General features: G+C 42.9%; 2 protein-coding genes across 4 annotated transcripts in view; both read left to right on the top strand.

The window, feature by feature from the left end:
* Nucleotides 1-336, top strand: part of RNF228 (ring finger protein 228) — a 2225-nt gene extending 1889 nt beyond the window's left edge. The window contains exon 2 of the mRNA XM_073903902.1: nucleotides 1-336. This exon is cut by the window's left edge and continues 532 nt beyond it. The gene's annotated coding sequence lies outside the window, so the exon portion shown is untranslated.
* Nucleotides 337-20231: 19895 nt separating this feature from the next.
* Nucleotides 20232-114403, top strand: PAX3 (paired box 3). 3 transcript variants are annotated; one of them, XM_025886903.2, is made up of 9 exons: nucleotides 20232-20316; nucleotides 21596-21831; nucleotides 23208-23337; nucleotides 24463-24597; nucleotides 83888-84093; nucleotides 94502-94667; nucleotides 95539-95753; nucleotides 113418-113664; nucleotides 114173-114403. In XM_025886903.2, the coding sequence occupies exons 1-9, from the start codon at nucleotides 20232-20234 to the stop codon at nucleotides 114205-114207; spliced, it is 1455 nt and encodes a 484-aa protein (XP_025742688.1). In that variant the 3' UTR covers nucleotides 114208-114403. The 3 variants fall into 3 exon arrangements, with proteins under 3 accessions (XP_025742688.1, XP_073760279.1, XP_025742690.1); XM_073904178.1 differs by having other exon boundaries at nucleotides 83894-84093; XM_025886905.2 differs by having other exon boundaries at nucleotides 23211-23337.
* The last annotated feature ends 29776 nt before the right edge of the window (nucleotides 114404-144179 follow it).

The raw sequence follows: 144179 nt of genomic DNA on the forward strand, positions 1-144179 counted from the left end.
ACCGGCGCTTCACGCACCACCCTCGTCCTCGCCAGAGTGCACGACCGTCCCTCCCCAGAGTCCGAGGATTTGCAAAGAGAAGGGGAAGAGGAGTGGGACCCCCGCCGCCCCGCCTGAGAGCTGGTTTTCTGGCGACCGCGACTAGAGTGTTTGAGGGGAGAGGTGCGCGCGCGCACGTCTGCAGCGGTCGTGAAAGGACTTGAATTGTCCAGAGCAAGGATGAATGAGATGTCAACGTGAGAGAAGGCTTTCCCGGCTTCTTGGCGGTCCTGGAAGGCGAAGGAGCCGGGGCGCTGAGGGTGACGTCCACCGCCGGGGGACAGCGGTGTCGGGGAGTGGGGCGGCGGCGGGAGCCAGTCGCGCGCAGCTGGGCGCCAACGGCAGGTGCGCAACGCGCGTGCGCGCGCGCGCGCGCGCGCGCCCGGGCTTCCTCGGACTCCGCGGAGTGAAGAGGGCGGCGCGCGCGAGGCGGTGGATCCAGAGGCTCCCAGCCGGGCGGAGTGCAGAAGTCCCATCTCCTGGAAACTTACGGTGGTTTTATTCAGTGTTACTACTAAGAAGTCATTTCATCTTCTGTAACTGGACTCAGGGAGCTTAAAGAGCCCGTTCTCTCTTCTCTCAAAACTGACTTACTGTTGCCCCCACCTGGAAGATAATTGAAAGCTATTCACGCAGAATATAAGCTGTAGGCTTCCTCCGCCTTTTTTCTTAATTTCATTTTTAAAAAAAATAATTTATTTTAGGATGTATAAATCTGGAAACTTTGTGCGTTGAAATTTCCAGGCAAGTGTTTGATAATCAGTAATATTTCTCCCATACCTCCAGTCCAAGTACATTTCAAAATTAGGAGCAGAAAATAAAGGCGTGTTGGTAATTGATTCAAGATTTTATACTGTGAAACAACTACTGACTTTCAATAATCTGATAAAATAGAAAGTAGCGCCCAAAGACGAAACTGACAAGTCTAAGTTGACAAGTCTTTCTTCCTTTGATTACAAATATATATCACACTTATCAGGAAAATATTATTTTGAATTTAACTGTTTGATTTTGTTGGAAATCACTGAAATGTTCACATCGGTCACATTAGATGAAGAAGAATACATATCTACCTGATTTTGTAACTAAAAAGCTGAGTTGCGAGTGTATGTTGCAGGTGGATTAGATGCCTTTTTAAAGGAAAAACCCACTGTTCCAAATGTATTTTATATGAGAACATTTTTTATTCCATCTTTTGAAATTTGGAATAGGACAATGTTTTCATGTCTAAAATTCACAGAAGCTATTGAGGGTATGCTGTTATTCCTCCTGTATTTATGCAAGCTGTCTGCATGATATCCTGTGATATCCTGACACTATTCTATTAACTGAACTTGAATGGAGCATTTGTATCTATCCTAGAGTGAAGTAATTTATTGGTCATCAATAAGTGGTATGGCTGCAATTTAGGAACTGCAATATGGTGTGTTTTATGTCTGCACTGTCTTAATAAAAACAAGAAGCATTTATAGAAAAACCTATTTTCATGCTCCGAGTTATTTGTATGGCACTTTTCTTGAAATACACATCCCCATCCAAATCCTAATTTCACATTTTGAATGGGGCTGAGAGAAATAACTCACACATGGGAGGGATGTCCATTGCTAGGGTGGGCATTTTATGGAATTATTTCTAGGGTTTAACAGGACTCCTGAAGGCCGAGGGAGATCTGTTGTATCTTGAAGGGAGAAGCAGCTTACCCACCGACTAATATAACATCCACTAAAACTAAACTCTGTTGTTAGATTTTGTTCTTAGTTTCTGCTAAATGTTTTCCAGTTCCTAATGGTTTTATGTTCCTAATACTGAGTCACATTTCAGAGACTAGTTTTGAGTTGTTTATACCTCCAACAAGTAACTTGTGTTACTTCTGTATTCATTTTTCTTTTACTTTTTGTTTACTTCCAGTGCTGACATTGTTTGTATTCACAACTGTTTAGTTGCACAAGTCTATCTGCACATGTATGTGTGGCGTGTGTGCTAGTAACAGGACTTGACTTTGTGGATGTAACAATGTGTACATGTGTGCACACACATGTTTGTTATTTCACTCCCTCAAATTGCCAACCTGGAAGTCTGTCTAAAGTTACTTGGGGTCCAGCTTGCTTCTTAGAGAGTTTATTTGTGTTCCACAGAGGGAGGTACACCAATGACCTAAAGTGAATTATTCCTCATAAATGAGAAAGATATCTGAATTGCCTCAGTCACAAGCCACATTTTGCTTCTTTCATAGGTTGCACATGTAAATTTCTTGTAATGAGAAATTTGAGTTAGACTACTTTAAAATAGCTACAATTAGTAGTTCAGTACCTAAACAGAGTGAGGGGGTTTTGTTTGTTTGTTTGTTTTTTGTTTTTCTTGGCTGACTTTGTATTACTGCTAATTTCTGACTTCCTTATCAGGAATTAAGTGACAGGATAGAGTAATGGAAAACTTTGGTTTGATTTCCAGTGGTTTTCAAGTGTCTCCCATCTTGCGGATGTGCTTTAGTCATTCCTACAACATGTGGGAAGTCTTGGTACACCAGCGCCTTAGATAGACAAAACAGGAGTTTAAAAAGTAATTGTTGAAATGGTCGGTGAGTTGTAGAGAGGGCTCGTGGTGACAGTGGAGTGCTTTTCTCCTTCTTGTGGAAATTCGCATCTTCTTGTAAGAGCTTGACTCAATTCTGGACTCATCTATAGCTCAGTGTTAACTGCCAATAAAGTCACTGTAAAAGTCTGGTTTGCACACCTGCTCAAGAACTCAGGGTTTCCATGGCCCAGGTTCTGCTTAGGTTCTGGAGCTGAAGGTTAGAGTTATCATTGTGATTCTATAGAGTCTAAATTTCAAGTGAAAGAAACTCATCTTGCAGGCAATAAATTACTCAGCCGCTGAATGCAATACGATTTGGCGATCCATATCTAGAAAGAACATTGATGTGGGGTCTAAAGACTAGTAATGGCACCCAGGAGATGTGAATCAATATGGGCTCTCTCCTTTCTGGGAAAGACCTTGGCAATACTTTAACCTCTTTGAGCCTCGGACTCGTCTGCTACAAGATGGGAACACCAAATATCAGCCCTGCTTTACTTTATGGCGTGGGTTTCAGGACTTGTATACACAAGAGGGCATATAAGCGAAAATGCTTTGGAAACTGAAGTCCTGTGTGGATCTATGGCCTTGTTTTCCTTCAGATTTCCAAGGGTCTAATATCACCTCCCAAGAGAGGTCTGCCCCGACCACTCTATTGCAAGGGACTATCTACCAGTTTTATTTTCTTCTTAGCATTTATTACTGTCTGCAGAGGTCTCGTTTCATTGTTACATGCTTTATCTCAATCTCCTGCAAGCAGAATGCAAAAATAAGAGCAGAAACCTAATCTGGTCACAGACTTTACCCACAAAACCTTGGTCAGCCCTCAGCATATGGTAAGTGGCAGATAACTAGTCTGTTGAGTTGGCTGAATGGGAGCCCCTGGACTAGAATGTTAAGCAACTTGGCTCCCCTTACTCATACTACCACTTAATAACTCCCAAGACCCTGGGGGGCTTGGGTAAACAGTTGCTTTTCCCGACTTCATAAGGATTTTTGAAAGGTGAAAAAATATACCAGAAAACCACTTTGATTTTCGAGAAAAAATCAGTTTATCACAGTGAATATCTTCAGTGCACTCTATTTAGTGACAGAAGGCACTGGACAGACTAAAGGGCATCTGGCCTTGATTTCCAATCATTTTATGCATTGTGAGATTTCGAGGTATGACTCCTTTTGGCTTCCTTTCTTTACGAACATGACTGCACAATCTCCACCAAGCTAGCAGCACCTGCATTGGTGAGACACGTTTATATTGCGAGTGAGATTTCCCACGACATTGGATGTAAACTTCTCATCATTTGTTGCTTTCCGTTTTAATTCTTCAATCTTTGCCATTTTAAATAACTTACCCTTCATAGACTTGCTAAATGTATAATCTAAATAGCTGAGTAATGCCCCATTATTCTGTGATCCAGTTCATCCTCTTTAATCATTCATTTCCCATTAGCTAATATTTTTGTGTTTTATATTTCTGCTATGATACAAAGTTGATTAAATTCATGTCTTAGGCAATGAACTGCATCCTGCTAAGTATGCATTTACATTTTTTCCCTTTGAAACAATGTGTTTTTATTGTATGCATTACAGTGTAAGTTTGGGGAATATCTAATATTTACTCCAGGAACTATTTCTGAAGTAAATGTTAAAAATGACTGCAGCCAGATCTTAATTTGAAGTCCTATGAGTGAAGAAAGTGTGAGAGAGATTTTATCTATCTTTTGCTAGATCTTTTGATTGTCCATTTAAGAAAAGCTTGGTATGGGGCACCTGGGTGGCTCAGTCGTTAAGGGTCTGCCTTCGGCTCAGGTCATGATCCCAGGGTCCTGGGATGGAGCCCGACATGGAGCGCCCTGCTCCGCGGGAAGCCTGCTTCTCCCTCTCCCACTCCCCCTGCTTGTGTTCCCTCTCTCTCTCTGTCAAATAAATAAATAAAATCTTAAAAAAAAAAAAGGAAAAGAAAAGCTTGGTATGTATACCATAAGCATGTTTCTCTCCATCAATCAAATTGGGGCTTCTGTTCTTTTATGCAAAACTAAAATGTGCAAGTTTTTTCTGTGATAAATTTACCACCATTCCTGATTATAAAACACATTCGGGGAAGTAAAAGTGTTCACTATCCAGTTTCCAAGAATATTCCTAGGAGCTCAGGAAGAATGTGCACACTTCCTTTAGGAAAAAAAATGTCTTTGCATGTAAAATTGGATTATCTTTGGTTTAGAAATACCACGTCTCCGTGGGGTGAAGTGAGGGAATGTTGAAGTGAGAAGAAAGGGAATAGAAAGGGTATGCAGAAAGCTTCTCCTAGCTCCTAATATTTAAAACAAATTTGTTTTCAAAATAAAGAGGAAATTGTTCAATCACTGCAAGAACAGAACACTATTATTTCCACAGTTACTATTTCAAAAACCAGGGCAATTCCTGGGCAGCTCAGCTCTCTCTTACCACAATGATGGAGTTATCTGCATCATATAGAAATAACACATGTATATGTCTACTGTGTGTGCATTTGAAAATATTTTATAGTCAAACTTGAGTGGTAGAGAACAATTGCGCCTGACTTGTAGTTTGGAGGAAGGATTAACTCCAAGTGAGAAGTAGACAGTTACTGCTTAGGAAGAATGTTTGGGACCAATCTCTGCAAGGCAAATGATTTGTCCATAGAGTCCATTTCTTATTAAATTCACACACAGCAAACTTATCGCCTGATGGGAACCTTAGCAGAAGTTCTCAACTCTGACTGCAGGTTAGAATTACCTGGAACTTGAAAAAACAAAAACAAAAACCCAAGCACCCGACCAGTCCCCAGAGACATATATTTAATTGGCAGGGAGGGGAGGTGCATCGGTATTTTTAAAAGGCACCCCGGGTGATTATACTATGCAGCAAGATTTGAAAGCCATTGTATTTCACAAGGTTTTTATTGAAATGCGACCTTCTCCCTAATCTCACTTTAATGAATTAAACCCCACCAGGTTTCTTAGAAACTGGGAGATCATGGAGAGATGCTTGGATTTTGCAAGTGGTCATAATTTAGATAACTAGTTTGGATAACTATGCAATCGTTGCTTTGGTCGCTGAATCTCCCCTCCCCCCTACTCACCCTCCTGTGGACTTTGTGTTCCTTGGAAAGTTAAGTAAATATTTGCATCCCCATTTGGAGTGCTGTGATCTCTCCTAACGAAGGCGGGGTGACCGCTTCCCCTCCCGGCCATACAGGACTCATCTGTGAGCTCTCCTCCTCCCGGAAATATAGGTAAGTGGTTTCCAAATCCCCTGAGTCATCGAAATTCAGTGACAATGTGGGGATTTGGGGGCGGATTATGTGGATAACCAGGAAAGTCTCGAGGTTAAATTATCAAAACCTTGCCAGTGACAGCTGTAGGTGACAGCTGAAGGAGAATCTGCTGGACGCCAACAGGATGGAAGCTCAAGCAGATCTAGCGGACTCATGTTTTAAAACATTCACTAGGAGAACTATTAAGTGCTTTGAAAGGACCCTTCTGAGCAGCCGTTCAGCGTGCAGATTAATTCCATGCTCTTGGATCCAGGTGTAAATGGATTTGCTCTGAGACCCAGTTTGCCGCTGTGGGTGGGAGGCGGGGGATTACCTCGATTTCTCTCCCTTTGAACGCGGACGCTCGCGGTGGCTCCCTGTTGAGCTAAAGGACTCTCAGGCGAAAAGCGGGTTCCTGGGAGCGCTGATGGTTGTCCCGTCTTACTCCGCAAGGACCGCCCGGAGCCCGTCACCAAGACAAGTTTCCCCGGGGCTGGCTCCCAGGGCAGCAGGTGGAATCCCGCCTCCTGGGGCTGGCCTATGTCCCTTATCTTCCGCAGCCTCCTGGGTTGGAGGGAACCTGAGGCAGCTGCTCGGGGTGACAGGCTGATCCCCTCACGTCTGGGACTGTCCCCTTCGCGGTCCCTTGCCCCAGTCCTCCGCCCCGCAACGCGCGCACTTGTGACCCAGACGGGCAGGCACCGGCCGGGGTGGAAATCGAAGGTGCAAGGACGCTCTTACATGGCCCACTTGTGTGGCGTGGGTGGGATGGGGACCAGCTTGCACGGCATCTTGTCAACCCCACCCTCGCACCCAGCATCTCCGCTCCGCTTGTTTTGTTTTGAGTTATCTGGAACCTGGTCTTCAGCCCTGACGCCCTGGATTTTGTGACTGCTTCGCACCCCACCCCCCAGGGTCTGTGATTTATGATCCGATGGTGTATTTACAGTCCCTGGGTGCTCACGGGACTCTCCCCGCGCCCGCCTCAAAGCTCTGAGTTCGCAACTATTCTTATTTTTTTTAATTTTTTTTAAAGATTTTATTTATTTGACAGAGACACAGCGAGAGAGGGAACACAAGCAGGGGGAGTGGGAGAGGGAGAAGCAGGCTTCCCGCGGAGCAGGGAGCCCGATGCGGGGCTCGATTCCAGGACCCTGGGATCATGACTCCAGCCGAAGGCAGACCCTTAACGACTGAGCCACCCAGGCGCCCCTGCAACTATTCTTAAAAAGAGCGGAGAAGCCCCAAATACAGAGGTAAAGAAGAAAAGACGCAGAGTGCGGTGGCTGTCGCAGCCTGCGGGGGACGCGGAGTCGCTTTAGTTCAGCCTTTCTTTCTGTGCTTTCAGGACCCTGGAAAACCCGCCCCATTCCCCCCACCCCCAGCTTTCAAAGACGCAAAAGGTGTCCAGACAACCCCTGCCCTTGTCCCGGCGGCGGGCAAGCTCGAATGGATGGGAGGGGTGGGGGGAGGGGGGTTTGGAAGTACCTTAAGAGTCCCTAGCTTTCCCTTGTCAATTCCTTGGAGTTCCCCCGCAGGCACCCCGCCAGCTTCGCACCCCAGACCTTCCAGGACCACCTGTCCAGCAGAAGGCCAGGTTTACCACTGGGCTAGACCCCTGGTAGGACCTCAAGAAGCCCCAACGATGACATGTTCCAGAGATAGAGCCAATCTTCAGGGAGTCAAGAAGACTTGGATTCTTTCTGCAAATCTTCAGCTGGCCTACCACTTATCCGGCCAGAATTAGAGGCAGATGGATGATGCCAACCTGTCTCAGGTTCTTTTCCGGGTGGAATATGGGCTAATAAATTCTCTGCAGGGGGTAAAAAAAAGGGGGGGTTGTTTAGAATAAGCAAAAATTTAAAAGTGGGATTATATCGTTGAGTGTGTTTTAAAGGGGGGAATGAGGGGGAGTAAATTTCCAAATTCTTTTCAGTAGAGATAAGATAGATCAGTGCCTTCCAGAAACATTAAAGGTAACTTTAGTGGAAATTTATTTACAACCAGAACAAAGCAAACAATGGGGAGATGAAGTATTTGGGCAGCTCCCAGATCTCTAATCAGAGTGGTGGAAACCTAGGGCTTTTTTTTTTTTTTTTTAAATGCTGTTTTTAAAAAAGTAAACTCTACCCCTAAGGTGGAGTTTGACTTCACCACTGGGAAATCAAGAGTCACATTCTCTACCCACTGAGCTAGGCAAGCAACCCAGAAACCTAGGGCTTTCTAACTGAACAGGACTGGCAATATAATGCCCTGGGTTTAAATCTTAGCTCTGGGGGTACATGGGTGGCTCAGTTGGTTAAGTGTCTGCCTTCAGCTCAGGTCATGATCCCAGGTCTTGGGATGGAGCCCCAAGCTCCAAATGGGGCTCCCTGCTCAGCGATGAGTCTGCTTCTCCCTCTACCATTCCCCCTTGCTCATGATCTCTCTCTCTCTCAAATAAATAAAATATTTAAAAAATGTTTAAGAAATAAATCTTAGCCCTGCTGCTTCCTAACTGTGTGTCTAGGGCAAATTAATTAACCTCTCTGTGCCCCCTTTCCCTCATTTTGACTAGATATAATCTGGTTGTTTGGAGAAGTTAAGTAAATTGTAAAATTGTAAAGCGCTTTGAACAATACCAGCACCTTCAAAATGCTCAATAAATATATGCCATTACTATTATATAATACATATATAACATTATATAACATAATAATACTCTCATATTGTGGTAATATAATAACCATAAAATAGTAACCTAATGTGATTATATAATATTACTATTATATATTTATGTGATGATAATGTGTCAGTGTCACTGGTCATAATGGGCTTATGTTTTCCCAAATATATTTGCAATTCTCCCAAAATAGCTTATTCAAGATTGGGAATCCAAGCAGCTGGCTCAAGGCACACCAAGCCTTCTGAGCTCTCATACTGCCAGTCCCAGGACACTGGACATGTCCTCAGAGAAGTCTCCTGGAAAGTGTGGTCTGAATCCTGGGAGGGAGACTGAGAGATGGCATAGCTACCTGTGGTGGTATGTAGAGGAGGTGGAATCCCTTTCTCTGATTGCCCCACCCTGGACTTTAAAAGGGTTTATCTCAAGGGTTGATTTTATTTATATCCATCCTTTCTTCCATCACCCTGAACTTCTTCAATGTATAAGCTGACAAAACCCAACTTCTGTTTCATTTATTTTTAACATAAATGAAATTGAAAACCTTGAGAGCAAACCACATAGAATTATTAAGTCAATATTAAGTAAAGGTATACGTACCATACCTGGCACATGGTAGGGTTACAACTATTGTATTTTCCATCCTAATGTCCTTCCCAATCTCTTACATTTGCTATCCCCCGATATACAAGTATGTCCTCCAGGCCCCCATATTCTGGAACAGTGAAATGGGGATTCAGATTACTTCCAGTACAAATGTGTCCTTCAAATGAGAAACAGTCATTCATTGTTGTCTAGTATGAACCCACCTTGACTGACATCAATTAGGTTTCATTTTTTCAGAAATATCTTAGTCATACTGTTTCTTCTATATTTGGTCATATTCTCCTTTTCTCCCTCCCTCCCTCCTTCCCTCCCTCCCTCCCTCCCTTCCTCCCTCCCTTTCCATCCCTCCTCTCCTCTTGTCAGTTTTAAAGAAATCCTCTCTCTTTCCAGGAGTTTTCATTTTCATTTTCTTTTCTTTCCTATTTTCCCTCCTGCCCCAAACCTCTCATTCTGGTGGCACTTCCTTCTTTTTGAGCTCCAAAAGCTTCTTTCATTTCTCCCTCCCAGGGTGACCTGCCACTCTGTTCCTGAATGCCCCAGGGTCTGGCTCCTGCCTTCCTGGGTCATCCATCCCTATGAAACCACACTGTTTACTCTTCTGAAATTGGGGCTTCCTCACCAATCAGAGGAGTAGAGTGCAACCCCTGCCCTCGCCCCAGGGAAATGTGACCTTGTTCTGAGGGACCTGAAAGTATCATTTCTATTCCAGGGGTGACTCTTATGACCCCATCATGACAGGGCAGCCTGGGCTTTCTGAGAACCTTCTCAGCCAGCTCTGGAGATAGAGAACTCAGGTCTGGAGATGCCGTTGGGATTCCCTTTCCCATGAGCCTGCTCACCTCGGCCACAGCTACACGGTTTCTGTTTTCTCTTCGGCTAGGGAACTCCAACGTCTCGTCCAGTTTCGTTTTGTCAGTAGCTTTTGTGACAAGTGAGAACTCCCTTTGGCTGGGTGGTACATCTGTACGCTGTGCTGAGAGAGCCCTGGCCTCTTTTCAAGCCCCCACTGCAGGGCAACTGGCGGTCACCTCCACGTTATGTGTTGGGTCCTGGTCCCCAATCTCCTCAGGGAAAATGTTTTCAAAGCCTTTGTATTAGTGATTTGTGGAGCCTTGTGAAGACACTCTCTCCTGAATGTCCCTGCTTTCTTTTCCATTTATCTCACAAGAGCCACCAGCTGGAAAATGATGACTAATTCTCTAGGATCGGGAAGTCCCAATCCCCTGACCTCCAACGGTGACATCTGCCTTACTCCCAGAGGCAGAGAGAGGGCTGGTCTCTAGGAAACCTCCAGGTGTTCCTGAGAAGACTCAGTCCCCCTGTCACTAGTTTGGTACCCTGAAGGAAGTGTCTTCAGGAAGAGGACAGTGGGAGAACATCCAGAGGGACGTTGAGCCCCAAGAAGACCCCAAAACTGCCTCTTTCCTGGCAGAGCATATCTGTAGGTCTGGCTGGCCAGGGCCTGCCCCAGTTTGCCAGGACTTCAGAATGTCCAGTGGACAGCTGTCTCTCACTACTGTAGTCAATGTATATGGCTCCTTCACTCCATCCCTTTGGACTTCTCCACTGAACGCTCCTTCCTGCCCTCCCCTCTCTTCAGTAAGCTACCGTAGAGGAGCTGCCCAGACTTCTCTGGCTGAAATAGCAACCCCCCCCCCCCCGTAGCCCCCGACTCCAGCTGTCCATGCCCACTCCTCCCCCTCACCGCCTCCCCCAAGTCCTTCAGCTTCTCCAGAGCTGAGCCTCATCCTTGCAACCAATCTCCCGACCTGTGGCACTTATATTCTTTTTAGTTATTTTCTGGCCCATCAGCTCTGCCAGGAGGAGGATTTTGGTCTGTTTCCTTTACTAGTGTAGCCCCAGCTCTTGGAACAGCACATAGTAGAAGCTTAATAAGTATGTGTGGGATGAATGAAAGTCCTCGTAGGCCAGCCCTGTGATCTGCTCTGAGGACACAGCAGAGGACAACTGACCATTCGGTTGGAGATAAGGGCTAGAATAAAATAATCAAAACTTGCCCAGGGAAAGGCTTCAAGAGCCAGCTTTGCAGGTGTCTCAGGCCCTGGAGGTGACCAGAGAGCAAAGGAGCCTCAGCATTTAATGAGAATTTTCCGAGGGGTTAAAGGATGATCGAATGGGATAATGTTGGACACCAGAGTGTGCCCAGCTTGAGCATGAAGGATGCAGTGGGGAACAGGGCGATGCTCCAGGCGCTGCGAAAGCCAGAGGGAGGGCAGTGCTAGCTCCCACACCTCTTGGCTGGGCCACAATGGCTCAACACAGCGAAACACGTCAGGCTTCTCTGCAGGCCATTGGGTCCCAGGGCTAATGTGACTTTCCACTTCCAGGGGAGACTTCCTTGGGCCAAGGGTGTCCAAGGATGCAAGGGTGGTCAGGCCAGTGCTTTTGGGGCCCAGTCGACTGAGGGCCCGACCTCCGATGCCAGGCTTCACACAGCATTCATAATAGGGCAGCAAAACCAAGAAAGGTAACTAGGAATGGACCCATTGTCCCTCCAGGTCCGATCCTTACTGTCAGCACAGAGGACTCAGAAAACCCACAAAGAGGCTTGTGCAGCTCCTAACTCATCTGCTACCGCCTCAGAAATCACTGTCCCATTAGATTTGTATCCCAAAATGCCCACTTTTTTTTTTTTTTTAATCCAGCAGAATCTCTTTAAGGGGCTCCATTGGAAGAATCTCAACCCCGGACCGTCCAGATTCAAGGTACAGAGAGGACAGGATCCGCAAGTTGGCGTTGGAGGGATGGCGGTGAGAGGGGCTCTTGGCTGAGACCAATCCCTGGCCACCTCGGGAAAGGTGGTTGCACAAGACACTCCTTCCTAGGGCACTCTCCAGAGTGAGCACAGGGTCCTTGCCCTCAGAGGTCGGCGGGGCTGCCGGGAAGGAACCTGAATTTGTCGACCCCCATCTCCAGTGAGCTTTCCTACCCAGGGTCTGGAGGCTTCGAGCTTTCCGGGGTTTCTCTGCCAAGGACTGGAGCTTTGATATTCCACCCCCACCCCACCTGCGCAACGCAAGCGTCCTGTGGCACTCTTGGCATCCAAGAGTAGTGGGCCACCTTGAAGGGCTTCTAAGATCTTCCCCACTGTACCCTCGGGACATCCTCCGTCCTCGGGGTCACTGGACTGGGTTTTCTGTCCCCCCACCCCTGTCTCCTCCACGCAGGAGTAGACTGATGGCCCCTGGATTGCTGCTCAGCGGGGATTTGGGCTCCGCAGAATCGAGTTTTATCCGGCTGTCAGAGGGAGGAGGGTGGGTAACTGTGTGGGCCTGGCTAGGAAGTGGAGGGTGAGGGCGGAGAAAACCAGCCCTGGGGTGTGTTGGCACCAGTACGTGTCAATTTCCGTGCGTGTATACGAGTGAGTGCCCGGATGAGGGAGGGACAGGCGTGGGGGACTTTCGGGCGGGTCCGGGCTCTGGGAGCCGTCGGGCTCGCGCGCAGCGGGCTCTGGTTCAGGGAAAGACCATCTCACGGGGATCAGCGAGCCGCCACTGCAACGCGAAAGGTGGACGTGGCGGAGGAAACGCCAGCTTCTCAGCTCCGTCTCCAAAGGCGCTCTGGGAAGGGATTAGGCGCCCCCTGTACTTTCGCTTTGGGCGTGATTGATGCAAACGTTGCTCTGAGGGCTGCGTAATTAATAAAGATTACGCCCGTTTTGTCGAAACGTCCCTCTTAATTAATGGAGAGAAGGGAGCGAAGGGTGATTTATTTGCATTTGCAAAATGCTTTCGGCCGCACGGGCTTCGCGGTGGGGGTGGCTGCTGGGACCTAGGACTAACTGGCAACCACCCAGTTGAGGCTGTTTAGTTCCGGATCGAAATATCCCCCATCCTGTTCCCCTCGCCTCGCCGTCTACGGGACCTAGGGACCTACTCCCTGGACCTTACACCTCCACACCCTAACTCCGTCGGACACCACCCTAGCTCTGGGTGAGCTTGCATCCCCTCAAAGGACAAGGGGGGCCATGGCGGTCACTCCCGGCCCCGCACGCTCCTCACTGCGCCTTTTTATCACCCCCGCCTTCTAGCACCAGAGGGGACCTCCAGGAGAGATGATCGCCGACCCCTGAGCGCACCCCCATCGGTGCTGTCGGGGAGGGGGTGCGGGATGGAAAGAGGCGCTAGCTCCGAGTCCCTAAGGCCAAAGGCTCTCAGGAAACGCTGGGAACCTACCCCCTGCGTGTGAATGTATGTGTGATCTTGTGTCTGAAAGTGTGTGTGAACGTGTGTGACTGTGTATGCCCCTATGTGAGTCTTACGCGTCTGTGTTTCTAAGTATGTGAGGGGAGAGTTTTGCTAAAACACCGCTCTCTCTCCGGTCTTGCTGTCCACCTGCTCCAGCCCAGGAAAAAAGTGCCGCCTTTCCCGTGAGCGTCGCCGCGTTAAAACACTCTGGCTTCAGGCTGAGACTTTCTCCCCCTGGGTGGGGGAAGCAAATGCTTCCCACCCAGCAGGGGCTGGGGGCGGGAAGGTGGGGGAAGCCGCGTGGCAGCGTGGAGGGCCCAAGAGCCAGGAAGAGGCTTCAAAGGTTTCCGTAACGACTCTTCGGCCTTTATTTATGCCCCTATTAATACAATATCCATCATGTAGATATCGATCTTTATCCTTTAAACTGATACGCTAGGAATCAATTAGCCATGCAGATTACATTTCCTACATATCCAAATGTTAATCTTTCAGTCTCTGGGCCAGTGATATATATATTTGCAGCCAGATAGTATTAGATTTCGTTTAGAAATGGTAAGAAAAAAAGGCTCTCCGAAGCGCATTCCTCTCGGGGCTACTTGTCTTAACTCTTGGCACAGCCTGGGCTTTGGGGGTCTGGGGGCCGGGATACCTCTCTCGGAGTTCTCCGGAGGAAAGAAGCAAGACCGCGAGAGTGACCAACACGCAGGGCCATCGAGGGGATGCGGGACGGCTTTCTATGACAGGGCTCTGGGCAGCTGGTTAGCCCCAGGTCTGCACTTCTGTCCGGGGCTCCCTCCAGCTAAATTAGCCGGTCTGGCAGGCTCCTTTCGACCGCTTTTGGCGTTCTGGATGGTCAGTTTTCATCTTTTCAGAGTTTCCCCTCCAGGTTCCTCCCATCTCCAAGGTTCTAAATAAAAATTATTCTTCCACTCCTCACCCCCAAACCCAAGACTCGTTTAAAATCCATCTCCAGAAAGAAACACCTAAGTTAAAGCACGAAATAGCTGCTTTCCTGGGGGAGGAGGAGGGAGATGGAGAGAAAGTTTAAGGTCTAGGAAGGAATGTAATGGAATTAATGATGTGTAAAAATTGGAAGGGCTGAGGCGTCCTGTTTGGCTTGTGGTGATTTATTTTTCTTTTCTTTTCTTTCTTTTCTTTCCTTTCTTTTTCTGTCTTTTCCCTCTCCTCCTCCTCCTTCTTCTCTTCCGCCTCCTCCTCCTCCTCCCCTACAAAAGGCTGGTGGGGTCAGGAAAGGATGCATCCCAGAGCGGGCGACCCTCCTCTTGTCCGCGCACGGGGAGCCCACAGGGGCCGCCGAGAGGAAGGTGCGTGACGCACGCTTCCTACTGTTTTCCTCGTGTCCCCGGCCCACGCCGGCTGGGCTCTGGGAGACTCAGCCTCTTCCACCTCCCCCCACCTGTTGTGCTTACTACGTGGAGTTGGCTGCGCACGCAGTCTCTCGCACCGGGTGAATTTTTAATCCCTGCGGATTGCGGGTCCTGGGTTTACTCACAGCTCTGCTGACTTGGGCTCCTGTGCCCTCACTGTCACGTGCGTCCAGGCTTACCTAGAGACCCGGGTCTAAACGCTGTTCTCCCAGATCTCTCGTTTCTTGCTCCTTGCATCCCTCCCTCTGAAATCCACCTGGGAGAAAAATGTCCTGCAGTGGTTGAAGATATCCGGGTTGGGAAGCAGCGGCGGCTCAGGGCTCTGGCTTGGGTCCTGGAGCCGCGTGGATTCAGACACCAGGCCTGATCCAAGCGAAAGGCCTGTTAGCTTTCCCCCACCTCATCTACTCCCCCGCACAACCTCCATCTCCCCACCCCATCCCCGACTCAGGGTTCTGCGAGCGGAACCCAGTTAGGGCTCTTTTCGTCCTAACGCACCCCCAAACACCCTGAGGCAGGAGTTCCTGGAGTGGTCATTTGCCTTGCTTATTGCTCCAGACCTCAAAGAAACCCAACAGACCCTCGCGTCTCCCCCAGCACTCCCATCGGCGTTCTCCAGCTCCACTCCCCCCCCACCTCAGATCCCCCCCTCCCCGCCTCTTCCCCAAGGCCCAGGCTGCCCCGCAAGACTCTTCAGTCCTTACCCCCACGAAAACACAGGACTCCTCCCCTCCGAAGGCACACAACTTGCATTCTCACAAGCAGAGCAGTTGTCGAATCTCTCTTCTAAACTTCAAATCTCCCCCCCACACCCGTGGATTCACTGAGTTGGGCAGAGCATTTTTGAAGATTAGAGAGGATTTATTCTAATTTTTTTTTTAAAGACCCTTTATTCCCCAGGAGAATTGGGCTCTGGCATCTTGTCTTTCTCATTTGCATAAAGATAATTTTTGCAGAGCCAAACAAAACAGGAGACAATTTGCCGCGAGATTCATTCTCTCCCTCCCTGCCTTTTAAATTTTTTTTCTTTTCCATCTCTCTTCTTCCCCTCTTCTTTTTCTTTCCTCATTTTCCTTCTTTTCTACCCACAAACCATATGTTCTTTATTGAGATCCCGCTCACACGTTCTCAGCCCACTTCCCCAGCTGCGGGGGCACCGTAGGGGCACGCAGGGGCAAAAATCACGGGGGCTGGCCCACACCACATTTCAGTGCGGAGCCCAGATCCCCATCCAGTCCCTAAATCCGACCTCATCCCGGCTGATTTTCCAGTGGGGAGAATAGCGGCGCCAAAGCTTTTGACAAAACAACTGCGGGGGGCCTAATGAAGGTCGCTTCGGCCTGGCGCTGCTCTGGGCCGCGGGTTTAACCCAAGCATTCACCAATCCGGTATCACTGCATCCGGCCAAGAAGCGCGTGGTCAAGGACTCGGTCCTTTGATTTCCTTCGCGTGAACGCGGGGCCGCCTTTCTGCGGAATCGAGGGTTTCATGGTGTTTGCTCAAACCACAGAACGATGACTGGGACCCGGCGAGCGGGCAGGCGCGTCTCTGAGGGGCTGCTGCGCCAGGCCCTCCAGTTGGGGCAAAAAAGGCCTGGGTGGCAGACGTCCCCCCACCCCCTCAAGTCAGGGATATTATTTTACATTGATCGTAATTTCCTCTTAAGGCCAGTGTCTGGCTGGCTAGAACTGAGGTCACCTCTTAGAGGCCACAAGAAGTCCGTGGACCATGAAAGGCTCAAGCCTGGGCCCACAGTGCGGAAGCTGCGCTCTGAAGGGCGTCCTGCGGCCCAAACAGACGTCACTCAACGACGATGGTACTGTTGATCCGCACATCCAAACCCGGGAGCGGAAGAACCTTCAAGTGAATGGGGCATGCTCGCCCCGGGCTCGAACAGGCAGCCGGCTGTCTATTTCACCTGAAGTTCCTCTGAAATTATGGGCAGAGGAGGCATCGGCAAGTTATTCCCCCCCCCATTATCTTACTATTGCCTTCAAGGCTTCAGTCGTTTTGCACGTGCACCGGTAGCGCGGATGGACAAACTGTGGCAGAGACTCTCCTGCCTGCTTTCTGGGTAATTTGTCAGCCTGGGGAAATGATGCTGCCTCCCAAACCTGTGTTCAGGGCTGCAGGGTGCGGGCGCTTGCCTTCCAAGCCCCACTGTGGGGCCACTCCTTTGTTAATTACCGCCCGCATCGCGCCGGGATTCGGTACGGAGATCTGGGCTCACAGGCCCGGGACCGCGGAAGGGGCCTGGGTGGAGACCCCCTTCCTGCTCTGGGGAGCGGGGAGGGCTGTGGTAGCTTCTCCTTCCGGAGAGACCACGGAAAGAAGGGGAGGCACAACCTTCAGAGATAGGGAAGGAGTGGCTGAAGTGTAGAACCGGGGTTCGTTCTCAAACCCAATCTGGAAAACCGGGAACCACCCCGCCTTCCCGCGCGACCTGTTGCGCTCGACTTTGTCCAGCCTCTGGCTCTGGGCCTGGTCTGGTTTAACTGCGAGTGGGCGCCGTAGGCCCGAGAGCCCCAGCCAACATCGCGGTCCTGGCCTTCCGGGGTCGGACTTTAGGGATACCAAGTTCAGGGAACTTGGACTCCCCGAAGTCTTTAGGTCCAAAGTGGTCCCGCAGCCCTACTGGCCCAGCACCGGGAGACTGAGAGATACACAGCGAGACCCTGCCCTGGGTCTCTGGGGTCCTCTGACGGCCGCCTGGCTGGAGAGGGGCCGAGCTGATCTCTGGCTACAGAAGAACCTCAGAGCGCTCCGGCAGGGCAGGGGAAAGGCCGAGAAGGAGAGACCCTGGAGCTGCAGGCCCCCAAGCCACACACACACCCTCGTGGTATCTATTTGTACATTTTTTATAGCAAGTGGTGGCTGGCTTATGGATGCTTGTACTGGGCTGGCTCCCATGGGTACTCCAGAACCAGTTCAAGCCGCAGTACTTCCATTCCGGGATCTTCCTGGCCCTGCTGCTCACGGTGGCTGGACGCGCAACCCGGGAGAACGAGTCTGCGGCGAGCGCGTCCCTTCCCGGATCTGCCAGCTCTGGGGAGGAGAGCGTCGGGTCACCGCCCACAGGCTTTGGAGACCGAGCCCTCAACACGTGACACTCAGGCCTGTATGTTCCTGGGTTCCTTTCAGCGGCGAGTTGAGTCTGCATTTGCTCTCTGAAAATACACTTTGGGCACCTACCTCTCTCGACTACCGCGGCCCCTAGAAAATGCCGTCTGCTCAACGCAATCAACCTTCTGAAGACGGAAAACTTGAAAAAAAAATCCTAGCTCCCGAGAGCTTCAGCCAACATTGGCTGAGCAGTGGCTTGAGCAGTGGCTTAGGAGACCAAGACACAGACTTGGGTGGCCACCAAGTTTGCAGAAAGGAAATGAGAAAGTTTTCCCCCTGACAAATTGAATCGTTTTACGTAAAATCAGGTTAAATAGGACTTCGTTCTAAGCAGCATCTCTCCTTTGTACTGTGAATGCACGTGGCCTACCCCCCCCTTGGGTGGGTGAGGAGACGTCCAGACTTTTTCCGTGTTTCCAGAGGCCTGTCTCGGCTGCTCCGGAGGTCAGTCAAACCTTTTCATGTTGAAGCCCAGCGGAAAGCTGCCTGCTTTTCCCACTTGCGAGTGGATTTTTAAAGGGCCAACTCTCGGAGGGTTGAGCAGCTATAGCTCCCAGCCACCCCCACCCCCACCATCTTCCCTTCGGTGCTTGCCTTAATTAGGGGGTGGGTTAGTGGGGTTGGGGGCCGAATTCAGTAAAAACTGTCAAAGGAGTTGGGGGATGGGAAACAGAGAGAGAGAGAGAGAGAGAGAGGTGGAGAACTCCGGCACAGGAAAAATTCAAAAATCGTAAAGGGAAAAGGGGGAACTTGAAGCCCAGAAGTCATTGTTTCCTTTATTTCAAAGGGAAAAACCTGCCCGATTCTCATCCTTTTGATTGATTAAGGCCCTGAATACCTCGCAGTCCCGGAGTGACAGTCCCTGAATAGACTCCTGCGAATAAAGCGCAGTGCAGAGTGCGGGGCTGGCACTCGGGGGTGTAAAGGAGGCGAGTTCGCTGGCACTTACCAAGTTATAAATAAAAGGCTATGCACAATGGTACCTTCTCTAAGGACAGACAGTCTTTACAACACTCCTGGCGTCATATCCTGCTGGGGACACTTCAGCTCCTAGCCAAGACTTCGCTCCTTTTATTTTTCCAGCAGTTTAGTCTTGAATACCATAATAAATTCCTGAGAACAAACGCTGCAGCCGGGCAAAACTTTAACATATAGACACATATCTGCCGCGGCATTGGGGATCTATACCTCGAGATTTAGAGCTGCGGCTTCCCAGAGTGGGTTTTTCAATCAAGAAGAGACAGTTTTCTCCTCCTTCCTCCCCCCCCCCACTTCAACTCGTGACTCCTAGGGCCTCCCCATGGCTGCCTAAGCTTCACACTACTCCTGCTCCCAGACAGAGAAGACAAAAGCAGTTACCAGCACACCCTGGACTCCTCCTGGGAGGAACCCCACCAGGAGGCCCCCTACAACAAACCTAGGCCAAAGGGACATTGACCAGAGGAAGGAAGGCTACACACATCCAGGGGGCTCCCAGTACCTCCTTACTGGAATTGCGCCCCCTCCCGTGGTAGTAAACCAAGAAAGATGAGAGAGAGAAAAGTCACAGAAAAATAGACATAGACAAGGAGATGGAATGAGAGCAATAGAGGCAGAGACAGACACAGAGATACACAGCGAGAGACAGAGACAAAGAAATAGGAAGTCAGGGAGAGAGTGACACACGTAGGGTGAGAAAGAGAAATAGGGATTCCTCTTCTCTCTGCAGCTGCCATCTCCCTCGGACTGTCTCTCCCGGTTTCCACGGGTCTGCCCTTCTCTTCCGGGGAAGGGGCGCAGCGTGGGTCCCTCTCCGGGCCGGCCAAGGCCTTGGCACCGCCGCGGATGGGAAGAGAAAGTGGCCGCTGTCGCCCAATCAGCGCGTGTCTCTGCCACCCGGGACGGTCTCCCCGTCGGCCAATCGCAGCTCAGGGCTCCTGACCAAGCTTTGGGTGAAAGAACTAATAAATGCTCCCGAGCCCGGATCCCCGCACTCCGTGTCACGGCGGGAGGAGACTCAGGCCGGCCGCGCTCCCGCCCCCAACCCCCCTCCCTGGCTCGTCGCGGCGCTCGGAGCCCCCTCCCCAGCGCCCCCAGCCTCAGGGCCACTTGCTCAGACTCGCACCAAACTTTTCCGCCCTGGGCTCGCGATCCTGGACTCTGGGGCCTCCCTGCCCTCCCCTTTCCCCGGTTCCTTCTCGAGCCTCGCTCTGGACTAGCATTCCTCCTCCCCGCGTCCCTCCCTCTCTCTCCAGCCTTTCTGGGGAGGGGCTCTCCACGCTCCGGAGAGTTTCTGAGGGTCGCCAGCGCCGAGCTTGCCTTTCTATTTCGCCTTCACCTGGATATAATTTCCAAGCGAAGCTGTCCCCAGGATGACCACGCTGGCCGGAGCTGTGCCCAGGATGATGCGGCCGGGCCCGGGGCAGAACTACCCGCGCAGCGGCTTCCCTCTGGAAGGTAAGGGAGGGCCCCAGTGCCGCCCGTTGCCCAGGGCCGTAGCCGGGCTGCTCCACTCTACCCAGGGTCTCCACCGGCTTCTTCGGCGTGCCCAGGGCCCCTACCTCAGGAGGTAACAGTTGGGACGAGAGCTCCACTCGATTTTCTCCCTGCAAACAGAGCGCAGTTCTTTCTGCGAATTTTTGTGGAGCCTGCCTGCCAGGCCTGCTCCAGGCCAGTCCACTTTCTTCTGCTGTTTTGGAAACGCCCTGGTGGGGAAGGGATGAACCAGCTCCTGAGCACCAGAAAGCAACTTCTTCACATTTTGTCCACCCCGAGGCATCTCAAAATTGTCCCGGCAGCAACCATATTTGCTAAGCTCTTAGTTCCGAAAGAATCTTCTTGCCGGCGTGACGGGTAGTAGCAGGCACTCCGTGGCATCGTGCTTGGAATTTTTAGTATTAATTGATTAATTAATTAGAGTTCCATTCATCTCAAGTGGCCTCTCAAAGTTTCCATAACCCTTTGGGGGTTAGTCATCCAGAAGGGACTCTCAAGGCAGGAAGCCTTGCATTCCCGCTCGAGCCCTTCTGGAGAGTTTGTGAGGTTGGAGCGCCCGAAGGGGATGCCGATCCAGCCGGCTGGCCCTTCAGGCTGGGTCTAGAGTAGAATGTCAAAGCCAGAGCATGAATGGAGGTAAAGGGGTCCGTGAGCAGACCTGGCTGTCGGCTCTGTCCCAAGCTGTAACAGGTGACACGTGCTGCCACCTGAGGCCTCCTTTTGGGACCCTCTTTGACCTTTGGCAGCTCCACTCTTAGCCAGATGCCCCAAGGGCTGTCAATTCCTGCAAGTCCCTTAGTAAGGGAGGGGTTCCAATTGAGCAGGGTTTGGTGGGAGCGGAGTTTCAGAAGGCCGGCGTCTGGGTAAACTTTTCTCTCTGCCAGGATGCTGTTTCTTGAGCAAACCTCAAGATACTGGCCGCAGGGTCTCCCCTACCCCCAAAGTTTCCACTTTCTCCTCGCCCAAAAGGAAGACAGTTTCTCTGGGGCAAGTTATTTTGCCCTTGTTGCTCCCTTCACACAAGATTATGTGCCCCGAAATTGCTTAATAATTTGAGCAGATGTGATTGGAAAAGCGTCTGTGGGTGGCAGCCGGATGTCGGTCGAGCAGTTTCAGTGCTGGGCTGTAACATGCCGATTGTGGGAAAGAGTGCGAAATTAGGTGGGCTCATGTTTCCCGCTGCTGTCTGTTCTCCCGCAGTGACTTTCCCTTTGCCTCTCTTTTCGCCTTTTGCCCCCAGTGTCCACTCCCCTCGGCCAGGGCCGTGTCAACCAGCTTGGCGGTGTATTTATCAACGGCAGGCCGCTACCCAACCACATCCGCCACAAGATCGTGGAGATGGCCCACCATGGAATCCGGCCCTGTGTCATCTCCCGCCAGTTGCGTGTGTCCCACGGCTGCGTCTCTAAGATCCTGTGCAGGTACCAGGAGACTGGCTCCATCCGTCCTGGTGCCATTGGCGGAAGCAAGCCCAAGGTGAGCGCGGGGGCCTGGCCCTGGAGGCCTCCCGGCCTGTGATCTCCTGGGTTAGAGAAGATGGGGCAGGGGACAAGACCTATCAACTGGGGCCTTCCAAGGAGTTATTTTTCAAGACTGGGAAGGGGCTTATGGTGTGTGTGTGTGTGTGTGTGTGTGTGTGTGTGTGTGGTGGGGGTGGGAGGACTCGGTTGCTGCCTGGGCCGCTGCTCCTCCATAAATGCTAAGGGAAACTCCAGCCTTTTTGCAAAGGAGATATTATAGCATTTTTAAAAATGTGCCAGAACTCTAGAATACTCATCAAATTACTTTAATAAGCAAACCCCTAAAGCATGCAGCTGTGTGTGCTCACCTGTTGCTGGTTTCTTCCCCAAGAGTCTTCCCAGCTCCCACCCACTGCACTGCCCTTGCCAAACCTAATCTAAGGAGCCACTTTTGGTTTTCTAATGGTTTCTCTCCCACCTTCTGTCCCCAATCTCCTCCAGTCCAAATTGTCTTCAGGGAGTCAAAAACTAGGGTGATTTGTTTTCTTTGTAATGAGCGGAGATGACTTGGCATTTAAAAAGCAGTTTGGGACTACCCTCAAATTATTTTGGTTCCTTTTAAAAAATGAAAGAGTCACACTGGCTAAGGCTCAGTGGGAGGGGATTACATAGGGTCTGTCTTTTCTTCTAGATGTGGGGAAAATCCAATATAATTTTCTAGTTGCCACAAGGCAAAATCAAAAGGAGGGTTCTGGTAAACTGAAGACTTCCAAACACCCTGCTCCCCATCCTCCCTCCCTCCCTCCGCCCCAGATCCCCTTGCAACCTCTCCAAGAATCTCTGGAAACTCCTTTTATTGGGAAAAAAAAGCTATTCTCTCAAATTATCCATATTTGTTATCCACTCTGATTAATTTTTTAAAACCCATATAATCAGCTTTTGCATTTCATTCTGTTCTTCAATTTAGCTAAAATCTTGTGTTTTTTGGGGAGAAGTACAAGTTGCAGATCTAACTTGAATATTGCTTCTCTTTCAAACACTCTCCTTTTTAGTTTCATTTTCATGTTGTTTCTGTGTAAGGAGTTGACTTTCTTTCTTTTCAGGGATCAGAAAGTACACCCTCCCCCCTACCCCAAGTTGTTATAATTCTTCCTAATTTATCCTGTTTGTCCAAGCTTAACTAGAGAGGAAGAGGGTCCCCAGGGGTGGGGCGATCTCACTTCTACCCCTTTCTAAAAGTAAACTTCTTCAGAGAGTTGGGGTCCTTTTGCTGACAAGGGGTCTTCCCTGGGGGTGCAAGATGGAGCATCCCTTTCGGCCTGGAGGCGGTGGGGCCACCACATTTGGCCCAGAGTACTGGGTACCAACGCCTGCCTGCCTGTTCTCTTAAAGCAGGTGACAACGCCTGACGTGGAGAAGAAAATTGAGGAATACAAAAGAGAGAACCCGGGCATGTTCAGCTGGGAAATTCGAGACAAATTACTTAAGGACGCTGTCTGTGATCGAAACACTGTGCCCTCAGGTACCAGGCCCATTAACGTCTTCCTGAGGTGCGGCAGTCAGACGCTATTCCCCGGGCGGGTCATCGGAGCCACAATCACCCCAAGATCGATCTGGGCGATCAGGAGGCAGGCCCTCCCGGGGCCCTGAAATAGTCAGGAGCCAGACGCGCTCTTGGTGTTTTACCGAGAGGGGGCTGAGCTGCTGGTCCTGGGGTTGAGAGACCGCCAAGGGCTCCCCAAAGAGGATTTCTGTCGAGGAGGCAAAGGCAGGAAACGCAAGGCAAAGGCCAGGCGTCTATTAATATTGATGCTCCCTTTTAAAGAGAAACAAATGTTTTGGTAACCCCAACCGAAGGGAGATGGTGCTGCGCCAGCTGAGGCTCTGCCTTGTGCGCAAAGGAGGGGAGGTTTCGGCAACAGCCCGGATTCTTCCCGAGAGTCCCAGGGACCATCCGGCGCCCCCGGCGGCCCGGGAGGGAGGAGGAGGCGGAGGGAGAAGAGGGGCGAACGCAGGGGCGAGCGCGAGGGCGCGCGGGAGAGTTTGTTTTTAATTAAAAGGAAACTCCCTTTCCCCCCTGCGAGAAAGAGATATTTCAGAGTATGGATTTGTTTACCAGACGGGAATCTGGAAAAAATAAATGGGGGAGAGTGCATTTTCTTTTGATTTTTTACAATAGGAAACGATTCTGCAGTTGAAATTTAAACCCTTTATAGCCTCAAAAAAAAAAAAAAAGTTGAATTGCAGGGGACGGGTCCGCTGTGGTTCTTCCTCCCTTAACGCGGACCGCGGAGGCCTAATACCCAGGTGGTGGTAGGGGATGCTGGGTGGGCTGGCCGGAGAATTCTCTTAGATTGGAGACCTAGAGCCCCGGCTGTAGAGTGAAAAAAGGAAATGCTTCCCGCCGTGAGGAGAGGGCCAGAGACCGCAGTTGCCGGGTCTAACTTGGAGGTGCGGATTGTGGGGTGGGGGGTTAGAGTGGGAGGTTGAAAGGGTGCTAGAAGGTCGAGGATGCCCCAAGATGCAGGAGACAGGCGAGTTGTGAAGGGCAGCCGCTCTAGGGTCCGGGCTGGGGGTTCGGGGGCTCCTTCCTGCACGGCCTGGCAAGGCTCAGTCGTCGGCGCTCCCACCCTCCTCCCGCCTCCAGTGAGCTCCATCAGCCGCATCCTGAGGAGTAAATTCGGGAAAGGCGAAGAGGAGGAGGCTGACCTGGACAGGAAGGAGGCCGAGGAGAGCGAGAAGAAGGCGAAACACAGCATCGACGGCATCCTGAGCGAGCGAGGTAAGCCGCGGCGCACTTGGGCAGCGCGCTCAGGGCCCGCGCCTCGGCGACATCCGCGCTCTGACGTCGCGGGCCTGAGCGCGCGGGCCAGCCCCGGCTCGGGTCAAGGTCCCTCCTTGCTCGTATCCACTGCACCCGGGGAAGAGCATTCAAGTGAAAGACCAGAGATGCACCTGAAATTAAAACAAAAATCTCTTTTCTTTCTTTTTCTACTTTATAAGTCTTTCATCTGCACCAGCCTCAGCTCCTCGGAGTCTAGAACTGCGAACTGCGGTTTGGTGCAGGGCTACCCTCTTGCCCTCAGGTGTGCGGGACCGGGCGCTTGAGGAGCTGGGGACAGTCTGTGAGCCTCGGGAGGGGGGGTGTTTGAAGGAACTTTTGTGCCCTAAGGAAAAGCGCAGATCTTCAGAGAGGTTCCCATTATTAGAGGAGGGGTGGCGAGAGAAGGACTCAAAACTCTTTGGGGGGCAGTGGGGCCCCAGAGTTGCACCACGTTGACTGCCTTATAACTACATACATAATACATCATACATACATACATGTAAGTTGGTTGTTTTGTGCTATAAATTGGTTTTCAAATGCGATGGGGCTTGATTTCTGTGTGTGTGTCTAGGAAGGAAAATCAGCCTAAGATGTGGGTTCTTGGGGCCACGGTGTTGGTGCCCTGTCTCCACCCAAAGGTGAAGGCCACCTGCTCCTTGTTGGCTGTGACCTGTCATCATCAAGAGAAAGTCTCTCCTTTGGAGCCATAAGTGCAGCCTACTTCCCTTATACCTGCCACACACGGTCTGGAGAATCTAAAGGTGTCCCCCTCTCCCCAAAAGGAAAGCAAACCCATGGAAGTTGAACCGGAAAGGGATCCCTGCAGCAGTTTTCCACTCTGCAGTTTTGGCCCGGGGGATGGTCACACCTCTTCCAAGTCACAGAGGGTGGGGAGGCGCCTGGCATCCCTGCCACACCTTGAATTGCCCCTTCAGGGCCCAGGGCTTTGGTGGGTGGAGTTGAGTTTTGACTTGCTCTGGAAGGGTAGGTGGCTCTCCAGGTGGGCTTGGACACCCTCTGTGACCAGCTGGGTCTGTACCCTCAGCAGGTGGCCTCCAGAGTAGGACTGTGGGTGGAAAGCTGGTCACTTCTTTTGCTTTCCTTGCCCGACCCAGATGGCTGGCAGCAGCTTTACAAACCAATGCAAAATCTGTACACGACCTTGAAGAGACACTTAGATTTAGATGTGACAAACCCAAACAGCTGATTTCAGGGATCAACAGAAGCGTCCATGTTCTGGGACACATGGGCAATCAGGAAAAGACACCAAAAACTACGGCAGGCTGGGCAGGGAGATACATAGGGTGTTGCTTTCCTTAAAAGCAGGGGACTCACAGGGTCTTAGTTTAAGCCCCTTTTTTGGGAGGGGTGCTTTTCTGCTCTAGTGTCTGAGGTGACACCCCGGCTTTTATTCCAGGCCTAGATGCAGCAGAGAGGTACTGGGGAGGGAGGAAGGAGAGAAACCAGCCAATCCCAAACCCAACAGGCCCCTGTGGGCAGAGGGGCAAGAAGCCCAGAGCTATTGGAGAGGCTCAGGAAGCAGAATGGGAGTAGCACCGCTTTGCTACTTGTTGCTGGAGGCGCCGGAGGCAGACCGGCCTCTCCCTGGCAGCACAGGCAACCGAGGCCCAGGAGACAAAACGCCCCAAATGAGCTGGTCAAACATTTGTACAACTTTTCCAGCTTTTACAAAGAAGGCCTTCTCTACACAATCTACACTTGGAGATGAACTTGGGAGACAAAGCCTGGAGAGTCCATTGAAACTCACACTTTAGCTCGGCCTAGACAAAGCTCCAGCTCGCAGCAGCTTGATGTGAACAAAGGAAGGCAACCTTTTTATAATTCAAGGAGAAAAGAAGAGAAAACAGCTCCACAAAGGGCTGAGAATAGACATTATGGGCTTGCAATGAGGGATGAATTATTCAATGAGCTCCAATAGCTTCTGCGCCAGGAAGTTTTATGGACTCTCCAGCGTGGAAAAAGTGGCTATTTCACCTACAAAATGTTTCTAGTCTTTTGGGCCATCTAGCTGGGCCGGCTGCCATTCAAGGGCAATTGCTACCATTTTTTAAAATCAGAGTATTCTCCCCAGCGGGGGCCGTAACGTTGAAAACACACACACTCCACAGAGGCTGAAGCCTAATTTAATTTGGGGTTGTCAGAGAAGATGCAGTGTCCCTCTTTTTAGAGGCTCTAGCTCCTTTTCCAGATAAGCCCTGGAGGGCAAGAGGGGCAGAGAGAGGACAGAGTGAAGTGTAGTTTAAAGGGAAGTCTAGAAACCTCAAAAAAAAAAAAAAATACCGCTGTTGTTTGAGCACCAAATTCACCGGCTGTCCCGCTTGTAAAATAGAATGAATGTTGATAAAGTGACCTGAGCTCCCTGGCCGAGAGGAAAGAGACTGGCCAAGAAAGGACCTTTGGGTGCCCTGAGCAGGGCAACTCGCTCTCTCCGGAGGTTCCAGCTTCCTTGGGGGGCAGGAGGGGGGGATGTTAAGACTGGCTTTCCGGGGGGGGACATCTTTCTGCTTGTCAGGCTCTAGGACACAGGAAGAGAGGCACCCTGAAAGACGTCAGAGCTGCTCTCATTTTTTCTCTCCAGTGTTTGGCCTTTTTCCTAGGTGACCCCTTTTACCTTCTCAACTTTTCCCTTGTCCCTTGCCCAATCCAAGAGCTGCTCAGCGTGCATCCTCGGTGTGCTCAGGCCCTTGCGCCCTGACGCGCACTAGAGGCTGTGCACCCCTCCTGGGTCCATCCTTCCAGCTCCTTTGCCCGGGTGCAATGAGAAGGTTGGGAGGCCAGGGACAGCACCCCAGCCCCCGCCGCCCGCCGCGCCTAGTCCCGGCCCTCCGGCCAGCACCGAGATCGGAACAGGCGCAGTCGGAGGGGCCAGGCCCCGGTCGCAGCATCGGGGGCCGCGGGCACAGCCTCCGCTGCGGCCACTCAATGGGCGCCTCTGTTCCTCCCCCAGCGCGGCGGAGCGGGCCCGCGGGCGCCGCCACAATGGGTCGGCCCCCACTCCTGCGCCCTGCGCCAGAGCGCCGCGCCGCCCCCTCCCCTGCGCTCCGGCCGGCTCGAAGCTTAGCTCGCCGGGCTGCAGCCGACTCAATTGCCTCCTTTATGTCCTTCTCACTTTCATCTAGACACAGCCCGCCTCCCCCCCTTCTTCTCCTTTTTTTTTCTCTCTTGCCTGAGGCTCACATTAGTGAAATTTCTGCAACCTCCCCCCATTTTTTTTTTTTATTTTAAAGAAAGCCCTTAACACAAAAGCAGTGACTAATCAATAGAAACGGCTCCTTCATCTCTTCTTCCTCCTCCTCCTCCTCGTCCCCGTCCTCCAGCAGGGTGACGCTTTTCCTGTTTGTGAGTTTTAGGAAACATTTTTGCTTTGTGCCGTAATGGAATTAGAGGACAGATGAGGACTGTAAATGGGACACGCGACGGCAAGACTCTCGCTTAAATATTTAGATGCAACGTTACAATTACTGACTTGTTGCAGCGGCTTTGAAGTGGTAGCTCGGGAGTGCAGGGGGAGAGAGGCCAGATTACCCACTTGATGTTTTGATTGGGGCTGGAGATACACTTTCATAGGACTTCGCTGTCCCCCTTTAAAAATCGCTAGTGAGCGTGGGAGGTTTGCAACAATTTCCAAGATTAGGCCAAGAGACCCCAAGCATAGGTCGCTTCAGGCTTCTACTCCGTTCATCTCTCTCCCTTCCTATTTGACATTTATGAAAAGCAGGTTTGTTTATTTATTTTTTTCATTTGAGAAGGTAAAAGTGACAGAAGTTTTACTCGAGTCCCGTTTTGTTTGTACACGTGTGAGCTTTTCTGAAATAACTAGGACGACATCAGCTTTTCAGCGGGGCATAAGAGAAAGCAATTAAAAACGCAGAAGTTTTAAAGGCCCTTGAAACTTTTCATTTCCAACGGAATCATGAAAGGAGCACTTTATCATTAACGGGGGCCACTGAAGTCGAAAGAAACGGAAGGCCGTTTCTTCCCCCCGACTTAGCAGGGAAGGACATTTTGGCGCGAGGCAAAGCAAGGGAGGCGGGGGAGGAACTTTCCCACAGACTGAGATCATGGGGTATAAGATCTTAGGTTTGTGGCATCGGAACCTTTATTAAAGTGGACAGCCCACTCTCCAAGTCCATTTGTCAGAATCCCAAATTTGACCCCAATGTCGCCTCTAGTCTTTTGAGTGAATTTTATGTTTTCTGAAGCCCTTACGATACTCAGCAAGGAAATAGCACCCATTTAAAAGTGTATTGGAAATATCAGAACTTGAAATTAAAACGCCACGCTGCGTTTTTTTCAGGAACGTAGTGGTAACGGTTTTTCTGTTCAGATGGTAAAAAAAAAGAAGGAAGGAAGGAAGAAAGAAGGAAGGAGAGAAAGAAAGAAAGAGAGAAAGAGAGAAAGTGAGAGAGAAAGAGAGAAAGAGAGAAAAAAAGAACGAAAGAAGAAAAGCAAACCACCAGAATTCGGGTCTTGTGGGTTTTTCCTTTTTGCTTGTTTGTTTTGTTTGGTTGGCTGCTGTATGTTTGCTTTCTAGCCTTATTGAAATCATGCAGATTTTCTAATTAATGCTTGAAATCGTATGTTTATTTTGGAGCTCGATTTGATTGTTGATAGCACCGGAACGGGGACGTAGGGGCTTCAAGTGCGTAATAATTACTGAAGGGTCATTTAAGAGTCCCCAGGGCTTCGCAATAAAACCTGCTGGGGCGGTGAGGCAGAACCAGCAAGTGCGCCCCGGTTCAGGAGAGTGGGATGTGCAGAAATCAATCAGGTGAATAGGAGCGTTGCCACTGAACCCAGTTGCAATAACCACAAAAAAAAATATTTTTGAAAACAAAAAAAAAAAAAAAAAAAAAGAAAGAAAGAAATCCTTCCTAACCATGAGGTTAAATGTTTAAGTCGTGCACAAATAAATAGCAAACGAAAATTAAAAGTCCCAACAGCAGCAACAAATAAAGAGTGAGAGTTTGTCCAGGACTGGGGACAGAGATATTCAGTTCGGTGGGGTTCTAGACAGGTAACTTATTTATGCGGGTAAATAAAGATTAAGGAACCATTAAGAGTGTACATATATAACTAACACGACACTAACAGACAATTAAGTAGTCAGTTTAATGCCTTATCTCACTGGCCGCTCTGGGGTTGTTTTACAACTAGGAATTAAAATCTGAAAAGGAAGTTTTCAGCAGCTCTGGCCAAATATTGATTAAGTAGCTGTTTGTTGATAGCATTGTTACGCATTAAAAGGCCAGGATCGCGGCCCCTCAGTGGCCATCTTCTATTGTGAGGGATTCTTAACCACAGAGATCAAAGCGGGATCATTTCAACTTATCTGTCTTGGAAAATCCTCCTTTTCCTCTGAAACCTCTAAGGAGGATTGACCAAATTCTCTTTAAGAAATAGGAACCCAAACCAGTTACATGTCGTAGGTTTGTAGAGAAGAGATTCATGGGGTGTTTTTAATTATCCTATGGTGATTTCTTGTTTAGAGCTTAGGCTAAGATGGTGAATTTATCATCAAATAGATTCTCATTTTTGGAGGGTGGCCGGAGGCATGGAAGCTACTATCTGCATGTCCCTAAATTTTTAAATATGGAACTTTCTTTCGCCAAAGTTGCCTTCTAAGCTGGAATGATGTAAAGGAAAGATGTCAGATTTTTTATCTAAAACTTGAGTGGGGAATAATTAAATACATGGGAAACTGGGAGTTATACCGACTACATTTCTCTACATGTGTTTCTATATTTTTGTGTGTTTATAGGTGGCCATACGAGTCTCCTGTATATTCTTAACCCCCTACAATGTAGGAGTAGACATGTATTTGTGTGTATAGTTTGTGCATTGTTAGGGTTTATTTGTAAGTTCGTCACTATGGATTATGCTGGCAGTAAACTTTATTCCATTGCACAAAATAAAAGCTCATTTGTCCAATGGATTACACTTCTAGAGTCATCAGAATTTGAGGTAACAGCATAGCCTCCCAATTCTTATTCAGCCCTACTGTTGAATGCTAGGAAAAATCTTTCCCTGAATGATTTTATGACTTTTTGGCCGTTGATTTTTAGATGAACTATTAGCCTTTTTTTTTTTAGCTTAAGAATTCAATATATTTGGATAGATTTTTTTTTCTTTTATTATGAGAGCTAAAATTCCTGCAAGGGCTCTTTTTGGAAATACCATCTCTGTGCTTAATTTGCAAATGCCAACAAATCACTGAGGTGAAATTTATGCCAGATTCAGGCTTTGGATATTCAAATGTGCATCATGGATCTGTCTTCCTGAATCCCCTTCTCTGACTGTGCTCATTGCACTACTAAATAATTGTGCATAGGGCTGTATCTTTATTTCATTTTATTTTTATTTTTTCTTGTTCACTCTTGAACAAGATGAGTCTTGACGTACAGAACCACTATTGGATATTTTCAAATATATTCTATTATAATCTCCCGATTAATTAATATTCGACCTATGCTCAAATGTTCTTTGATATAGTCCCAATCATTTCTGTGTAGAGCAACTGCCTGAAATGGATTAAGCTGGAAGGGTGAGTCAGCTCAGATCTGTTTTGGTTACCTTGTCCTGGGTCCAGATGCAGCATTAGAGAGTTCTTTGTTGCATATTCCACATGTACACGTATATTTCATATACATATGGAGTTAAAGTAACTTTCCCCCCTTGGGTACCAGGCTATGTGTTCATATACTGCCAGGGAGGGCAGCAGAATCGACTCTAAATTGGGCCTGATCTCAGTACCAAGGCAGAATTACTGACTCAAGAACTGGCTTATGCCAGTTATTTCTCAATAAAGTTGGGAAAGATTAAATACGATTTTGATATTATTGTAAAAAAAAAAAAGAACTGGCTGCCTTTAGCTGAGGAACTGTGATCAGAGAAAGTGAAAGGGAATTTTAGAAGTTGCCCTTCTTTTGGAAGATGCACACCAAGGTGGGAACAGAGGACCACCTTCTGCTCTGTTGGGAAAGATTTTCTTGCCCCATTGCTGCTGGTCTCTGGTGGAGAATGTCACCGTTCAGGTCTCAGCTCTGTCTTACAGCGTTGGGCCAAACCCTGGGCCCCAGTAGCATTGAACTTTTGCTGGAATCAGAACATCTATCTTCTAAGAAACCTTCCTCTCAAATTATCTGTGTTAGGATTATGCTCCTAAATAACCAGAATATATATAATTTCAGTTTGTAACTGGAAGGAACAAGCACAGTTATCAAAATACCCATTAACATTACAAAACATCCATTTGAGGGAGATGAGTTAGAAACTTCACCATTGTTAAAAGAAAATATGAAAACCATGGAAAGTAGTTGCTGAGGATGCTTGAGGAAAGGTTCAATGAACTCTTACCTTCAATGTCTGTTTTCCTAATCCTTCCTGATAAAAACTAAGAAAAGACAAACAGATAACTTCTGCTACGGAAGTGGCCGCTTCTCTTTAAAGAAGAAAGTGTATATTACTAAAGGGGGTTGTAAAATTTAGAATTTGATTTGATGCACATTTCTCCTAGGAAGGAAAATCCTGAGAAAGAGTTTTACCTTGTACATTGCATGCAGCAAAGTTTGTAGCATTTAGATTTTTGCTGCAGGATTTTAAGTAAACAACAGCAACAACAACAAAGAATCTATTCTCTTTGGGGTGAAGCAACTTGATCAAAGTAGTCTGAGTTTTTATGCCCTCCTTACTGCAGTGATTGGGAAGTCAATCTTCCTCAGTAAAACAAATTAGAACTCATATAGGCAATAACAACCTAGCTGGATATTTATCTCCTTCAACCCATTTAGGGATTTCGTGACTGTACATACTTTTCTTTGGCCAGATTTAATGCGTCTACAGCAGTATAGTAACAAAATCTCTGTTCTAGGAGCCAATCGATAGATTCCATTTAAAAATAGCTAATCAAAATGCTTTGTGAACAAGGATGGGAGACTCTTCTTGGCTGACCAACATGGAACTGAGGGAGAGGAAATACCACTGATTTTTAGCATTACAAAATGTCCGGGGTCATATTGTGAGTTCAAACAGTATAGTTTTATGGAGGCTTAAGTATAAATTTTCAGAATTTTTTGTAATCGGCCGATAGGCATATTTCTGAAAACAACTGCAGATTTAAATGTCCCTGCCTTTATGTCATTAGATGGAAGCAATAAATAAGTCAGGGTAGAATAGTTAAGAAAGGAAAGTTAATTGCTTTGCAATTTATAGTGTAACATGGGATCGGTTTAATTTTTGTGTACTTTCTTAGTGAATACTTATATGGTGACATACAAATTTGCATTTTTAATAGAAAGCCTACATTTGTAGGCTGGTGATTTTATAGGTACACAGATATGCCAACATACCCCTTTTATCTTTTATCTTTTATCTTTTTTTTTCCTTTGGCAAACCCTAGAATAGACATAACTTATCCAGTCAACAAGCAATTGGGCATTGTATAGAGATAGTAGTAGCTTCCTTATTTCCCTTACAGGGCCTATCTCTTTAAAAATACATTTTATTTTAAAATAATTGTAGACTTATAGAGTCTATCTTCAAATGTATTTTAAAATTCTCTCAATATTCAAATATATTTTCATGATTAAGAAAATCTTGGCCAATGGGGGTGAGTATGTGTGGGTGTGTATGTCTCAATTACCATGGTTGAGCTTAACATGAACTAAAGAAAATTAATTGGTCCAATTCATTTTATTATAAGAAAAGCAACAGGTTTCTTCTTTCTGAATCCCTACTTGGCCAGTTTCCTGATTGAGGTTCACTAAAGCATTTGAGTGTTTCTTGTCTGTTCTGATTTAAACACACCCCCAAGTCCCTTTTCTTGCCTTTGCTTGCACTGTAAGAGCCTAGTACCCAAGGCAAAAGTGGCCTGTTCTTGCAAATCTTATTTTACTCTAAAATTACGACCAAGCACATCTCAGTTGTGACCCCTTGAACTTTAGTTTTGACATCTATAAGATGGGGCACATCATACCAACTTCCCAGGGCGATATGAGAAGAAAATGAGAAGATGCAAGTTGTGCACAAATTACATGTATCATAGGAAGACTCAGAATCCTGGGGGAGAAAACCCTCTGAACATGCAGAAAGTGACCAGCCTGCTGGCAGATGGGCTCTGCCCAAAGGCAGATAAAAGCTTAATTCAGGGCTTAGGAGCAACAATGAAGGAACACACACACACACACACACACACACACACACACACACACACACACTTCACTTTCACTGAGTCAAAAAATTGAGTTTGCAAGCAACTATTTAATATAATAGATTTTATTGACTTACCAGATAAGAAAAATAACAAAATTCTAAAGCCATTCACTGAGATGTCAAAAGATATTTCTAAATTATTTTTCTCCTAGTTTTCAACAAAGACTACTTTTCTCTCTTAGATTAACTTGGCTTTTTCAGAGTCCTCCAAATTAAACTTTTCTCTTTCTTTCCTTCTTTTGTTCTTTCTTTCGTTGTTTGTTTGTTTTTCAACAGGTTCTTTTTGCTCCATCAGAGACTGACAAACAGGTTGCTTTTTGAAAATAGGGCTCATGCATGCATGCCTTGGTACTCCTGAAATTCTTTGCAATGCTTCATTTTACAGAATTGCTTTTGCACAATTTCTCATTCTGTCCCCTCTTGAGGCTACTTCATTGTTCTTAAATATCTTCTTAGCTTCGCACGTGAGACTGTGTACATTCCTCTTTTTTTGTGCATGATTCTACTTAACCCCCCTCCTATCAAATTTGAGTTCACAAATATTAAAGAAACTTTCCAAAGTAGCATTCGTTAAGCTGGAGGATACATTTCAACGACCTTTCTATTTGATTTCCCTCCATCCAGTTCCCAAAGCTCAGGACTTATGTGTTATCCCCGGTGCAATGCAAGAGTTGAAAACAAAGTAGCCTGGCTTGTGAGGCTTTCAGGGGTCTGGAGAGCTCCTGCCCCGCGTTTCCCCCACTGGAGCAGCTTGCTAGTATAGCCACTGCGGAGAAGGAAGGTTGTTTTCTTATCCCCGCATGCACTGGTCTGACCTGTCTCCGAAATAGGTCAGGCTGGGGCACAGCAAGTTTATGCAGCTGTTGGGGCTTAGGCGGCGGCCGGCAGGCAGCCAGGGCGCCTTGGTTGGCGGCCCCCAGTGAACAGATAAAAACTTGCTGGCCAGCCACGGGGCCTTCCTTCTGGACCCTGCTGCCTCCCCACCCCCACCCCGAAGGCTTTGAGATGCAGGAGGACTCCTGGATTATGGGGGCCAACTCTCAGCCTCAAAAGGGAAGTGTTCTTTGATTCCAAGGATTGGCCTCTTGTGGATGCAAACATTCAAATGAAATGTATACTTGGTCAGATTTCATCTTTGAATCATCCTATTTATTTTGGCGGGGTAAAACATTCACTCTTACATAATTCCGAAGGTACAGAGGGATGGACAGTAACAGGTTTTCTTCCCATCTTTGTCCCTCAGTATCTTGGTCACCTTTCTAGAGAGTCTATGCATAAATAATTATATTTCCCCTCTCTTAAAAATGTTCTCTCCTTTTGCGCACCTGGTAGCCCACTATAGAAACTGTTCTGTGCCTTGCTTCCCACTCCCCCTCCCCGCCCCCTTGAGACTATATCTCAGCAATTAGTCTGCATCAGGGTCTGGTGGCCTCCACAGCCTGTTTGTACAGCTGTATAGTATTCCATTGCATTGGCAAATGATGATTTATTTAGCATTAGGTAGTTTCCAATCGAACGACACCATTTGGCACATGTGTGCGTTTCTTTGTAAAATAATTTGTCCATGGTAAGGACAAAGGGAAGGCATTTGTAATTTTGATAGCTTTGGTGGAATTTTGGTACTGCGTTGAGAACAAACGGGGATGCTTAGCAAGCATGGTACAGAAGCGTGTTTGCCTGTGGCCACGTGCACGAGAAAAATGAAACACTCTTCTCTACCACTGTACATTTATTAGAGCATAGGTTTTGAAATTTCTGCTTAGGGAGTGGTTCTGCCAACAGTGACTATCCGCTGGAAATTCCTCTAATCTGTTATTGCTCCAAATGGAACATTCTCTAAATCCAAGGAAAACTTTTTTTCTTTGACTTTTTGGTTCCTCTTTTTATTTTATTTTATTTTATTTTATTTTATTTTATTTTATTTTATTTTTTGTCTACTGTTCATTTCACTCCCTGCCCCCTCATCATATATTAACATATTTATGATAAGCATTCTTAGCTATTTTTCTTTCTGTGCTGGAAAAAATATGGACAATTTTATAACAATTTCAAGGCAACTTACTCTGATTGTTTAGTTACAAAAGAGAAGTTGTCTGTCAGGGTCACCAAATCAGGGTTGAACTAGTAAGAGAGCAGATCATGAATAATAAAATAGGGTCTTATATTTCTAATTTTTGAGAAGGGCTGGCCTGGTGTTCTCGGGGTTTCTTGAGTTTGGTAAAGGCTGATTTTTAATTTTACAAACTTTTAAGGGGCATGTATCCATTCCCATTCTATGCACAAAGGACTTTTTATGTTTTTGCACATACCTTGCCTCCCTCAAATCATTTCAGCCTATTTTCCCTTAAATCTGATGCCCAGGAATTCAGTTGTTGATGCTGCTGAGTACCTGGCTTACCTAAGCTGGATGTCCGAGTCTGTGAAATGAGCCAGAAAGAACCATGTTCCAACCATAGGAGAAAAACAACCCTCTCCAAACCCTCCTGGGAAAGTGGAAGAGGTGAACGCCAATAAATACTATGAAGTAAATGTTTCAGGTCATTCCTTTTTAGGAATGGGCTTTTCAGAAATAGGAGAACGAGCTGGGAGCTAAGGATTTATTTTTGAAAAGCAGGATCTTGATTTGGTTTTTAAAAAAATAACAGAAAAACAAAACCAGTCTTCTGTCTTGACTCTTCTCGCCGCCAGTCTGCGAGCACACTTGTGCCAGGCTAAGGCAGGAAGGTCCGCTCTCCTCATATCAGAACTTTCATCTGTGCTTCCTTAGAAGGTAGCTAGATGGGTGCTCTGGGTTCTCTCCTTGTTTCCCCTCTGACTTGCTTATGGAAATCTGAAGGAGTCAGTTTGGACGTGTAAACAGGCCTGGTGTTAAAAGCATCTGTAAAGAGCTGAGAAGAATCAAAAGCAGCTCTCCCTCCCCCTACCCCCAGCTCTGTGCTGCATAATTTGGATTGAATCAGGCCCATAATTTGTGACATCTGATTACTACCTGCACAACTATGCAGCTCTTCACACAAGAAGGAGGGCCTAGGGAGGGTTAATTTGGAAGAAATTTTGATTTGTTTGTCAGATTGCTGTGATGTTCTCAACAGAAATTTAGACCGGAGAAAATAATGTGGTTTTCAGACCCACGTCGGCAGAGTAGACGTGGGTCTGATTCTGACACATCCCGGCGTCGTTCTCCCCCACATAGGTAAAGGGAGAGCATTGTCCAGGGGGCTGGCTCCTTGTCAGCAAACAGGGACTGAGGTGTGAGAGCAGCTCCCTCTCCTGATTTGTAGATTTGTTGCTTTTTAAAATAAAAAGGGACCCATGGGTTCATTGGGGGAAATAACTTTCCATTTCATGATTTGCAAATGAATGGGATCTCAGTGTCTGGAATCACTGGTTCTCTTTGAAAAAGATTGGAGCTTCTAACATTTTCTCAGAGCATTTCTAAAAGGGGCTGGGAGTCCATTGCAGGAAGTCCTGCAAATAAACGAGGGTCTCCTCACAGCGCCTGGGAGCGGGGGGGGGGGGGGGTTGGTGGGAGACTAGCAACCAGGGAGAAATATGATTTGGGAAGCTATCCAGTGTGGAAACTTTCCAGGTGGTAGACTCGCTTGGCTTTTGTGCAGACAGGGCACATCCGGGGCTTGTGTGCGCACGACACACATTTATCAGAGAGCAGCAGAAAGGCAACTTCTATAATTTCTTACTGGAAGCCAATGTCTGCTTGTGGTCACTGGCCCTGCCAAGCTCTGAATAGTTGCTGAATTTTTGTCTGAGAAAAAGATGGCAAATGTGAGACTGGGATCTCAGCATCAGGTCAGAAACTGCAGAGAGCCGGCCTGAAGAGTCCAGGGGCTGGAGGGATGCTGGGGTCTTGGCAGGCCCCCCATCATCCAGGGAATGGATTCCAAGATGGAGGCCAGGGTGGAAACTCAACTGGCCTATTTGGGATTCTGCTTCTGGGCTCTTCTCAGTGAACTTTTTGGGCCTCGACTCTTCAATGTCTTCTTCTTGCCTGTGGAAAGTATCAGCTGGTGTGTCTCAGGGCATTCCTGAGCTGAAAGCCAGTTGGTGGCCGGGAAGACCACCTCACCTGGTTTTCCTCAGAGGCTCAGTAAGTGGTCAGTGGAGGCTGGGCACCTACAGATCTTCTGCAGGTCGCAGCAAGGACTCATTACCGGGCACACTCTTGTGTCACGTGGTCTCTCCTTTTTTCAGGGAAATTGAAACTAAGTCACCGGTGCAGGCTTTTCTTTGTAATGGAGTATTACCATATACCTTGGGCAGATAAGAAGAGGACCGATTTCCTTATTACAAAATACAGATGACGTCGAAAACCAAATTCGGTCTGAATTTTGTTTGCTGTCTAAATTTATCATTTTATTGAATTACTATAATTTAATGTTACTGGTTTAAACTAACAATTCTTCCCCTGAAATGAATCCTTTTTATTTTTTTTTTAAATTGAAAACCCAAATTAAATTCATTAGGAAAGACAATGACTATCTTTCACATTGAAATTCCTGGTACTTGGAAAATCCGTTTGGAAAAGCTTTAGGAAAAATGGAACTGTCACTCAAAGTAGAGTTTATAGGAAATGATATTACCAGAAGAAGTTTGGGCTTTTTGCAGGGATGTTTGAAAATCTCCCTCACCCCCATGCTCCACCTTTCAAATCCTTTGAAAATGTCCCCCCCGCGCCCCACAATTTTCCTTTCACAAAGGCCTCTCTGGGCTAACCTCGGGTAAAAAGAAGGAGGTCTGTCTCCCATGTTCCCTGTGTCCCCATCCCTATCGCGCTCCCATCTGGCTTATCTTCCCCTTGTGCACCCCTACGCCACACACACACACACACACACACAACATATGCTTCCACCAAGCTCTTCCTCATTCACATCGAGACTCAACTGGTTACGTCTCCCTGGGATGTTGGCAGTTCCAAGAGGACCCTTGGAGCTGATAACCGAACATGGAGGAACGAATCCCTAATGGCAGAATTCCAGGTATCCATGTAGGAAGGAAACCATTGGGGGGGGGCAAGGAATAGGTTTCTGTTGCCCCTCAAACACACCCTTGTAGATCCTATCTTTACGGTGAATGGCAAGACTAGTTCTGAAATGAGGGAGCTTATTGCTGGTGAGTATGATCTCCCAGGGCATGGTACACCGGTGAGCTATCCAGGAGGAGGCAGGTCCAGGTGAGGCCAGGAACATTCTTCATCACAGATGGATTTTCCAAACTTCCCAGGTGCCAGAGAAGAGCCTTGGCTTGTGTTCTTTGGGCTTCTTGGCAAAGAGCAGGGCCAGAAGAACATGAAAGGTCTGGGAGGGCTCTGTGGGGCCCATCTTGCCTCAGAGCTCATAACCTGCTCCAAGGAACAGGCATCTGATCTGAGCTCTCATACTTTTTTTTTTTTAAAGATTGATTGATTGATCGATTTCAGTGAAAGAGAAGGAGGGTAGGGGCAGAGGGAGAGAATTTTCAAGCAGACCCCCTGCAGAGCGCAGAGCCTGATGCAGGGCTCGATCCCATGACCCATGAGATCATGACCTCGAGCCAAAACCAAGAGTCAGATGCTCAACCGACTGAGCCACCCAGGCGCCCTGAGCTCTCATACTTCTAATGGCACCTGGACGGATGTCAGAGCTCAGAAGAAATGAGGCTCCCCTCCTCAAGGGGACTAGGGTCCAAGGGGCAGCCAGGATAGATCTGTGGGCTGGAAAAGCTTCTGGAAAGTGCACTGAATCACTTCCAGGAGTCTTCTGGAAGGCCAGAGACTCCCAGACTCTCAGTGCTGGGGTCCTGGAGAGCCTCAGCAACACTTTGCTTTGGAGGATATAAGCCATGAACATCCCCGTGGAATAGCTGGGATTTATTCCACCTATGATATATGGGGTTCTGAAACAGCCGTCATGTTTGTGAACTATCAAACAATCTCAGATTCCTGCTGAGCCCCCAGTGTTGGCACTTAGACCTGATCAATGTTTTGTAAGTATTAGGAAATGACAGCAGACACAAGTGTGCAGCAACAGTTTACATCTCCCCTAGGTCCCCTCAAGTGGAGGATGAAAGAGGAGTCCCTGTCGGAGGTGAGCTCACCATAGAGGGAATGGACCTTGAGTTTCAGGGATCCTCACCTGTGTGCGCGCTTCTGGGCTCTGGAAGGGACCCCACACATCTTCACGCCATTAGGTTTTGGCAAATGTGGCAAAATGAAGATACGTTGGTTTTTACTTCTCACGAGGGGCTCCCTAAATTATAAAAGCTTCGGGTCCTACAAAACTGCATCTATCTTTGTCCTTGTTCAGTTTGAGGAAGGAAAGGTCGAGGTGAGGAGAGATGGTCCCTGTGCATGGTGAAGGCCTGGCACAGATGTGTGAGAGAGCAAAGTAATACTAATAAGGATAATAATAATAATACCTCCGTTTCCCTCCACTGTGTCTTGGATGTTAGGGTTGCGGGATATTTCTTCATTTCTCATGCCTTATCCTGTTTACTTACGGAGCCAAAGTCTGGGTCTGGCAACCCAGAGCTATTGAGAATTTACCTGCGTGGCCCTTATACCGCATAGCATCCCTGGTCCTTGCAGGGAGCCCCTTAGAGGGATCCCGGACGGATTCCTTACAAGAAGATGAGGAACATCCATGTGCTCATGGGATATGGGCTGGTGGGCAAGAACCTTAATTTGGGGTGGGGGGCGGCTTTGGTTTCCTCAGCTATAAAAGTTGGGTCCGGTAATTTTTAGATGTTTCTTGTAGGTCTCCCAAACCGTGAGTATCACCAGGTTGCTTTTCCTCTCTGGACCCCACTCTCCCTTCCTCTGGGAAACAGAAGCATCGGTGAGGTGAAGGCTATGGTGTCTCTCAGCTCTGGCAGGATGTGGCAGCTATGGTTATGTTCTATTCTCAGCAGACTCTTGGGAGCCCCAGGCAGCTGTTTGAAGCAGTGGGGGCTCCAGGCAGCCGGGAAATCAGGGCAAGAGTGGAGAGGCCTGCGGCCTCTCTCTATGTCTTAGTAGATGAAGAAATTCCTACCTGTCTCGTCTTTGGAAGGAAGGCCTGCAGGGGCTGGAACAGGGAGGGTGAGGACAGAGGCTTGCTGTGCTCTTGGACAGGTGGACACACTGCCTCTTCCCCCTCCACGCTGGGCAATGCATGGTTTCTTGTACCTCCTGTCAAACGGGTGGCTTCCAGAAGAGTCTGGAAACCTCTGGGGGTATGGTTTAGAGAGTTTCCCCTTAAGTTAGAGTTGCTTAAACGGGACAGTAACAACCCCTCTTTCAAATCATCTGTGTCTGGGTATTTTTCCCTATGGCCAGAGAGGGACACACGAGATTTCTGGGAGCTGACCAAGTCAAAGCGAGAAACTGGGCTCGAGGAGAGAGAATCCACGTTCACTTCATCTGTTTCTGCTGTTGTATTTTAAATGCAAATTAACTCCCTCATTAGTAGTTGTCAAAAACTGAATCAGATAAATAAGTTTTTTTGTTTTTTGTTTTTTTGTTTATTTTTCTGCCTTGGGTTAAAAGAAACGCATAGACAGGAAAAAAATCGGATTTGAATCAATTAAAAATTTCCATGAAAAGCAGAGTTTGAGAGAAACTTCTAAACAGTGGGTAATTTCAAATCTGAAAACCTACTGTTTTTGCAAGGACTTGGCAATTAAGCATTTCAGAAACTTGAGTGTAAGAAATATTTTTGTTACGTTGAAAACAATTCAAGGCAAGATGTCACAGCCTGTCAAGAAGAGATTTTAATAATTTTTTTCTCTTCACTTTTTTACTCTTTTATTTTTGTGGAAGAAAATTATTTCGAAAGTCAACATTTACATATTGACTTTTTAGACTATATATTCTGAAAATAGACTATGAATCGTTCAAATACAGTAAACCTTAACTGCAAAGACCAAATGACAAAATTAACAATGTAAAATGCCTTGTGAAAATTTATTTTTTGAAGAATTTTTAGAGCATATTAAATATCCAAACTAATCTTTGCGCGCATAATTTTTCTTATGTGTCTGATAATCTACGGCTCAAGGTTTGCTGTAGCTTTCTTTATCTTAAATAGATTTGTGGAAACACATGAGCAAATATTGCTACAAAATATCTACCAATCTTTTGAGATAGAAGCTGACCATTATAAAACAAAAACATCAGGATGAGGAATGATACCCCTTTATACATTCAATATAATAACTATTACTGTTTACCATATGAAAGCGTTTGTTTCTATTTTTCTTAGTGATTATCCTGTACTCAGATCAAATGTATTGTGATTTTGAACTTTGAATCGCAAATTAAAATTTTTATTTGATAAGCGAGAAAGTCACTACTTGACCTGTAGATTAAAGAAGAAATCTGATCCCAGCTACTTTTAGCCACCATTAGAATTTTTGTCGAGTAACTCCATACAAATCAAAACAATTCGAGTTGTCGACTCTCCCCTTTCTGTATCTATAAGCAAACCTATGACTTAAACCCAAATTTGTGCTCCCTCGACACGTTTGAAGAAGGAGAGCTGGTGAGAATTATGGCATACATTTGTTTAATATAGTTCGAATAGTAAGATAACAATGTAAGTTTTAGAACAGCAGGCATTTATAATGCTTGGCCAAATTTGGGATGGTGAGCAGTACTCGATCTGAGTATTCGATTTCCTCTACTTTTTTTCATGTTTTCCTAGGGAAGTGCTAGTGGAGATTCTAAGAAGAGTCGCCATTCTATTTAACTATATAAAAACATTAAAGCATTTTAGGGAATGCAGAAATACATATGCTTCAGGTTAAAACATTGAGACATGTTGGATATTTTAATAACATTTCCACTCTAAAGTAGCAAGAGCAGACTTATTTTTTAAACTTCTTTTATATGGGAGGTTACATTTGCTGATTAAAGTAATTTGAACACTTCAACTTTCTAGTGGTGAGACATGGACTGTTTTCCCCTCTGCTATTAAAGGAGGTGTTTTTTTATTTATAAGTAGAGTGCTATTAGGATTATTTTTTGCAATTGTTCAGAGGGATTTTAAAGTCAATATGAATACAGATTTATATGCATTAAAGAAATGAAATCAAATGCTAAGGCTAAACTGTAGAATGAAATTCTATAAAATTTAGAGATATATTTCACTGAAATTATTTATATTAATGATGCTTTAAGACTTTGTTGTACAGTTCATTTTGGATGTTTGAGATAAAAAATATCCCTTTAGAATTTGGAGAAAGTGAAAGTATTGCTGTGTGCAAGGAGAAGGGCCAGCAGAGCAGAACACATTCTAGAGAGTACTTATCCTGAACTTTCTTCAAGTGCTAAGGATTCCGTATATTTCACTTAAGTCTGTTGTGAAGTTGATTTCTCACATTAGGATTAAAAAAATAATTTCCCTAGAAAGCACATAAATGCCAAACTCCAAATTCACTAGCAAGGCGGATTACAATTTAGACTTGCTTTTATGTGAATGATGGGAATTTTCTAACAAAGGGAATAAGTTGACAAACAAATTTAAGAAATTGTAGCACATACTTTGTCATATTGTGGTTGAATTTTAATTCTCTTATGGTCCCAAGGGCTACCATATTATCTAAAAAGAACAATGAGTTTCTCAACAGAAAGAAAAAAAAAAGAAAGAAAAAGAAATTACCCAGGGATGCTGTATCTTACAATTGTTCCTGCTAAGCTTTGTGCAGCTTGAAATACAATTGAATATTAACTCTATCAGACCTAGTTGACTTAAAAGCTAGGATGGATCAGGAGCTGATTTTTGGCATTCCTTCATTTTTCCACTCTTTTGTTCACTTGACACACAGCTTTTATACACTGGCTTTGCGGGAACCACTGGCGTGATCTCTGAACAATCTGTTCGAGGAGGAAAGGGCTCTTCCAACCAGCAGTCAGAGTTTTAATTAAATACTGTTCATCCTGTCTATCTCAAACAGCTGCGGAAATAGCTGTTGGCGTAAAGGTATCAATGAACTTATGTTATCTGGTGTTAATAGGGCAAAGAACCTTCTTGCCGCTTAAAAAGCAAAACAAAACAGAACGCATCCCCCCCCCAAATCATGTCATTATTATTTTTAAGTTAAGAAGAATCACATCGCAGCAACGGTCCCATCCTGTGGAGCCAGACTCAGTATCGTGTTGTAAGGCACATGCAGGTTGAAGAAATTATTTTGTTTATTAATTCAGGTTACATGTCCTGCCTGGCTGGGTGGAAGAGAAAGGAAGGAGAGGTGTAACTTTCAGCACACACTGATTTGTTCTTATTACATAACAAAAGTCTATTTCTTTATCATGTTATCATTCAGTTAATAAAAATTAGCTACAATAACAGCATCAACTTAAAAACCCCTCAAAGTCCAGGGGATTTTCTTTCACAATGAACATGAATACTGTTCAGAAATACAAACAGTCAAAGGATAACTTTAGGTCTGAAAGAGAAACCTGGCAAGGGTAATTGAATAAGCCTGGGTCCCTTGACTGTGTCATGGTGAGGGCAGTCAACATGTCATAATTAGGTTTATTGAGGGCCATTCCAACAATCTGCTTCTATTCTTCCTGCCTTATTGTCCACAGCTAGGCAAATAGCCAAGGGACAAAAGGAATCAAGTGCTGACAAAACATGAAAGAGGAAAAAGATTTAGCTGCTTTTATCAAAGAAACTGAGAAGGACTTTGTGTAAATAAAATAAGTGACTGGCCATCCTGCATTTAGGCAATGCCGTTTTCATTAGAATTAATTCTTGACATATTGGAAGAGTTCCAAGGGAAGGATTTCTACTTCTGACAAGTTTAATTTGTAAATTAAAAACAGTTGGTTAAACATGAGCCTCCATCAACAAAACTTAACCAAAGCCATACACGGCAAAGGCCTAAGCAGGTGAAAAAGAGAATGACTTTGAAAACAAGTCTTCCCCCAAAATTATGCAAATTTTTATTACTTCATAACAAATGTTTCCCATTGAAGCCTACAGCAGGATGTCTGCTCCTAGAGGTTTGTTTAGATCACATTTTCTTCCCCTTTTAAGCCTCTTTAGTTGACATAACACTTACTCCGTGCTGGTTCTTGGGAGAAGTGGCAGCAAGAGCGGAAGAGATAGACAGACTGGACATTTTTTTAAGAAGTCAAGCGAATACGACTTTTGTTAAGTCTGCACATCTCAGGACAGGCTGCTCTGCTTTTTCTTCATTGAAGGTGAGAGCTTCTTGCAAGTGCGCTTCTGATTCCTAACGGGGAGAAAGTGTGGAAGGTGCAGGGCCGTGGTGCCTGCACTAAATATTCATCAGATCTCCGGTCCAGGTTGTCTGGTTGGAGGCTTGCACGCCACGTCAGCAGCTCTGTGGTTATGACCTGGTGATAGAGACAAAGTGAAAACCTTCAGTTCGGAGGTCCAGCTGGCCTCTGGACAAGACTTTCATTTAAGTCTAGGGAAGCCCTTTCATATAAACCAGGTGCGGGTGCAGTGGGGACACCGTCCCTGTTGCATTTTTGCAGTTTGTGGGATCATCAGCTTCAGAGAGGGAACTTTCTCCGGGACCTGGATTTCAGAGGCACTTTTTCAAACTGTGAACGGGAAGGGGGCTAAAGGAGAGAATGCTATCCTGAACGATTTGTCCCTTGGGAATATAAATTTTGCCTGAGTATCAAATGCCCCTCGGTTTTATTGAGAGTTACATAGGAAATAAGAAACCTATTACTCGGGCAGCTTCAGGGACCAGGCTGTTTAGATTTAAGAACTTCACATGGCTTTAACTTCACCTGACACCAAGGCATATTGGAGATGTGCATTGCTTTATTCCTAGGCCCTTGAAATTAAAGTGAAAACATTTATTTCCTCATCTCAAAAAAAAAAAAATCACATCATTCCATCAGATAGTGGGTGTGCGCATGCTTTATATGTAAAGCCCTGGACAAATGCAAAATATAATCATTACCATTGGTATCACTATTATTGCTTTGTTTGAATGGAGCTAATCAACAGTTGAGTTTATATCATGGTAGTAGCATCCTGGGAAGCATTGAAATATTTGGTCCAAACGTTTCTCTTATGGCCCATTAGGCTGAATTTTCAGTGCCTTGAAGTTTACTCCACTTGCGGGATTTGGAAGAAACCAGAGCACACTGGACTGCCCAAGTCTAGTTTTGCACCAGATGGAACTGTGATTTTCTGAAAGGTTTTGGGGTTAGAAGACTTTTTTACTTTTTGCCCCAGTTTTCTCTCTTAACTAGCTGTGTGATCAAGGGAAACTACCAGCCATTCTGAGCTGGATTCTTCTGAAGTGGGAGTGATGGTATTTGCCCCACTCCCTCAAAGGATTGTGGTGATATACTAGTGGCCCAGAACATGTTCGAAGTTCTGATCGAATATGGAGTGTTACTCACTTATAATCTGCTTACTGCTTTTGTACTCAGTGAAACAAGATTTGGTAGCCGATTGAGTTGCCTTGATGCTTTCTCAGAGTACGGTTTAATAAGAATTAAGTGGATCTTCCTGGGGTCAGTCCAAAACACACAGAATTCCTTCTGGATCCAGGATGGAAGGGACCTAGTTGCTGAGATCACGTTGCTTTCCTGCAAGACAGCACCCTGGTGCATATCTGGTGGATAAGTGGGTCTGGGGGGGAAACTGCTGTTAGGGGTTTGGACTTGGGCAAAATAAGGCTTTTGATTTCCACATTGTTCTGATGCCTGTTGGCTCATGTCACAAGATTAGAAAGCCCAGCAGGCCAGGAAGGAGTTTCTCGGGAAGGAGTTGGAGATTTATGCAGATTGGCTGACTCTCTGACATTTATTTGCTGCCCTTTTCTCCCTCTGTTCTGGCAACTATGAACCAGATGGACAAGCTCGTGGAAAATAAGGCCAGTGAAGAGAAGATGCTTTTGATTTCTTCAGAGATAAGGGAGAACTCGCTTTCTCTCTTTCTTTTTGACCTGGCAGGTGGCAATTTTCTGTGCACGAATTCAAAATGGGCACCTTAACTTTTGGAGACGGTTTGAAACCTTTGAACAAGGGCCTTCCTTGGTCCGTCACCGAGAGTAACATAAACTCTGTTGATCAGGCATCCACTGAAGGCAGAAAAGTCCAAGGGATGGGCCGAATGTTATGTCTACCAGAGGCCCACCGTCCACTTCATAGTGGGGCACCAAGGATGTCGTCTGAGTTTTAGCTAAGATGATAATTCACTGGGACTGGAATCCTTCCGTAATCACCAACCTCTCCAAAAGGAGAATGATGAAGAGAGGAAGCATGGCTTACTATTTCACTCTGTAATCATTTATGATTTGAGCTGTATTTTACCTTATGTTGACCCCTGGTGCTGTTGGTGTCCTCATGCTGTAGTTGCAGCTACAGTATTAGGAGGGGACAGTGAAGACAGCGACTACCAAATGGTGATTTCCCTGGGAGAAGTCTGGCTTACGAATGTGGATGATTGATAGATAGATGTGTTTTACTATGTTAGACTCAAACTAAATTCTCTGTGTTGGAAGAGTTCGTAAAGCATCAATAATTTAAACACAAGTGTTCATATCCAAATTAATAATGTCTTGAGCTCTGGGACTTTTTGGGGGGGGGCAGTTACAGTTTTTCCTACATTTTAGAGTCCTACATTTCCTACATTTTTGCTACCTATGGTGCAAAATTTCAGACTGAAAATACTTTATCTCAGGCATGTTGTTGAGCCCCGCCCTTGGAACTTCAGTGTTGAAATATGGGATTAAAAATGGTGAATGGATTTGCTAATTACATGCAGGTTTCTCTGTTTTTTTTTTTTTTTTTTAAGGAAGTATGGGAGGGGGATGTGTGGCTCACGAATTTAGCCTTATTATTTATTTTATGTGGTCGCTGTGTGTAGACTTTTTTTTTATTTGTTTACTCTTGTTTGTTTGAACTAATCACTACTTAAGGAAAAGACCTCTCCGGACAGCCTCCTCTTCCCCAAGCCTTTAGCCGGGGTGACCATTCAGGCATAAAAACGTGCTTATCTGCAAATGAATGGCAGCTCTTCGCTTCATTAAAGCCCCTTTCTCTTTTGGCACTCGCATTGTGACCCTTTGATATTAATTCAAAGGGCAATTAAAGAATGCGGCCCATCTTTGAAGTAAGGCAATTCAGAGCAAGGGTAAGGATGAACCTGGGCCTCTGATGGACTGTGTGTATTCAACAGGCCTTTTCAAGGCAGTTTGAAGTGAGTCAAAGAAAATGGGCAGGAGCAGGTCAAAGAGAAAAAAGGGGCTAAAGAAACAGTCTGTATTTGTTCGGAGTATTAGCCAAGCAAACTGCAAATAGCAACAAAATGAAACAGTTAATAGAGCAGCCAGACAGAGCCATGTCAATCACTTAACTTGGACAGCATTAGGCCCACGGAGGCTCCCTCGCTGTGTTACCTAATTATCTTGGGAAAGGCAGTAACTGGAAGTAATGGTATTATATTTCTTTCTGCTTACTGCCCAGAAAAGGTGATAAATACTCACTGCTCCATAATTATGCAACATATATACATAAAGGAGGAGGAGGGGGGTGGGAGGGGGCTGGAAGGGGGCGGGGGCTGCATTGAAGTCGAGTTCCTAGTAAGAAGTCCAAATATGGCACAAATATGGCATTTTCAAACATTAGCATGCTGGAGAATCACTTAACTCGTTTCATCTGGAGCTGGCTGAAATATGCAGGATTTCTTCTTTAACAACCCTTAAAGACAAACAGGTTTACCCATCTAGGAAAGTTCGTTTTTAGGAAAAAAAAAAAATTTACCCAGCAAAGCTGTGCTTAAATCATATGAAGGATTTGGCTAACGCTCCACCCTGCCCCCGTGGAGAAGAGGAGATGCAGAGTGAAGCCGGATTGTCTCTGAACTTTCCCCATTGTGCCTGACTGTTGACACACCCTTGGAGGGGAGGCGGCTGGAAAGCCATCCTCGGTGCAGACGTCACCTAGATGGGCCAGGGGAGAGGCAGGGTTGGGGGTTTGATTGGGGGCTGGATGGGTTTCTATTAGTATGTTGAGGAGGGATAATTTTGGATTCCACTTTTATTGGTCGTTATGAAAAACAAAAAAACATTCATTAACCAAGCACTTCTTTGAAAGTGTGAGCGAACTGATTTAAAAAAGATTTCCAGGCTACTGGGCTGGGAGGGGGGAAGGGGAGGGGGATAGGTAATTGTTGGGGAATACCCCAGGCCCCCAGATAAATATGTCTGCAGATAGGTCGAATGGTGTCTCTGAATTACAAAACGCAGAAATCGGCTTCTAAAGAGACCCCTGAGGACTCTGTTTAGATTATTGGTAACATGGGCTGTTGGAGATTGTTGTTTGATGTTGCGTTCGTGCATAATGGATTTTGTTTCAAGGGACAGTAATAGATCTGAAGGATCTGTTACGCAGCTTTTTGACATACTGTTCCAGAATGTAGCTATTAATATAAAAAGTTTCTGCCTTTGTAAAAAGTCCATTATTGAAATAAGTATGCAATCACTCTGCCTTTTAACACACCAATCATACAGATCACCCCCAAATCAGGATTTAAAAAAAAAAAAAACTTTTTAATTTTATTTATTTATTTATTTATTTTAAAGATTTTTATTTATTTGACAGCCAGAGAGACAGCCAGAGAGGGAACACAAGCAGGGGGAGTGGGAGAGGGAGAAGCAGGCTTCCCGCGGAGCAGGGAGCCCGATGTGCGGCTCGATCCCAGGACCCTGGGATCATGACCTGAGTCGAAGTCAGACGCTTAACGACTGAGCCACCCAGGCGCCCTTATTTATTTTAATTTTTTAAAAGATTTCTTATTTATTTATTTGAGAGAGAGAAAGCGAGAGACAGCATGAGCGGAGGGGAAGGGGCAGAGGGAGAAGCGGACTCCGCGCTGAGCTGGGAGCCCAACATGGGGCTTGATCCCAGGACCCCGGGACCATGACACCCAACCGACTGAGCCACCAGGCGTCCCATCCTTTAAAAAAAAATCCAGATTTGGGGGGTGATTTGTATACATAACTATGAAAACAAGTTAAATGGTTAATTTTTGAATCTAGGAATAACTTCAGCTCTTTAGTAGAGTCAGCTTATCCATTCTCCCTCCTGTCCCGTTTAATGCTACAACAGAACAATGGTGGAGGGGGTAAAAGGCGTTGCTACCACAGAAACAGAGCCGTAGCTGCTTAACTAGCAGAAATCCACTACGTGAATTTGCAAACTCCCTTAGGTGTCTTGGGAGGAAAGTACTACAAAATACCCCAAATAATAATGAAAACCTAAGTAAACAATAATTGTAAAATAAGGGAAGCATAGGCAATAGAAATCGAATAAATAAGCTAGGACATTTTCATCAGTAGTAACCATGGAAACTTTTCTGCTTCTAGTAGGAGGGCATTTCTTTTTTCAAAGGACTCATTTTGAGGTCCTTTTGCAGGGTGACTAAAAAGTCATAGAATCCGGAAATATTAGGAAATGTCCATTATCCTAGAATATCGAAAATACTGACGTACCTTTCAGATCAAGATCAGCTCTAGTGGGAAGACTGAGAGCTTTTGCTTTCACTCTGCTCTCCCCACTTCTGGGTGATTTACAAATTTCCACCCATCTGTACCCTTCTAGCCTCTTTTTTCTTCCTCCTTTTCCCCACACAACCGCCAATTTTTGTTGCAAGACGTGAAGGCTCGGGAACGGTGAAGATGAAGAGCAATTTACGTTCTTGTTTTCCTCCCGTTTTAAATTTGCTCAGCTGCCTGAACTATCAGAATCGCGTGCCACCTCTGGGTGAGACTGGCTTTGAAAGTGAAGATACATTATATCACGTGCTCTGCCTATCCCTTGGTGAGTTTAGACCAAAAGGGCTGAACCTAGCTTACAGAGCAGAGCTGTAGTTATTACACTCGCAGTTCCTGCTATACACAGGTTCAAGGCCATATGCTTTCTTAGCGTTAGGATGCTCCCAACCCACTTCTCTCATTCCAAAGCTGCTTCCTAGAAGTACGTAGGGAATTCCTGGAATCTGTATGATCTTTGGGATCTTATGGTTTTAATGGTTCTCCCAAATTACAATTTATCCTTGAATTGACAATCAGCCCTTTAGGGCCCAGACTGATCACAACAGAACAACAGTAAGAATGTACTTCCTAGGGGCACCCTGGTGGCTCAGTCAGTTAAGCGGCTAAGCGGCTGCCTTCAGCTCAGGTCAGGATCCCAGGGTCTTGGGATCAAGCCCCACATGGGGCTCCCTGCTCAGCAAGGGAGTCTCCCTCTCCCTCCCCCTGCTCAAGCTCTCGCTCGCTTGCTCTCTCAAATAAATAAATAAAATAAAAAAAAAAAAGAAATAAAAAGAATGTACTTCCTACTTACAGCTAAGGATGCAGTTTAGAGAGACTGAGGAGTGCATCTTGTAAAAGCAGAGCTGGGCTCAGGATCCAGGTTCCAACTGTCACTCTATGTAACTGACTTGTGGCTTCTGGGAAGACAAGCTGCATTAAGCAAATATTGAGAAGTAAGTCTGTTTTCAGGGACTGTGCCTAGCGCCTCCGCAGCTGAGGTTTATGACATGGGACCGATAATAGTATTTGCCTTATAGAATTGTGATTAAAAAGTACATGAGAGAATACATAGGGTGTGGCTCAGAAGTGAGATTCCCAGGAAGCTAAATAAATTTAAAGTTTAGTGCTTGAACCCCTGAGAGTGCTGGGAGTTTGCTGGGCATTGTAAAGTGTTCTAGGTGGGGAGAGGAAACCAGGATGCAGTCACCAATTTTTTTTTGAAGATTTTATTTATTTATTTGAGAGAGAGAGAGAGAGAAAGCTGGAGCAGGGGGAGGGGCAGAGGGAGAGGGAGAAGCAGGCTCCCCGCCGAGCAGGAAGCCTGATGTGGGACTTGATCCCAGGACCCTGGGATCATGACCTGAGCCGATGGCAGACACTTAACCGACTGAGCCACCCAGGTGCCCCAGTTGCGAATTGTTTCTGCATAAGCATTCCTTGTAAACTGCCTGGACAGATGCACACAAAAGGGAGCTCCAGTAACTTACCGTGATTTTTTTCCCATTCTAAGCAAGTATTTACTTTGTACCTGGATTTTGTATTTGTAAATCTATTTTATTTTATTATTATTTTTTCAAGTTTTTATTTAAATTCCAGTTAGTTAATATATAGTGTAACATTAGTTTCAGGTGTACAGTCTAGTGATTCATCACTTACACACAACACTCAGTGCTCATCACAAGTGCCTTCCTTAATGCCCATCCCCCATTTAACCCGTTCCCCCCACCCAACTCCCCTCCGGTCATCCTCAGTTTGTTCTCTATAGTTAAGAGTCTATTTCTTGGTTTGTCCCTCTCTTTTTTTTCTCTCCACTGTGCTCATCTTTTTTTGTTTCTTAAATTCCACATATGAGTGAAATCGTATGGTGTTTGTCTTTCTCTGACTTATTTCGCTTAGCATAATATTCTCTAGCTCTATCCACATCATTGCAAATGGCAAGGCTTCATTCTTTTTTATGGCTGAGTAATATTCCATTATATATACACCTCACATCTTCTTTATCCATTCATCAATCAATGGACATTTGTGCTCTTTCCATAACTTGGCTATTGTTGATCGTGCTGCTATAAACATCGGGGTGCATATATCCCTTCAAATCAATATTTTTCGTATCTTTTGGGTAAATACCTAGTAATGCAATTGCTGGATCATAGGGTAGTTCTATTTTTAACTTTTTGAGGAACCTCCATACTGTTCTCCAGAGTGGTTGCACCAGTTTGCATTCCCACCAACAGTGTAAGAGTGTTCTCCTTTCTCCACATCCTCGCCAACACCTGTCATTTCCTGTGTTTGTAAATCTTAAATCTTTGAGTCCCTCAAAACCTAGGTCAACTACTGGATCCCTCCAGCACTATTGGGTTGGTCCTGCCTTTAAACCCTTGGAGAGATACCCTCTGTTGGCACCGGGGAGCCAGGATCTGGAAGGAGGAAGGAGATGGCTTATTTTTCTGATTGGTTGGTTAAGAGTTTGATTCATTCACAGGCAGGAACTGAGAATTCTAGCCGTTCTGTCAGATTTTATGCATATGTGCATGAGCTAAAGAAGTCAAAACCATCAACCTGTTCTGGAATTGTTTGAAGTCTCTCTTGCCAAACGTCCTAACTCCTGGTATTCTGAAAGAGAAGAAAAAGCCTTGCTCCACATAAGAAGGGTCCACATGGGGCTAACTTAGAACTACTGGGAAAACAGAACCTGGAGAATCAGAATTCATTATAAAGCAATGGCGACAACCTGTGTGCATGAGGAGAGACTAGAACTTGTCAGGGCACCAATTCAGATTGTTTTATGAGAAACATACAACAATCTGCACAAACCAACTATGCTTATCGAACGTCTGCACTGCGGTAGTTACTGGAGAGAGTAATGATGAACAAGATATGCCCCCTCCTCTTCAGGAGCCTATTACCTGGGGGGTAGGAGGTCATATGAGCAGATCATGCCAATCACATGCTTGGAAAGTCCAGGGTGCTGTGGGAAAGCAGGGGAAGATCGTTGGCCATCAACAGGTAAAGGCATGCTTCATGGAGAAGATCTCAGAGCTGAATTTTAGAAGATGACTAGGAGTTGACCAGAGCAAAAAGCACAAAAGAGGAAAGGCATTACAGGCAGAGGGAAGAGCATGGGCAAAGGCACAGATGGAGCAGCCAAACCCATAGTGTAAGTGGGAATTGGCAAGTGGCTGAAGACAATGAAGACAAAAAGGGGTCTTGTCACCAGAATTCCTCAGTCTTAAAAGGCAAAATAAGCTCCTCTCTTTTTATCTCTCTTCTGTTAAAAAACAACCACATTTTCCAAAAGCTAGATCAGTCACTTTTTGAAATTGAGAAATAATTGACATCTAACATTGTGTAAATTTAAAATGTGTATCATGATGATTTGATACACTTATAAATTGCAAAATGATTACCACACTAGCTTAGCTAACACCCACATCACATTACATAATTAATATTTCCTTTTTTGTGGTGAGAACATTGAGATCTACTTTCTTAGCAACTGTCAAGCGTATAGTATAGCATAGTATTAACTATGATCACTATGCTGTACGTTAGATCCCAGGACTTATTCATCTGATAATTGGATGTTTGTACTCTTTGACAACTATCTCTCCCCTTTCCCCTCACCCTCCAGCCCCTGGTAACCATCATTCTGTTCTCTGTTTCTATGAGTTTGGCTTTTTTAGATTCCGCATTAAAGTGAGATCATAGGGGCGCCTGGGTGGCTCAGTTGTTAAGCGTCTGCCTTCACCTGAGGTGAAGGCAGGGTCCGGGGATCGAGACCCACATCGGGTTTCCTGCTCCGCGGGAAGCCTGCTTCTCCCTCTCCTGCTCCCCCTGCTTGTGTTCCCTCTCTCACTGTCTCTCTCTCTTTCTCTGTCAAATGAATAAATAAAATCTTAAAAAAAAAATAAAATGAGATCATATAGTGTTTGTCTTTGTCTGACTTAGTTCGCTCAGCATAATGCCTTCAAGGTCCATCCATGTTTTTCCAATAGGTAGGTCAGTTTTAACATTGGTTATTAAGTGTTGTTTGAAAAGAAAATGAATTTCATAAGTTGAGCTCTTTTTTTCCTTTGAATTGGAGAAAAAAGTCTCCCACTATGAGTGACCATTTTGCAAGAGCATTTTCAGGAAGAATGGAGTCTAATGCACAGATATGGGAAGTCTAGAATGTAACAACCTTACTCTGACTCTTCTTTTATACTTTGTTCAAGGAGGTAATCAGAGCATGGAGTAACAAACTCATTAATTTTTTATAGTCTCCTTTTTGTGGCTTTAAATTTACTTTTTGAAATTGTCATATAGTAAAATAGACTTTTTTTTGATTTCTTGTATTCGTGAAATTCAAATAACATAAAACTATTCAGTGACATTTAGTACATTCACGATGTAGTGCAACCACCAGCTCTGTCTACTTCTAAAACATCTTCATCACTCCAAAAGGAAACCCTGCACCCTTTAAGCAAATGTGAAAGGAATAGGTCCCTATCCTCTAGCAACGACCAATCATGTTCTTTCTCTATGGCCTTAACTATTCTCATTATTTCCTGTAAATGGAGTCATATGATACATGACCTTCTATGTTTGGCTTTTTCCACTTAGCACATTTTAGAGGTTCATCCATATCATAGCATATATCCGTGCTTCATTCCTCTTTGTGGCTGAATAATATTCCATTGTATGCATATACCACAATTTGTTTACCCATTCATTCATTGGCTATCTGGGCTGTTTCCACCTTTTGGCTATTTGGGTAGTGCTGTTATGAACATGTGAGTACATGTATTTGTTCTTTATTGGAACTTTAACACACATATAAATTCATGTAACCACCATCCCAGGTCAGGACAGCAAGTAGTTCTGTCACCACCCCGCCCCTCAAATCCCCCTGCTATCCCTTTCAAATCACACCCTCCGCTGACCCCTAACTCCTGGAAACCACTGATCTGTTCTCCATCAATGTCATTTTGTTCTTTTAAGAATATCCTATAAATCAAACCAAACCAAACAGTATGTAACCTTTTGAGATTGGCTTTTTTCACTTGGTAGAGTTATTTTGAGATTCACCCAAGTCATGCATGTGTCAATATTTCATTCCTTTTTAATGCTGAATAATATTCTATTGAATGGATGTGTCATAGTTTGTTTATCCAATCATACCTATTGGGGAACATTTGGGTTATTTCCAGTTTTTGTTCATTATGAACAGAACTGCTATAAACATTTGTGTGAAGGTGTTGGTAGGAACACAAGTTTCTTTTCTCTTAAGTAAATGCCTAGAAATGGAATTGAATTGCCAGGCCACATGTTAAGTGTATATTTAACTTTATAAGAAACTGCCAAACTGTTTTCCACAATTTCTGTATCATCCTGCAAATCTACCATCAATACATGAGCGTTCTAGTTGCTCTGCATTGTGTCAGCCCTTGGTATTGTCAATATTTTTTAAAATTTTAGCTATTCTGATGGATGTGCAGTGAAACCTAATCATGGTGTTTTTTTTTTTTGAGAGTGAGCAGGTCTGGGGCAGGGGGGAGGGGAGAGGCAGAGGGAGAGGAAGAGGGAATCTTAAGTGGGCTCCATGCTCAGCACAAAGTCCAATGTGGGGCTCAATCCCACGATCCTGAGATCATAACCTGAGCAGAAATCAAGGGTCGGACGCTTAACTGACTGAGCCACCCGGGCGCCCCTCATCGTGGTTTTAATTCACATTTTCCTAATGGTTAATGATCTTGAACATCTTTCATGTGCTTATTTGCCATCCATATATCCTCTTTGGTGCGTGTCTGTTCAGCTTTTTTGCTCATTTTTAAATTGTTATTTTGTTTCTTATTAAGTTCTGAGAGTTCTTTTTTATATTGCGGATACAAGTCCTTTGTCAAATATGTGATTTGCTAATATTTTCTCTCTGTCTCTAGCTTGTTTTTAAAATTCTTCTAACAGTGTCTTTTGCAGCACAAAATTTTTTGCTTCCAATGTAGTTCAGTTTGTCAATTTTTAATTTTATGGTTGTGCTTTTTAGTAACACATCTAAGAACTTTTTGCCTAGCCTCTGGTCATGAAGATTTTTCTCATATAAAATACAGATTTTACATTTAGGCCTAAGATTCATTTTCCATCAATTCTTGCATGTGGTTTTATATTTAGGGCAAGGTTTGTTTATTTATTTTTTGCATCTGCATGTCCAATTGTTCCAACACCATTTGTTGAAAAGACTGTCCTTTCTTCACTAAATTGCATTTGTTCCTTTGTCAAAATCAACTGGCCATATTTGTGTGGGTCTGTTTCTGCACTTTATTCTGTTCCATTGACTTCTGTGCCTATCCGTTTACTAGTACCCCAGTGTCTTGATCACTATAGTTTTGTAGTAATTCTTCAGATCCAGTAATGTGATTCCTCCAAACTTTTCTTCTTTTTCAAAATTGTTTTTAGCTATTCTGTTGCTTTTCCATATACAGTTGTCTGTATCTACAGCAATTCCTGCTGGGAACCATTTATTTAAAGCTATTTTGTTGTAGTTTTGAAGAGTTTTAGAAATCAGAGAGTGATGGGGCGCCTGGGTGGCTCAGTCGTTAAGCATCTGCCTTCGGCTCAGGTCATAATCCCAGGGTCCTGGGATCGAGCCCTGCATCGGGCTCCCTGCCCCGCATCGGGCTCCCTGCCCCGCATCGGGCTCCCTGCTCCGCAGGAAGCCTGCTTCTCCCTCTCCCACTCTCCCTGCTTGTGTTCCCTCTTTCACTGTGTCTCTCTCTGTCAAAAAAAAAAAAAAAATCAGAGAGTGATAATAAAATGTATCTACTTCTATTACATGTAAAATTAATAAAATTATCTACCAAATTGGGGATGTCGTTCTATTATCAATTCTTCCTCTATATAAATGCTCAGTTTTAGTGTTTGGCTATAAGTCAGGGAGGTTGAGGAAAGTCATGTCTACACCAGAGATGAACTATGTTTTCCTTTTTTTTTCTTTTTAAAGATTTTATTTATTTATTTGATAGAGAGAGAGAGAGAGCGAGAGCAGGAACACAAGCAGGGGGAGTGGGAGAGGGAGAAGCGGGCTTCCTGCCCAGCAGGCAGCCCGATGTGGGACTCGATCCCAGGACCCCGGGATCATGACCTGAGCCGAAGGCAGACGCTTAACAACTGAGCCACCCAGGCGCCCCCAGAGATGAATTTTGAATCACCACTCATTTCACCTGCTTCCTGCATTTGTCATGCAACACTTAAAATCAGTCTCAGAGAATAAGGAAGGCATTTGATGTATGTTCGTGAAGAACAGGTCAATCTGCCCTTGGCTTTTTTATCATTTATTAGATTTATATGCCTTTACGTCTTTGGGTCCTTTCAAAAACATTTGCAAATGTGCAATATTATAGGGTTTCCAGGTCAGTGTTCTGGCCCATGAATTAAAAGCTAAAATATCAGGAATTCAGAGAGGGAAGAAGGTAGGAAGTTTTGCTTTTTTTCTCTCTTGCTTTGAATGAAGAAAGAAAACCACCCCCTGCTCTGCTTCAGAAGGGGACGATGAGAAAGATGTTATAATCTTCTTGGTATCTTTTCCTCCAAGACTAGAATTTCATTGCAGAGTTCCAATGAACTTTGACTGCCCTGTCCTCATGTTTTATAGAAACTGACAGGTATTTAGCATGTTTTTTTCCTACCCATTTTCTAACATTTAGAATAGAATTAACATTTATTTTTTATTTTTCTAAAATATCTATTTATTCACAAGAGATAGAGGGAAGGAGGCAGAGGAAGAAGCAGGCTCCCTGCTGAGGACCCCAAGATCTCCATCCCAGGACCTCGAGATCTCGATCCCAGGACCCTGAGATTATGACCTGAGCCGAAACAGATGCTTAACCCACTGAGACACCCAGGCATTCCTAGAATTAACATTTAACATTTACCAATGAGTCAACTCATGAATCTCAAATACAACCAAAGATTCAACACGTGAATCTCAAATTGGCTGATATTGCCTGTAAAACCCCTAGGTTTTCGAGGGAGGTTTTTAAAACCAGTCATCCTGGACATCTTGGCAGCTTCTTCTAGGCATACCAGGTCTGCCAGAATAGTTCAGTTTGTCAATCTAATTTTGGAAACTTTGGAGTAGATAAGTCTGCTTAATTCAGGTGACTTCTTAAAAACTGTATATTGAGATGAATATCCAAGGTTCAAGTTTATCAGTTAAGTAATGTTAGGAGTTTTGCATTAAGACTGTCCATGTTTGTGGCTACCTGAGTTCATTTTCGTTATTTATACAAAGTCTAGGTGGCTCTATGTGATTCTTCAATGGTCCTAAGAAAAGTATGACTTTTAAATTTTATGTGGCTGGAAGCACTTTTTTTTTGTTCCTCAACTAAGACCTTAAGGTGTTAAAATATAGCCACATGTAAATGAAAAGTAGTTATTTGATTTCTTAAACAGAAACCTACGAATCTAGCTCAGTAAAACTATCACAATCCAGCAACGATAATTCCAATGCTTTATTTTTCTATAGTTCTCTTACATGTAGTGTTTATGAGCCACTTCAATGTTGTGATAGGCTGCAGAAGGGCACTGTTTTCCCATCTCAGAGATGAAGGAGGCAAGGCTCAGAGGACTTCAGTGACTGATCCAAAGCCACTGAGTTACGAGGAAGTAGCGGAATCAGGATGAGAACCTCATTCCTGAGGCCAACGTGAAATGACATTTTACTCTTAGATGAAACAAATTTCTACTGAATATCTGTGAGCACAATGACTCCAAAGTACTGACCTACTGATTCTAAGGCAAAAGTTCTTTGATTTCTCCCCCCATTAAAACAAAAAGGAAAAAGACAAAAGTGCTGAATTTTGTAGCACCAACTCTGGCTTTGAAATTTTTTTTTTTTTTTAAACGGGCACTTGCATTTTTTTCCCTCAAAACACAATCAATGTTATTTCCCAGCCTAATTTCTCTGTTTGGACTAGTAGTTATAAACCCCTTTTATTTTGATGTTCTTAATAGATGTTGATTGGTATCATGCTATGCCTAGTCTTTATATTCAATATATCATATATTACTGGCAAAGTGCTTATTTGCTTTGTATAATCTTTTGGCCTTACCTTTTGATCTAGATATAAAACAGGCAGAAGCCATGTGATTCCTGTCTTTAATGTAACACGATTCCAGAAATTTGAATTTCATGTCAGAATGCAGCCAGAAGTGGGGAATGGGTTTATTCAACAATGATGTTTTGTTGCACAAGTTGGGTTGGTTGCTTCTGTGTGTGTGTGTGTGTGTGTGTGTGTGTGTGTGCATGTGTGTGTTCAGCTAGAAGCAGTAAGATCAGGTTTTTCCCTTCCAACAAATCATGCTTGGAAAGTAGATCTCAGATCTGTAGGTAAAGTAAAATATAGAATAAATTTAGTTTAGGAAAATTTAAAATTTGAGATGAATTTTTTAAAGGAAGCTATAGAAGTACAGATCTGCTGGAAAAAGTTGCCTGATTCCAGTTTTCTTGTCGAGGTCATTTTAGCGGCTCACTTCACAGTATGCCTCAGGGGTTGAGATTTTTATAGTGTGTGTTAAATCAGCACCATGCAGTCAATCCCAGATTTGACCCAGGAGAATAAGACTCAGGAAAAAAAAAAAAAATCTAAGCATTACCAGTAAGAGATTTTTTTTTAAAGAACTGAATTTCAGATCCACACGTTAGAAAGATATAGTCAGCAACGCAATACAACTTAGAATGAAACAAATTCTCCATCTGCCCAGAATATTCTCATTGCAAACAATATATGAGGTTTAGGAATCAAGTCTAAAGGTTAAAGGTTCTTGCTGGCAAGCCAAAGAGGGAGGAAAGAGGTATATTGAAGCATGTCAGTTTCCAGATTCTGGGGTCAAGCTGTTGTTCTTGAAAGGAACAAGGCATCTTCAGAAAAATGTGATTATCAAACAAAGGGTCAAAGTTTATCTCTAGGTCAATGAAAAGGAGGGCGGCGGCGGAGGGGGGCGGGCCATCCTTTAGGCTCTGAATATAAGCTTTGTATTTAAATAAATTTGTGGCAAGGTACTCAGTTTTTCTTTTAAATTACCCTGTAAGGTTTATCAGAGATTTTTTAATAATGGAATTAAAAATTGTTCTCACTTATAATTAACATGGAGTAATAATAAGGATAAAATAAAGCTTCACATACATTATGTAGTTCAATCGTCAAAACAATGCTGTGAGGTAAATACGCCCACTTTGCGGATGAGATACTTGAGGCTTAGAGGCAGGAGCACCTCTTCTAAGGTTGTAAATAGTAAGGGACAGAAAAATACAGTTTCTTCCACCACTGTAGTTCCTCCAAAAAAAAAAAAAAATTGGATGGTGGGGATGTGAATTAGTCCTAATTTGATTTAACATAAAATAAAAATGTGCTTGAGAGCACTCCAGGAAACCAAGTCGGGTTTTAGGATGGAAAGGTGTCTCTCGAATATTCTTCTCCTTGAAGCCGCCCTTTTCCTTCCCCTTTCCTCCCAGAAGGGTCTGCGGTCCGTCGGAGCCCCGTGACAAAGCTCCTCTGTACCCGCCTGTGTTCCCACAGCCGGCCGGGGTGGGAACGCTCCGAGCGGGTCGGGACCGCGGCCGGCAGCGGCAGGCGGCCCCCGCGGCCACGACCGGGCCCGTTTCGCGCCGGGGCCGCGAGCCTTCCAGCCCGGGAGGCCGCGACTCTGCGGGGCGCTCAGATGTGAAGGGACCCCCCGGAGTCACCCCGACTCCCCGTCGTTTCTTGGGAAAATACTGCAGGGGGACTTCTGGATCGGTGGCCGGCAGCGTGCATTTCCCTGGGCCTTCCAACAGAGAAATTGGGGCAGGTAGCTCATTTGATGAACTTTTCTACCCCAAAATGAAGGATGATTTTGCAGCAATGTCTGGAAAATAGGCAGTTTCTCAGGGGAGAGCTTTGAGAACAGGAGTCTCCGTAATTAGCGTGATAAAGCCTCAAATAGTGATTTAAAAATTCACAAGCTATGCGGGTTTTCCTTTTTCTGGTAGCTGTGGGGGCAGTGAAGGAATTGTTCTAGGCTTGTACTGATGCTTAAAACATGAACGTGTATTACTAATTGGCCCTTTATGTTTGGCTGCATGAGTTAAAAGCGAAGGAAAACAAAATCCATCTTGAGTTACCATGATGTGCAAACTCCAATAGTTGGACAAAGAGGCTGAAGAATTAGAAATTCTGAAGGTCTAAACATGCTGAGCCATTTATTCAACAAATATTTATTGTGTCCCTGTTGGGAGAAGGCACTCGGAGACATTTAAATGAAGTGTAGACAGTTTAAACTGTGTATCTATGTGGACGCTCACCCCCACCCCTTTCGTACCAAAAAATAGCCTGTGGCCTGTTGCGCCTGTGTGTGCTCCTTCTGTGAATATTTTCCAGATTTTCCTAGCATATTATCCAGCATGTTATAACTATTACTAGTTATATTTACTGTCTCCAACTTGTCTTATTAAACAAAATTATCTCACAACTACAGGGTTCACTCCAATGATTCTGGGTGAGCCGAAGTTTAGAGTTTGATGTTGGGGGGCCCATATGCGTGCTTTCCGAGGGAGAGCCCGTCTAGGGACAGTGTAAAATTTCAAAACGGAGAGCCAGTTCATCAAATTCAATGACTACTTTCTGAGACGGAGTCAGGTTACTTTCCCTAAAACAAGTTGTGTAGTCGAAGCATCCCATTAAAAGTCCCGTATTTGTATTCCCTTTCTGATTTTTAGGGGAAGGAAATTTGAAAGACTGCCCATTTAAACGCCACAGTTACATATCGTATTTTATGTTGTATTTATGAGAAATGGAGACTTCCAGGCTACTAGGGAAGAACAGTTAATTCCTTGCAGTAGAGAAATCAAAGAGCAGTTTCCGAGTCCCGAGTCCCCCAGTCTGAGCCTGGAGGAGGTTAGGGGGTCTTTGTGCCTGGGGGATTGTCTTGGTGGGAGTGGAGAGGGGGAGCGGGAGGGATCAGGAAGTGCCTTCCTGGGTGTGAGCCGGGGGATCAAGGAGGGACCGCAGGGGGCTCTGAGAGGGAGGGGTGGCCTTAGCAGCCTCGAGGAGGTCCGCAGGATCAAGGAATCTTCCAGGGGATGGTGAGCACAGTCCTTGGGCTGGTTGGAGGGAAGAATGGTTTTCTGTGAGCAGAAAAAGTCCTTCATGGAAACTCTGAAAACACTTAGGAGGATGTGCCTGCCTGCCGAGCCAGTTTGCCCCCTTGCAATGTGATTGGTTCTGGGACACTCCCAATCCCGGAAGCAAGACGAAGAGTCCAAGGGCTCTGATGTTTCCTATGACAGGGCCTGGCACAAACTATAGGGAGGTGATCACTCACTCTCAAGCTGGGCTTTCACAGCTGTGGGTGAAGAATATTATCACTGTCCAATTATGGAAGTTTTCTCAAAGGCACTTGAGCCATAAGCACAACACCATGCAAAATAGGAATTCTGACCCCTGTTTGACCCATGAGTTCGCTGGGGTTGGAGGAGGTTCAATAACCTGCCGAGGTCATACTGTGAGAAAAATGACAGATCCAGGATTTGCCCCTCTGCATGTTCCTCCAAAATCTAGCCCCGTGGTTCACCAACTTCATAGAATCTACCAGTCACACATAAGAGAACCTGAATTAGTATATATAAAATGCTCCAAACTGACACGATAAATGCCAGACAGGTGTCCTTACTATTACAATTAATTTCTGGGCTCCTTGCTTAAAAGAATATTGCTGGGATCAATTTCAGGTGATTTTGACTTTGCAGATCTAGGGTGGAGCTTAGAAATCATCATCTTCTACAAACACCTCAGGTGATTCTGATGCAGATGTTGGTAGATGATTTGCACGATATTCCCATTTAACAGTGATGCTAAGACTTTGTCACCTAATGAGGACTCTCAAGCAAGGAGCTTCTGATGCCCCTTCACCCTTTTCCTTGAGACCTCGATCATATTTAGGCAGCACAGACATTTTCTACCAAATGCCTCTAGAGCAGGAGTGCCTTCTCAGTATTAAAATCAGATCCCATGACTCATGCGTTTGAAGACTATACATTCCCCCTTTCTCCAATGAAATCTGTCAATGAGTCTGGCTATTGAACTATACAAAATCTCTGTTTTTATTAATGTTGCACCATGCTCAACTGAATTGAAAACAGAATGTTTAATAGTAAACCTTAAGCATATGGGATTCTGTGATAAATGTGTGTTGTTGTTAACTGAGATGTTTGACGTGCTTATACTACAGAGTGATGGGAAAATTATACGAAGATAAAGTCTCGAAGAGATCTTTGAGTGTTCTCAGCCAGCCACAGTAGTCTCTTACATCCTAAGTAATCAGGGCATTGATGTCTCCATCAGTTTAGGGGCAGACCCAGAGATGGGTCTCAGATGCCTTTGTGATAAAATAATACTCAGAGACTCTGGGAAACCCCCATTTCCAAAGGTCTTTCTGGACATCTCAGAGACCCTGAATTTCAGACCTTCAGGATAACCTTGTATATCCGAAGCACTGATGGTGCATATTGCAGGAGGAAGCATGTCGGAAACGACAAGCCTATTTCAGTCCAACAAAATCAGTGTAAATGTAAGGTGAGAGAAGTCTGTGACAACTACCCCCCCCACCACTGCCCCACTCCCCGGCAAATAACATATCCACTGAATACAAAATGGGATTAGAAGTCCAACTATTATCAGGTTAACCATCTAACATGTCTGACTGAAAACTTGAAGTGAAACTCTCCATTTAAAAAAAACCCAAAACATTGGCAATTGGCATTTCCTGGAGATTGGATGTCAGAATTTAAAAATGTGATCTTTGCAAGGGTGTGAGCTCTGGTCTGTTCCCCATTTTGCATGTATTGTTTTGCACAGAATCGGACTTAGAGTGGACACTAACTAGCATTTGCTCAATAACTGAAGGTAGAATTAGAGGAAAATTTTGTGATGAGTTTTTTTAAAAATTTTGGCTTCTTTTTTTTCGCCCTGGAAATATGTCTAAACATATGTATGGTGTAAGATATGTCCCATTATGGGGACTCTGGTTATATCTTTGACAACTTGCCTTATTGTTATTTCTGATGGTGCATCATCCAGGTTGACTCCTATAGACAGAGTCTTTGTTAGCATGAAGTGTTGGATCCTTGAATCACACCCCAAAATGTCTACAGTGTTTGAGAAAGTTTGCATACTAACGTCAAACCAGGATATACATTTGATACTTCAATACTGTATCTTACCTTTATTTTAGATTTCTGTAGTACTCTGCATTTTTCAGAGTCTGTTCATACCACTGTAAATTTGTTCCTCATGATCACTTGTGGATTGTTATTACTTCTTTACAAATGGGGAATATGAGAGCAATGCAGTTTAGGCAACTTGCTCAACAGACCGTCTGGGTTGAGACTAGAATACCACTTCTTTCTTTTGTGCTGCCTTTTGCTTTCTTGTTTACCAGATAGGTAAATTTGTTGCCCTGGTGGTGGCTATGTAGATAGAAAGGATGGGAGTGGTGTATGGGGCATCAGGGCAGAGGATTAGGGAGTGAGCTGACAACCTTAGTTCTAGCATTTCTGTGGGTGTAGCCAGTTCATGGCAGAGGTCACCAAGCGCATCGCATGGAGTTCCAAGATAATCCAAGAGTCTGGAGTCAAAGCAAGGTTCGACATTAAACTAAAGTAACCATGACAGCAAGACTTCAGATCATCTGGAAAACTATTGTCCAATTAAAAGAGTTTCCTTGTTCTCTTTCTTCCTGCGAACTGAGCAGTGGCGTGTTTCTTGGGTGTAATTAATCCACGAATTACGTTTGGTACCCGCTGTATGAAGTTGAGTAACAGCACCGAGGACCAGGCTCTCATGGGAAAAAGTCCCCCACCAGTCTGGCTTCATTCATGCCTGGACATGGGGAAGTGACCGCAGCAGAATGGGCAAGGCATCCCTCTATCCACACCGCAGAAGGCCTGGGACTTGCGCCATGCTGTGGAAGAGTGAGAGTTTGGGCTCTCTATTTTGCCAGCCCTTACATGGTGGTAGTGATGATGGGCTTTAGTCGTGACGAGGAATGTGCGAATGAAGTTTGGCACAGGATTTATGAACATGAGTATCTACATACAGCATGTCAAATCCACCTCCACTCCATACTAACTACGTAACTGTCTGTGCTTGGTTTTTCGTCTGTAAAATAAGGCATGATAATAGTGTTAATTGGAAGATTAGAAGAAAGAAAGCAAGTCACGATGCCTGACACGGTACCTGGTACAGAGTGAGTACCCGTACAATGTTGGTTATTGGATAGGCCAGGTAAAATTTTTTTTTTTCTGTAAAGGGCTATATAGTGAATATTTTTGGTTTTGCAGACCCTTGGTCTCTGTCAACTTGCCATTGTAGCACGTGATCATAAAAAAATACATAAATGAATGGGTGTGGCTGTGTTCCAGTAAGCTTTCTTTATGGACACTAAGATTTAATTAAGTGTTCATGTGCTGATGTTATTCTTCTTTTGATTTCTCCCCAACCATTTAAAAATGTAAAAACCATCCTTAGATTATAGGACACGCAAATACAGGCAGTGGTTTGTGTTTGTATGATTCCTGGTGAAGACCTTCACATCTTCAATTTGGAAGAAGTTATTTTATTCCCTAGCACCACATCTGTGTTTGTGGTGATGCCCATCATTTGAGCTCTTTCTATTAGCAGCTTCTGGTTAGGCAGAAAAGTGTGTGACGGGGTGTCAATAGTCCTCCTCACTCACCCCAAATTGGCTCTCCAAATGGAACACTTCTAGAAGACAAATGAAGTGATGGGCTAGGTGGTCCACAAATGCAAATATGCATTTTCACTTTTGTGGAGTCTTAGCAAAGTCAGCTCCAAGTTTCATGTTTAGTAAATCTTTCATACATGATGTGTTAGAAGTGCTCTGTGATATGCAGGAAGTAGTGTTTGATCTATTTACAAGTGGGTAGAAAGGTAAAGAAATCTAGTCCCAAGTGAGTCATTTGGGGTAAAGTCATTTGAGATCCTATATCATATTCAGAGTTTAAGAAATCTCAGATGAGGGGTGCCTGGGTGGCTCAGTCGTTAAGCATCTGCCTTCGGCTCAGGTCATGATCTTAGGGTCCTGGGATCGAGCCCCACATCGGGCTCCCTGCTCAGCTGGGAGCCTGCTTCTCCCTCTCCCACTCCCCCTGCTTGTGTTCCTGCTCTCGCTATCTCTCTTCTCTGTCAAATAAATAAATAAAATCGTAAAAAAAAATCTCAGATGAGAATAAAGCCACATCTTCAGATGCAAGTAAAGAAGAAATGAAAGGTAATATTTGGATAAGTGAAGCTCTAACACCCTTGTGCCTGAAATAGTCCAACAATGGAAGGAAAAGCATTATTTTTCCTTCTAACTTTGTGATTGTCCCATTTCTTCCACTTCAATTTCTAGGGCATTATATCTGGCCTGAGTCTGGTGCAAGTCTCATTTTTCACAATATTTCTTTACAAGTCTCTGTGGTACAAATATTTCCTAGGCAAGATGTTACAAATTTAATTTACATGCACAACATTTTTTGGGGTGTGTGATTATTACTCTGATATTTTTTTCAAGTTTGGGAGGATGCTAGTGGTGTCATCCTTTAGGTACAAAAAGCCTTCACAGGCTGGCTAAAAAGGTTGCATTGACTTACAAGGTTGTTTGCAAATTCTCGTAGAAATACCCAAGCTTTTTTGAGGATACTTCTCAATACTGGAACTATTTCCATTCTTATAAAAGTAATACATATTTATTGCAGAAAAGCATTTAAAATAGAATTTCCCAACTCATTTCAATGTATTCCTTTTGAGGCCTAATAAGTATCAGCAACATGCACGTGGAGGCGCCACACTCATGGTAGTGATTTCATGCGAGTACCCCCACACTCATGAGATTGCTACCTAGGGTGTGTTCCAGGTTCCAAGATACTTCCTTAAGGTTAGAAAACAAAGCAAAATGGCTTTCCATATTTATCATGAGGTTCTCGGAACTATCTAGGCTGTGCATGTCTCCACTGTTATAGTTTATAGGACAAGCTTTATTCATAGGCTGAGGAAGTGGCTAACTCAAGGCTTGATTTCAGCAGCACACAGGAAGAAATGCCATCCTCCCCCCGCTGCCACTGTGGAAGAGTCTAGGTAGTTTATAATCATGAGTATTGGTTGACTTGTCTGTCCCTGCCACTTGTGGTTGAATGGGGTGTCATTGCTACTGTTGAGGGATGTTGACACCTTTGATGGCAGGAAGGGTGGATGTAGAAAGAGAATGTCTTTCTGTTGTGTATTTAGGGCCTCTTTGGTTTGACCAGAGGTTTGTGAACAGAAGTGGGTTTACAATGAAGCAGACTTCAGCGCCTTCACTGATAAGGACTCCTTTCAAATTCCTGCAAAGGGCCCCAACAATGTGTCACATGGTCATGTGATTTTGTAAAACATGCAAAATTAAGCTAGTTTTGTGTTCCTTTTTTTTTTTTCTTAAAAAGGACCTTCCCCCCAAACTGTAGAAGCTGTAGGCTCCATGAAACATCGATCTATTTCTGTTTCTATATTTTCAGGCTAGGACTTACTCAAATCTCTTTGGAAGGGGAGAAGAACATCTTTGTCGAGAGATATATGGGATTCTGGAAGTTGAGAGTTAATCTTCTCTGAGGCCTAAGATTAAAGAAGAGGTGAAAAAGAAAGATTTTCTCTGGGAAAGGAACTTGTAGACATTGTCGGTGTCTTCCTGTATTCAAGGAAAATTGAGAAGTTTGGGAAAAAGAGGGGCAAGTGTCTTTAGTTGATCGGAGAGGAACCTCTTATACACTCATGTTTTTATTTTCTAGAGAAAGTGAAAGGCTTAATATAATGCCATTTTAATTTAATATTGGCTAATAAATTTTGTATAATTGGTGCTAAAGTATCTACTATAATAATAATGACCATGTGGTGGTGATGATGATGATGATAAAAACATGTATGTTTTGTGAATGTTACAGTTTACTGACTACTTTCACATATTTTTGTCTCATTGGTAACTACTGAAGCCAAGAAAGGGTCTCTTTATCTATGGCCCGTGGATGCATCTCAGATTAACTGGAATCCTATGAAAGATTGAGGTAGAATAGTCTCCATGCTTCTCTCAATTATTCTTTCCTTATTTTGTGATAAAGCCATGACACCATCAGTCAGTTTCTTTTCTTTTTCAGTTCTCCAGCAGCATGGCAGTCAAAATAACCATTGAACTTGGACACACAAAGCCATTGCTCTTAGAATGGCCTCTAATTTTCCCCTTGCAAAACTACTCAATTGGCAAGCAAAGAACCAAGATCCCACCAAACCTGCTCTTAGTCAGGCAGTGTTTGCATTTGTTAGATTTGTCCGTATGAACTTACCTGTTGCTTTGCTAACCTCTGACTATTTGACCCTTTAGATGAAAAAGCACTGCTAGGACCCACAACTAAATTTATACAAGTTCAAGGATGTGGTCAGTCTTAGAAGTGTGGGGTTGCAAAAGAGTTGATCATGAAGTTTGGCCAATGACAAGTGCTGAAGGTATGGAAACTATGAAGTGCTCTTGAAGTACAAAGAAAGGAGGGGTAGTGATGAGTGGAAGGTTCAGGGCAAGTTTTGTGGACCTGGGTTTTGAGACCTCTGTGGACATCATGTCAAGATGGGCAGAAAGGCACTCCTGGTGGAACAGTCAGTGAGGGAGGAAAAGTCAAGATATGACCAATCCTTGGTCCATTTTCATAAGCACATGGGATTCTGGAAAGTAGGTTTGTTCTGGTCCAGTGAAAACTTTAAATTCCACTCAGTGAACCCTTAGCAGATTTTTGCGCACATGTTCAACTTCACATTAATTAATAACTTTCTACATTTTAAAGCTGACTTACTCAGAAATACATAAATCATCATTTCTTATAAAAATGGTTATTAGTGATCAATTCTTGAATATACGTGTTACTTGAGTGAAGAAATTTGTTAATAATACCAAGAAATAGATGATAGACATCACTTTTGTGCATTTTAAGACGGAAGACTGGTGATTATCCTCTCAATACTTAATTGGCTAACACCTCGTTGGCTTGCTGGGAATTTGGGCAAGTCCCTTTAAACACTCTGAGTCTCAACTTTATTTTTAAGAAAAGGATAACAATGTCTAACTCACAGAGTTGTAATAAAAATATAATGAGGTAAACAATGTTAAAAGTCAGGAACAAAAACAGCATCATGTGATGGTTAGATGTATATAGAATGGTTGAGAGGCTAAACGTTTATATTTTCCCCCAGGCCCAATTTGAGTCCAGAGTGCTTCATCTCATTTCATTCATTTTTATTTTCTTAAAAAATATTTTATTTATTTGTTTATTTATTTATTTATTTCAAAGTAAGCTCTACACCCAACATGGGTCTTGAACTCACGACCAAGATCAAGAGTCAGATGCTCTACTGACTGAGCCAGCCAGGTGATCCTCATTCATCTTTAGATTCAGTGATTCTGGTAGGGGAACTCCAGCTACCATAGCTGATTGGAAAATAGAAGTCAATTCAGCCACAGATCCACAGAAAATTAGGAGTTGACAGTGTGATGCAGAGGTAAGAACCAGAATTTAGAATTCTTGAGTTTTGAGATTTAACTCTGTCACTAATAAGCCAGGTGTTGATAGAGGTATCATGTCATCCATTTGAAACTCAGTTTTGTTTTGTTTTGTTTTTAATCTGTAAAGCATGGTCTGATGGTGATTTAAAGCAATTTCTTGCTTTTCCAGTTCTATGCCAAGCATCACATTTAACATAAAACATGATCACTAGCAAGTTGTGGGAAAAAAGATGTTAAACAGTGATGTAGTCCTAATTTCCCCCCTGCCATTTACATTATTATTTACCTGGGATGTTGTCTTGCTGTGCGTTGGCTGGTTTTCTTCTCTAGCGACTATCTGTCTCTGTGCACAGTCTTATGCTCAGATATTCACACACTCTTCCTGCTCTGGCTTCTATCAAGGAGAAGGAAGCATTTTAGGGCTCCCCTCTTATTTACAGCCTGGTTAGGAATGGGGATGAGGATTGAGAGGAATGGTTGGTAAAGACAAGCACCTCTGATGCTTCAGGCCTTTGACAATCTTTAATTAAGACTGGCTCATTTATAGTGAGATGTATGGGAACAGCTTCCGTGCTTGTTTGAATGAATTATATGCCTGCCTCATGTGAATGCAATGTGAATACATGCCACTTATCGAGGTCCTCATATATAGAGATGGGCAAATGCTCATATTTGCACATTCAAATGTATCTACAGTTGTATATGAGCAAACTGGAAGGAATAGTGTTGCATAATTTCAGAACTCAAGTTAAATTTTCACACATCAGTAATACTATCAACCAGATTTGTTGTTATAACTAAAACAACAAAGATAAATTTATTTGAATACTTGCTGGAGGGAAGTTTCATTTACCTTTTTAATGTGTAGTTAATCAAGAAAGAGTTTTTAAAAACTTACATTTTGTTAATAATATACACAAAACAAAAATATGGAAAAGAAACAAAGTAAAGAAGTTTGGTCAATCTATATCTAACTCTGGCTTGCTCCATCCATCCATCCATCCATCCATCCATCCATCCATCTAGTCATTTATTTAACTAATTTAAAATCAATAGTGATTGCTCTGGGATTATCAGTTTTTTTTTATTTTTAGGCACTGCCCAAATTTTATTTTATAATGTAATGTACATTTATAATGTGAAAACAAAAATGGACAAAAAATAGGAAATCTACTTTGTCCAAGAAACTCTTCTTAGGAATAAACTTATGGTTGGGTAGTGAAGAGTAGGGCTTGAGTTTGAATTGAATTAAATATTGGCATTGTCCTGACGTATTGGCGGGATGGTTCCCAGTTAAAACCACTGGCTGGCACGGGTGGGAAACATGAGTAGGACTATCTTTGGTCTGCATCCAAGAGGGTCCATAATTTATTCAAAGCTGCCAAGGATAAGGGCATGTTTTCAGACCCTCACTCTTCCACTCCTGTCCCTCAGAGGAAGCTTTCCCAACCCAAAAGGACTTGTCATCAGTCTTTTGGGAAAGGAGTGCCTGGGGTCAACCCACTGACTCTGAAATCACTTACTGCATTATGACTCGTCTTTGCTACGATGGAAAGTGGACCCTATTCTCTTCTCTCCTCTCCATTACTCTCTCCTACCTAGCACTTCCTTACTCATTTCCTTTCAGTTCCGAAACATTATTCCTGAAAAGGCAAGGCAGGTGTCCAGTAATTCATGTAGCAGCCGGCTACTGAAGAAATCCTTGGTATTTTTTTTCTGAGGTGGGGTGCCCAGACTTATTTGCATCGTCTGTGGACACTAATCAAAATGATCAGAGAGTGAATTGCTCCAAACTGTATTTCATTTTGCTCTTTAGACATGTATCAATAGACATAAAAGAGGATGAGAATTTGCCTCCAAGCAAACAATATTCAAAGTTCTTTCCCATGGAAGCCAAAATGAATGTTGGCATAAAGGAGAGGCCAAGTATACTTAATTTCTTTTAGGCTAGTTGCCTGATTTTTGTTCAGTCAGCCTTCTTGTTTAGGCCCTGAGGTACTTGGGAGCACAGGTTTTATTTACTTTCCTAGCTGTCTTAATCATTGATCCCACAGCACAGGCACATGTCCTGGGCCAGGAGGAATAGAGTGCCCTGGCCAACATTTTGGATTTTTAAGGGAATTAGATATGGAGCAACAACTGAATATCCTTTTAAGTGGATACATACATATTGGTTGATTATGGGCAAGATCTTCAGAAGAGGAAGCAGATGACGCATTGGACGATGCTCTCATTTCACAAATTTGGGAATTCCTACAAAATTTTGGTGATCAATTTTCTCCTAATATTAAAATGCAGAGAGGATTTTTCTCATGCTTTTCCTTTGTGCCTGGTGGGCTTGGACAGTATGAAGGTGAAGGTAGTCAGAGGGGGCTACATTTGCTGAGGATATATTGTGCATTGGGAACTGTTCTGTGCTTTACAAACTATCACCTTTCCTTTAAGTCAGCCTTGGAAGCAGGTGTTTTAAACCACATTTTACTAATGAAAAAACTGGTTCGGAGAGGTAAGCAGCTCTCCCCAAATCAGAGAGGAAGTGGCCAAGTGGGCATTTGAAGTAGATCGACCTGTCCCCAGAGCATATATTCGTTTGCCCAAACCTCTGGAATCACCTCTTCTGAGTTCAATCGTGACTATTGCTCACACCCAAAGAGAAGAAAACAAAATTTCAAAAAGCAGCTGTCTCCATCTAAGGGCAGTGATAAATCACTCATATCATCTACTTAGTCATCTCCACTGGTTTGCCAACTTCCCACACCTGAGCCTCAGACCTTTGCAGGACGAAGGGAAGAAATCAGTCTCTTCTTCATTAACCCTTTCCCCCCAGCCTCTGGCGAAGTCCTTCGTACACCGTGGGTATTCCAGTTATTACCTCTCTACCTTCCAACAAGCCGTAATTGACCCAGATAAGATTTGGATTTTCAAAACAAGCTTCCTGTGCTGCCCCCTTTCTCCCCCTTATGGAACCCTATAGAAAACAAAAAGCAAAGAGACAATCTTGAAATGCCATATGGGAGGTGTCAGTGAAAGCATTTATGTATTAATTTGATCTCCATATTAAAGATCACAGGGTCACAGAATCTATGGCTCTCTTATTTGGTAAAAAATGTATCTAGGTTTTACAGCCTGGAGAGGCCATTTAATCTTCCTGTTGCTGCAGGGCATGGCTGGATTATCTTCTATATATACCCCTACTTTGCCTCTGTGGAGAGAGCACTGCAGTGGGAGCTAGGTGATTTGAGTTTTACTTTCTGGGTTTAAGCTCCATCCATTATTCATATTTGCATCCTTGGTGCCATGGACAGTATCAGCCACATCTGAGGCAGCCCGTAAGTGTTTATGGATGGATCTGTGATTTGGGGCAACTCTCTCTGCTCTCTGGGCTTCAGCTACAAAACGCAGGGACTGGCCCAGGGTATCTGAAGATTCTGCAGTTCTGTAAATGCTTTGCCCTGGTACATCCAGTCTCCTAGTCATTTATCTCTTTATGGAGAAGTTTGTGGAGGTTTCTGGCACAAAAAGTGTAGTATTTAACTTTCTTCTTAAATCTGCCTTTCTTCTCTTTTTCCAAAACATCTCCTGTCATGCTAATCTTGGCAAAATTTAGTTGTCGATAAAACTGTTTAGGTTTTGTGTGTCTTTGGTAGTCTTGTCTTAAGAAGGGTGGCAAAAGCATTCTTTTGTTTTCTCTCCCCTGAAAGGCTCTTTGTGTAACTTGTTACCTCTTTTCTGTATCCTGTTTTGGTTTATTTGTTCTTTTTTTAAAATTTTTATTTATTTATTTTTTGGTTTATTTGTTGACTTGAAAATGACTGGTGCACATAATAGCAAAAATATCCAATAGTGGGAAATAAAGATGAAGGCAGGGTGGGTCTTTGTCTTTGTTGACCGTGTCACGAGTCTAATTGTGTCTTATTTAAAGCTCTGTATGTATAGCTGGGTTTTACGTTTCATAGCCAGAAATCTTTGTTAGTAACTGTGCATAACATAATTTTCATATCCACCAACCACCACTGAGAATACCACTCACCTTTTATGGTCATGTTTTCACAACTGATTTACAGGGTGGACTGTGACATCTGAGTCCTGGCACGGTAGACCAGGAAGAAAAAAAAAAGTGATGATATTGGCTACAGTTTTTCTTCCAACCCACATCAACCTTACTCCTTAAATGGCAATGTTAATTAGATCTTATATTCGATATATATGATCTTATATCTGGATAACCTCTCTGAGTTCTCATGGATCAGGTAGGTTACATTGCTCCCTAGATCTCATTTTTTTTTCTCATCTGTAAGTTGGGGATGACAATACGCCTCCCAATAGGGTTTTGGGAAAAAAATGAAAGAAAATGAACATAAAGGATGAAGGAAGCAGGGGTGGGCTATATAGTAGGCTGTCAGTGAGTCCGGATAGCAGCTTTTCTTATATCACTATTGAGTTAATCTTGCCCAGAATGCTGAAGGAGCCATCACAAGAAGGGCTTTGAGAGATCCATGTTCTGTCTTTAGTTAACCAGTTTACAAAGAAATGATTTCAGAGGTAAGTTGTTCTGCATGGCACGGGATGAACCACACTTGGACCAAAAAATATGGTTTCAATTCAGATGTGGTAACAAAAACATGAGCTAAATCTCCTCATAAAGCAAGTCTTTTGCAACATGGTTTTTCTTTCCCTATTGAAGAGGTCCTTTTCCAAAGGAGGAAGGTGAATATGTTTGGGGAAAATGCAGTGGCTACGCATAATTATTTCTTAAGCTGCTTATTTTTTGTTCTGATATCATTGGTGACATTAATGGTACTCAACCCAGAATGAGAGCATTTCTAATATTCTGCGGTTCTGAATAAATAAGGTGCAAATGGAAGAAAGGTACATAATTACCACATGGAACATGATCTTGTGGTCCATTTCTCAGGTTTGTTTGTTTGTTTTTTCCATTTGTATCATCTTAGAAATGCATAGTTCACAGTGAGAGATTAAAAATGCTTATTGTTCTTTCAAATTGTTCGCAGTGTTCGGATTTTTTCCCCTAACTCCATTCTATTGAGTATCTATGAGTTGTCACATTTTTAGCAAGTAATAACTGTCTAGCTGTGCTGACAAAATGTCCCAACATAACTGTTAATAAGCATTGTCATTTTAAGCATGAAACAGTTTAGCTAATGATTTATCTCTTATAATGCAGCACTCGGGGCAGCTGTATGATTTGTCTCTTTAGCAAGTCAAGTAATTTCTTTAACAAAATGTTAAGCACAGATGGACCATAAGCTGTCAGTTAACTATTATTGTGTCTGCATCTGCTTGCTTTCAATGCACTGTTTTATGTATTCAGCCAGTTACTTAGCTGCAGCCCCGTGAAAAGCTGAACCTACTCTGATTGGCAAATAAAATGTTCATTTGTCTCTTCTTCCTATTGTTTTGTTTTGGTAACACATGTCAGCAGCTCAATTACCCAGTTCATTAACAGCTCCCAAAGGACATGATGGCCAGCCCATGATAAGAGGGTAATTGTGGCACATATGGTCAATAATGGCCTCTCTCTTGGCAATTGTAAATAAAAGTCACTTGGCTCTTTTCCTTTCACAAGAACTACTGTTTTCCTGTTCCCCTTCAGTGTGCAAATTACCTTTCTTTGCTCTATGCAGTCCAGTCCCGGTGAATCAGAACCTAGCTCCCTGCTTTTAGGGTCATGGAGACAGAGCATGGATGGATCTCTGGTTCTTAATTTTAATTATGACTGACTTTTAAGCTCTTGAGGGGGAAACTCTTATTACGGGAGACTATTCTTAGAAAGCTGTTAACTGATTAATTAGTTAACTAATCAGTATTCCTAATTGAATAGCAACACATTTTCTTGGGGCTTTCCTCTCTTTTTCTCTTTGAAATGCTCTGGTGGTAGTTACCATGGAGTTTTTGAAAAAGCCATTAAAAAAATTGCAAAAAAAAAAAAAAGTCATTCGCAGGGGTGAGGTAGGGAAGTGGGCCTTCCATCTTTTCTTGGTGAGAGAGATTCATTCTGTAAAAGGAGTTCTTGTCTCACACACGCAGGTCTTAAAACAAAGGGTTCCAGAAGCCACTGAGTTCGTTTGGGTCAGCCTCGGGGTCTCTGAATGAGTTACGATTCCTTACTTCCCCTGAAGCCTTTGCAAGGAGGTGCTGAAACAGTTTGGTTGCAGCTCTGTCAGGGGAAGAGAAGGGGCACAAGCCCATTTTTACGTAAATGTATTTTTACTAACAATCATCACTAGCAGGGCTGTTACAAAGGCGGCCTTTTCAGTGACGACTGGCCAGGGGATGGCTGTTGGGACAGAACTCCATCCGGAGTAAGGTTTCGCAGGGTAACCTAGAGAGAGATCCAGCACGCACGTGAAATTCAGTCATTGGGACCTTAGGCTCCGGGCGGTCTTTGGGGCCTTGCGGCTCCACGCCCTGGAGGCAGCTTGGCCAGTTCTGCCGCCCGACTTGTCAGGCCTTATCTTAACCAAACACCCAAGGGTCCACGTTGCGCATCTGCAATCGCTCCCGGGCGCGCGCGCAGCACACGCGGGCTTCCGGCCGCCCCCGCCGCCGCCATATTCATAACCAATCTGTACTCGGCTCCCAGGGCAGCAGGCACTCGGGGAGTTGTTGAGTGTCAGGGTTTATTTGTGCTATTTTGATTAGCCCCAACCTGGCAGGAGCTTATTTTCCTTCTAATGACCCCGTGCTGTGAGAAGGCGGCTTCCGAGGGAAGGGCTTGGGTCAGAGGGGAGGGGAAGAGCCTTACTTTTCTCCAGCGCCCAAAATGGGGACTGCGAGGCAGGAGCACGAGTGGGGAGACGGCTGGAGGCTCTTAATGAGATTTCGGGTTCTGAAAAGAACCTTTCTGCGAGAGAGCCCAGAATATTCTTACCATGGATTGTCTTACTTTTTTTTTTTTTTTTTGGTACTCCTTAAAGATTCTTGGCTGGCACATTTGGAGAAGCTGTAGGGGCAATGGAAACAAAACAAGACCCCCTCACCCCCAGATGGACCCCTGATGACCATCTCTCCTAGTTCGTCAACCTACAAAATAACAGCTCCTTAAATCCTAGCCCTGAGTTTAGGAATTCTGCGAAGTTCGCTTTAAGGCTTGATAGTGTGTTAGGTCCCACACACTTTCTCCATCTACTTTCGGATTCTGTCCTAAATCGTCTGTTTGTTTCTTTCAGAGGTGTATCTATTTCCTTTTCTTGACATCTATACAGTTTAAACACACTTAAAAAAAATAATGTCGCCGATTACTTCTCAGCTTGTGAATTAATGTGGAAGAGAAGCTTCCAGGTGCTGAAGTCTCTCAACTGGCCTGGATTAACCCCTACTGTGCATCCATTTCAACCTCCCCCCCACTCCTCCCTCCTCTGGAAAAAAAAAAAAAAAACAAAAAAAACACAACCTAACCTCCCCTTTCTCATCCACTCCCGGCTGTCTTTGTGTCTGTTGCTCCCTGCCAGGCAGGTGTCAGAGCCCTGAATGAGGGTAAATGCCCCGTTGATGGATTCCACAGATGGAGCGTGGAAATCGGTAGAATAGGCCTCAGCCACAGGCCATTTCTTGGGATCCAACAAAAGCCTCCAAATAAGTCAACAAAAATCCCAAAGATCACAAAGGGAAAATGTCATTTGTCATTTACTCTGGGTCTGTGAGGGAATATCAGTCTTGCTTCACTCCTCCTGGCTTTCACCCGAGTAAACACGAGAGGTCATTCACATCTCTCTCAGTGTAAAAGGGCCACTTCACATCAGAAAACAGTTAGCTGTCCCATCGTCCCCTTCACGTTGCATGGTAAAACTCACCAACACAGGAGACGTTCTGCAATTAGTCAAGCAGGTGCACCAAACTTCGAGTTGACCCGTTAAAGATCTTGTGGAATATACCTGCCAGATACCCTCAAACCTTCAGATCCGGGAGGAAGTGATCTCAGGGAGCTCTCAGGCACGATTCCTATTTTTATTTTATGATTATTTTTTGAATCGGCGAGACACAGCTTTAAGTACCAATGCTGACAGGTCTAGCTTGCAAAGATTAGTACAGATGGAAAGACCATCTGATTTGGTCTGGGGCTATCTTCGAGTAAATGACCGATGACTAAGGACATCAGCCTCAGAGCCCGCAGAGAGAGATCCCCCCCCCCACCTCCTCTGTGTCTGTAAATTGCATTGTATTATATCTGGGACAAACATAGAGTTTAAATGGTTGTCATGTTTTGATTCTTTAACTATTCAAATGAAAGGTCTTGCTGAGAAGAAAGACAGTGTGCCAAATTCATGCTTGTGAATTATTTTGTTTCTCCATTTTTTGCCTGTCTCCCATCTCTGAATTATATTGGTCTGGAAACCAATAATTATAGAATTCCACGTGACTAAATCCCTATAAAATTGAGGTAAGATCTCATGTATAATAGCGTTAACTAGGATGAAATATTTCTTCAGGCTACAGAAGAGGTCACAAGGGGTTAACGGACAAAGACATACTCTCTAATTCTGTAATTCCTTCTTTAATTAAACTTCATGGTTGGTCCACTGGTGGTAATACTTCAGCTTTCTCCTCCCAGTTTGATTTGTTTCTGAAGGAAGAATTTGTAATCCTGTGGGGTATGATTGTTGCCTATGCTTGAGCTTTTTTTTTTTTTTTTAATTTTTGTTTTTTAAACTGATGCTGTCCACTTCCCCAAGGTTCATCTTGGGAGTTAATGTGAAATCATTGGGATAGCTAAAAATTTGTCTCCTAAGGCCTAAAATTAGCTTGAGATAGAAAAAGAAGAAATGAACTTTCTTACAAAGCACAGAGCTGAAACACTGAGGTACCTGGGGAGAGACAATATTTTCCTGTGATCACTCTGGGGCGTCTGCTGAGTAACTTGTGAATATCCCAACGGATTTCAAGTTATTTATTCCTGCCCTTTTGTTTGAAAACAGTTTGAGGTTACTTTACAACACTTGAGATCCTTTCACTAACATGTTTTTAATAGCAAAAAAAGGATTTAGTAAAGCTATAGAATGAGTGATCAGTTCAACTGCTTGTGATCAGTAGTATGTTCTAGATGGACCTGGGGTTTTAGGACCGGGAGCCGTTGATGATTCTTAAGGGAGACTGCAAATGGTCACACTGACTCTTTTGTTTTCTTAAATAAATACATTCAGTATCTTGGCAAATGGATTCATTTCTTAGAGCTTTATCCTTATTTAACAGCTACACTTGAATATGCAAAGAATTCAATGTTCATTGAACTGAATTAAATTCAATTAGAAAATTGTTTGATTTGGTGTATAATATTAATCAAACTGTTGTGTTTTCATAAATTTCATTTGATTCTAGGACGTTTTTGAAAATCTGGGGCAAATGAGAGTAGTAGTTGGCAATCAGCTAAATAATTTCCATTGGAATTCCTGTTTGGATTTGCTTCTGGTACTCCTCTTCAAAAGGACTCCGTGTTATGTGTGTGTGTGTGTGTGTGTGTGTGAGGGAGAGAGAGAGAAAGAAAGAAACTCAGCACCTATTTAGAACATACCAGGCTAGAAGAGAGAAAGTATGTCCCCTGAAGCCCCATAGACCTGGGTCAAATCCTAGCATCCCTAGTCGTGTGATCTGAATCATGTCTCTGAGTCTCAGTTTCCTTTTTCTGTACAATAGTGCATTTATTTCACAGGGTTTTTGTGTAGTTACTTTGGGAAGAGAGAGAAATCCTTGTCTTCTTGGTAAGGTTTGCTCCAGGTTCATTAGAGACACTGAGTTATGTCAATGTCTAAGTCAGAGAATGGATGGTGAAGGGGTTTTGAAAATAGAGTCAAAACTTTCAAAATCTGATAAGAATATGGATTGGGATAAAGTCTGAGAATCATGCAATTTAAAGCAATACAATCTCCACTTAGAATGGCATGTATTATATGTTAATATGGATTTAAAAATTTTTTTAAATTTAAATTCAGTTAATTAACACAATTTCATATGAGTGCTATTGTGGAATTTCAAATTGGGGAACAATATCTCTATTTAGTGAATAACAAAGCAAACTTTGTGAAGGCATGTGTAGAATGTGATTGAGCAACTTAAATGTAATTGAAAATCTCCCCTTAATATTAGGGCTGGACAGTAGAAATAATCCAAAGAGATGATTTTACCGAAGAGATTATATTTAATCTAGTTGCTCTATCCTCACAATCTATGAACTCATTTAGATAATGGTCTTGCTGGTGGTGCTTGCATGTCCAAGTTAGAGCATTAGATATTCTTTGCAGAGTCAAATATAATGAGCTATCTGAAAAAAAAAAAAAGCCTTGTTTTTATTTTGGTGTAATATTAAGCAGAATGAGGTACTTTGTATCTAGGGTCTAAAGTTGAATACGTAAAATAAATGGACTTCAACAAAATGATTTTTTTTGTGCTATTGCAATGGGATGTAAGTATCAGATTTGTTTTTGGTAAGAATGGAATGATTCAAATTCATGACATTATCGTGTTCTCTGTAAATCTTATTTCTATTGAGTGACATAAAAACAGTAGTATTTCCATCTTAGAAATAGCTAGTATTTCCTAGCTGGTAGATTAATCTTGGGTTGCTGACATAACATATTTTAAAGCCCACATCCTTTTGGGGTGTACAGATGGAGGAAAGTCAGAATTAACTTGTACAACCGTGGCTTCATATTGACAAGAAGGATCAGTGGGTTCAGATAATTTTCCAGCAGAAAAATCAGGCAAGTCATTTCCTCAGTGTCTTTTGAAATGATGTTTTATGGAGATTTTTCTAGTGAGATGCAGCCCTTGGATTGCTTTTGAATAAACAGTCTAGAAATACGAGTAGTGATTTGTTAGCTTGTTAAAGAAAATTTTATTTTGAGTGGTAAAGGCTGTCCTATTGAACTCCCAGACATTCTGAGGCTTTTTAATCATTAGCTGTTGGTGATTCTTCATCTTTCTTTTTTTTTTTAAATCACAATCCTCTGAAAAAATTGATAATTATTTCCCAGAAAAATTCAGGTCTGCAAATACTTGCAAAATCTTCCAAATCATGTTTTGAGGATTTACAGACTCCCAAGTCCCATTTCAGTAGATGTTGGGAGACTCAGAAGGGCAGAATAGGGGCAGAGAAATCGGTGTTGGTTCAAAACTTAAATTCTACCAGACATTTCCATTCTGTCAACATGTGTTTATTGAACACCTACTATGTTTCAAGGCATCCAGCAGTGAACAAGGCAGAGAAAGACCTTGAGCTCACAAAGTTTATATTCCGGAGGATGTTGATTGTTAAGGTGAAACACGGTGGTCTTGACCCTCAGAATTAACTCTCGCTGGTACTTGTACATTTCAGGAGCCCCCTTTCTTCAGAAACTGGAGATGATTCTGATTAATTGACCTGACAGTGCATGGTACATCATATTTACTTGGGAGGATTTAATAACCTTAGAGACTCCCAGAGGAAACATGAAAATTTCCACATACTATTATCCTAATGGGATCATAGTAAGAGAAAGTGCAAGCAAAGATTTAAGGTTCTCACAGGCAGAGGAAGCTTTTGGTCAGTCCTTAAATACTGTTGGGTTTTTTACCTGAATTCACAGAAGACGGAAAAGTCAGGGCAATAGAAACTGAAAGCAGGGTAGGGAAACATTTTATGGCGATTTATTGTCTTAGGGGAATGAATCATCTGTTTCTTGAGAAGTATATTATTTATAATTTAAAAATATGTATGTGGAACCATTGTTTTGATAAGTTACAGCAGGAAGTATTTTATGTACTTTGGAATTTGGGGAGAGAAAATAATAATCTGGAATATTCTATAGAGGTGGTTCTCAAAGGGTCATTTAGGACCAGCAAAGTTGGCATCCACCATCCCCAAAAACAGAAACTGTGGGGGTCGGGGGAGCAGCAGTCTGTATTTTAATAAGCTTTTCAGGTGGTTCTGATGCTCCCAAAGTTCAAGATCCACTGCTATACAATGATGCACAAATTATTGCTTTTTTAATTTGACTCACATTTATCAAACATAAACACGTATAAGTTGTATTGGGAGCTTTTGAAGTTTATAATGCAATGCACATTTCTTAGCATGTTAATTCTCCTTTAAAATATTCCCGTACCTAAAGCAAGTCTAGTTTTATTTTTTTAAGTATCCTAAAATAAGATTTATATCAAATTAGACCATTTTATATCAAATTAGACAACATAATTGAAACACCAAGTGTAATGGCTAACATATAGTAGATGCACTATATATTACAGTTCCCTTTTGCTTTTATCTACAAGCACTTGTTTTTCTTTAATTTATCATAGAGAATATTAATTCGATCTCTTAATTTTATAGTTTGAAGGTGAATAAATTGTAAAAGTATTAAATATTAAAAAAACTTAAAATTCTATGGGTTATTTTGGATGTACACCCCTTTGGGCGGCTTATAATATTCTGAAGTCTAATGGAATTTTAGATTTCTGTAGGGCAGAGTTGAGTTTGAGTTTAAGATAAAAGAGAATGAGTGGTGTAGGAAATACTGCATTTTGACATTGCTTCTGGCACCACCTGGATTTCCCCAGGCCCTACAGCCTGAGAGTGCAAAGGAGTTGCCTTGACAATGAAATTAATAATCTACAATTTTCTGGATTTCCTTCCCCATTTGCTAACAGCACATTTCAGCCCCCTCCCCAGAGGATCCCCCAGTTATTTGGGGGAGTTTTCAGAGTGTATTTGGATATGCTCAGGAGCATGGCTGCCCTGGCTCCTGAGTTCTGCTCAGAGTAGGTGCCTGAGAACCCTCTGATGGCCCTCTGCTACTGCCCTGATGTCCAGGGCCTCTGGGAGAGGGCTGCTTTCCTGTCCAGAGCCCTGTGTCTGCTGTGCCCTCAAACCTCAGAACCTTCTGTAGGTTGACAGGTGCTTAGTTACTGTAAGAACTCACGGGCGCCATATTTTATCATCAGTGCAAATTCCTATCTAATTTCCCAGTTCCTCCTTCTCTTTCGTAGATACTCACATGCTAAATATGGAAGGTCTCCTTCCCTGATGCAGGCTAACACAGACAAATTCAAACTTTGCTGTGGAGGGGCCTGCAGGGGACTGGTTTCCGGGACACGTGGCTTATGCAGTCGCCCACCCATGGCCCCATGCTCAGAAGGGCCCTGTGTTTGGTTTTTATGCTCTGTTGTGGCCATCCCAAAATTTGTAGTTAATTTTTGAACACAGGGACTTGCATTTTTATTTTGCACTGTGTTCCTCAAATTAGGCAGTGGTCCTGGGCAGCTGCTCACCATTCAGTGGAGACTCAGACTCTGAACTTCGGTTTAGAGATAGTTTACTAGACTATGCCTGCTTTTTCTTGAGTCTGTTCTTGAGGTTCACATTAACAATATCTAAACTTCCCTTAAACATTTCTCAATATCTGGTAATAAGATACTAAATTTAAATATGATTTCTATTATAGGAGTAGAGTCTATAAATTTGTAGGAATTCTGTAACATTTTATTATTATTGACTTTTTAGATACTAAGTCAATTTTGGGATTTAAAAAAAAAATCACATTTGTTAAGGGATTTCCTCCTGTCAAAGGTGGCGAACGTTTATTTGGAACCACATTAAATCTGATTCATTTGTCAAACACAAATGGAGGACCCATTCAGTGCTAAGCACAAGGGCCATAAAAATAGAATCATGCCTGTCCCTGTTTTCTAAGATCTCATAATGGACCTAGGGTGACAGATGCAGAGAACAATGATTTCTGCCTGGGGGGCTTGGAGACAAAGTAGGGGAAGAGATTAAATATCATTTAATAAATGCAATACTGCACAGAGGGCCTTGGTGTCTGTGAAGACACTGGGGATGTACTTTAGGATTTGAATCATTAAATCCTGGTCAAACTTGTGTTTTGACTCCTGTTTTATCACTTTTTTTCTCCCATGCGTTTAGCCTCAGCACCCCAATCAGATGAAGGCTCCGACATTGACTCTGAACCAGATTTGCCACTAAAGAGAAAACAGCGCAGGAGCCGAACCACTTTCACAGCAGAACAGCTTGAAGAACTGGAACGAGCTTTTGAGAGAACCCACTACCCTGATATTTATACCAGGGAGGAACTGGCACAGAGGGCGAAGCTCACCGAGGCCCGAGTCCAGGTACTGACTCTAAACATCCACGCCCTGATTAAATCCGGACAGGAAACCAAACAGTGTCTTCTCATCTAAGGCAGATTTTATTTCATTTTATTTTTTAAAAAGATTTTATTTATTTATTTGAGGGAGAGAGCACGAGCACGGGGAGGAGCAGAGGGAGAGGGAGAAGTAGAGGCAGAGGGAGAAGCAGACTCCCCACTGAGCAGGGAGCCTCATGCGGGACTCAATCCCAGGACCCTGGGATCATGACCTGAGTTGAAGGCAGACGCTTAACCCACTGAGCCACCCAAGAGCCCCTAAAGCAGATTTTAAACCCAGAGAATAAATACGTTAGGAACGGTACCTCACTGTGAATTTGTAGCCTTTAGTGGCATAAAGTTCCCACCATGTTCTCTCTAGTGCTTTTTTTTTGTCTTTTGCCCTGTCCTGATGGCACTATTGTGACCTCTTTTTAATTTTTATTTATATTTGCCTGATCACCCCCATTGAATGTCTTTTGTTTTAGGTGTGTCTATTATATCCAGCAGTATTTTACTTTGCTAACCAGTCAGACTATTTTTTTTTTTTCTCAGTTAACAGGTGGGTAAGTCAAATTGAATTTATCGATGTGATCAATATGTTTGGCTCCCTTTCTGTCATGTTGTTGGATATAAGTATTTTATGTGGATAGATTTTAAAATGATCTATTTATTTTCTTTGCATTCTTAGGGTTTTTTTTGTTGTTATTTACAAAAATGTGCATTCTTATTTTAGCCTTTGGTTATCATAATTAGGAGAATACGATTATATCAGATAAAACACCCAGTAGTGTGTCAGTTCCTGTTGTTCACTCCCCATTTCAGGAATCCTTGTTACATACCAGGCACTATATGGACTTCAGGGGTGGTACACAGATAATAGCAAACAAATTATGAGTGTTCTCCTTGGACCAAGCACTGTTCTAAGTGCTTTACATGAATTAACCCATTTACTCATCATTAAAACTGTAGGTTGGTACTATTATTATCCCCAATTTATTTGTCAGACTATTGAAGTAACTACCCAAAGTCCTAAAACTAGTCAATGATAGACATAGCTGGATTCTATATACTTGCTCTTGATGGCCTTTCAATTATGAGGGTGGGCAAAAGTGTATAAAGAAAAATTCCTTCTAAAGGTGTTGTAGTCCTGAAGCATTTCAAGTAACTATATTATTTTAGGAATAGTTTGAATTATCTTCTGAACTTTTAGAAGTAGCCTGAACTCTCTGGAAAGACTACTTTGGTATAATAGTTTTCTATTGATTGATAGAGTAATGTTTTCCTTATTAATAAAGATAGTAAAACACTGTTTGAAGGCTTAAAAATGTATTAGGGTATCCTGAAACTCCTTAAGTTACCTTATCATCGTCAAAGTGAGGCTGGAGACTCAGCAGTGAACCAGTCAGTTGATATGGTCTCTAGATTGATCATTGCTTTCTCATATGCAGCTGATTACCTCTCCTATTCTAGGTTTTTACAGAAATAGCCTCTTCCAGGGTACAGAGCCTAGTCAGAGTGATTGTCTTATTCAACTTGACTTGCCATATATCATCATAGTGCTAAGAAAGTGAATGAATGCTAAGATGGATTAAGACAAGTCTCCCAAGGAGCTACAGTCTAATATGGTTAATGAGGTAAACACAAATAATTAAAAAAACAAACAGATATGGTAAGTACCGTAAGAGAGAAAGTGCAGTGGGAGTTGAGAAGAGGAAAGAAAGATCTTGCTGGATAACAAAAGAGGCTCACGAAGAAGGCAGATTTAGGATGAACTTTTGGAGCTAAATAGAAATTCTCTGGACAGGGAGGGTGGGGAGAGTACATTAGTAAGAGAGACTAATGTGGGCAAAAGCACAGAGAGTTGGATGCACGTGAGTTACATACCTGGTGATCTTTCATTTTTGCTCATGTCAAAGGAACAGGGAATAGTTCAGTTTGCTTGGAGGGTAGGAAGGGGGGGGTGGCGGGGAGGAATATGGTTGGAAATCTAGGCTGAGGACATCCTGTGGAGGGCTTGGGTTTCAGGTAAGGGCTCTCACAGCTAATGTGATGGGCAGTGGGCATGAATGGGTCAGGGGGGGCCATGGGAATGGAAAGGAAAGGAAAGGACCGTGGCAAAAGGTATTCAGAGGTGGAATGTAGGCATTGGATGGTGGAAGCAGGAGATGGGTAGGAGGGTGAGTGAAGAGAAGAGTCATAGATGTGTGGAGGCTTACAGTGCAGATGTTTTACAGCTGGAACTATTGACTGTCTGTTACATTGGGATACAGTGTTCCTTTCCAGAAATGACTACCGCTAACCACAAATTATGATAATTTACATACATACATTGCATGATATAGTACTATAGGTAGTGTATGTATCATGATATTATCTATAACAATGTTACAAATACTGTATATATCAAATCTAATTGCTTTTATTACAGTTCTGTGATTACCTGGTTTAAATCTGGAGTCAGATCTGTTCACCTCTCCATTCTTCCAGCAAACCTTTATGGAGTGCCCACTGCATCCGAGGATCTGACTCCTATATTTCCTGTCTGGCCAACTGCACATCTCGAGTCAGTCCTTTAGACAGATAGGAGCTCAGTTCTGCACTCAGAGTCACAAAACAAACATTGATTTTACAGAAACCAAACAAAGAGTGTGATGGAAAACTGAAAGTGTTCCATGTTGGTGTCTGTCATTCCTGCCTTTGCCAAAAACAAGGATGGGGGACAGCCTAAGTCTCAAACCCATGCAGCTTGTGCAGTGCCCAGCATTCACATCTGGCCCAATGAATGTCAGGGGAGAATAAGAAAGGCCCATTAAGTTGCAGAGGACATGGGCTCAAACCAATAAAGCGTGGTTCATATTTTTCTATACAGTGACCTCCTCTCCAAAGCAGGGCCCTCATTAACCTAACAGCTGTCCTAATGTGGCTTTAACCCGGTGACTCTTTACATTCCTTATGGCTTCATTAGTTCCCTTGAGACACATCATGTCTTGCACCACAGCTATGATCTACGGCCTAACAAATTCCCTACAACACCCGGCATATGGATCTTTTACTTAACACAGCAGGAAAAAGAAGGGAGTAGTTAATCACTGATTAAAATGCCAGAACAAAATCCTTTAGTTTTTAGAAGGATCTGGGAAAGCGGTAGCAACGTCAGCTCCCTTTGAGTGATAGCCAGAAAGTGTGAGTTAGTTTAATTTGGGGCACCTGGGAAAACCAAAAACCCAATGGAAAAAAACCCTTAAACAAGTCTACATTCTTTTTTTTTCCCCCAGAGTAAAATATTTCTAAAGTCTTCTGGATAGAGATGACACTAAAGCTGTAAAAACTTAGGCCTTTGTCAGTATTTCATAAAAATTTTTTTAGCCCATAGCTCTGTTGTGTTTCTCACAGCCAAATCTGAGGACACAATCTGAGAATTATTGTACACCAAAGACTAATTTGCCTAATTCACCTCCTGGGTATTATTATGCACATAATGGCAAGCATCAACGTTTAGTGGGGAAGAATGCAAATATTTATGATGTGCAAAAGTTTTAGTAAATATTCCATCTAAGAACTCCACAAAACAGGGAAGTAGCACTCTTTTACCACCAGGATAATGGAAGACAGCAAAGGAAGCTGTTTGAGAACACAGCATTTAAGTAGGAATCAGAAGATGTGTGTTTTGGTCTCAGCTTGCCTACTCTGTTCTGCTGAGGAAGTCACTTAATTCAAAGCTGTAATCCTGCTGGCTTCAGATTTTTTTTTCTTTTAATTTTAAAATATGGGGTAGGTTAGATCAGATGATCTCAGTCTGGGTCCACAGATGAACAGGATAATCACGGATGGACTTCAAGAAATCTGGGAGACTTGAGATTTGTACACACAATTTTGTGCCTTTGCCTCTACCTGCGTGTGTGTGTGTGTGAGTGTACAAACATTAACTAGGGGGGGTTATCCCTGCCTTTGTAATATTCTCAAATACCACTGCCCCCTCTTCTATCCCCCAATTAAAAATAACTAGGTACAGGACTTATCATCAGTAATTGGAGATTCTCATAGAAGCCCAAGAGGGATTGATTGCTTGATTGATTTTAATTCCAGTACGGCTAACATGCAATGATATATTAATTTCAGGTGTATAAGAGAGTGACTCAAAAATTCTATATATTGTTCAGTGCTCATCACAATAAGTGTACTCTTACTCCCCATCACCTGTTTCACCCATCCCCCGCCCACCTCCCCTCTGGTAACCATCAGTTTGTTCTCTATAGTTAAGAGTCTGTTTCTTGGTTTGTCTCTTTTTTTCTTTGTTTATTTCTCAAATTCCACATATGAGTGAAATCATATGGCATTTGTGTTTCTCTGACTGACTTATTTCACTTAGCATTACATTCTCTGGCTCCCTCCATGTTGCTGTAAATGGCAAGATCCCATTTTTCTTTTATGGCTGAGTAATATTCCTTTGTGTATATATATATATATATATATATATATATGCCCCATCTTCTTGATCCATCTATGGATGGATACTTGGGCTGCTTCCATAATTTTGCTATGGTAAATAATGTTGCAATAAACATAAGGGTGCACATATCTTTTCAAATTAGTGTTTTCATATTCTTTGGATAAATAGCCAGTAGTGGAATTACTAGGTCGTATGGTAGTTCTATTTTTAATTTTTTGAGGAATCTCCATACTGTTTTCTATTTTTTTTTTTAAGATTTTATTTATTTGACAGAGACAGAGACAGCGAGAGAGGGAACACAAGCAGGTGGAGTGGGAGAGGGGGAAGCAGGCTTCCCGCCGAGCAGGGAGCCCTATGCCGGTCTTGATCCCGGGACTCTGGGGTCATGACCTGAGCTGAAGGCAGATGCCCAACCGACTGAGCCACCCAAGCGCCCCTCCATACTGTTTTCCACAGTGGCTGCACCAGTTTGCATTCCAACAACAGTGCACGAGGGTTCCTTTTTCTCCACATCCTCACCAATACTTGTTTCTTGTGTTTTTGATCCAGTGGGGATTTAAAGTCATCCAACAGATCTGTATAGTTAAGAAGGTAAGAGAGGTATGGAAGATTTGGCCCTGAAATTCCCCAATGATGCAAAAATATGATCATCCTGAAATTGTCTACGGGGGTTTGCTGTTGGGCTGAATGAAGATGCAGTTGAGTATGTCTCTCTGTGTGTCCATGATCCTCTGATATTCCTGGGAGCATGGCACTTCTCCTCATCAACCTTAAGCATTCTTTCCCCAACCTGTTCTTTGTACAGTGGTCAGAGCTGAAGAGCAGCTATGATTGAAGGGCTGGGAGAGTGCGATGTGGAAAGAGAGGGGGTATAGAGTGAATGAGAAGGTCCAGGGATGAGCAGCTGGTCCTGAATTTACCTACCTGGAAAGTACTATATTTGGCATTGGGCATCATCACATTAGATATCACTGAATCTAGTGTCTAATCAAGCATTTTATTTTTTTAAAAGATTTATTTATTTATTTTAGAGAGAGAGAGAGAGTGAATGAGAGAGAGAGCATGAGCAGGGAGAGGGGCAGAGGGAGAGAGGAAGCAGACTCCCCACTGAGCGGGAAGCGTGACGCAGGGCTCCATCCCATGACCCTGAGATCATGACCTGAGCCTGAATCAAGAGCTGGTTGCTCAACCCACCGAGCCACCCAGGTGCCACTAATCAAGCATTTTAAATCTTGTTGTGAATTCTCTTTCTGAGCATTAAGTATTTCATTCTCCCCTCGTTTTTCAAATTGCATTTGAAACAACCCATCTGGAATAATGTGGGTTAGATTGCCTTTGGGGACCACACCAAAAATGTGAACCAGTAATTTCTCGATGGGCAAAATTAGGCTTACAACCATGGGATAATTAGCAATAATCCATGAAACTTGGAAGCAAGTTTGACCTAAGTCTCCATTCAAGCCAAACTGGCTTTCAATTATTTGAGGTGTTATTTGGGTACTTTCCTGTTTGCTCATGGGCACAAAAGGCTTTGGCTGTAGACCACAGAGCTAGGAAAACAAAGCAAGGCTTTAATTCTTGGGTGGCTAAGACAGAGATAGCAATGTGACATTCATACTCAATAGCTAACATTGCTGAACACTTAATATCTCTTAGGTATTCTTCCAAGGGCTTTGATTGTATTGTCTCATTTAATTGTCACAACAATCTTGTGAAGTAGATTTGTATTCCTCCCATTTAGTAGATGAGAAAGCAGAGGCCCATAGGTAGTAAGCAAATTGTTCAAGGTCACAGAGTTAGCAAGGTGGGAGGCCAGGGAGTCAACTTTTGCCTGGTCTGCATTTCACCTATGTGAATAAAAAGTATTACTATACCATTTAAAGTACAAAGTTTTTGGGGCACCAGAGTGGCTCATTTGGTTAAATGTCCCATTCTTGGTTTCAGCTCAGGTCGTGATCTCAGGGTCCTGAGATTGAGCCCCACGTCCGGCTCCGTGCTCAGCGGGGAGTCGGCTTGAGATTCTCTCTCACTTTTCCTCTGCCCCTCCCCCCATTCATGCATTCTCTCTCTCTCAAATAAATAAATCCTTAAAAAAAAAATGAAGTACGAAGTTTTCCCCAACTTATATTGTTGAGAGTCTGAACAAATTGGTTACTTATTTGACCCATGAAGATAAAAAATTATGAAAACCTTGTTCTTTTTTTTTTTTGTGGGTCATTATCTTTTTTCCCTAGTTATCATGATGTTATGAGGATCTTTCAATTGAAATTTTGTTTTGAAAATTCATTGGATATTATATTACTTCAGACGTGGAACTGAAGATTGTTTCCAAAAGGCATGAATATAGCTTTGTGGAAGGGCTCTGTAGAGAGATAGACAAGTAGGGAAAGATCCAGGGGCAGATGATAAGACACCAGGTTGCAGTTCATCAGCTGAAGTAAAAACTTGCTTTGTGGGAGGGTTTTGATGTCGTGTGGTATTATACAGGCAACTTATGAGCATTTAACTGTAGCCTCCTGCCCTACTTCCTTACCACGTTAGCTGTGGTGTGCAAGGCCCGGTCATATGTGGGGAGGGTGAGATGACATTGAATTACAGGTTATGGAATTACATTTAACAGGTGACAGCCAACTTTGTAAAACTTGTTCTTTCTGTCCTACTGGCTGAGACATTGGCAGAACACTCGTATTCTCCTTTAGAACATCAGAGGCCAGTTTGTTTCTGTTGCCATTGCTGCTCTTTTCAAAACAAAGAGAAGTTTCTGGTAATTGTAACAACTGAGTCATAAATGCCTTCCTTTAGATGAACTTCTTCAGTGTTACACACTCAGGCAGTTCACTTAGTAGATTATTTATTGATTGTTAGGAATTAGTGAAACAATATTGAAAGAGTTATCTAAGACCTCTGAATACTAAAGGGAATGCCTTTCAGTTAAAGATGGCATCATAGCAGTATCCCAGGATCATTGTGCCCGGTCAGTTTGGATCTTTAAAATGAAGGTTATTTCAAGGGCACCTTTTTCCTTTTAAAATAACAGATATGTCTTTTATGAGTTTCAAATCATAAAGAAGGCAAGGACCGCTTTCTGATTTGCAACTTCAGTATATGTATGTATGTATGTATGTATGTATGTATCTATCTATCTATCTTTAATGCTACTTTTGGCAGACACAGCTGGTTTTAGGAGATGCAGAAGGCTGATAAGGGCAAGATGATAAAAAGTCTGGTTAAATGACCAGCGACAGGAAGGATAGTCCTCAGTCCTCAGTAGTCCCCGGTTCTCTCAGGAATAAATAGCCCTCTGGATTTATTTAGCCTAAATTTAAACATCATTTGAATTCCTTTCACTGGCAGACTCTCGAACCTCTTGTTGAAGGTTTGTTTTATTAGTAAAGATTTGCTTCCCAATTATTTCTCTTCAACTTTTATTGTAGGAATAAGAGAACTTCAATAGAACTTTAATAAGAGAACTGTAAATATGAGAACTTTCTAATACAACTGCTGGTGGGTTTACTTAGTGTCTTCAGTTTTTGGATCGTTTTGGAAAAATGAAAAGAAAACCCCAATACCTTACATCTCTAGTCTTTTGGATATTTGAAGCTATCTGTAGAAAGTTATGATGTTTCTTCTGATTTATTACTTGAGCAAAGACATGTTTGATGTAAAAAAAATTGGGTTATGGAGGAGATAGAAGGATCTTGGATCCACAGTAGGTTGAGATTGACTGAGTGATCAGGCAGAGACACCCACTGGGTCCATCAAACCTGGTTTACTTATCTAAAGGTTACAGGAGGAAGTTGGCCCAGAGAGATTGGCAGCGTGCTCTTTTAGGGATGGAAGTGCGAGCTCTAGGTTCTTGCTAAAGGAGCTCACTGGTAGAATCCAGGCTAGTAAGTCTGAATGAGTGAAATCACATGAGAACTTTGGGAAATTCAGTGCTCTTCCCAGCCTAAAGGGCGAGATGCCCTGCACATAGTTTGGTTGAGATCGGTGTCAGGAAATGCTTCACTTGAGCCAGGTGTGACTTATTAATCTCCAGGTTTTTAATGTAAAATATGACCACGGTGTGTGGTATAGCACAGCACACTCAGGCAAGGAAATGGCCCCAATTTCTTACCCTCCGCCTCCTCAGCCCAAAACAGCTCGTTCCAGACACTTTGGCGCGTCCTGGTAACAGACGCTCACATTTGCAGTGAGCAAACACAGTGGACGCAGACCTGAAATGGAGGGCTGGCTTGTTCACGGTTCTATTATCCCAGGTGGCAATTTATTAAGTTAAGTAAAACTCTAATTCAATTATGGATCAACATGGGAAAATATTGACTTACCTTCTTTTCCTGTTGGAAACTTAAGGAGTATTAAATGTTAGTATTTTGAGGAAGTTCAAAAAGCTTTCCTTACCAGTATCATGCAGTGTGCTTGGAGAAGGCCAGGCTCCTTTTCAGACAAGTGCTTGGGTGAATAGCAAAAGTTTAGGCAGATGCCTTGGCAAAGTATTTGTTAAACTGGGCTTTCTTGCTCCAAAAGGGAGAAGTTCCTGCCTCCACTCTTTTAAAAGTTTCCACGACTTCAGAAAAATTGCAGTTGAGTTGTTGTTCATTTTGTTCTACAAGGACATCAAGCCTTACCTTTTCTTAGATATATTGGTCTCCTGCATTATCACCTCCATCTGGAGTGGCCTTTTGTTGAAATCTTGTCCATACTCTAAAATGAGTTCAAACTCTCTCTCCACTCAGAATTTTCCCTGATTCTCTGCATTTCCAAATATGGAGCACTTACCTCTTGTGACCATTATTTCAGTTTCCTTGAGGGCCCCGTGAATTCCAGAGGATAAGCCTGAGAGTTATTGGAGCGCAGGGGTCCTGACTTACCCTCTCATTTCATTCATCCCTCTTCCCCTCTGACTGCAAGCACGATGCTTTATCCATATGGAGTTTTCAGTGAACTCTCCATAGAGGAATTAGAATATCTTTAATTGGTAGAAATACGCTATAATTTTGGGAGAAACGTCACAAAAGCGCTCTGTCAAATCCTTCAAAGTTCGACATTTAAGCGGCAGATGTAAAAACTGGGCGAGATGATGGGGCCCTTTAAAAGCCTTATATCACAGTTCCTTAACGTTTTAGATGTCTAGTTACACTTCTTACTCCCATTATCACCATTTCTCCCCAGCTACCTGCCAAAATAATGGGCTCTGAATCCTCTGAAGGCATTTTATTATATTATACCATTTTTTTCTGAATGTACCTAGTCATCATAGTGCTTGGCACAGACTATTATAGGTGTTTCAAGCTGTTGTTGAAAGAAATAATAAACTAATTAAGGGATCTTCTTAGATAAAATGCTTTCATTTCTTGAAATACCTCTTTGGCATTTATTTCCGTTAAGATCAGAGCAGTGTCTCAACTTTGAAAGGGATGGTAAAATGGCTCCATTTCTCCTCCTGGTCAATTTACATGATGATATAGAAGCTATGCCCATAATGACCTTAGAAATGCAAAGACAGCCGGATACAAATATTAAATACAAAGTTAGTGGGATAGGCAAGACCCAATTAGGACCTATGTCATGTAGGGGTCAAGGAGGCCCATACACCCTCCCTACAGTGCTGTGATAGATGAAGGCAGGGGTTAGGTGTTGGTGATGGTGACCTTGGGGTGTTCCTGTGGTTCCCACTCCTGCTCAGCCATCCCTGCCCATGGTCATCCCAGGGTTCGTGGGGGCTCTGCGGGACCATGGAAGGTCCAGGAAGCCCCTTTCCTGACCCCTGACATTGAACGCTTCTCTCTCCCTTGACAATACAACACAGAAGGTGGAATTCTCTTGCATCTATTTGCCCTGTCAGTAAGGGGGCCTTTAATCTGTTTTAGCATGAAAAATTCATTAAGAGTGTACTATTATTTCATCAGTGAAATCCTCAAATTTTAAATTAAATCCATAGGTTTGGTTTAGCAACCGCCGTGCGAGATGGAGGAAGCAAGCTGGGGCCAATCAACTCATGGCTTTCAACCATCTCATTCCGGGGGGGTTCCCTCCCCCCGCCATGCCGACCCTGCCAACATACCAGCTGTCGGAGACATCTTACCAGCCCACAGCTATTCCGCAAGGTACGGAGGGAGTCGAGGGGTTAAAATATAACTCCCCTTTGCTTTCTCTGCTGCTGGGAAATCTTCCTTGATGCTGACATTGTTGCTGCTGCTTGGGGATTAATGACCTTCTATCAGGTCATCCCGAAGGTTTACCTGCCCCATTTCGGAAACCTAGTTTGTTCGGTGACATAGTTGGATCTCTCTAGATGATGAGCTGTGTTATAATACTGGTTCAGTATTTTAAAACAAGACAAAATGATGAAACCAAACCCAACACCTTTCCTAAATAAATATGCCATTTGCTTTTTCTTGGTTAAAATTTTACTTCTACCTTTGCACTGCCGTCGGCAGTTAACTGAAGTTCTATGAGAGTTACTAATTGCAGTAGTCATAGAGCAAAGGTACGCTCTGATCAAGTCACCCTTAGATGGCACAGAGAGGTGAATGGGATCAGTGAGAAGACTGAATTATTTGAGATTATGAAAGATAGCATTCCAGGCATTCCACATGAATATTTAGGTGCTTTGAAAGTGTATTTGATATGAAATGCGAGACTTGTGATTCTGATGCTGGCTAATTCCTTATGCTGATTCATAACATTCACTACCAAAAATAGGTTCGTTCTCATTGTTCATGTGATTTCTGCATTCGTGTTCTGGGTGAGTATGCCCTGAAAGTATATAAATAAGTTGCGTCCTTGAGCTTAGGTGCAGAGACGGGGCTCTATTTGCTATGAGTGGTCTCTATGCATGTTAAGAAATGCAGTTTGAAGTTCACGTTTGGTCTGAGCGCCAGATACTCCTGGTGGCTCGGTGATTTGAACTTTCGCCCTGTGCTTTTCCTGCTGGCCTGCAAGGAGGGTTAGAGCTGACCATCTTCTTCATTGCAGCCGTGTCGGATCCCAGCAGCACTGTTCACAGACCTCAGCCGCTTCCTCCGAGCACCGTCCACCAAAGCACTATTCCTTCAAACCCAGACAGCAGCTCTGCCTACTGCCTCCCCAGCACCAGGCATGGATTTTCCAGCTATACAGACAGCTTTGTGCCTCCATCTGGGCCCTCCAACCCCATGAACCCCGCCATTGGCAATGGCCTTTCACCTCAGGTCAGTCCCGTGTTTCCAGACAGACGATTTGCTGTATCCCAGAACCAAACAGTCAATTCCCTGAGGCGGTCATATAATGAATTGCCAAATTTAAACCATAATGTATTCTTTATACAAGCCACATGATTTCAGTTTTCTGGTTTCCTTTCTCTCCACCCTTCCTACGGGCTGTATCAAAAGTTGTAGCTTGGGTTTACAATCCAAGTGATTTTTAATGTAATCAGGGAGATCTGTGTTTATACCTCGTTGTCAAGGCATTGGTCAGCTCCACCCCTAGTTCTGAGTTTTGGGTCAGAAGCTCACACACATTTTTTGTTTCTTTGTTTTTGTTTCTTTTTTTTTTTTTTTTTTAAAGTACTTGATCAGCTGATCTGGTTGTGAACAAAAGCACCTAATAGGAAAACACCAAAGCTTTATTAAAACAACTGGAGAGGAAGCAAGCAAGTTGTGTGGAGAGAGACCAGCTGATGACTCCAGAACTCTGGGATAAATGAGTTATAAATGCACAAATTAGGAGAATTACTGCTACTTTGGGAATATATAGATATTTGAATGTTGTAATTGTTTTTCTAATTTGCATTGGACTATGAGCTTTTCTTGAGAGATCATATTAATAAATTGCCTTGATAATTGCATGTCAGAGGGTTGGATAAATTTCCTCCATGTGGCATCTGTCTGAGGTTGACATTATTAGCAGTTGTTTAAATACAGATCGCTTGATTTTATTAGAGAGCTCTTGGCCCAGGTGGCAAGGATAGTTGCCCACTAAATTTGGAGAAATGTCACAAAGGGGTTGCAATCTATAATTGCAATCGAGAATCTCTTCAGGGCCGAGAGTGAGAGTTTTAACAGCTTTATCTTTCCTTAACCCCCTTTTTTCTCTTGGTGGCTAGAAAAACAGAGAGAAGCTCAGAATGACAGAAATGAAAAGTGAAAAGACAATTATACTCAATTACACACTAATCACCGACTATCACCGCCGCCTAAGCACCAAGAGGGCATTCTAATAGGCAGAAAATGAGATTTTAATGGCACAAAGGGTGGCCAGAATAACGGCTCCTATATCTTTGCCTTCTTCGTTTTCTTCCACTTGTGGTTTGCGTCTTGGGAGTGCAGTTCCTGGGCTCTGCACAACGGTGATAACTCTGCGCAGCTGAAAAGTTCAAAGCCGTCGGAGTTGAAAAGAATGAATAGCAAAGGCAATGAAATAAACATTTCTGCCTAAAGGCAAAAGTTCATAAATCCTTTTTTGTAACAGTCAATGTAATTAAGTTTCATAGATTCCTATAGCACATCCTGGGATAAGAAATGAGAGGTGGCTTTAAACCTCGGCCGAAAAGTAACAACATGAAAACAATGAACGTGTCTTCCTACAGGACTTTAATAAATTTAATTTCCAAGTGCTGGCATTTGTGAGTGTGATTTTGCATGAAAATCATGGACTTATATTAGTAGATTCCTCTTCAAAATGCCCAGATTTATAGCATATAAGCCTCTTCCACAGTTTAGAAGGAACATCAGAAGTAGTTATCTCGGCGGTTTTTAACATCAGTCGTCTGGGGCCATAGCAGAGCTTTTTTGAACATGACTGGGTTGAAAGTTTTCATAAAAAGTAAACTAACCCTATACTGCTTCTGCAAGGTGAGACCCAGGACTCCCTTGGCATTTCTTTTGTGTCTAATCAGAACAGAAATAATGACATGGATCTGTATTCTCGAAGTGAAAGTCCTAGTTTCTTGTAAGCGTATGAGCTTGTATGTTATAATAAGTGTATTCTATTTGATTCTATTCTGTTCTGTTAGTATTACATAGTTGGAGTCACTGGCACTTAATCTTGAAACTGTTCATCTTTGATTTTATGATTCCAGAGTTGGCAGTAGGGTGGGAATTGTTCCAGTATCAAGCAATGGAAAATCCCACAGGCAGCTCTTCCAGTATTTCTTTATTATGCTCTTACGTATCAGGTTAAGTCCCTACTTATTACTCTGTACATATCCCGGATATTTTGCATTTCTACCATACGTTTCCTCCTGAAACCACCACTAGGAATCCCTATTGTCTTAGTACTTGTAGCATCCTCAGCGAGTTAGAAAAGGGACAGATAATATAATGAAGTTCCTCCTTATTTCTTTAGGCAGAGTCGGGGGACAAAAGATGATGAGTACACCAGAATCACGCCAAACATGTTGAAAAAACAACAGAGTAGGAGAACTGGAAATTGGAACTTTCTAGAGCCTTGGGGTTTATCACTTCTCAGGACTGCCTCTATGTAAGCAAGGGGGGACCAACCCTACTTTTCATTGTCTGGCTTTATTAGGAATATCCTAAAGAAAATTCGAAGATAAGAGCCCACTTCGAACAACCTGGTTTACCTGTTAACTAAAGAAGAGAGAAAGAAAGGCCCTTCAGTCTTACTGCTGATTATATGGAAGGGCTTATTAATAGATTGGATCATATGATATTCCAAATGGAACTGATCTTACTATTTCTCCTCTTCCTTTCCTCCTCCACTTCCTCTGCTTCTCTCTGGACATCTAATATGCAGATGAGTCAACCAAGGCTCAGAGAGCTTGAGGTCTGCTGCAGACCACCAGGCGCTAGAGAGAGAATTGGGGCTGGAACCTGGGACCCTTGGCTCATAGGCTAGGATCGCCCCCATGAGAGCACGTGGTTGGGCAGAGAGGGAACAGGTTTTCTGAGAACTAGAGGGAGGGGGTTTTCATCACATCTTAAAATCATCGAGTAGAGATGAGTTTTCAAAACTTTTGGGTTCAGGTTAAGTGACACTCTTTTTGCTAATATGCTGTTTACATGCTTTTTGGCTTTACACACTTTTCCTATCAATCTTTTAACTTCCCGCAATAATAAAGGTTATTATTAATAATAATATAATAACTGCATGGTTATTATAGAAAATAGAAAAAAATTTTTTTAAGTGTCTTCAGAGTAGAAAAAAGAAATTCCCCTGGGCAACCTCTGTTAGTATTTTTACATATTGCCTTCCAGCTCTCTTGGGTCTTACACCTTCTAAAAAAATATAATTGACATAATAGTGTATATACCTTTCCACGTTGCTTTCTATCTTTACATTTCAGCATTGGCCTTTCCCCACCAACTAACTTACATGGAATTGGATCTAGAGGCTTTTGAGTTGTTTCAGTCAATTCATTGTAGATCTTTTCAGTGGAGGCTCTTTGACATGTTCAAAATAATGTGTGCATTGCATTCGACTTTCTTTCTAGTGGGGCTGGCCGTTCAGACTTGGATCTCATGAGAATTGCTTCTCTGTGTGTGTGTGTGTGTCTTTTAGTTGGTAATCTTCTGGAGTCTCTGACATATGTGCTCCCTCAAGCCAAGATTCCTCTAAAGCTTGGAATCAGAGCCATCAGCCCAAGGGTATTTCTTTTAAATGCCCTCAGTGCTTTTCTCAGGGAGGGTCTCAGCTTCATGAGAGGGGTAAAACAGTGATGTAGGAGATCACACCTGTCTGGCTGGTCAGATTTGAGCAGCAATAGACTGACATGTATTTTGGCAAAAGATCAGAATATTGACAAAGACTTTTAGAAACTTTGGGCATATCCTTCCTCAAGTTTATCTTGTTCTGAGGGAATCAGTAACTATATCTGAAGAATATGGCCATTTTTCTTGTGGAAAAACTGGGACTACTGCCACGCAATCATCTAAATGGCAGGGTGAACTGCCGGCAGACTTAAGAGCCCCAAATCTCTCTCTTCCAGTTGTTACTAATTCTCGTATAAACACAAACGACACGTTTTGCTTGCTGAAGAAGCGTAACGGTCTAGTGAGTCTTCCATAGGCTCCGGCACTGATATTCGCCCTGATTTTCCTGCGGGCCTCGTCCAAAGGCTTCACCAAATATAGGGGTTGGCTCCACATTCTCCCGGAGGCTGGATCTGTCGGGGTAATCTGACACAAGAGTCCCAGGGATGGGTGACAGAGGGGATAGGCTATGACCTCAACCTTTTCTGTTGTCTCCGAATTGCATTTCGTCTGAACCACATAACTCTTGTAGGAGATGGGCCTTCTCATACTGAATGACAAACAGATTCTGAGAAGACCATTCAAGTCACTCTAGTGAGGGCTTTCCCCTGCAGTAGCAGCCTTCTTTGGAAAGGTTGTGTTCTCTTGGTGTGGGGGCCAGAGAGAAAGAACACAGGGAAATAGAGACCATGTATGTTCCCTCCAGACCCAGATGGCACGTTCCCAGCACCTTGCTGCACATGGAGGAGAGAAGAAGGAATGCTGACTTGAAATACAGAGCGCCAGGGAAATCCTACCATATGCTTAAGACATGAGACTAATTAACATTTGGCCCATGTTCTTCCAATTAACTTTGCTCTGCAAGAAATACTACCCTCCTGCTCCCCCACGTCCAGAACACACAGAACCAAACCCAAAAAACAAGGCCAATTAATTTAACAAACTTTTATCATTTCATGCTCCACCCCCATCCCATGGCTATAATCGCCACAGTTTTTGGTGACAGCTTCTAATGATTTCTTGAGTGAAACACGGTATCAGTGGGGTTGCATGGTTTCTAGAAAGCTTTTTTTTTTTTTTACTGTTAGTTTGTATACAAAAATGGGCCAACTTGGCTGCATTTAGGGTTCATCAACCATTGCAAATGATTCTTCAAATGTTTTGGGTTTGGTAAAACCTAAAACACATTTTGCCAAGCACTTTTCCTCCTTAATTTTTCAAACTGTGTATTTTAGGGAAAATTTGATCCATATGGTTTTGATTCATTTACTCTTATATCACTGACATTTTTTTTCTAACGGAGCCATTTGATATCCAAGAAGTTTTCTGAGCTTTTCTTACGTTCATTTTAAGCATTTTCTTCCTTAAAAAGAGGAAGTCATCTTTGCAACCTCAGAGGCCGTAAATTTTGAGTACTCTCTCAATTCGGCAATACTTAAAAATACATTTGGTATAAATCTGGATTATTATGAACACATTTTATGTTTAGAGCAGATGGGCAGATTTTTGTTTCTGGTTTATGAGTGAAACCAATGACAAAATAAGAAAATGGGCTTAAATTACAAAAAAAAGTTTTGTTTTGAGGAAAGTTTAACTGTTATTAATAAATCCCTCTGGTAAAAGCTATGCTCTGAGGCCTCGTTTCACATTTTCGTCTAGGTCTTGGATAGGCTGTAATTGAATAACCAGTACACCTGTCCTATTTCATGGGTAATCTACTGAGGAAAGAAAAAATTCTCATAAAGCCTTGTGTACCAGGCTTAAAAATGCTTGAACGTTTGCTCGCCGCGCACCACCTCAGGAACAAAGCGTAGGTCTGCACATCTCTTCAAGCCCGTGGACCATGCATCTATTCGGTCGGGTTGCTGGATCATGGCTCTGTGGGGATGGGATGGACCCAAGAAAGAGCAGATAGATCGTCGTACTAACAAGACGGTGGTTAATGGCAGCGGACAACCGGGATCAACCTCTGTTCTTATCCACATTTTACAAAAGACAACCTTGAACTCAACCTACCCATCCAGTTGCTTTTAAAGAATAATATTAAACTTGAGATTATTAGTGTGTAATGTATGTAAATTGCATATTTGGTGGCAGCCACGCTTATTAGGGTACTTCTTCATTTCATGCATATATGTATTAGTCCGTTGTGGTTCCATTTCAAATCAGATTTCAATTGCTCAGCACAGCTTCTTTTCACAAACATTTGTTAATCCCGACACTTATTAGGGAGAAGCATTTAAGTGTTAATATGTGTACACAAAACTCAAGACGGCTTTTTGATTTTGCTTGTCATTTTTTGCACCACAGTGTTCACAATGATCTCAGATTCCTTAGCTGCAAGGCAAGATGATGGGTCTTTTGTCCAGCGAAGGAATAAGGGCTTACTGCGGATCAGCTTGTTACATGGAGGCAGTATCATCTTTAAGAATGGTTGTGATGGGTACTTCTTGGTCTCATAGAAGGAGAAGTCTTTTTCACTGTGGCATGGTAATTCCTTGACCTTTTTTCGTACTGTCGATCCATGGAAAAGTGGTAAGGTTTACCCTGGTCGGGGGGCCGGCTCCTGTTTCAGGAGAGCTATTTTTCTGGCCGTTTTTTGGGCCCACATGCAAAAGCTGCTCGATGCCAGGCCATTTGTTTTGTCCATTTCACACCCAGGGTACAGACTCGGCGCCCTCGGCCCTCCTTTGTCATTACGAAGAACCAGACAAGCAGGTGGCCTGCCACCACCAGCCTGTTTCCCAACAGAGGCACTTCCTTCCCTTGATGCTTTCCAGAAATTCACCTGTGGAGGAAAGAGGAGTGATTTTGATTAAAGAAATTGGTTGGGTGTCAAACAGAGCTTGGACAGAGAGACGTTCCATGCCAAAGGGGCAGCCCCTCCAAAGCTTGAGCTGCCTTCTGTTTCATTTCTGAAGCAGCCCATGAGCTCAAAGCCAGGGCCACAGCCTCACATGTTTACGAAGGCTCCAGGATGTTTATGATCACAAATGAGCCCATTTCAGCTACAGCAGAATAACTGCGGACCATTTGCATGTTTCCATTCTACCGTGCTAAGTTTTCGAGATGCTCTGCTCCGCGGTGGAAACATTGCTGCTAATCCATTTGTTGAATCAGTGCAGGCTGTAATTGACCCACTGCCTTTGGTTTTTCTCTGAAGGCTGTGGTTGCTCCCCTTAAAGAAGGGGAGGCGAGCCCTGGTTTATGTCAGCTCTGGCTGCAGCCTCTTGAGTTTAGTTACAGATTGGGAGAATTTTGCAAGAAACAACTATTTGGCCCAAATCTCCTTTTTTTTTTTTTTTTTTTTAAGAAGGGTAGGAGCAGCATCAATGACTGAATCTTACATCATCTCACTGAAATGAGCCACAAGCAAACCTTTCTTGCTGAATTATGTTTTTTTGTGTGTCTGCTGAATTGATTTAAAGAGAAACTCCATCAGCTACTTTCCCTTGCACGTTGGACAAATCAAATGCAACAACTCCATGGTTTTGGGGGCCCATTTGAATTCCTTTAGCTATCGGGGGAGAAAAAATTGAGTGTGATTGCTAGGTCTATAATGAAGCTACTAGAATAAAAAGTTTTTCTTTGTAGTCAGTAAAAGCCCAGGAAAGCAGTGCTGGGTTCTAGTGTGAGGCCAATGGTCTGAATCAACCCTTTATATGTGGTTGGAATGCGATGTAAAGCTTTTAATTTATTACTGCATTTGCAAAATGGCAATATCTACAGAAATCTGAATACTTGCATATTTATTCAATTAGGGGCTGAATGTGTGCTTTGTACTGCAGACACAGAAGACTGGATTTACTCATTAGTTGTGTACTATTTTTTTGTTTTCTTTTTTCTGAAGAAATCTGTTTCTGTGAAACAGTCTGGGTCTCATCAGAGGTGTGTATTTTTCAATGTACAGTATACTATTTAAAAATTACTCTTGACAGTTAGCTAGAGTTCAGCGAACTAGAGTTTCTGAGGTTAGTGATTGCATTGTTCCCTCTGATCAACGAATGAGAAAGATGGGCAGTGGTGAGACAGTGCATTCGGCAGACTCAAAGGGTAGGAGCTCCCCTTGGAAGGGAATATTTCTTCCCTGTGACAGGACAGCAGCCCATCCTCGGCGCTGAACTAATGAAGGAGGCAGGCATTATTTAAAGAAAGAACTTATCTTCTTATCTCACAAAAAAACCTGAGGTCTCATTTTGGGCAGCTTGCTTTAAAAAAAAAATCGAATTAAACTTTGGATTTCAAAACCGCCTGCAGCTCTGAGCCTCTACATATGGGACTCCACGGGAAAATTTCTAGTTCAGTGGCAGCTCTGCTCTGACTCTTGCAGGCAGAATTTCTTCTTTTAGCCTCTGTTGAGGTCCGTTGGTGTGTTTGTACCTTGTGAAAATGCGTACGCCATACCATGCTGTATTATATGATAAAGTACCCATTCCCCTCTTTCCTATGAGCTTCTAAAGGAGCAGTACTAGGTCTTAATCATCTTGGAACACCCAGGAACCAAGCAGTGCCTCATCATAAAGGCTTGTTCCCCATAGTGGGCTCCTTGAAAGGTGGTTTGGGGAAAATGGATTCTGAACCAACAATTTGATAAATGTTACAAATTATATCCATTTATCTTTCAAAGTTCCAGGGCACATTAACCTACTAAAGGCTCTGACAAGTCTTGCAGTGTAGAAACATGTTTGTTTCGCTCCATGGTTTCTGATTTAACTATGGAGCCCTTTTGTTGAGTATTGAACTACCAAGTTTTGAGGAACATTTCCTAGGAAGTGCTGAATGAGAGAAAACACGGATGGAGACCCGCTCACGATTTGTCCATGTCTAAATGCTTCCCTTTTTTTTTTTTCTTCATGAGTGCATCTTCTTTCTTTTTTTTAAATTTTATTTTATTATGTTATTTTAATCAACATACATTACGTCGTTAGTTTTTGATGTAGTGTTCCAGTGAATCTTCTTTCTATGTAATGTCTGATGTTATCTTTTCCTTCCACACATTGTACCCCCGCTCTGTATAAAAACTTAGCAGGCAAAAGAGTGATTTTATTTTATTTTTTATTTTATTTATTTATTTTTTAAAGATTTTACTTATTTGACACAGAGAGAGAGAGCGAGAGAGGGAACACAAGCAGGGGGTGTGGGGGAGGGAGAAGCAGGCTTCCCGCTGAGCAGGGAGCCCGATGCGGGGCTCGATCCCAGGACCCTGGGATCATGACCTGAGCCGAAGGCAGACGCTTAATGACTGAGCCACCCAGGCGCCCCAAAAGTGTGATTTTAAAGAAGTTGTGAACTGCTTACTAATGTTTAGATAGGCAGAGATGGGCATAAAGAAAGGAAAGATTTCCTGTTTAGTGACTTGATTGCAATGTGGATGCAACTCATTGACCTGAAGAAGGAGCCTCAAGGTCAAAAGCACCAGATTTCCAAAACGTATCAGCCATTTGCTAGTTGTATGTCTTTGCGCAAGTTGCTTAAACTATCTTCGCTTCTGTTTCATCTTCTTGTTAAATGGGGAAGATAACAAAAAAGAATTGTCCAATAGAGCTGGACTGAGAAACACAGTACTTTGGAAATTTGGAAATGCTTTTTGATGAGTTAATAATACGAATGCAACGGGGCTTTCACTACTGTTTACTCCAGAACAGCCCATGAATCTCTGACAAAAACCAAAAACATTATGTTTGTCCCTGCCAAAGAAGGCAAATGTGGAAACTGAGTAATATCGAAAGAAAGGCAGTTTCTTGGTGGAGTGGAGTGTTTTCATCTGTTCTACTCAGACGTTTTAAAGAATATTGGTATCCATTCAGAATGCAGGAATTGTAATGTGCCTGAGATACAGTAGTCCCCAGAAATATGATATACACAACTTGGTTTTGTTTGAGAAATTCAGAATACAATAACATAAGAACTCACTATACAGCAAGAATAAGAGCCAACGGTCCTTTATTCATGGGGCTAGGAGTGGGGAAAGGATAGGGGCATCCTGATGGTTTCCTTTTCTTATTCTTATTTTGATTTACTGAAATACAATATTGACATGGACACATTTTTAAAAACTCTACAGCCAGCTTCTATGGTACTGGATACCTCAAAGGTAAGCGAATCTGACAAATACTATGCTTCTCTCTTCAGTAAAGAATAGACTTAGTAAGACAGCAGGTACAATGGAGAGGTCTTAGAAAGTAAGGGACAATCGAACCAAGTAATTTTGAGTTACCAATTGGGGAATATTCTTTTAATCACTAAATTACAAAGATGCTACTCTGGCAAGACCTGTAGGAGCAGATTTAGTTTCTGTAGCTCAAAGGACTGTGTAAGTGGTTTCACTGTGGGCCCTAGATGTTTCCAGCATAAACATCAGTTTCCTGTGCAATAGGAGACATAGCCACTGTCCAATTTATGATCAAAGACATAAGTAAATTTTCAGGTAGAAAAGCAACACAACATCTTTATTGGCTCAGTATCCCTGGAATTGGGTCAGGGAGGGAATCGAGGTACATAGGATTTTAGCTTAGTGGGGTAGTAGCTTCTGGTTTTTGGAATACTGTAATTTCAGCTGTCCCATATCTGTAAGAGTTACTGCAAATTTCCATGCATCTTGGATGGATGCTTTTTCTGCTTTACCATAAAACCTGTGAAACAGGCCAGAACACACTTCCTAAAGGATATTTTCATTCTTAGACTTTTGCAAGGCTGTCCTCTGCTTTCCCATGGTTAATAGAAATAGCCTTCTTGACATCTACTCATTAAATTAGTATCACTTGTCTTATCAGTTGACTCTTTACTCTGAGAACATACCTTCTTTCCCATGAAGAGAAGGATAGGGAAGCTTCTTTTCTGTGATCTTAGGCATTTAGTTGATGGAGTCTTAGGACCTTGACTCTGGGCAGCTGTAGAAATATTTGCCTACATCACACCTGGTCTGGAAGAAAGAAAGGATTTCCTTGTCGAGGTGGGCCACTGTTGTCCTCCCTTAGTGGGCTGGCGTGTCTGTCCTCCGTGTTGTTAGAGTGTTAGTTGAAGGGAAAATCTCAGGGGAAAGAGAATACAGTGTAACCCAACATCTTTTGTTTCAGAGGGGCAGAGTTTAGGTCCTTCTTTCTAAAAGCCGGCGTGGATTTCTAGTTTATTGTAAGTTTTTTTTTTTTTGTGTGTGTGTGCATGAATCTTAGAGCTGGGCAGTTAGAAGTGCAGCAAGATGTGCATTTATGAGTGGTCACGATGTTGAATCAGCCCCGCAGTTCCTTGAATGCAGGTTTACTTTATGGGCAATTAGAAATGAAGTTTTAATCCATCTCCCCAAAGTACTGTGGGATGGCCAAGTGTAGAGCTTTTCCCTTTCTAGATTTGGAATCCCAGGTCCCAGAGGGTCAATTAATATTTGGCAAACATGTCCTGAAGTCGTCATGAAATTAAAGCAAGATATAGGTTTGATTTTCCACAGTCACGTGTTCAGGCAGATTTTTGAAGTGGTGATGGGTTTGAGTGCTTACCTTTGGGAGGACTGCTGTGGTGGTGGGAAGAGTTAACAGCAGGTAATGCCATTCCTTCCAGAGAGAGTTTGAGACTCTCTGCCTTAAGTGATGAATGAGGGTATCTGACCCACATCTGTTTTACATTAGAATGGAACATTGCCCTGACATTGTTAGGAGCATTTGTCAAGATTCCCTGGACAGAGCTTCTGTAAATTACATGCTGCAAATGTGTCAGGGTCAGATAAGAGGATATCATTAACTCCCTCAAGTTTATTCAGGGCTCTGTCAGTCCATCTTAATATGCTAACAGCCAACAATTTTCCTTGAGCTGTTTTGTTATATTTTTCATTCATAGAAGAAGAAAAGTCGATGCTCTACCCCCCTACCCCCAATATTGCACATGTTCTTTTCTCATAAATCATATTAATTGTAGACATGGTCACAAAGCATATTAAATGCAAGCATGCGTAAATGAATTAAAACATATGAGAATTTTATTATGACCCATGGTGGGTCTAAAATAGTCAAATACCAACTGTATTAACTGGCATCCTTTTTCATTTGGGTGCAGTAAGCTTTTTCTTAATGGGCTTTATTTTATTGATAATAGATGGACATGATCATCACTGGCTAGAAGTAAACAATATGTATGTGCGTGTGTGTGTGTGTTTGTATACATATCATTATTGCACGCCATTTCTATGCTGAGTTTTTACCTGGATTTCTGTTTTAGTCAGCAGTGCCTAAAGAATATTGCTTTTAATTTAACAGCTTAGCTCTGTTGAGAAATAGGTACTCTAAAGAATTGAGGAAATAAAAGTTATTCTGTGATTGGTCACGGCGCTGGAGATTAAATCACTTCTATGACTCAGAGTTTATCTGAGATAGTACTTACTGTGCTCTCTACAAATAAAACTTAGAAGTCCATGTAGCATATGAACCGCACTTGTCTGGCACTCATACTCTTGAGTCATGCATTAAACATAGCTACTTGCAAAATGTAAGCTAAGGAGTAAAATAAGAAAAATAAGGATGTGTTTAGCTGGCCATTTTACAAACACTGGTTTTCTATCTGGTTAGGTAAAGAAAGGTCAGGCATGCCCTTCCCATAACAGTGGGTGTGGGTGAGAAGGTCACCATACTTAGCTTAAAGAAACTTCTGCCCTCAGGCAACTTCCCTCTTACAGCTTTTAAACAGACAGGGCCAAAAAATCTAATTATTTAGATTCTAATCAACTGCAGGATCATTCCTAAGGCATTTGAATCTGAAGGCAACGTTCTGGTTCTCAGTTGTTCAAATTTAGGCTTTTCCAGGCTCCAAGATACAGTCACTGAAATTTAACCATCAGACACACTACTCCTGCAGCATCTGTGTTAGCAAAAAACAAAAAACATTTAGACATTCGAGTATTTTTGTTTGGTCTTGAAAATACGTTATATCCAAATTAAGAATATATGTAGTCAGTATATACAGTTTTGGAGGGGAAGGTAGAAGCTAAAAAAAAAAACCAAAAAAAAACCCAAAAACCAAACCCCTTCATATCATACGTAGCTGTATTTCACAGCTATGTTTTCTAAAATATACAGAAATGTATATCATTGCATGTTAAATCACAAGAACATCTGATTACTTAAGAACAAAAAAGAAAGTAAAGACACGAACCAGGGTTCCTACTAAGGAAAAAAGACACACCAAGATGTACACCATAATTTGCTAAATATTTGAGATTTCTGATTAGCTTTGAGCCCTTTCAACTGACAGCAAAACCATAACACTTAGGCTAAGACAAATATTTTCCAGACTCATTGTTTTGAATGTAAATCTTCATTTGGTCCGTAGTTTTTATCTTTTATATTTACTCTTCCAATAGGAAAATTAATTCAAGAGAAAGATGGCATGAAGCAATTGTAAAGCGTTAGTTTTTTTCCTGAACCATATAATCTTCCAATCAAGATATAAACAACCTGTTTGGAATTCTGAAACTTGAGAATGACCTTAAAGAGATCTTTCGAAAATGTCTCTAATAATTCGAATGATGGAAGCATTAGCACAAGTGTTGACACGATTCCAAGGCTTTGGATTTTTTAAAAAGGTTATCCATGAAACAATTTAGAAATAGGGTCCGGGAAGTGTTTTTGGAGGTAACAATTTAGAAATATACTTAATGTTTTTTCAGACGCCTCACCTAGGAGTTGTACTCAGTGTGAAATCTTCCTCCTATACCCCTTCCCAGTGGGACGGAACAGAGATCTTTATGACAGGAAAATTCTTCTTGATCATCGCATCTCCTGGACTTATCTGGCATTTAGTAAGAGTGTGGTCGGTGTCCCATAGACAGAAATGATTAGCCCTGAGTTTATTTATTTTTCTTTGAAATTTTTTGTGAGAACCTGCGGCTATGCTTCTCTCAACCCCAAATTTAAAAAAAAAAAAATCAGGCAGAAATGCCAGTCCTGTCGTAGAAACAGCTCACTAATGGTTTATGAGGGGGGGAAAGAACCCCATTTTACAACAAATGAAGATTTTATTTTAGGCTTTGAATGACAAATTACTGTCAGAAAATGCATGTATAAAATAAACTGCGACAATATTCTTAGAAAGAAAATATGACTGGAAGTCCTTCCATAACCATATTATGGGGGGAGTTCTAAGAAGTTCGTTTACCAAATTCTTTGTGCAGCGAAAAGAAATTTCCATAGCTTCCCTTGAACCACATGAAATACAAAATAGCTTTTAAAGAAATGTACATAAAAGTGTAATGGGACCCTTCCATAGAGACTTGAGGTTTTAAATTATGTTAGGGGAAAGTAATGCATTTTGTATTGACATATTCACTATTTTATTTTCCAAAACAGATTTCCTTTCATTTTTTTAAATTAGAAGTTATTAAAAAGATGTATATTTCTCAAGTTTTCTCCATGTGAAATATTGGAATAAATGATTGTTAGTTTCTAATCATTTGTTAATTTCCATTTCGGGCCACCTGTAGGAAAATATTAGTACCTCTCGCCCATCCTTATACAATTCTCGAGAAAGAAATCATGAGGACAATATGTGACCATCACAGTGGAAATAAGAACTTGTGGGAAGAATGTCTGTCTCCTGGGCTCTGTTGGGGAAGTCAAAGGGAGCAAAGATGACTGGTCTCTGGTCCTTTTCAGTTTTCACATTAGCCACTGCAGGTACTGGGCTGCTGAGCTAAGGGCTCTTGATCATGCGGAAACGGTCCCTGGCTTTTTGTGTAGGACACAGGCAATACTGAAAGGAAGACCCAAGATGGGTCCCTCCTGTTCCATTCACCCAGCAACTTTCTGTTGCCCAGGAGTAGGACTCTGGCAGATCCTACTATGTCTTCTCCATCCTCCAGGAGATATATTTCTAGGCCCTAGATTTCAATCTTGTCCTCAAGTATTTTCTAATTCAGCAGCTGCACCAAGTTGCAGAACCAGAAGCTGAATTTGGCTTTCAGGAAGGACTCATTGCTTCTCTTTTAGGATCTTCATGTTTTTCTCCCACGGACAAAATCATTACTGCTTTCAAAGGTAATGCAAACAAGAAATATATGACAGAGGATTAAAAAAATAAGTTTACCACAAAAATGTACATGTAGCTCATGAGAGAGTGTGCATGTTTTGAATAACAGTTTGCTCTTGCTCTTCAACTATAATTGTGTATCGAGAATTCCATATCTCCCTTAAAGTGATATAATGATAACTAAGTTTCAAGTAAGTATTTTCATGAAGGGTAGTATTAATTTAAATGTAATTCCATTTTATCCCAGTTCCATTGGCCATTTTTTCTTCTTGGGATTAATGTAATTACAAAATTGCTTTTGCTAAGTGTTTGTTTTTATTTAGCACAGTTTATTTGCAATAAAATATTTGTGCCCTATGTCATGAACTCCCTTTCATTGACACGGTCACATTTGTCATATTTTTATTTTTCCCATCCATTCTTGCTCATCAGGCCAGTGCACAAAGAGATACCCCTGGTGTGAAAGGGGTAGGCTAGGCATTGAACAACCTCTATTTTAGATCCTTTTCTTCTGGTAGACATGCCTGAATAATTTGGGCTGAAATAAAATACTTAATAAATTAGTACATCAGTAGCATTTTTTTGAATTTTCCAGATATATGTATGTAAAATCATCTATACAAACTGAAAGGCCAAAAAAAAAAAAAAGAAAAAAGAAAAAACAAAACATGTAGATGGAAGAACATTCAGGAAATAACTTAAATGCATTCTGAGTTATGTTCAAGTTTTTTAAATGAGAAAATGAAGAAATTAACTTACTATAAACAGCGTCGGGGAGGGCCCATGAAGAGCCCCACGTTTTGGTGACTCCCCACCCTCCTGGAGCTCCGAGAATCTACTGGCTCTTTATTTTGTGACTCTCACTTTCCCCAAATCTCTAGTAAAATAAAACGATGCTCTGTCACGTATGATTATTTTTTTAGAATATAAGTAGTTTTTAAAGGCTTTTTAAAAAGCTATTTCACCACGTAACTCAAGAAAATTTAGATCCCCTGGAACATCTTTAAAAATTTGGGTATTGCTGTGTTGTTTTCCACACACTGGCCCCCCACTTCCCACATGCTCGCACACACAACTCAAACGAAAAGGCAGACGAGGAAACAGAGACTAGCTCTTCAGGGGAAAGGTGGGGGAAATTGGTGGCTTGTTAAAGTAGAGGAAGAAAGGGTCATCCATAGAAGGTGGTTAAGCAGACCTACCCCCCACTTTTGTCTCTTGGGGCTAACAGAACATGTAGATCAGTTTAAAGCTGCATTTCAAGAAGATTTTGTTTAGATAGGAGGCGGATGCAGACCATTCCCAAAGGGGGTGGTGGCGTCATTGGTTTTGGAATCTAATTTAAGATGTCTTTTCTGGGATGCAAGGCTAGGCCCTCTCTCCCGCCTTGCTGGACCCCCTCCACCCAGGAGTCTGTGGCCTGAATGACCTGGGCGGACAGCGTGAGGCCAGAGTCATGGCTTGGGGCTCACCGCTACCCTCTCCTCTCGCTCATATTTGTAACTTTCCCCCTCTATGCTTCAAACTCCGCCAAACCCAGCAGGGAGATGGTGGCCATGTGTGCAGTTGTGGCTCCCGCCTGAAATGCTTGGTAAACAGGCTCTTCACACTGTCCCCATCTCTTCTTGCAGTTGTTTCTTGACCCCTGCCGCTAGATGGTACGAAGTTGAGAAGAATCACTCCTGCTCTCCCGGGGCAGTTTTCCAGCTGCCAAATTAGTTAGCCACTTAACTTCCATCCCCAGGAGCTCTAAGGGTCAGCGAGCTTGAGTTTTCAGAACACTTCCCTGTGCGATCTGAAAGTTGGCTTGTTAATCGCAAGGTGGTGGTTGTTTTGTTTTGTTTTTGTTTCTTAAAGTTTTCTTGCTTTCCAGGGTTATTTACAAAACTGAACAGAGTTTTTAGAATATGCTTGTATTTCGGGCTTTTCTTTTCCTTTTAACACCTTCTCATATATGAAATGTTTTGATAAGAAATGAAAAGGCAGGGAGTGGAGGCAGTTACTTGGAGAGTTCTTTAGCACTCCCTCCCTCCCTCCCTCCCTCCCTCCTTTCCTTCCTTCCTTCCTCCCTCCCTTCCTTTCTTCCTTCCTTCTTCCTTCCCTCCTTCCCTCCTTCCCTTCTTCCCTCGCTTCCTTCCTTCCCTTCCTCTCTCCCTCCCCCCCTCCCTCTCTCCCTCCCTTCTTCCTTCCTCAGTAGGTAATATGTGTCAAGTACCACGTTGGGTGCTAGGAATATAAAGGTGAGTTAGGTTACTGCCCTCAAAACTCTCATAATTCAAAGTAGGTGACCAAAGTCATGACTGCACAGTGGGAGGGATGAGTAAAGCACCCAGGAGCATCAGGGAAGGAGTAATTATCTCTGATTACTTAGGGATGGCCAAGATAGGGAGAGGAACTTTCTTGAGAGGGAACACTGTGAGAATAGACACTGGCATCTTAAAATACATGAAAAGAATTTCATTTGAATCCGTTGATTTTTATTTTTTTTAAATTTTTTAAAAGATTTTAATTATTTATCTGATAGAGACAGATAGTGACAGAGATAGCAAGAAAGAGCACAAGCAGGGGGAGAGGCGAAGGGAGAGGAAGAAGCAGGCTCCCTGTGGAGCAGGGAACCGGACGTGGGGCTCGATCCCAGGACCCTGGGATGGTGACCTGAGCTGAAGGCAGACGCTTAACGACTGAGCCACCCAGGCGCCCCTGAATCTGTTGAATTAAAAAAAAAATACATAAGCTAATGTCTGTTTAAAACCACATGTGAAACTTCCAGATGTAATATATGATTAGCCAGTGTTCTATATCAACAGATATAATTTCTCCCTCCATCCTTCTGTCCCTTCTTTGAAATTCTAGACCGATTTTATTGCTAGAGGCATGGTGAGGTGCTCTTTCCACCTCTTTTTCTTTTCCCTCCCTCCCCCTGCTCCCTCCCTGCCCCACCTTTCCTTTTTCTGAAACTGAAGTCAGATGGTTATCACTGGGCATGATGCAGTGTCCAAGCCCCTTTGCATTGTGGTCAGTGTCTTCTGGACAGCCCTGTGTGAGCAGATTTCCCAAAGAAATAAAGATGGGACTTCTCCAGTTATCCTTTCAGCTCTCAGCTACGATCTGGTCCTCTGCATTCTTACTTCTTCCCAATCTGCCTGTTTATTTTAGGTAATGGGACTCCTGACCAACCACGGTGGCGTACCCCATCAGCCCCAGACCGATTACGCTCTCTCCCCTCTCACCGGGGGCCTGGAACCTACCACCACGGTGTCGGCCAGCTGCAGTCAGAGACTAGACCATATGAAGAGCTTGGACAGTCTGCCAACATCACAGTCCTACTGTCCACCCACCTATAGCACCACGGGCTACAGTATGGACCCTGTCACAGGCTACCAATATGGGCAGTATGGACAAAGTAAGCCTTGGTCTCTCTGGGGCTAATGACTCCTGACAGGATGAAAAATCTCAACCCTTACTCAAGAAAGGGGCTGCGGCGGCGGCGGTGGCGGCGGCATGATTAGGCCTGACATCCCAGTATCAGTATTGTGGCAGAGCCCGCCTTCTGTTCCAGCAAGGGCTCCCTTGTATCGTTATTTTCTTAACTGATGTCAACAACATCTTGCGGTTATTAATTGCCGCGATGTGAAGCCCGATTGCCACTAGGTAAAACACAAGGGTTGGCCAAAATGAAATAACCCCTGGTATTAGAAACACATGTTCTTAATGAGGTCAGCTCAAGGATCATATGGGGTATAATCCCAAGGACACAGACTTGTGTCAAACTTGTCTCAGGAATAAAAATATTAGTCTCGATCCTTTGATACCACGGTATTAAATATGACATTGTCAGCCTGTAGCTGATTTTGCCCCTTGCTGTGAATTGTCCTAGCATGACCTAAAAAGCTACGTGTGTTTCCTTACAGGTGCCTTTCATTATCTCAAGCCAGATATCGCATAAGTGAACTGTCCACCTGGAGCTAAAACTGGCCCTGTTTCCGGTCTCCACAGCCTACACATGAAGAATCTTCTCAGAAAAAAAAAAAAAAAATCATCTTTTTGGGGGGCAGTCTCACCAGGAGGCGGAGAAGAGTGATTGATTTTTTTTCTCCAGTAGTTGGTTTCAAATTTTTTGAACATATTGGACAAAAGCAGTGGAAGAAAGGAAGGCCTGGAACAGTGAAAAGACAAATGCAACATTTTAAGGCAATGATTTAACATGGCTACACATCAAATACCCCAACTCTTTAGTGCTGATGATCAAGGAGCTAAAACATTCCATTTGTGTGTGCGTGGCGCATGTGTGTGTGTCTCTGTGTGTGAGATTTATCTGGACTGGTTCAGGCAAGCAGAATGTTCTAAAATATAGTTGGAGAGTACTCTAAAGTATAACATGTTTGATGTTCAATGCTGACATACAATTTTAAAACTGCTCACCTAATGAAGCAGGAATGGAGGAATCCTTGACTTTTTTACACACTGGAAATTGATATAAAAATAAATGGCACCATTTTTTAGGAAGTTAGACTAGATGTAAAGGACCTCCCAAATAAATTATTTGTGATCTTATCCTCATTTGTAACCCAGTTGTCAATAAATGTCGCAGGGCGGACAGCCTTGCAAACAGGTTATGGGATAATGGGAAGAAAAAGCTTGTTTTCTTTCTCGGTGTGGGGAGAGGTATGTGACATTTTCCCAGTTCATTTTCATTTTGAAGCCAACCTGGCCAGGGTGGGGGGAGGGGGCATGGTGGAGAGGAAGTGACGAGCATTCCCACAGCTGCTTATCGGTGTGCAATACTGTGTACCTCACGGATGCTTTGGCAATGGCCAGGGCCGTAGAAACAGAATCAGAACTATATTTTTGCAGGTGCTTTATTTTCGCAGCCCATGATTCATTGCGGTAGAATGCATGATGTTCGCCATTTAATGGACAACCAACACCCAGCTTGCTCCTTTTGACTAGAGACCGTGTTTGAGAATCATGCTTTTACAATGACGACGTTTACATTCTTCTCTTTTCTATGAAAGGCAGGGCAAGAGCAGAAATGTCCACGTGGCTCTCATGTACTTTTAAATTATACAAGGATATCCAATATGGAAAGATTATAGGAACTGAGGTTTACATACGTTTGTGTGGTGACATTTTAGAATGTCAATAAATTTGTTTTTTCAAGCTGTTAAAGAGGAACGAAAAGGTGGAAAGCAGTGTTATTTATTTCTTTCTCTTCTTGGAACCATGAACGAGGTAGGCACAAATACATTCCCTTTAGAGTTAAGAACAATGTTGTAGTGGGGTAGTGAGACTAGACGTAGTTCCAGTTTAGTTCACGCGTTGGTCGTAGAGGGTGATGGGTCAAGAGCAGTACTATCTTTGTGTTGCAACCTCAACCAACAACAATGTGTTGTAAAAATGTCTTTCATGTAAAAAGTGCAGTAAATATTTACTATTTATAATGAATAAACAGTTATGAAAACTTGCCCAACACTGCTTTTTTGGGGAACCGGTGAACGTAGGATTAATAAAAACTTGCGTATGAACAACCCACAAACACATGCTTTGCTGCCAATGGGTCCTTTTGGATTAGCCTGTAACCTCCACAGATAGGGTCACACACCCCACAATCGTGTTCTCTTGAAGAGGCTTGGTTGAACACACTTTTTAAACGATGGAAGCTTTTATTTTTGTAGATGCAGTATTAACCAGACCCCTCAGTCCACCTTTCTCTCTCCATGGTTCTCTGAGCTGTCAGATCCCTTCATTGTCCTCTGGGAGTATGTCTTCCCCCAGAGTACCTTCTCTGTCTTCATCTTCAATGGTCATCTCCACTGAAATTTTTATTGAAAGCTTTCATATTTTGTCATTTATTTTATTTTAGAAGCTTTCTTCTCTCTTTATGGAAAACATTACTGCCTGTGTCATTCAATTCTTTCTTCCTCCTCCTTCTCCGCTTCCTTCTCTACTTCCCTCCCTCCCTCCCTCCCTCTGTCCCTTCAATACTTTTTTAAACACTTATTTATTGAGAGTCTAAGTGTATCAGGTATGGTGCTTGGCACTGGTGTTATGGCAATGTTTATAGCCTAGTGGGTAGGCCAGGGGAGTAAATGCACAGTCGCAATAAAGCATGAAGACTGCTTTTATCGAGTAAATAATCACAATGCCCTTTGAGGCTCCTTACCTGCATTAACCCATTTATTCCTCCCCACATCTTCTATGAGGCAGGCAGGTGTCGTTGTCATCGGCATTCCTCTTTCACGGATGAGGAAACCGAGGCATAACGTGCTTGTGTGAGATTAACCAGCGGCGAGCTGGGATTTGATTCCAGTCAGACCAATTCCGGAGCCTACGTGCTTAAACTCACTCTTCTGCCTCCCCAAGTCCAGGCTAGTGTGGGAGAACCTTATAGTCAAAGATCCAGAAAGATGTAAAGGAGCGCTGTCCAATTCCGCAAGCAGCTAGCCACATATGGATGTTTAAATTTGTAATAATTCGAAGTAAACAAAACTAATAAGTTGGTCCCACAGATGCACTAGCTGCATCTCGAGGGGACAATAGCCACATGTGGGCAGAAGCTGTGGTGTCAGGTAGTGTAGATCTGGAATATTTCGATCATTGCAGAAAGTTCTGCTCATCAGTGCTGGTCTAAAGCAGGTCTTTTTAAAACCCCAAGAACTTGAAGTGTGGAAGGTAAAATTTCCAAGTTCTTTAAATGTGTTAGGTGTTCTTGGCTCACACGCTCATCCTTCTGGTCAAATATGTTGCTCTTTTTCTGACAATTATTCCAAAAAAAATAATATATATATATTTTTGAGATTTTATTTATTCATTTGAGACACAGAGATACAGAGAGAGAGAGCATGAGTAGGGGGAGAGGCAAAGGGAGAGGCAGAAGCAGGCTCCCTGCTGAGCCAGGAGCCAGACGTGGGGCTCTATCCCACGACCCTGGGATCATGACCGGAGCAGAAGGCAGACGCTTAACCATCTGAGCCACCCAGGTGCCCCTATTCCAAAAATATTTTAAGAAAAGGAAAGGAAGGTAATCTTTACCGAACACTTTTGTTATCTTCTTTAGTCCTCACAAAATCCTGTGAGGTGGGCATGGTTAGCCCCAAATGACAGATAAATGGACTGAGGTCCTGAGTTGTTCATAAGTTGGGCCAAGGTCATACATAGTCAGAAATAGTAGAAGCAGGCTTTGACTTCTGCTCAGCCTGGTGGCAGAACCTGTCTTCATTTTACTGTTCCAAATCCTGCTGGCAACACTCACTTCATTATATCAACCTATCCTGTGCCAAACTCAAGTTGAAAGCAGGTATTACAAGAAATAATTCACTCCCAGTACGAGAGACCAATGCGTCCAGGAGCTGGGACTACACAACAGAAACTGATCTTCCATGTCACTTTCCCTCCCTGCCCAGTCTCAGAATTTGGTACATGTGGCTCATCTCTCTCTCTCTCTCTCTTTTTTTATAGATTTTATTTGAGAGAGAGAGAGAGCCCATGCATGAGCAAGGGTAGGGGCAGAGGGAGAAGCAGGCTCCCATTGAGCAGGGAGCCCAACACAGGGCTCCATCCCAGGACCCTGGGATCATAACCTGAGCTGAAGACAGACGTTTAACCAATTGAGCCACCCATATCTCTTGCTCATATCTCTTTTTGATATGTTTCTTTATGCCCTTATTTCTGCATGTCTCTGAGATCTCTTGCTCAGTTCATATTTCTCATGTTGAAAAATCTCTGTAGATCAATATTTCCCTGACTTTTTTTTTTTTTTTTTGGTTTGTATCTAATCAATCTCCAGAGGAATGAGGACTTGACTCCCCCCTAGTCCTGACTCCCCCCATCGGAGTCCTTGCTCTTATTCCCTGGGACAAGCTGCCTCTAAGGACCTTGAACCTTTGCATTCAACTTAGCTTGAACCTGACTCTGTGTAGAGGGTTTTGCCTTTGTCCATATAATTATACGCTTTGGTTGGAAAACTTAAAAGTAAAAACTAAAAATTAGAACTTAAAATTATTAAATCATGGACGTACTAACATCAGTTGCTGAGTCATTCCTTCCTGGGCAGCCATTTTCCTAGGAATAGGTATCATATTTCATATCTGTGATGGACACAAACATATTTTTTTGGCCCCACTTGGAAAGATATTTTCACACACACTTGGATATTTGGGGAACATCCTGTGTTAGGAGGGATCTTCATTAGTGCTGGCAACAGAACCAGCACGATGGACAAGGTCACTGGCTCATGGCTGTGGGTTTAGAAAGAGTCTTAAATGGGGGAGGGAATGGATTAATTGATGTCCTTTGTGCAGACATGCCATGGAAGACTTGATCCTGAAACTACATAATTACCACATGGAACCAGAACCAAGATGTCTATAGAAAGGAAATCTATTTGGGGATGAAGGCTTGGGCCTCAATCATTCTGGGTAAATAAATGATTTTTGGTGTTTAGTCATTTATGGATAAGGAGAGCTGGTGTCAAACATTGAAGAGTTTAAAAAACAAAACAAAACATTGAAGAGTAGAGCAAGCGCCAAGTGGCAGTGTTTATGCAAAGCAATCCACAAGGCCAGCCTCAGCCCTAGGCAAGCACTCATGGTTCTGGAATCAGTGTTGGATGGTATGTGAGAGAAAGGGAAAAAACAGACCTAGGCTCAGGCTTCTTGTCAAATGCTGGTGATATAAACTAGTCTCTCTCTCATAGATCCATTCTTCGGTATCACTGACCATTGTATCCCAAGAGCCTAGCACCATGTGTGACCCACAATGAGTACTCAGTACCTTCCTGTTGAATAAATGAATAAATAAATGAATGAAGAGTGCCTCTTTTGTACTGTCCTGACATGATCTTCTGAAGAAGGAGCTCAACCTCGAGGGTGTGTGAATTGGGGTGAACAAGTTTGATATTGCAATGATCCCTAGGTTAGGGGACCAGCTAGATGGCTAAGGTAAAACCAAAAGCACACAGATTGTCTTGAGATTGGATTAGTACAAAGCCTTAGGGAAGGAGTGGGAGGCAGGGGGCCTTGACAAGTCACTTGAGAGCCATATTTCTGGTGTTTTTGACTGATGCAGATGGCACAGGGCAGGGAAAGAGCCGGTTGGTTGATTGCTGAGACCATTGGTTCTAATTATAAACTAACTAATTACAAAAAAGCCTAGTGTCTGGACCTACCCAGATTTGTGACTCAGAATCCAGAGAGATGGGCACAGGGAGGATTGATGAAGCAAGAGCTCGAAGAGAAGCCTTCGGCTGGATTGAAGCCCGGGCCTCACTTGACCAGGGAACTGGCAGATGTGTTTTCTGGGCTCGAAGTTGTGGTCAGGGTCATTCCTCACAGCACAGCTGAGAGGAGAGGTCACTGTGGCATATGGAGTCACCTTAGCCTTATCTTCCACCAGTTCTTGAACCAGAGGGGAAGATGTGGAGAAGCAGCAGTCCAGGGATGCTGCATGAGGGGGAAATGTGTGGAATTACTGTTGGATTAGTGGTGTGTTATGACCCCATCCTATCTCCAGCTGGACATCTACAAAGCCCTACCACACAAAAATCAGCAGTGCTTGGGCTTTTCCCAACTGGTGCGTTGACATCTCGCGCCCTGGGCTCTTGTGATCCTGTGGCATTCAGGAGAGTTTTAATCATGGGACTGATGGCCCTGATCATCTGGGTCCCCCCGACTCCATGAAGCCGAGCTCCGGAGCTTTGGAACAGAATCCCCACAAATGGCAGCTCCTTTGACTACTTGTAGAGTGAGGGAGGTAGGCAGTGGTTTCTATTTCCTAATTAATTAATTTGTTGGATATTTATTGAGCTCCTTCTGTATGTTGGGCAGTGGGACTTCAATGGAAGGTGAGACAGCTCCCGTTGCCAAAAGACCCCAGGTCTGAATGAGCTGGATCAGTGAACAATGTGTTCGGAGACAAAGCGATATGTGAGGAAAAGTTTGTATGGAAACACAAGGAGAGAGGGCATGACTCTACCTGGCACTGGAACACTTTTCAGAGGAAATGACCCTGGAGCAGAATAAGGATAAACAGGAAGTTACAGGGCAGATGTGGTGCCAGAGAGCAAGTCAGTTCCGTGTTTATATGATGCCAGCTGTGGGCTGCCAGACAAAAGAGGAGGTCAGTCAGGGGCTGGGCCTCCCAGATTCTCCAGTAAGACTGGTCCACAGCCAGAGCCTTCTGGGAATCCCTCATTTACAGATTTCAAAGGATATGAGATTAGGTTAAATGGGGCAATTATTTTTTCCCTTAAAAATGGATTGAGAGACGTTCCCCCTAAGAGGCCTGGTAAGAAACTCAGGGGAGAAGGAATACATATCTATGATTATCGCCTTTTTAAATTTTTTTTGAGATTATTTATTTATTTGACACAGAGAGAGAGACAGCTAGAGAGGGAACACAAGCAGGGGGAGTGGGAGAGGGAGAAGCAGGCTTCCTGCCGAGCAGGGAGCCCGATGCGGGGCTTGATCATAACCTGAGCCAAAGGCAGAGGCTTACTGACTGAGCCACCCAGGCGCCCCTTGCCTATTTTTTTTTTTTTTTTTAAGATTTTATTTATTTAAGAGAGAGATAGGAAGAGAAGGTGGGAGAGGGAGAAGCAGGCTCCCCACTGAGCAGAGAGCCAGACTGGGGGATCATGACCCGAGCTGAAGGCAGACACTCAACCAACCGAGCCCCCCAAGCGCCACTGATTATTGCCTTTCTAAGCAGACCCCCAAAAGCTTGGTAGGGGCATGATGCCAATGCTTAGTGGCCCAGCTACAATTTCATCAGTGGAGAGCTCTTTGTTGGAGGTCAGGAAGCTGCCCTGCCCTTCATTACAGGCTGACAGGGATGACGCATTGTTAGTAATTATCCAAATGTGTGTAATTGGGTGCTTGACTGGGGTTGGGCCCCTAGATCTCTGGGCTCAACCTTAAGGAGCGAAAAGAGGAAAGAAAGGCCTTTCTTCCCTTTCTTTTTGAAGCTCCAAGTTTAAATTCTCCTTTTGGACAAACCGTACCCATCCCGCCTTCCCAAAGACACTCTCATGGGTCTCTTGGTTATGTAAAGGAGAATACGTATCCTCCTGGGGTGGAGAGTAAAGAACATCTAGGTGTAGGTACAGATGATGGGAAACGAAACGGCTTTGCTTCGAAGCAGGAGGATGTCAAAGGCTATCTTTGAAGGTGGAATTTTGTTTGCATATTTTATTTACTTGTAGGAATCTGATGACTTCTTTCTGGGCTTGGAACAGTAGAAGCCTGCTCGAGGGAAGTAAACTGTTCCTAAAAGCACAGTGGCAGGCTGGGAGCCCTCATGGAAGTGTTAGGATCTGGGGGTGCTGTGCTCTCAGGCAATCATTGTTTTGTATCTGTCAACAGAAAACAGATGCTACACTTGAATTTGGAAATTTAGAGAAGGATTTTTTTAAAAAGATTTTATTTATTTATTTGAGAGAGAGAGAGTACATGAGTGGGTGGGGAGGGCAGAGGGAGAGGGAGAGAATCTCAGGCAGATTCAACACTGAGCATGGACCCCAATGTAGGGTTCCATCTTATGACCCGGGGATCATGACCTGAGCTGAAATCAAGAGTCGGACACTCAACAGACTGAGCCACCCAGGCGCCCCTAGAGAAGGATTTTTAATAAGTAGACTATCTACAAAGTTGGAGGGGTATAGGGCAATCATACGAGATTATGTGGAAATCTGTGGAGGAGAGCTGCTATGGGGTGGGAAGGGAGAACTTACTGGAACCTGGAAAGAGTGTCGTGTAGATCAGTTGGCTCTAAGAGTGACAGCTTTTGAAAGGACACAGACATCCAGAGGCAACTACAAGGGGAGGGGGCCAAGGGAAAAATGTCCTGGCTTTATTTGCCCCCTTTCCCAGCTCCTAGTGGGGTGGTCCCTTTGGCTGAATTCAGTTAGAAGCAAGAGGCCACAGGAACCAAGCATATGGGCCCATATAGCACCTGCTACCTGGAGGGCAGGGTGGGAAGAGTGAAGAGGGATCTGGGAGGGCCCACAAATGGTAGCTAGGTTTAAGTGCTCTGTTTTGCAATCTTTTGCTGTTGTTCCCAACTCTCTACAAAAGTCAAGCCTTAGCTGTCATCCTAAGGCATTAAGGGAAGGGTCCATGCCCAAGCTGGGGCTAAGGGTGCACACAAGCAAACGCTGTTTGCCGGTATGGTTTGGTTAGGAGGTGTCATGCACAGTAGCCATCCAAAGTCAGAGGGTTGCCTGAGATGGCAAGTAAGATTCATATGAGAGGTAGTCATCTTCCAAGAATTCCCAGGGGCACTTGGATGAGAGGAATCTAGTCTTAGGCTCCACTTCTTGGGGTTAAGTGGTATGGGTTGTTTGCACTCTAAGAAGCTGGGCGTAAAACAGAAAGTGAGAATGTTCTTTTATAGTTACCATACCAAGAGATCTGGAACATCGGCCTTACCCATATAATTTTATAACTGTTTTAAACTTGTTTATCTCCTCCATAATTTAAGTTGCTGGAAGATAAGGACAATGGCTTGGTTATTTTTGTGTTCCAGCTTTATTTTGTTCATTGCCAACCTGCCAGATATGTTTATTGAATGGAATCAAATCATTGCTTACTATTCGTGCTTGGTTGTTATGAAGCGCATGAATAGTTCTTTATACCTTAAATACGATCGGTTCACTGGTTTTCAGCTGTAATTGAGTTAAATACTAAATCCTATAATGTGTGTTTTAGTCTTTATAGTTTGCTCATAATATAACATGGTTGGTCCCTTGTAAGTGGGAAAATATCGAGAATGGTTAGGGCTTCAGTGAATTCATTGCATCTACTCTAGTTCCCAGGGCTGGGGAGATTGAAAAGACAAAACAAATCACAATTCCTACTTAAAGAGGCTCATAAATACATCTAATGGATGAATTAATAACCTAGTTTGTAAGACTATTTGATGAAAGCTAAATTTTAGTATACCTTTGTATTAAAATTAAAGAAGGCACTTACCAAAAAAATCATGGTGTAAATATGATTATACTGATATCATGAGCCTACTTAATAAAATCAGGTCTTTGAGTTCACAAAAGGAATCATTAAAGAATGAACAAAGTTATATGGTAATTATAATCCAGAGGGGCATGTATTTTTTTTAAAGGACTGATAGAAATTTATACCTGGCAACATTTTATTTGTTGGGAGTTTAAGTTATTATATGTATTTGATAATAATAAAGCTGCATTCCTTAAAACAAGTTCATCAGCTTAATTTTGTTCCAATTTTTAAAAAATAAAGACCATAGCTCAACTCTGGAGAAAGTTTGACAAACAGGTTGTTTCTACCAGCATAAGAGACTTTTTCAGCTTTGCATATTCTTTTCAGTCTTTAAGTATACCAATATATTTTCACAATCATTCAGTTACATTTATCTTAGTCAGTTTGAGCTGCCATAACAGAACACCATAGACTAGGCAGCTTATAAACAACAGAAATGCATTTCTCACAGTTCTGGGGTCTGGAAGCCCAAGATGAAGGCCCTGGCAGTTTCAGTGTCTGGTGAGAGCTGGTTTCCTGTTCACAGGTGGCCGTCTTCTGGCCATGTCCTGACATTGGCAGAAGGGGATAGGAATCCTCTGGGGTCTCTTTCATAAAGGCACTAATCCCATTGATGAGAGCTCCACCCTCATGACCAATAACCTCCTAAAGGCCTCGTCTCCTGATACCACCATGTTGGGGATTAGATTTCATCATGTGAATGTCGGGAGGACACATTCAGTCTATAACAATGTTTAAAACTTCTTTAGAAAACAGTGAAAAGGAATTTTAGAAAGAAAAAAGTCACCATTTACACCAGTTCCTACATAGTTGTGTCTATTTCCATGTATCCACTCTAATTTTCAAGAATTTCAGGTACCCTCATGATTTAGTCTGATTACAGAGCTTCTTGGTTCTTTTTTTGTGCTCAGACTTATGCTCTGCCTACAGTGTACAAGAAATAAAATATTAATAAAAAATAAATTCCTTTAATCTGTTTTTTCCCCCCAAATCCAAAAAATTTTGTTTGTTTGTTTGGGCTTCTTAACTGACCTTATTTCTTTCCTTCCTCCTTTGTCTTTACTCTCAAGCTTAACATTGGAAAAAGACGTCATCTTGAGAACTGATTGTAAGAAAATGTCTCCGTATGTACTTGCAGACTTTGTCTTTAATTTTAAGTATCAAAGAGTTTGAGGAGTAGTATTTGTGTATCTGTGATGGTCTGTGTAACACTTTAGAATTTCAGGGAATGTTCACATACATTATATTGATCTTCCCACTATCTTCATGAGGAAGGCAGATCGGGAATACAATCCTTAGTCTTCAGCAAGAATGTTAAGCAACTGAAAGGTCAAACGATCATCCACAGTTTCACACTCAGCTGTTAATGGTAAAGTCAGGAATGCAATTCAGGTTTTCTGATTATCTACAACAACATGCATCAAGCACAGTACGGCCTCAGTGGGTTCTTACACACACGCTTAACACTGTTGTCTGTCTCTGCTTACATGATTTAAACTTGTAAGGGAAAGTAGCTTTCTGAATTTGTTTGTTTGTTTTGTTTTTTTTTTAAGATTTTATTTATTTATTTGATAGAAATAGAGAGAGGGAGAGCACAAGCAGGTGGAGTGGCAGGCAGAGGGAGAGGGCGAAGCAGGCTCCCCGCTGGGGAGGGAGCCCGACATGGGGCTCAGTCCCAGGACCCTGGGATCATGAACTGAGCCAAAAGCAGCTGCTTAACCGACTGAGCCACCCAGGCGCCCCAGCTTGCTGAGTTTTATGACGCATTAAGGAATCATTGCTTCTTCCCATAATACAATACAGAGCCAGATATTGCCAGCTGGCTGATAGAAAGTGAAATGAATGCAGTCACTCAACCTGCACAGTGTTGACGGCTCAGAACTGCTGTGTAGGTGCAGGTTGGGGGGTGGGGGGGCGGCGGAGGAGAGCAAGGAGAATGGGAGAAAGAGATCCAAAGCTGCCTTTGAAACTTACTGATAAATGTAACATCCGTTGTCCATAGGACAGAATGATGAGCTTGGAGAGGTGGCCAGGACCCAGTCTGGAATGTCTTATGTCACATCATGTTCATAGGTTTGTGTTTTATTTTAAAAGTGAAGGGGTGCCATGGAAGAACTCGTAAGTAGGAGACTGACAATGTAGATTAGTGACTTAGGAAATTCCTCTATAATTATGATAGTTCTATTTTATGGAGCTTCTGCAGAAGTGTATTGTCTTAAAAACCTTCACAGCACCATTATCTGATACTCAAAAAGTTTGAATACCTTTCTTTTTTAAATTTTTTATTAACATATAATGTATTATTTGTTTCAGGGCTACAGGTCTGTAATTCATCAGTCTTACACAATTCACAGTGCTCACCATAGTACTTACCCTCCCCAATGTCCATCACCCAGCCACCCCATCTTTCCCATCCCCTCCACTCCAGCAACCCTCAGTTTGTTTCCTGAGATTAAGAGTTTCTTATGGGCTGGGTCTTGCAGGGCCTTTGAGGGCCTCTGAGGCCATCTGAAGGTCTTCTCCTAAGTACATGTGAGGCTGCTGTACCACGGTTTGAAAACAGAGAGAAACACCACCTAAAAGATATTGTTGGAAGGATCATTTAGGAGAGCCGCTTTGGGGGCCAAAGACCAAGATGGGCTTTGCTGCATGCCAGAGAAGAGATGAACTCATCTCTACCTAGGGATCCCGCAGATACCTCAAGCTGCTGGACTTGATAAGGTTCCAGAGTATCCGGGACATTCTTCTTAGACAATCCCCGTCCCACTTTGCATCTTCTAAGTCCTTAAAACTGACATATCGTTCTAAGAGTAGTATTCACAAGACTGTGTAGCCTAATGCTACAGATTCTGGGGAGTCCACATCTAGGCTTGAAATTCTGGATTGGCAATTCAAAAATTTGTACTAGCTGTGTGATTTTGGAGACGTTATCTAATTTCTCTTAAACTAATTTCAAATTCTGTAAGAAAAGAAAAAATGATGATGGTTTCTTTAACAGACTGTTGAGGGTTTCATGTTATCTAGCATCTGCCCGGCTGATGGTGAGTAATCAATAAGTGTTAGCTACCTATTAGTAGTATTATTTAATCACATTAATTATCATGTGCAGATTATACAATGTGTTCCCAGGCTTTTAAACTTGCCCATTAATCTACTCAGATTACTAAACTAATGGAGAGATTATTTTTAATGACCATGAATGGAAAAGTCACAAAATAGCTATTTTATGTGAATATAATTTATTGGGAAGATGTATTCATAGTTTCTTTTATTTTGTTTTGCCATGTATGGTCATAGTTTTTAAAGGACTCTCTGTTACCACTGAGAGTTCCCAAAATAATGGGACTGAAGTTATAAACAAGAAAATAATCAGCTGATCTCTGCTCCAAAGAATCTTTGCCAATGGTGGCTTATTTACCATTGCAACTTTTGTTATGAAAACAGGTATGTTTCTAAGACCCAAAGAAAGAAGAGTAAGGATCAGTCTGAGGCTGTCTTCTGCCCTGTCTCTGACCCCCTGGGCTTGTCCACTGAGGACTGTTTCACTACAAGATTGATTCCTAACAGCGATGGTGGCATGGCGGGGGGGGGGTAGTTTTGTGGGGTATCAGGAATCTCTTGGAGAGATGGCTCTTTTTGGTTTGGATTTTACAAGATTCTGTCTTTGGAGAGGGGAAATCGTGAGTAGATTTTGCAGGCACAATCTTTGGGCTTTGAACCTCATGGTCCAGGGAAGAAGGTGGTCATTGCTTCTGTCTTTGCTGAAAGAGCCCCAGCTCCATTCAGTTGTGTGGCAGCCGTGTGCTCGGGTCAGATGGGCCTAGTGAATCCAGGGCAAAGGTGTGAGGTGAGGAAGGACTGTGTTCCAATAATACCATCGCCACACTTTCAAAGATGACTAAGAGGCAAACGTTAAGGGATGGCGGAGTGGGACCAAGGCAGGCCAGATGACCTTTTGGATAAATGCTGCAAATGATCTGAACACCTAGAATGTGAACTGGGAGACCTAATCCTTCCATTCATTTATTTGGCAAGATTGAAATGCCGGGTGGGTAGTATGATGAGGATTGGCCTGCGTATGTCGTGCTGGAGAGAGTCTGGCTGTGGAATCAGTCATATGTGGCGTTGAATCCTGATTTGATCTCCTGTTACTCATTTACTCATGCCCTTGAGGTAGTAGTTTCTCTGAGCTGCCATTTTCCAAATTAAGTGTATAATACTTAGCTCCCAGATAATGAGATTAACTAGGCTAATTTCATGTGTTTTACTTCAGTTCTGGTGCACATAGTGAACGCCCAAGAAATGTTAACTTTCTTTCCTCCATCTTGGGTGTAGATAAAGAATGTTACCTACTTTTTAATGAAGAAGAGTGTGCAGTGTAGAGGATGATGGGCTGGTGACAATAAGAGAAAAGACATTCATCCTTGCCTCATAGGGTCTGTTATGGGGGTAGCAATACTTGTTTGTTTTTACCTCACAATATTAACAATTCATTTTCATTGTAAAAATAACAAAGGCCCATTCAAGAAAAATAGAAAACACAGCCAAGTAGACAGATGAAAAAAAAAACCATCATCTAAAGAGCCACTACCAAACACAAGCATTGATACCATTTGGTGTGGTTTTCTTTGCCTCTTTGCTTTGGGGGTAACACCACTTTGTTAGGGGTGCTGAAAGAAAAAAAATGACATAAAAAATAAAAAGAAAAATGACATAATATTTCTGAGAAGGTTTGAAAAAGATGCATGTAATGATAAAACAAATATAGTCCACTGCTGTCTCACTGTCACTTGAAAATGATCACAACAATGATGCAATAAAAATATAAGTATTGGGGCCCTCTTCTGGATTGGTCAGCCTTTCAGAGCCTCAAGCATCACCCCATCCTTAGGAAAAAGAAGACATCTTGACTAAGAGGACTTTGTACCTCACAAATGATTACACTGGCAGCTAAATGGATTTTATATCTTGGGAGTACTTTATTTCAATTTAAGAAAAAGTGTTGACTATGGCAACCTGGGGATGTCATGCCTTGTTGTTGCAGAGGGCAGTTGGAACCAGCTGCTTTTTCTAACGACAAGCAGTTAAACTGTGTTTCTGACAGCTACTCAGTGGAAGGTTTTCAGGCACCGGAAAAGGAATTGGCTGAGCTGCTATATGTCCACAGCCTCTATAAAACCCCATTGTCTAAATGACTAATATCACACCACAGGAAGTCAGTGCTTGGGCGTAAATGTCTTCCAGTCTTTGGAAATACAGTGTATATTATCCAGTTACTGCATCTGTGTCATGAAATATGAAAATAGTCTAGGAAAGACACATCCCACTTGACCTTTGCAGAATGATTTAATAAAGTTAGCTTGATACAAACATATGAAAGAGTAATTGCTGATAAAAGAGGAATTGTGGCTTCCTTCTCTCACATCCTCCTTTCTTTGGAAACACTTCACAGGCTTTATTAACTCTTTAATGTTTTTGTAATTGGTGGCATTTGTCCCCGAGGCCACGTTCCTCCATTAAAGGCAGAGATTCCGCATCTCCTAGATTTCCAGCCCCTTTCAACACTCATCCTGATATCTTTGTCTGTATAATTAGGCAAATATGTTTTCAATTGTTTTTATGTGTGTACACATTTCACTCCTCTTACTGCTATCTTGATTGATGTTTTATGGGATACATTTTCAAATGGGGGCCTCCTCCTCTTAGAGAGGTGCCAACGTTCACTTCTGTATCCACTTACGACTCTATCGGTTCCATCTGCAGGTGTAACTGAATATGGTCCTTCGTTTTCCGGGTGGAAGGCTGGATCTCCTGGGTTTTCTAAGTAAAGACTCCCTTACCCCATCATTTTTTCCACTGTTATTTATTTATTTTATGGTGTTTTTCTGGTTTAAAATGAAATATAGACCTGCTCGAGACCATTTGGCGACTACAGAGAAGCCTAAAGAAACTTCTTTGTGGTTTTAGAACTATCACTATAATTGCAACCATCAGCTGAAGTGATTTCATCCCAGAGGTCTTTTTGACCTCCTGAACTAGTCACCGTGGTCCCTCCTTGAAACTTCATGTGGCTTTATTTTCATCGGAGTACACCTGCTGTATAAGATTACCTGATATCTTCTTGCTCATTTATTCGTTTGTGTTAACTGTAGAAGTGAGGATCTTGTCCATCTTATTTGATGGGGACTTCCCTGTGCCTGGGACATATTTGGTCCTCAGTAAATATTTAATTAATGAATGAACCAATTTATTATTTTAAAACAAATATTTCCCCTTAACATCTAAAAATACTAAGAAGTTCTAATGTAATTGCCAGTTTATGTTTTTCTATCCATATAACATTTCTTTTCAATGTGGTATCAGCCAGAATAGGCCGCATGTTGCTGCCATAACAACTTTACATCTTAGTAACTTAAAGCAGGAAAGGTTTATTGCTCACTTTCTCTACCTGCCCAATGTGGATTGGCAGGAGGGCTCTGCTCATCGTGGTCACACAGGGACCCCGGCAGATAAAGGTTTTGTCTCTGCACGTGCTTTCAGTATGGCTGGGACAGGGGAAGGGGATGTATGCTTTGGGCACTGGCTCTTAAAACTTCTGCCCTGATGTGACATCTTTTGTATCCACCCACATTTTATCCATCAGAGCAAGCCACACAGCTATGTCTCAAAAAGGGTGGGGAAATGCATTCCCACCATGTGCCTGGGAATTGATCTGGAATTATTTTAACTACAGTGTTCGTGATGACCAAGTAAGTTAATAGCACACTTGGTTAACAATAAAAAGTAATTTAATTTCTTACTTTAGGCCCCTAGTCCTTCTCTCCAGGGCAGCCCCTTATTAACAGGCTCTGGTATATCTTGCTCAAAATTTTCTCTTCATATGCAAACATATGTGGTGTGTGTTAGGCTATATGTATGTGTATCCCTTTGTGGGTACTCACATAAGAATATTCAATAAACACTATTCTGCCTTTCTCTCTACCCTTGGTTTTTATATTTTTCCCCCCTACATAATGTATGTTGAAAACTTTTATCTATATATCGTATAGTTCTCCATTATGTTCATTGTCAAATATACCATAATGCACCACTTCCTTTCTGATGGACAAGTAGGGTGTTTCTTTTTTTTTTTAATTTTTTTAAATTAACATATAATGTATTATTTGTTTCAGGGGTACAGGTCTGTGATTCATCAGTCTTACACAATTCACAGCGCTCACCATAGCACATACCCTCCCCAGTGTCCACCACCCAGCCACCCCATCCCTCCCACCCACCTCCACTCCAGCAACCCTCAGCCTGCCCCCTGATATCAAGAGTCTCTTACGGTTTGTCTCCCTCTCTGGTTTTGTCTTGTTTCATTTTTCCCTCCCTTCCCCTATGATCCTCTGTCTTGTTTCTCAAATTCTTTATATCAGTGAGATCATATGATACTTATCTTTCTCTGATTGACTTATTTCACTTAGCATAATACCCTCTATTCCATCCACATCGTTGTAAATGGCAAGATTTCATTTTTTTGATTGCTGCATAATATTCCATTGTATATATATATACCACATCTTCTTTATCCATTCATCTGTTGATGGACGTCTAGGCTATTTCCATAGTTTGGTTCTTGTGGACATTGCTGTTATAAACACTGGGGTGCACGTGCCCCTTCGGATCCCTACATTTGTATCTTTGGGGTAAATACCCAGTAGTGCAATTGCTGGATCGTATGGTAGCTCTATTTTCAACTGTTTGAGGAACCTCCATACTGTGTTCCAGAGTGGTTGCACCAGCTTGCATTCCCAGCAACAGTGTAGGAGGGTTCCCCTTTCTTGATGGAGAAGCAGGGTGTTCTAATCTCTTCCTCTGACAACAATGCTAACAGCACTTAGGTGAAGCTGCTGTGAGGTAGTGTAACAAGAACCAGTTTGGCTTGGCTTCAGAAAGATCTGGTCTGTAATCCCAAATCCCACTGGCTAGCTGAATAGGTGACTCATCCAACCTCAGGAGTCTTGGTTTTCTCAGCAATAAGATAGAAATATTAACTCATCTCTCACAGGGTTGTCTTAAGAAATAAACAAGGCAATTTTCCTGCAATCTAAGGGCCGTTCCATAAATCTTGCAAGCAAGTGTTTCAAGTTACTGAATGTGAATTTAAGGGATTACTGGTACTGAATCTTATTATAATAGGTCGCAGTAAGCACTAGGATGAACGGACACCACAAAAATTCTCTCATTCTTTTCTCTATTCTCAAGCAGATAACCTGAATTTTAAAGAAGAGAAAGAAAGCAAGGGTTTATTAATTTTATGATCTTACATTTTCAAGGCACACACGTCTGAGTGGAGGCTTGGACGTGAACACGCAACATGACACCATCATTAGGATCCTTGAATACTTGCAGAAATAAGCATGGAAGGAGTGGTCATGACTGAGCCCGTCAGTCCTTCCACTATTCCGCATCCCATATGAGTTATAAAAGGATATAAAGAAAGAGAACAAGGGAAAAAAAGTGCCAGTGGGAGAAGGTCTAGAATTAGGTTGTGACCTGGGAATCTTGTCCATTGACTCACTCTCACTTCCTTATGTCCTAACTGGAAATGTAGCCAACATTAACTATCCTGTTATGGTAAACTGTCATCTACTGGGAAGTTAAATGAGATGCATTTGAGCAAAATATAAAATATGATTTGTCAACACACGCATCCGTGAAGTCTTCCTCACTAACTGCTTCTCTCACATGGCTCATCAGAATGGCTGCACTTTTGCCAAGTTCATGAACAAATCTATTTGATTTGTTTCGATTCGATTCAGTGCAATCAGATTCTGTTCAACTCAGTTTTATCTTATCCAATTTTATTAATTTCATTTTATTAAAAGAATTCTGGTCACAACCCCTATATTAATTTCACAACTCTTAATTTCATGGCCAGGATTCACAATTTGAAAACTCCTGCCCTCAAAGATTTCCTTTTGTGCTGTGGCTCTGCTAGCCAGCCGTCTAGTGATGTCACCCAGATTTACGTCTTCACCAGAGGGGGACACTTCACTACTGCTCGTATGTTACCGGCCAGGGCAGTCACATGGCCATTTTGACTTCAAACCTAGTGTATCCTGAGTAGAACTCATTATTCGCCTCTGCTGCCATCTCATTCTAACCCATCGCTCTTTGTCTAAATAAATGGCGTCACCATTCTCCCAGTTGATCAAGCCTGAAAATTGGATGTTGTTACACTCTTTCTCTCCTGCTGCATCCAAATGATCACACATTCTACAGTAGCCTTGCATTAGAAATACATCCCAAATTCAAAACCTCTTATGACTTCTGTTGCTAACATTCCTCTGTAGTTACCACCTTCTCTTACCTAGACTGCCACCTCAACACCCTCCAAAGGGAAGCTTTGCTCCCACTCTTGACGCCTGGCCCCCAAGTCTGTTTTCCACACAGCAGCCACAGTGATTCTTTTCATGTAGCTCACATCTTCTAGCGACTTTTTCTCACTCTTAGAAGAAAATTCAATCAGTGGTTTTCTTTCTTTCGTTTTTTTTTTTTAAAGATTTTATTTATTTATTTTGACAGAGCAATAGAGAGCACAAGGAAGCAGAGCGGCAGGCAGAGAGAGAAGGAGAAGCTGGCTTCCCACTGAGCAGTGAGCCCGATGTGGGGCTTGATCCCAGGACCCTGAGATCATGACCCAAGCCGAAGGCAGACACTTAACTGGCTGAGCCACCCAGGTGCCCCCAATCAGTGGTTTTCAAACTGTTGTTTGTGATCCTTATGTCTATCTGTGTACGCACGCGCGTGTGTGTGTCTGTGTATTCAGGTACCTACCCATGCAGCGGTTGAGATGTAAAAGTGTTTTTCTTACTTTGAATTAAAATTAAAAAAATATGAAAACACTATCTTTTATAATCTGTCCTCTAGGTCCCTTTAAAAGCTCTTTTGTTCTCTTTCTTTCTTTTTTTTTTTTTTTTTTTGAGGCAGAGGGAGGGGCCGGGGGAGAGGGAGAGAGAGGGAATCCCAAGCAGACTCCCTGCTGAGTGAGGAGCCCAGCACGGGGCTCGATCTCATGACCCTGAGATCATGACCTGAGACGAAATCAAGAGTCCGACGCTTAATGGATTGAGTCACCCAGGTGCCCCAAAAGCTCTTTTGTTCTAATCCTCTTGTTTACTCAGCCCTAGCCACACTGGCCTCCTTGCTATTTCTTAATTCTCCAAACACCAGCTACCTTGGGGTCTTTGCACTTGATATTTACTCTTCCTGAAACATTCATTCTCCAGATACTCTGCAACCTCAGTTTCTTTTACCTACTTAGAAACCCTCCCCTCATTCTTCTTTGTCATCTTCAGAGGCCTAGAGGTTGGTTTAAACAATTAGATTCTAAAACAAAGATTCCTGACCAACCCCCCACCAAATGGTTAGGGGACCAAACTTCTTATATATTTTAAAATGATCCTTTATTAAAGTATACATGTAAAATTGAAATCATACTTCTTATAACCAAACCAGAATAAGGCATACAAATAAAAAGCTAAAAGTCTGCTCATCTCCCTCTAGTCACCCCAGATTAACAGTATCCTTCCACTTATTCTTTATGCTCATATAAACATATACAACCTGCATTTCACATATGGAGTTGTTTTTTGTCTTGTTTTGTCTTTAGCACCCTTTGCTTTATTTTGTAACCTAACAGATGCTATAATAGACATCTGCTACATAGTACTGCGGAGGGTGGATCAGTCATAATCTGGATGGACATTCAAATTTTTTTCTGCTAGTAAGCGTACTGTGGTAAACTTTCTCTCTCTCCTTCCCTCCCTCTCTAATATAGGTATATGGATAGATGGATAGATAGATAGATATAGACATGTACATATCTCCTTCCGTGTTGACACTTTTGTTTCTATAGGATGGATTCCAGAAGTGGGATTGCTCTGGTAAGAACTCTAATTTCAGTCAACTTCCTACCCCTTCAGCAACCTGTCATCCTTCTTGCCTTAACTTCGGTCACGGTTCCCACCCCCAACCATCTCACCAAAGTGTGCACAAGATGGAGACAGCGGGAGGTAAAGTAGCTTCTGTGGCTCCTGACCTAAGTTGTTTGTTTAGAGTGACCTGCCTCAGAAGCAGACAGTCTGTTCCTTTTGACCACTGACAAAGGGGGCAATTAATATAAAATTCATTCACTTTTCTGGATTGTTGTCTGTGCTACCTGCCTTTAAACATATTTGAAGAAAACTAAAAGCACCTGGGACTTAGGTCAAATTTTACATAGTTCATATCTGAGAAAAAATATATTAAGTATATCATTAGAGTACCTGAAGAAAGGCTGTAAACATTTTTTTATACAATTCCACCACACAATTTAGAATTTAAATCTGTGTTTTTATTAGAATTCATTTGACATTAGTGTAATAAAACAACTTGATTTTTCCCCTTTCATTCTAGTTTCTCTTTCATGATTTACTGCTTGCCTGCTTTATCTTTTGGAGCATCTAAGTTATTTGCTTTTTGAAGCAATTAGTATTTGGCAATTAAAAAGATCTGTGGTTAAAAACACTGAACATCTCTAGTTTTCGATCGACTGGAGTAAAGGCAACGAGAACAACAAAAAGTCAAGCCCAAAGGGGAAAATGTGAACCAATAAGAGTGTCATGAGAAAAGTGCTATAAATTCACCAGGAATAAAATAAATTAAATGGTCTGACACACACCACACACACACACACACACACACCCATATTCAAGGATAGAGTGTATATTCCACTCTAAGATGTGCAAAATTAATCTTATCAAATTGATGAACATATACAACCCAAAACACTTTCTGTATTTGAAGGCAAACTTAAATGATGAATTCTTGGTATCAAAATGATACAATAAAAAAGCCAAGAAGGAATAATATGCAAAGAGTGTTGTTAAGGGACCCTTCATGGCAGTGTTGGCCACTTGGTTTTACTGCATCCAAGATCTAAACTCAGAACCTGGGGCACTGATCAAAAAAAATCAAGGAATGACAGGGAATTTCATGACCTCATTATTGTTGACTGTGTTGTTTTAGCCTGAGTTTTTTTTTCTTTTTTCCTGAGAAAATGAAGAATTTGATTCTAGAAAGCTATGGGGGGGGGGATGTTTCACAAAACGGGCCACTACAGTGCTATCGCTTCTATTCTGATCTTGCTCAAGTTCATCAGGGAAAATTAACCTTGGCAGCTTATTCAGTGACTAAATCTTGATATTTTTCTGGCTTAATTCATAACATAACTGTAAGCTATTGCTCCGTGTTTATATTTCCCAACCATTTCTCACATTTCCAAAGCATGCTGATATGTGATCCGGGCAGTTTAGCTACCATAATTGGCATTTTTCTTGGGCCAAAAGGAAACAAATTCCTTATCCTCCATACTTTTTTAATTTCTGAAAAACAACAAGTAACATGGTTAATCCTCTTTTTGATCTTTTTCCCTTTTGAATTTTCCTTATATTCTTTCTCTCTTTTAATCTTTTACTTTCTTTTTAATCTTCTCATTTTGCCCCACCCCTTTTATTTGACTTCTCGTTATGTATTTTTTTTTTAAAAGAATTGGTCCAGTCTATGGAAACGGGTCTTTAGAGTCTGTTCAAAGAGCCATTATCCACATTTTGAGGCCCCACTATTTCTTTCAAGAATTCTGTGGCAGCATTTGCCAAGATGTTCCAACAGACTATCTTTCACAGTATTAATAGAACATAGATCTCATAGACAAAGTGAATTTTCATGAAATTATCTCTCATGATGAAAAGTTAAAAAAATTTAGATTTTTCATCTTCGACATGTACACATAAGACAAAAGGTTATCTTAACAACTCAGAAAAATCATTCACCGATTTAACTTTTTCATCAAAAATATCCGTAGACACTCTTTTCTTCAATCAGAAGTATCCATATACATTCTTTTCTTCAATTTCTGTTGGACGACTTTGGGGACATTAGTGGTGGCAGAAGGACAGGTTAGTTTTAGAAGCAGAGACTGTTGAACAATTAACCTTTACTTTCTTATGCAGTTTGAAACTCACACAACAGTGAGGCTGTTCATGCATAAGGCAGGCTTTTAACAGTAGCCAGTAGTTTGGAAAGAAAGGAATCAAAGTTAGTAAAGTAAAAAATAAAAATATATGGGCCTTCTATCGAACTTTAAAGACTTATTTAAAATGAGTTTCCTATAGCTCTTACAAGTCACATTTTCAAAACATGCTCAGAAGATGTTTGGCTGCTGGTCTAATATTACACCTTTCTCTTTCATCTCTCTTTTTACTACAAACCCTTAATGACAAATGCAGGCAGGCCAGTGATACTGATATACCGCAGCTTAGCATGTGAATTAGTCATCAGACAATCAGTTCAGGGGTCAGGCTTAGAGAAACAGTGCAAAGTTTGCAAAATGCAGGTCGGCAGAGGTGCTTGCCACTTCAAAGGGGGCGTGCTTGGCCACGAGAATCCGGATCCCAGCCAGAAACAGCTGGGATTGTCGTTTGTCCTGAGATGGAAGGTTTGTGTGTGTTTGAGCCTGTTTGTCGCTGAGGTAGGGTTTCACTACTTTGTAGAACAACAGTTTACTTTAGGGAGCTGTGGCTGGTAAAATGCCCTGAGGAAGTTAGGGTACTCAGCAGCCCCGGTCACTAACACCGAACAAGAGGACCTGATCCAGCACTAACAACCCCAAAAGGACATCTGAAATTTCCCCACTCCATTACCTTGCACAGGACAGTTAAGGATTTCATTTTCTGAGAAATTTATGAAAGCATTTTCTCCTCTTGGGAACAAAGTGAGAACATGGTTTTGTTTGGGGACTCAAATGAAAAAAACACATTTTGAGTCTACTCTGGAGATGTCAGAATATGCTTTCTCTCTTATTTGTTCAAGGGCAAATACATGAAATGAAAGGTATGATTCAGATTTGTGCTTGAAAATGACTAATATAACATCATAAACAAATTAAAAAAAAGAAAATAATATATACAAAACCAATATATCCTTTTCACCTTTAGTTATTTTTCCTGGGGGAAAAGAAAAGGGAAGTCAAGCCTGCATGTTACTCTCATATTAGAACTTGTTTTAATTAAAGCTGGAATGAATATTTACATTTGTATTCACTCATAAGTGCATTTTAGTTTCAGTTTTAAAAATGAGTTTACTTCTCGGGGTACTTAGGGTGTGGGGGCAAATCGCCCATGATCAAGTTGCTAGAATTCAGCAAGTAGGGAAATGAACAGGACACTAGCTTGATCTCAGGTTGAAGCTACCCATTTGTATTCTTGAGAAAGGCTAACAGCATGAATCAAGAGATCTGGAGTCTTGCATCTCAGAGTTTTTCAACTACTGGAAAGAAAACTGGAAAGCAAAGTAAAAAATGTTACAGAAGAGAAAAAAATCCAAAATCCAAACCATATGACAATGCCTATTTCTTCGTTTCCTTTGTCATGTTGTTTTACTCTTTCCTGGCATTAACTGTCTTTTTGGGTTATAGTTGCTCCAAGAAAGCCATTTCAAAGAAAGATCTTTACCAGGAGTTCAATGAGAATAATCATTGGAACAAGAATGTGACCCGTCCGTGGCAGAGAAGTATTACTTTGAAGACGAAATTATTCTTTGAGCATTGAAACAAGGGTACAGTGATAAATTCTTGTAGAAGGCTCCTATCTCGGGAGGCGGGGGGACGTAGATACCTTATTCAGCCAGTTCCAGCATGATAAGCCAAAATTATTTTCTAAGGGCAGCTAATAGTCTGAAGCAGAAGAAAAGAAGACTACCTTTCTAAAAAACTGATTTATTTGCAGAAGAACGTTCAAGAAACAGTGTAACTCATAATGACTTTTTCTCCCTTTATAAGCTGGTATTAAATATGTCACTGATTTATCATGGAACATCAATAATGGAATTTTTTGGATTGTGTTCTTTTTAAATTATGGGCAGAAAAAGAAAAGAAAAACGGTTAGAATCAGGAACGGTGAATAGTTTGAAGGAATTTGTCACTTATGATATTATCTGGCCCTAAAGACCATGGGTTTTGCTTTCATGGGGAATTAGCTCTGGGAGCATATGTGGTATAGCAGGACATGCCTTACCCTTCCTTATGAACTAATTCCACTGAATATGGAAATATATCAATTCCCTCCTCACCAGCACCACCCCCCCGGATTGAGTTCATATGCAATGGGAAGATTATTAGCACAACATCTGCAGAACATAATTACAGTGCTGTTTTATATCCTTTTACTGGAAAACCAGGAGTTGAAAGCTGACATTTTTCTTTTCCATGACTTGAAAACATTCATAAATCTTGTAACGCCAGTGTTTGTCTGACTTTCATTGGTGGTCGTTAATGGTCATTTATGTCCACGAACTACTGCCATTAATGTAGAAAAAAAAGAGTTTTTAATACTGATTAAGTTAATGCAAAGGCACGGTATATTGAATGTGTATTTGTTTACAGGGTATCAGCTTGTCTAACTCTTTTTGTCAATGATTGCTTTGCCATTGTAGACTAATTTAGAGACTCTTTGTATTTGTTTTGAATATCAGAATCTGCAGTGGCATGCTCAAAGAACAATAACAACCGTGTAAGAACAATAACACCATCTCTACTAGCAAACATCACTCTGCAAACATTATTAGTAAATACGGAGGGTTCTCACTACCTGTGAAAGCATCACAATTACTGTTTTGTGCCCAGCTTTCACGACTGGGCTATATATTCATTAATAGGGTGTCTACTGCGTGACAGACACACCTCTACAGTGTATAGATGTACAAATCAAAGTGCTTACCTTCATGGAGCTTACATCCTGCTGGAAGAAACAAGAGAAGTAAGTGCCAACTCAAGTTGTAATGGCAGGGAGAAAATAAAGCAGGGTAAAAGCTGTGGGTTGGGGGTGCCGTTTTAGGGAGGGGTTAGACTCAATAGTCCAAGCAGGTGGTATTTGAGCATATGTGAATGACAAGAGTTAGTTATGTGACGATCTCGGGGAAGAAGATTCTGGGCAGAGAGATCAGAATGTATGCAGGCAATGTGGAAAGGAAGAGTCTGGCAAAGGGGAAGAACAATTCAGCTGCAGTGGGGAGGTTGGAGAGGGGAGGGATTGGTATCTAAGTCTGGGAGAGTGAGAAATGTCCAGATCACATAAGGCCTTGTTGGTCACATTAAGTACATTGAATTGGATTTTATTCTAAGAACGAAGGGAAGGCACCAGGGGATTTGGCTTTTGTTTTTAAAAGATTGCTCTGACTGCTATGTGAAGACTAGACTCTAGGGAGGCAAGAGTGGAGCCATGGAGATCAGCCAGGAAGCTACTGAAAGGGTCCAGGTGAGAAATGATGTGTCTTGGCCCCACAGCTGCCCCTACAGTGGGGCAAGTTGGGCACAAGCTAGAATGATCAAATGCAGTTCTGTTCCATCCTTTCTCTGTGGGTCAGTTCTGGTCATGACCCACAGCTTGGTTTTGTTTAATCTTAGTGTGGACTTGAGCCATTCATAATTGAGAGGTGAAATCATCCATGTTAATGAGAAGTATTATTTTAGATGATGGCATTGTTATTCATTCTTTTAGTGCAAGAAACTATAAATGGGTTGGATCTCTTGGGTATACTGTAATTTAAATATTCATCTTTCAGAAGTGATGAACTCATTTAGAGGAGGAAGAAATAAAATAGATGGATGAAACTAGGATAGGTAGTGATGGATAAATAGCCACGTACTGATTTAGGAGAAAAATTCCCTATAAATACATTAAATCATTGCTATTGCAGAAAAAACAAATCCCCAGAACTTCCCCAGCAATGTGTGGATGGGTGGTTATACTTTGAAATTACAGCATAATGATTTGATTAGCACAAATCAAACTCCCAGAAAAAAGTGACAATGAAAGCTAACTTTAATTAAATGCTTCCTTTGTGGGCACCTGGGTGGCTCAATCATTAAGCGTCTGCCTTCGGCTCAGGTCATGATCCCAGGGTCCTGGGATCGAGTCCCACATCGGGCTCCCTCCTCGGTGGGAAGCCTGCTCTCCCTCTCCCACTCTTGCTGCTTGTGTTCCTGCTCTCGCTGTCTCTGTCAAATAAATAAATAAAATCTTTAACAAAAAATGCTTCCTTTGTGCTGGACATTTTGGTAAGCACTTCACTGGCACTATTTGATTTCTAGGAGGTAGATATTACCATATCCAATTTTAAGGTGTCAAAGAGAGTTGAAGAAATTCATCCACATTACACAAATGGTAAGTAAAGGTGAACTTGATTTTGAACCCCTATTTGTTTGACTCACAAGCTTATATATATATATATCTCATTAGTTACAAGGCTTTAGGCCTCGCTCATTAGGACTTACTGGAGATAGGAAGCTTAGTGTGGGTTCAGAGAAGGGCTGATGAATGATCAGGATAACTAAACTTGAGCTTTTGCATTATAGTCCATAAATTTTCCCCTACTACTGGAAGGATATGTTCCAGGCGTTGAGGCAGTGATGTACATATGGGAGGAGATGGGGGACCAGCTGACCCAGTTGTGGGTGAGGGAAGGCTATATGGATAGAGACCTTATAGGGAGTTAATAAAACATTTAATTAATTAATTAATTAATTGATTAATGTTTTACATGTGTGTTAAGCTGACATTCTACCGCATTTTTTTAGCCTATTGAGAAGAAACAAACAAGAAAAGGGGACTACTGGCACATTTATTGCACTATCCTCTCAATCTTTTTCAAGATTTTTAAATTTATTTTAGAGAGAGAGAGAGGAGAAAGAGAGAGAGAGAGAGGGAGGGAGAGTGAGCAGTGGGGTGGGACAGAGGGAGAGGGAGAGAGAGGATCCTCAGGCAAACTTCTAGCTGAACTTGGAGCCCAATGTGGGGCTCGATTTCATGACCCTGAGATCATGACCTGAACTGAGATCATGACCTGAGCTGAAATCGAGAGTCCCATGCTCAAGCAACTGAGCCACCCAGGCGCCCCTCAGTCTTTTTCTTTTTAGACTTCTAGTTCCTGTATGTAAGAAAACCACAAGGTTCTGTGGCCAGTAATTGAATCCTAAGAAACAGAGTTCACAGATGAATGAATTATCTACGTGGTGTACTTGCGGGTTGCATTGTTCGTTACATTACTGAATCACCCCACAGCACCATTTCCTCCTTCTTCCTTCCTAACAGAATTTTGATATTATTTGGGTATTCAGTCAACCCTGTGCAGCTGTGTGTCTCAGGGGAGGCTGACCCAGCTCCAGGGTGGGGGTGTGATTGGTCTAGGGGGGATCACATTCCTCTCGGTTGGGATTTGTTTAAAATTGGGCATGTGACTTACTGAGGGGAAGTAGACTCTTTGGAGTAGACTCCAAAAAAAGTCAAAAGAAAAGACAGACCCTGTCTTCTTCCTCCAGACATCGTTTCCTCATGTGACGTTTGGTTTTCATTTGTCCATTCCGATCCAACTTGGGAGTTATCTGATGTGAGCAGAAGACAGGAAAGAACCTCTTGACATCCTTGGTCTGCTGAATAATCAACCCAGAAGCTTTATTCAGCCTCAGACTTGCTATTATGTGAAAGATTACAGATCCTTTTTGCTGAGAACAGTTTGAGTCTGCTTCTGTTGCTTATAGCCCAATGACATTCTCAATGATATAATGTGTGCTTATCACCATTGAGGCAAGGAAGTTTTGATACAGCTTTATTCCATCACCCATATGGCTGCTTGGGTAATATTAGAAAATATCGACTTTTTTTTTTTGACCTCAGTTACTCCAAATGAAAAGGGCTTCTTAGTTGGAAGTGTTACTGCTATAGCCACGACTTCTTTTCAACTTGCCTCTACAAGGAATATACTGTTTGGAATTCGAAGAGGCCTGTTCATTCTTTCCTGCTCACTCATCCTTTATTGAAGTTGCCCACTTGCCAGAGCCCTGCTAAAAAAGGTGAGCTTGGCTGGCCATGTTTTTATAGATATCTTGTTATACTCTCTGGTCACAACTTAATTCAAGAGACTGGACAATTGTCTCAGTGGGACGAATCATATTTCTATCCTGGGATTTTTTTCTTAAGCTTTAAACCTTAAAATAACACGCAGATACAAAAGAAATATCAAACAAATGCATAGCTTAGTTAATAATAAAAAGGCAAACACCTCTATACCCCTTCCTCCCACCAGATCGAATAACAGAACTTTGTTGGCCAACTGGGAAGCCCCTTCATTGGTACAGCCCCAACAGAGATCCTGACATTTATATTTGTCACTTCCTTGAACTTCTTTCTTATATTATCAATCAACTGTTCAGTTCTGGATACTATGGTGTAGTCTTGCCCATTTAAAAAAAAATCATAGATGTCTCTTGGGTCTCTAAGTGCCTTCTATCCTACAGGTTGCTCTTCGGGATGGATATTGTGGAAGTCCCCCCAGTATAACCCAGGACTGAAGTACTCATGCACCCATCTACCAGGGGGACTGTGGAGGACACTCGTAGGCTGACCCTGACTCTTTGTGTCCATACCTTTGTATAATCCCCTTCTACTGACTGCAGACAGGACTAACTTGTTTCTAACCACTGAAATATGGTGAAGGTAATGCAATGGCTCTTCTGTGATTTTGTTGCATTATGTAAGGCTCTGTCTTGTTAGCAGCAGATTCTCTATAGAGAATCTTTTTGCTGGTTTGATGAAGTAAGTGACCGCCACTGGGGAAACCCACATGGCAAGAAATTGGGGGTGGTTGCTAGGTCATTGACTCCTTTCCTGGGGCCAATCTGCTTCCACTGACTGGTTGAGCAAAACCTGATTCAGCTTGGCCCCATCTGGCAATCCGAGTAACTGTGGAGGGGCACCCAGCTCCCATACTTTTCTGTGGGATCAGCTGTGTGTCTGTTATAACCAAGTGGGTAGCTCGGCCTCCCCTCTGCCCAATCCTGCTTCTCTCACTTTCTTACAGATGTGGTTCTTTAGTTCACTCCCCAGTAAACCTTCTACATGCAAATCTCTATCTCAGAGTCTGTTTCCAGGGAATCCTATAAGCCCTGTTTTTTCCTTGCAGTTCATCTTTTGAAGAACTCAGCCTGTTTGACCTGCAAAGTCTCCCTCCATCTGGATTTTGCTGATTGAAACTCCTGGGGCAGGTCAGCATGTTTCTCTGTCCTTTGTTTTTCCTGTGAATTACCAGCTGGAGGCAGGGGATGGCTCAGGCTCAGGCTCAGGGGGTGAGATCATCAGTTCAGTCATGGGTGGGGGGAGGTTGGTGGGGGCATCAGCCGCGCCTGCTACACTCCCGATCTGGCTTCACATGTCAAGTGCTTGCCTTTCTTATGCACGTATATGTATATATATGCATGTATTATATATGTGTGTGTGCACGTGTATAAATATAATCTTATATCTATAAATTCTACGTACATGTAAAGCACATATACGTTTTTCTATGCAACCATGTACATATGTATATTTACAATGTGTATATATTGTGCATTAGGATATTTGTACATTTATAAATCTAGGCCTTTTAATTTTGGTGCTTTTCTCACCCCACTTTTGGTCTCTTTAGACATAGCTGGGGAATAGGTGGGCAGTCAGGTACAGACTTGAAGAAGGAGCAAGGCAGATGTTTGGCTCCTGGGAACCGGTTCTGGAGATTTCAGTGACTTCTCCTTGGAAGATACTCCTGTAAGAATCAGTACATTTAGGGCTGTGGTGGGCTGTGGGTGGGCGTTCTACGAAGAGGGATGAGGGGACAGAGTGGTTCCTCAAGAAGGTGTAGCCCCACTACCAGTAATTCTAGAATCAAAGGGGTATGAAGTGGTCATTTATAGGCATAGGTCACTTGTAAGTGAAATTTTAAGAGGCAATTGCTTGTTTTGGAAATTTGTGGTATGTCATATTTTGAGGCTTAAAACACAAGATATTCT

The sequence above is a fragment of the Callorhinus ursinus genome, unplaced genomic scaffold (genome assembly GCF_003265705.2).
Source record: "Callorhinus ursinus isolate GAN/ISIS: 27379988/994484 unplaced genomic scaffold, GSC_fseal_2.0 scaffold2, whole genome shotgun sequence".
In the NCBI taxonomy this organism is placed as follows: domain Eukaryota; kingdom Metazoa; phylum Chordata; class Mammalia; order Carnivora; family Otariidae; genus Callorhinus; species Callorhinus ursinus.

Coding starts and splice junctions, on each gene's coding strand:
- PAX3 (XM_025886903.2), top strand. CDS start 20,232: ATGACCACGCTGGCCGGAGCTGTGCCCAGGATGATGCGGCCGGGCCCG. Junction 84,094..94,501: donor TCACCGAGGCCCGAGTCCAG/GTACTGACTCTA, acceptor TTAAATCCATAG/GTTTGGTTTAGCAACCGCCG. Junction 95,754..113,417: donor GCAATGGCCTTTCACCTCAG/GTCAGTCCCGTG, acceptor TGTTTATTTTAG/GTAATGGGACTCCTGACCAA.